Source organism: Cryptomeria japonica, chromosome 7, assembly GCF_030272615.1.
Source record: "Cryptomeria japonica chromosome 7, Sugi_1.0, whole genome shotgun sequence".
NCBI classification, from domain to species: domain Eukaryota; kingdom Viridiplantae; phylum Streptophyta; class Pinopsida; order Cupressales; family Cupressaceae; genus Cryptomeria; species Cryptomeria japonica.
The window spans coordinates 394423984-394568162 of record NC_081411.1 but is presented as its reverse complement, the minus strand read 5'-3'; the positions used below and the strand labels follow the sequence as shown (position 1 = coordinate 394568162).

General features: G+C 37.4%; 1 protein-coding gene across 4 annotated transcripts; it reads left to right on the top strand.

The window, feature by feature from the left end:
• Window positions 1–27783: 27783 nt before the first annotated feature.
• On the top strand, window positions 27784–133180 carry LOC131041791 (3-isopropylmalate dehydrogenase 2, chloroplastic). Of its 4 annotated transcripts, none has more exons than XM_057975005.2 (13): window positions 27784–28021; window positions 28121–28444; window positions 96723–96852; window positions 96980–97091; window positions 100925–101000; window positions 101164–101252; window positions 118788–118874; window positions 123919–124035; window positions 124320–124427; window positions 124596–124649; window positions 131888–132040; window positions 132153–132272; window positions 132498–133180. In XM_057975005.2, the coding sequence occupies exons 2-12, from the start codon at window positions 28258–28260 to the stop codon at window positions 132231–132233; spliced, it is 1194 nt and encodes a 397-aa protein (XP_057830988.1). In that variant the 5' UTR covers window positions 27784–28021; window positions 28121–28257; the 3' UTR covers window positions 132234–132272; window positions 132498–133180. The 4 variants fall into 4 exon arrangements, with proteins under 4 accessions (XP_057830988.1, XP_057831008.1, XP_057830996.1 ...); XM_057975025.2 differs by having other exon boundaries at window positions 27804–27985; window positions 28137–28444; XM_057975013.2 differs by having other exon boundaries at window positions 27804–27985.
• The last annotated feature ends 10999 nt before the right edge of the window (window positions 133181–144179 follow it).

Here is a 144179-nt window from a genome sequence, read left to right as displayed (position 1 = left end):
ACTAATTATTCAAAAATATTTTAAAATAATTCAAACTAATTCTGAAAACTATTTTAAACTCAAATATATTTGAAAATGATATAAAATTTGTAATTTAAAGTAATTCCAAGTAATTGAAACATTTGATACAAATTACTTTAAGAAATTAAAATTAAATACATACATACGCATACACATATGCATACATACATACGCATACACATATACATAAAATTAAATACATACATACGCATACACATATGCATACACATACACATAAACTTACACTTACACATACATACACATATACATAGATACACATACATACATATACATGGACACATACATGTACATACACACAACACATACACACATGTACACATGCATATACATTACATACATACACACATACATTCATACATACATACATACACACATACATACATACAATCATACACATATACATACATACATATACACATACACATACACACATACATACACAAACAAACATACACATACATACATACATACATACATACATACACATACATATATATATACATACATACACATACACATACATACACACATGCACATACACATATACATACATACACATACGCACATAGACACAGACACATACATACACACATACATACACACATACATACACACATACATACACATACATACACACATACATACACATACATACACACATGCATACACATACACATACATACACATGCACATACATACATACATACACATATATATACATACACACACATACACCCACATACACACATACATACATACATGCATACACCCACATGCATTCATACATACATGCACATACACATACACATACATACACATACACACACACATACACACATACATACACACTCATACACACACATACACCCACATACACATACACCCACATACACACATACATACATACACATACACATACACATACACATACACATACACATACACAGACATACACAGACATACACAGACATACACATGCATATACATACACATACACATACACATACACATACACATACACATACACATACATACACATACACATACATACACATACACACATACATACATACACATACACACATACACATGCATACACATACACATACACATACACATACATGCACATATACATACATACACATACACATACACACACATACACAAATACATACATACACATACACACATACACATATACATACATACACACATACACCCACATACACCCACATACACACATACACCCACATACACACATACACACACATGTACACCCACATACATACATACATAGACATGTACACACATTTGCATACACATGCATACATACATACATACACATACACATACACACACATATGTGCGCATACACGTGCATACACATGCATACATACATACACACATACACACACTTATATGTACTCACGTACGTACACACGTACATGCATACATATGTATGTATGTGTACTCACATACATACACACATACATACACATACATACATACATATAGTGTACATACACACACATACATACACATGCACACACATGTACATCTATGCATGAATGTGTGTGTGTGTATCTATATGTATGTGTATGTGTATGTGCATGTGCATGTACAACTGTAGCTGCAGGTTTAGGTGTATGTGTACGTGTACGTGTGAGTATGTGTGTGCATGTGTATGTGTGTGTGTGTATGTGCAGGTGCATGTGCATGTGCATGTGCAGGTGCAGGTGCAGGTGCAGGTGTAGATGCAGGTGTATGTGTACGTGTGAGTCTGAGTGTGGGTGTGGGTGTATGTGTCTGTGTCTTTGTATGAGTACGAGGATTTATTTTCTATGTGTGGTGTTGATTAGAATTTTTTATGGTTTAATAGTAAGGGTAATGAGGAAATGAAAAAAAAATTGTCATCATTTAATAGTAATTTAGGCATGCATATTTTTCTAATGGTTTTATAGTGTGGGTTTTCAAAATTTGCTAGGTTTAATTTATTTTTAACTTTTTTCTAATGCTTTCATTCTAAAAAATTTCAAAAAAATGATAAACTAAAGAATTAAAAAAAAATATAACAATAAATATATTTATTTTTTAAACTACAAAAACAAAACAAAAAAAGGAAAAAATGTACATACCTGGAAAAACAAGGGTTGGCACTAAGCTCCTTTTGCAATTTGGTCGAACTCCCAAAGCTCCTCAAGTTGCAAACGAGGGTTAGTCGCCAAAAAATTAGTTTATATAACTGATAGTCCAGTCGGACTGCCAACGCCATTTCGACACTATGCGGCTCGGGGGTAGTTCAACCGGACTGAGTTTGGTTGAACTCAGTTCGGTCGGACTACCCCCAATTAGCCTGAAGTGTGACACAACTCCATGCTTTTGCCCTTAAATACTAGTTCTTAGAAATCCAATTAATCCAATATCTACTATCTTGTAACACTTAACACTCTATTTAATCTAATAACTCACTCAACTTCTCCTCATATTGAAAAATGACAAATAGAAAGTTTAATAATTGTATTTAACTTGGTGTTTCTCATCACCTAGTTTCCACTTAACCAAATGGTTAATGCACTTTATTAATTTTGATCTATGGTTAATATGATTCTATGAACATAATTATTTTAATCAATTTATTATTTTATCCATTACTATACACAATTTTTGGATAGATGAATTTCACCTATTCATATCTATATTGTATGAAATAGATCATAATTAAGATTTTGAATATTTGACAATTCACGGGCTAAAATTTCAATTTTATTTTCCCTCTAAATCTCTATGCTATTGAAATGCCTTAAAATATCAAAAGAAATAATTTTTTGTCCCTTTTCTACACTTTTCCATTTTTTCAAAACTAGTTTTTTCCTGTTTAAATCTCAATTTTTAAAAAATCTTATACTTTCAGTTTTCCAAAATCTTCTACAAAAGATTTTTGTTGCTATGATATTAACCAAAGAACAAATTCCAAATATATTAAGGCACTTCTATAATCTTTGTTAGTTTGAAAAACTATAGTGTACAATCTCTACATAATACTATCACACTTATAGGCAATGCCTCATCAACCAATTCTATTTGTGCCAACAATTAGATATGACTATTAAGTTGTTCACCTGGATTTCCAACCACCCTAAATATCTATTTGCCCAACAATCTCCCAAAAATAACATGATTGCATCATGATTTTACCATACCACACACAATATCAAATGTGAGTTATCCTCATGCATAACTACTACACATGATTGCATATTGTGAAGAAAAACCCAATTAGGGTTTTAAATAACAAAAGCAACTTCTTGATTTATTATAACCACTTGTAAACCCATGAACATCATTTAGAATATGCATGTATCGCTAGTCATAATTGCACATGTACTCCAAAAATTCCACGTGTGTATGTGCGTTAACATGCGTACTTTAGTAACTACTTAGTTTAAAATGCAATAGTTCATTTTTCATTGAATACCTTACAACTATGGACATATTAGCCACAATACTTCCATTATGACTATTAAATCATCTTTTAGACTTGACTAATTAGATCCCCAAAAAACCATTAAATAGCCCCTTTTCCCTCAAGTTTCAAGATGCAAGGTGGCACCAATTATTATAGAGGATACAACGTTGTGCATCCAAACACTAATGCACAAATTATTATATAATTGGACTAGGAAAAATGCAACTACATATGTTTGTATCCTTGAATAGATAATTGTAAAAATATAAAGTTTTAATACTAAAGGTTGATGACGCTAGTACATTTTATTGACACTATTTTTCTTTCTACGTTTACTCCCATTAAAGATATAAATTTTCCTATCTTCATTTCATATTTTAGTTGAAAACATGAACACATTTACTATCAACTTTGTAATTTTTGAATTTTAAAATATCATTTCAAAAAATAAAAGAGTTTAGATAAAATAAATTTACATTGTAATTAGAAATGAAACATGTTATTTTTTTTATTGAATAATGTGTCATTGTGGGGCCACACTCGTATATATAATTATAGACAAAATAGTATTACATCATTAGTCCCAAAAATGGGCAAAGTATTCTACTGAAAACAATATTAAAGGATCCAATCTATAGAGACACCCAATTACTAACCATCCATATTGAATAAACTCCTAATAGCTTCTCTATACTACCTAGTAATACCATATATTTGACACATATTATTAAAATTGAGGAATTCCAAATGCATAACTAACCATGTTTCCCTTGTCCTTCCACCGCTTAATCCCAGCCCTCCATTTTAGGGTGCTCTTTATAAAAGAGTATCATTTTCCATCCTTCCATATCTCAATCAAGGGCAAGTACCTACACTCTATCGAATTACATAATCTACCACATCTAATCTCTATTGCTCGCTCTTGTGCACCTATAAATTTGAGAGCAACAATATCAAGCAAGATCAATGGAGATAGAAAGACAATGAAGAAAAGCCCTTGCATCATGTCAATGGTATAATATTCCTTTATTTTGATATTTTGCATGATCTTAGGTTCTTCATTGGTCATATATTGGATTCTATTCTAGGACTAGGGTTTTTAGTGGTTGAATCTATTAGGTTTTACAATATTTTAGCAATCCAATTCCAACATAAGCATTTTGGCATGCTCAGTGGAACTCTTGTCCCTTATTTCTAATATTTTTTCGTTATCTTAGAGTTTTTAGACTTGAAGGTCCATGATTTGTGATGATTTTCAGGCAATTCCGCATTTTCGACAATTTCTATCACGTTTTAGTTCTGTCAAAATTTTCTAGTTTTTAACATTTTTGTAAGTTATTGACTTGTTTTTGTAGGCTTTAATCATGTTTTTGTTGGAATCAAGGAACACTGAGAGGGGGGGTGAATCAATGTTATGTAATCTTTAACTTTATTAAGTTGCTCTTTTAACCATTTAATGCAATGAACCAAAAGGAAGATACAAGAACATAAAGCAATCAACCACAACACCATAACACAAGGATTTTATAGGTGGAAAACTCGGTCAAGAGAAAAACCACGGTGGGAACCTACCCACAATATGATGATACTTTGTTAGAAGTATATGAAATATTACAATGAGAAATGCACATGCATTCAAGCACACTGCCTAGAGCTCACTGCTCAAAAACAACAAAGGGCAACAACCCTGGGAAGGCTCACTACCTTACAAATGAGTTACAAATTATCACAAGAGAATTTGAACTATTGAATGACATCTACAAATGCCTGGGTATAGTTCTAGTTAAGCACTTTGTCCACTGATTTCATACTTTGTCTTATATTGCTTTGTTTCACAGTTCTGCAATATTCCAGAGCATAAATATTCACCTCGCGCACGTGCAACTGCGCACCATCAATCATGAACACCTCTTGCATACCTTTTTATCTTCAAAATTATCATATCAATCGACCTTATATATCTACAACAAGAAATTAGGTTAGTTACATGTCGCCTTCAAGAACACTTTACAAATAATAAAATGTGTACACACTGTCAGCAAAATCCAAACTCAAATACTAATGCAGACCAAAAATAATTGTCCACACACTTTCAAAATGTTGGCTAAACATCCTCGAACACAAAAACAATCACCAAAACTTCTCCATCAAATCTGCACAACGATCAATCACACAAGTCGGCCATATTACACTGTTCAACCCAAAAACTTGTACATCGGAGGCTAAAATCATGGGATAAGGTACTATAGACATCTATCAAGCTTTCCTTAGCTCTGCAACACAAAATATTAACCTGAAATGATATGTTACCCAAAATACTGAACTTTACTGGATACTTTGTTCTAGCTTATTGGACTTGAACCAATCTGCATTCTAACTTCCGGTAGGATCAAATCACATACTGTAGATGGGATAACTGACTTCGGTTGCCATCAATGACAACTTTGGATGATCTATGCAATGTCTCTTGCCAACAGTTTTTGGCAGTTTCAGTCACATCGAGGTTTTTTACAATTTTTTGTTTTATTTGCAGTTTCAGGCTCTTAATGTGTTTTGGCATGTCCTAACGCTTTTTTGTCAATTCATAATGCATATCTAGTTCATTTCAACACTTTTTTGGTTTTCTAGGGTTTCTTGTTTTTAGGGAATTTCTTATTTCTATCACATTTATGGTTTGTCTTGAAGTGCTTCTGTTAATTTTTAGTGTGTATTTGAGTTATTTCAGTGTGTTTTTATTTTCGTAAGATTTTCTAGTTTTCTGCATTTCAGATTTCTAACACGTTTTTGTTTAATCCTACCACATTTTTGTTTAAACCTTGCTATGTTTTTGTTTAGTTCTACTACATATAATTTTTTTGGCTTACTACATTTTTTCTAACTCCTGACGCGTTTTTGGTTTGTTCTATTATGACTATGTTTTCTATAGGTTTCTTGGTGCTTGAAGTATCCAAATTTGTTTGTAGAATATTATTTGTTGTTCTAATCCTTGTGGTTGCAAGTTGGATTAATTTTGAGTCTACTAATCCATTTGTTCTTGTAGGGGTAACATATGAGTGTGTTTGTGCTTTTATAGATTAGAAAACATTTTGATTTGGTGCACTTAAATTAAACCCTTGTTTGAAGTGTTTGGTGCACTTGCACAATATATGTTGTAGAACCCTAAGATGACTAATGAAATTATCTTCTCCCATCACATTCATGGATCTTGGTTGCAAGAGAAACCATTAGCCATTTTGTTTTTCTTTTTAGAAGGGCTTGCCTTGGAAACAAAGGGAGGACCCTAAGCGGATCTTTCCTTCAAGCCACTATATAAATTGATTTAGATGAAATTCAAGATCTAACCAGCATTAGCCTTTGTCATAGAGTGTCAATCCAAAAGGAAATCCCATACCACACATTTATGTGAGGTATTCTACACTCCAAGTAGGGTTGATTAAATTATTAAGTAACTTGTTGGATGATTCCAAGGCGTCGATCCCCCAAATTGTGACTAGAAACATTCTAAGTGTCCTACCCTTACTTTGACCAAACATCATGGTAATTTTAGTGCAAGGGCATAGCTAGGTTTTCCCCCAAGATACTCACCATAAGGCTCCCTTGAGATGAGACAAAAATCCCCTACTTAGCATAAGCTACGCATAGCTTTTTGGAGAGAGGGTGATTGGGTCATCCTTCCAATCCAAGAGGCCCCTACCTCTCTTCTCTCTAAAAGACAAAAAGGTGTGCATTCCTCTTTAGGTGTGATGACACTTGAGTCAATGAAAATTCCAAGTTGTGGGTTGAAGTTATTGCCATGAGACCTTGACCTTAGGGATAAGAAGTGTTTGAAGTGTCTTTGATTCTATTTAGACCTATGGAAATTGGCTAAATTTGGCCTATTAAACATACACATTACATTCGATTTTTTTGACAAAACACTTACAAACATTGTGTCTTATTGTTTGATGTGTTTTCTTGCCACAAAAACCTCAAATATTCAGATCTGGTCACACATTGAAACATTGGAAACTCAGAAAAAATTGAGAGAAATTTGTTTTTCACTAGAGACACGTTTTTGACACTTTCCAGCATGTAAATAAGCATTCAGGTTGCATTGGTGTTCTTTTCCAACACATATTTTTAACTTCTTTTTGTGTTTGTGTAAACTTCTACACGTATTTGGACAAGAGATAATCAACATTTAAACCTAAGAAAATGCTTTTATGAGACATCTTACTGTGTATATGAAACATTTTGACACGTATCTGAACATCATTATGATGTATTTCAACAAATTCTAAGCAACACTAAGACTGTGAAAAGACATTTTGGACTCTATTATCATGTATCTGAGGTGTTCTAATGCGTCTATGGATTTCTTAATGCATCTGTGGTCATAGAGATTTGAAGATCTATTTTAAGGTTGATTCCATAGGATTCCCTATCCTTTAATCATCAATTTATCATAGTTGTTTGTCCATTTTCATACCTCCATATACACATCATGAACACTTTCCAAAAAAAAGAGTCAAATAGTTGTGCGTTATCCTCACATATTTTGAAATATATCTTAGATATCACTGGGTGTTTCCCACATCAGATTTATCATCTTGGGTGTCATTTTAATTATTGAGTCAGGGTCAACTTACCTATTGGAATTTTTCATCTCCTAGGAAGCCATACCTTTCTTGAGTTATCACATCGTTTGGAACAACATCTTAAGATATTGCAAGACAACTTTAGATTATTCTCCATTAACATCATTATATTAGCTTCCATTATCAAACCTTGCCATCTCATTCTAGTCAAAACCTTTCGTTTCCATGGCTGAAACCCGATCCAAAAGATCTAGAGAAAAATTTGAAGAAGCTCAAAGATCTTAAAACATGGACGCATGAGTATGATGACGAAGAATTTTACAACCCACTACCTTTTGAGAATCGCGACAATGCCCAAGAATTTGATAATGAGTCCTTCACAACTGTAGAACTTCAAGATCACATGTTCAATGCCAAATTCAATATATGGCTTGCTGCAATTTTGAAAAGAGATCCCCAACGATATTTATACATGTTTCTTGAAGATGGGGCAAGACTACCTCATGATTTTGATGTTTCACAAATCTTGGAAGAAGATTTGAATCACCTTAATAATAACAATGGTGGACAAGGCCATGAGCGTATGCCCATGCCTGAGTCACTTTCATCTCTTTTGCAAAAACTCAATATGCCTACTCACGTGCACACACACTCATTTGACCTACAATCGACAAAATTATAAACAAACTCATGCAAGTACTCTTCATTGTTGAAGAAATACTCGTGCATATACCCAACAACAAGATGCTAACCAAGGTCATAATCATGATAATGCATATTGTAGATGACCTTGTCTTAAATTTGATGGTCTCATACTCAAGAACACACCTAGAATACCAATTATGCTCATGGTCATGATGCTTACACTCGTATGAGGCCTAGTGCACCACATCAAAATTGCATGCCAGCTAGTTTATATAAAAATTACACACCTCCTCCCCCACCACTTGAAGATACATATGATCAATATCACATGTACATGCATTATGTTCCTCATCCTCTTGGTGTATCAAGCATAGGGATAACTCAAAGGAATAGGGTACTACCTAGTAATTATTTGCAACAACAAATGGTTAGTATGCAAACTCTCACTAAGAATTGCACAATTTAGGACATTTGTCCTTATCCTTTTTATAGGAGCATACCTATGCCAGCTTTTCCTCCGCATTTGTGGTGCCTAAATCTGACAAATACAAAGGAAACGGTGATCCCAAGGTACACATTAGAGAATTTCTCATGGCTTACATAGATTTGGCTCAAGAAGACTCCTACTTAATATGTCTATATCCACAGAGTTTAGGTGGACAAGCCATGGAATGGTTTTCACAATTATTGCCTAGGATTAAGTCACGGGGCAAGTTAGTTGAAGCATTCATCCAACACTTTTCATACAATATTGAATTTGAGGTATCAATAACAAATTTATGTAATAACAAATAGTGAAATGGAGAGTCCTTTGTGTCATTCTTATAATGATGGAGAAATTTAGATAGTTGATGCCCTTGTCATATTCCAAAAAAATAAATGGTCAAAGTGTTCACGCAAATATAAACTAGGAAATTGGATATGAACTTCGTAAAGCATGTTTGTCTACATTCCAAGAGGTTATTGAAAAGGGTCTATATGTTAAAAAGGTTCTTATTGAGCAAGCCACTATAAATATTTTTAAGGAAAATAAGGATTATCCTAAAACAAAATAGAAACCCCATTTTTTGAACAAGAATAAGAACATAGTGAATGATGGGGTTGTTGATGCAAATGTTGTTAAACCTATGGTAAGTTTTAACAGGGCTAGCTTGTCTAACAATCAAGTCAATACACAAAGAGCACCAAGGCCACCAAGGAAATATAAACCTTTGGGAGAACCAATCAAATCAGCATTGAAGAAACTTGTTGCTAATAAGCTCATTACATTACCCGATAATCAACCATTTGAACCTAGGGTAAAACCTTCATGGTGGAATGATGATGAATTTTGTGAATAGCATAAGAAAAAAGGGAATAAAACCAAAATTTTCACAAGTTGAAGAATCTTATTCAAGATTTGATTGACAATTGAGCTATTGAAGTTGAATGTCACTCAACCAATGAAGAGTAAGTGATGTTTAAGGATCCATTTCCAAAACATGATTAGGGAAAAGCCCCTAATATAGATAATAATGCCAACTATACCAATGAGGCTTCTGAATACACTGTGAATCACATTACTAAATTGAACCCCCATGTAACTACCATAACCATAAAGGATGAAACCCCTGAATGCAATGTTACTACTTGTTGAGGTAAAGTAACTCTACAAGGTGCTACATCCAAAATGACTTAATCAACAAATCAATATGACCTTGTAGATCAACTTGGTAAGACACAAGCCCTTATATCCATGTTTGAACTACTACATAGATCACCTTCACACAAGGTCATCCTAGACAAAACTTTGCAAGATATTTTTGTACCTACCAATCTAAACATGGACCAGCTTCAAGTCATGGTGGGACACCTTTCTACCCCTTATAGTCTAATATTCACAGAAGCAACTGATGCATCCCCACAACATCCTCATAAGGAACTACTCCATATTGATGCTTTTTTCCATAAACATCGAATAAAATGAGTGTTGATAGATAGAGGAGTAGGTCTAAACATTTGTACCTCAAAAGTTGTCTTAGCATTGGGATTCTCGGAAAAAGGTTGTGGATCCTAGAAAGTAGATAGCTATAAAAGCATATGATGATGAATAACACTCTTCTAAAGGATCAGTCACCTTGCCACTAAGAGTGGGGCCAATAGTAAGGGACGTGGTTTGCCAAGTTCCATACCTTGATCTCACATACTTTTGGGATGACTATGGATACATGTTATGAAAGCAATTATGTCAACTTATCATCAATGCATTTAATTCCCACATAATGGAACAAAGGATACAATCCAAGGTGTCCCAAATACTTACTTATATTTCAACAACATTCATCCTAGGTTGGAAGCTATAGCGCCTATCAATCGAAAAGCTAATTCATCTTCATCATATATGTTGATCCCGAATCATTAAAGTTTTCCACTTCAAAGCAAGCTAAGATCAAGGGTAAATTCAAAGATAAAGGAATAGGAGAGTATAGCTTAAATCAAATCGTGTATCTTAATCAATTAATGGACTCTCCTAAATCATATGGCATACCACAACCATCATGACATATATCAACAATAATCATAAAATGATATCTCACCACTTTCAATAAATGGGGTGAAATGGAAGAAGACCTTTACAAGATGATATACAAAGATCCAAAAAAACATCACAATCAAGAACACATCAAAATACCAGTTGATAAATATAGAAAAGGCTTCAAATTCCTACAACAAATGGGCTATAATGTAAAGGTTCTCTTGGGTTGCAAAAACAAGGCATTTTCTAACCATTAAAACCTAAATTAGTACCAAAGAAATAAAGAAAAAAAGGACTTAGTTTTGTACCCTTACGATTGTGTGGTCCTAAGTCTCAAGAAACATTAAAAATTGGTCCTTCTAGTCTTATTAACGATAAACCTAAAAAAAACCATTAGTCTACATATTCAAATGAATGGGAATGGGGCTCTGACAAATCATTTAGTAATTATGAGCTCGAAGAAACTTTCAAAGAACCTGGTGAACTAGCATCAAAAGAGAAGTTCGTGAACCTCTTTAAAATTTGTACTATAAGGACACATGAAAGGATCAAATGGAGAATTCAATGAAGAATGAATATCCTTTATAGGGAATTTCTACATTCTATCATCATTATTCATATCCTCTTTGATAGGTTGGGAGAGAACATCCTTATCATCTAGGGATTCATCTTTGTTTAATGTTTGGCTTGAAGAAACATTGTTATCAACCCTAGGCAAATGATAGGTGATTTGTTTCTAGATTTAATGGTTTTCATTTGTTTATGTGGTTTTTCTTTGATCTTTCTCATGAATAACCATTAAGTTGTGGTGTGGAGGGAAATTTTAGTCTTGTCTGAAGGAGTGCAATTGTCTACCCTCGACGAATGACGGGTAACTTTTGCTTGCAGATTAAATGCTTTTAATATCTTTTTGTGGATTTTCATTTGATAAGATGTGTGTGCCAATCAAATTAGGTGTCGTCTATTTGGAAACACATTGACAAATCTAGTTTCTATTTTCATTTCTTTCATGGCTTCTTCGCCCGCTCCAAATGAGCGCTACTATCGAACGTCGTGGAAGGAGAGGCAATTGTGGTTTACACATTAAATGGTTTCCATACCTTTTTTGACAATTCTCTTTTTAGTGGGGGTTTTTCAACCTAGGAAATCAAGAACAAAAAAACATAAAATTCACCCTATAACAACATTTCCATTTTCCATAGGTTTTTGTAGGTTTTAGAAACTCAACCTACAACAAATTTTACATTCTCCATAGTTTTTTATAGGATTTATGGTTATGTATATGTATATGTATATGTACACACACACACATATAGACATGTATATGTATATGTATATGTATATGTATATGTATATGTATATGTATATGTATATGTATATGTGTATATATATGTATATGTATGGATGTATGTATGTGTATATGTATAATGTATCTATATGTGTATATGTATACACATATAGATACATTATACATATACACATACATACATGCATACATATACATATATATGTGTGTGTGTGTATGTACACACACACACACACACACACACACACACACACACATATATATATACGTATATACATACATATACGTATATGTATATATATATACGTATATGTATATATATGTACATATATGTATATATATGTACATATATGTATATATATGTACATATATATATATATATATATATATATACACATGTATGCATGTATATATACATATGTATACATGTATGCATGTATATATATATATATATATATATATATATGTATGTATGTATATATATATATATATATGTATGTATATATATATATATATATGTATGTATATATAGATACATACATCTATATATGTATGTATGTATATATATATACATGTATGCATGTATATATATATATGTATGTATATATAGATACATACATCTATATATGTATGTATGTATATATATATACATGTATACATGTATATATACATGCATACATGTATATATATATATACATGTATGCATGTATATATATGTATGTATATATGTATATATACATCTATACATGTATGTATCTATATGCATACATGTATACATGTATATATACATGTATACATGTATATATACATATATACATACATATACATGCATACATGTATACATATGTATATATACATATATATATATATATGTATGTATATATGTGTGTGTGTATGTATGTATATGTCTATATATATACATATATGTATACATACATACATATATACATACATATATACATAAATATATACATATATATACATACATGTATGTATATGTGTGTCTGTGTGTGTGTATACATTTTCCATAGTTTTTCGTAAGATTTATGGTTATGTGTATGTGTATATGTATATGTATATGTATATGTATATGTATATGTATATGTATATGTATATGTATGTATATGTGTGTATATACATACTTATATGTATATATATGTATACACACACCCACACATATATATACGTGTATATATACATATATATACATACATGTATGTATATATATGTATATATATGTATACACACACACACACACACACACACACACATATATAACCATAAACCTTACAAAAAACTATGGAAAATGTAAACTTTGTTGTAGGTTGAGTTTCTAAAACCTATGGAAAATGCAAACGTTGTTGTTGTGTGTGTGTGTGTGTGTGTGTGTGTGTACACACACACACATGTATGTATATGTATATAGATGTGTATATATGTATATGTGTGTGTGTGTGTGTGTGTGTGTGTGTGTGTGTACACACACACACATGTATGTATATGTATATAGATGTGTATATATGTATATATGTGTGTGTGTGTGTGTGTGTGTGTGTGTGTGTGTGTGTGTGTGTGTGTGTGTGTGTGTGTGTGTGTTTGTATATATGTATATATATATGTGTGTGTGTGTGTGTGTGTGTGTGTGTGTGTGTGTGTGTGTGTGTGTGTGTGTGTGTATACACTCTCATATATATACATACACACACACACACATATACGTATATGTGTGTGTGTGTGTATTTTGATTGATAATAATAGTTTTTTATTAATTAAATGAAAAGTTTACATAATAACTAAAACAGAGCACCAAACTACACACCAAAAAACATCCAAAATACCACCCATCTAAACCACCCTATAGTCCAAAACCACCAACCCCAACCACCCATGCAACCACCACAAAAAATATACAATGTCTTCAAGCATGCAAAATTTGCTCGATACAACAACCCATTTAATAGAGTATACATTTTGCCACAATTTGTCAAAATCTAAAACACAAACGGGGATTAACCCCCACAAACTGAAACCAAGAAAGAGGACCATTAAATAGAGAAAAACTAAAAACTACCCGGAGAAGAAACTAGGGTTCATTTGCCCGCTTTCTTTTTCTCAATCATCGTCGTCCACATTCCATCGCTCTCATTTCCTCAATGGCTTGTTGCAGTGCCACTTCCATCTCCAATAAATCCACAAACACCTTAAGGGCATCCCAACCAATGTGCAGCTCCCCTCTAAATCGTGCCTTTGTTTCATCATCTCACCACCTCACAAAAGGGATGAAATTTTACTTAGCCACCTGATGAAAAAAGTCATAATGCCTTCACATAAGTCAAAACCAACACCAGGGACCGCCCACTTGAAAATCAACTCCATTCCCAATCGGTACTCCTCTGAGACAATGACATTCATCACCTTTTTCATCGGCTCCATAGAATTCTCCAACTCCAATCCTCATGCCAAGATAAGAGAGTACACATCCATGTTGGTCCTGTAACGATGCTCCACCACTGCAATGGTTTTCCCCAACAACCTCTTCACACACTTCATGAACTTTTTATCTTTGAAAATAAACATCCCATTTAGCCTCCTCTCCGAGACAGGTCCAAGAAATGGAGAGAGCTGCTTCTTTGTTTTCAAAGTAAAATTCGCCTCCATTTCTTCCTGTATCAGCAGTATAATCACCTCCACCAACTTTACTAGTAATTAAGTTTACCCAACGCCTATCAAAATATCGAGAAGGGAGCAATGGAATCCACATAAACCAAAGGCATTCAAAATTAAACCCATCTAATACCATTAATATGGTGTACCATTACCCATCGCCCTTCCCAGCCAAGATGACAGAGTTTGCATGCTTTCCAAAGGGATGAATAAAGTAGGCACATAAATGATTCGTACCTGCCACAAAGAGTTTAAACATTCTCTTCCAATGGTATTCACCTAAAATCTCCAAACATTATTTCAACTAACATAAGAGATCATTCTCCAGACGCTCTTCACAAAAATCGATGCCAAGTACTCTCAACATCACTTCAATCATTAAGATCAAAACCATCAAATTCCAACTAAGAAGACCAATGTACCTCCTCATCTGCACAACCCCACCAACGGGTTACAAAAGGGTCCAACTCACATGCCACATTGGACAAAAAATTTGCCACCCCATTTCTTGGCCTTTTAATATGCAATATTTGAAAATCTTGGAAAGTTCGTAACTTTGAGCAGATGATTGAAATAAATTTGCTAATATGCCAACATGGAGAAGAACCCTTTGAGATTGCGTCAACTACAATTTTGGAGTCTCCTTCTAAGTGTACCTTCAAAATGTTCAAATTGCTAGCTAGCTCAACCGCAAGCAAAGCTACTTGTGCCTCCGCCTCATTATTTGTACCATCTTGCAACCTTTGAGCTCCTTTAATTAAAACCTTACCTTTCGCATCACAAGTGACACAACCCACACCTAAGATTCTCGGATTGCCTCTCGATGCCCCATCGAAGTTTATTTTGACCCATCCCTGCTCCAGCGTAATGCAGACACTATCCGAACTCCCACCATCACTAAGATAAACTCTAGAAGGCCCATGAACGAGCCATATGTATACACACACACACATACATATATGTATGTATATAGATACATACATACATACATAGTACACACACACGTATATGTATATGTGTGTGTGTGTGTATGTGTGTGTGTGTATATATACATAAATACATATATAGATACATATACATATGTATCTACATATGTATATAAATATGTGTGTGTGTGTGTATACATATAGATATATAGATATATACACACACACATATACACACACACACACACACACACACACACATATATATATATACATATAAATATGTATATAGATATATATACATATATATATGTGTGTGTGTATAATATATATGTATATATATGTGTGTATATATATGTATATGTATATGTATATATATGTGTGTGTGTATATATATTTATATATATATGTATATATATGTGTATATATGTGTATATATATCTATATGTATATGTATATATATATGTATGTATATATATGTATGTATATGTGTGTGTATATATGTATATATGTGTGTGTGTGTGTGTCTGTATATATATACATATATACACATACATATATATACATATATACACATATATACACATGTATACATATATATACATATACACATATATACACATACATATATATACACATACATATTATGTATATATATGTATGTGTGTGTGTGTGTATGTTATATATATATATATATATATATATATATATATATATATATATATATATATAACAATTTGTAGATGATACAATCATCTTCACCAACGCCTTCAAAAGTGAAGTTGGGAGGATCAAAAGATTATTGCAAGGGTATAGCAAGGCTTCAAGGTAGAGTATAAATTGGAGGAAGTTGAAAGTCTTCTTTTCGAATGAGTGGCAAATATTCCTAGGAGATTCTTCGGAATTCCATTATTTGCGAGAGCAAATAAGAAGGTGTATTGGGATAATATAATCAGCAGATGCAAAAGGAAGATGGAATCCTGGAAAGGGAAGTGGTTGACCTTGGATAGAAAAATATTACTGATGAAATCAATATTGGCAACCATATTGGTTTATTCCATGTCATGCATGAAGATCCCAAGCTCGGTTGAAAATGTAGTAGCACGAAATATGAAAAGGTTTTCTTGGAATGGCACAAATGAAAGTAAAAAAATCCCACTAATTTCATGGGACAAGATATGCAAACCATTAGGAGTTGGTGGGGCAGGTGTCAAACAGATGAGTATTATGAACCACACCATGGGTGCTAAATTGGGTTAGAGCATGGTCAAAAGTAACCTCAACTGGGTAAGAATTTTGAGGAGGAAATACCTAGATTTAGATGACCTAATTAGATTTATCATTGTTAAAGACCCACCAAGAGGATTGGCAATTTGGAATTTCATATTGGACAACAGGGACATAATTGTCAAACATACTACTTGGGAAATAAAAAATGGGCATCAAGCATCCTTTTGCGATGACTCGTGGGAAGGCTTTCCGACACTTCAAACCATTCCTCTGATGGAAGAAATTAGGAGAGAGACTTACAGAGTTTGGGGGAGAAAAGTGTGTGATTATGGACATGCCTTTACAACTAATAATATTCCAAAATAGAGATGGAAATCGTCTGAGGAGCCGAATGCCCCTCAATATTAGAAAAATGCTTTCACAATTTTTTTGAAAAAATAGACATTTTGGAATCATTTAGCAAGTGGATGTGATCATATGGTGTGCCTCTACTGATGGGGAATATAAATTTATGTTGGGTTACAAGCTAAAGGAAGCAATAATGGATGATAGATATTGGCCAAGAAGCCTATTATGGGGCAAGTATTGTCTTCCAAAAGCTAGTGTGTTCACATGGCTGGCCATACAGGGTAGAATCCTAAATATTCCAAAATGCCCCTCAAGATCAAAAAAATTCTTTCACAAAAATTCTGAAAAACAGACATTTTGGTCATTGAACAAGTGGATGTGATCATATGGTGTGCCTCTATTGATGGGGAATATAAAGTCAGATTGGGTTACAAGCTAAAGGAAGCAATCATGGATGATGCAAATTGGCCAAGAAGCCTAATGTGGGGCAAGTATTGTCTTCCAAAAGCTAGTGTGTTCACATGGCTCGCCATATAGGGGAGAATCCTAACTCAAGATAGACTAGCAAATATTGGGATCCCTTGCCCTGGTAGGTGCCCTTTATGTAAGAGCAACAATGAAAATGTGAATCACTGATTGCTCACTTGCCTGTATGCAGAGATACGTTGGATACATTTCATCGTGAAACTCAATTTGCAAATATCATTTCCAACCAATCTGAAGGATTGGTTCAATATGTGGCCAAAATGGAACAAAAAAAGTCTAAGTTTGGATGTCTATGGTAGATCATCCCCTCAGTGGTGGTTTGGGAAGTTTGGAAAGAACACAATAGATTAATTTTTGAGGACCAGGCTATGCCTAGAGAAAATTTAATTAAGAAAATTGAAGTCGTGGTGGTTGAAGTAGCTAATATGGCTGCCAAACAAAAATCAATATTTTCACAAATTTGGATGGGGAGATGGCCAAAATCTTTAAAGGTCCAATGATCCCATTCATAGTGTACAAGGACAAGGGCAATGCAAGTCAACGAGAAATCAAATAGCATCCACTTGAGGAAGGATGAATCAAAATTGATGTGGATGGTGCTTCCAAAGGAAACCCAAGACTGAGTGGCATCAGTTGTGTAGTAAGGAATGAGGAGGCCAAAGTAATAACATCCATCTCAGAACCAATTGGACATATAATCAATAATATTGCAGAAAGTAGAGTTGCTCTGAGGGGTATAGAGCTTGGATTGGAAGTAGGGTTGGATAGAATTCACCTAGAAGGTGACTCTCTTATTGCGATCAATGGATTCAAGAGGAACAATGCGTCAAATTGGAAGATGAACAAATGGCTGAAACCAATAAAAAAATTAATCGATAGATTTAAGGGGTTTAAACTTAGCCATATATATAGAGAAGGGAATGTTGTTTTGTATGAGTTGGCCAAATGTGTTGTAAAGAGAAATAAGGCTAGACAGAAGAAATCAAAAGGTGCCACTTGCACTAGCCCATACTAATTAGTTATATAGGTTTGGACCACTACTAGTTTGTATGTCATAAGGGGAATTTGAAGAGTGTGTGGATATGATAGACAAGAAGATGCACTGGTGGGAGTGGATGGTCGATGGAAGGCTTAAATCCAAATAATGATATTTGGGAAGAGGTGTAGAAAAAAGTGGCATGTGAATGAAATTACACAAGCAAGGCTACTTGATCATGATGTTCATCGAGGTGGGTGGTTAAATATTGATGTGGTGATGACTTGGTGTGGGAACCCGCCGTGTCATAATATATTAATTGGCTCAAAAGATCAAACTTTGGGAAAGAAATAGAGAAAGTCGTCCCTTAGATTTTTCTTTCCTATGGTGGCAGCATGCCTTGATATAGGGAATATGGTAGAGTACAAAGAACAGGTGGCGATTTGCTATATTAAGATCGACACATCACATGATTGGGATGGGTGAGAAGGATGGAAAATATCCCAAATTTAATGAGTAAGATTTGGAGGAAATAGGGAGACAAGGATATCATAATTGCTAAATTTGTCCCAAGGAATATTTTAGATGATGAGTGGCTATTTAAGAGAAAAGCCTAGTGGCAGAACACCAAAATTTTATTATTTGAATTGGAGAGTGGTTAAGTGGTGGTGAGACGTAGAAGATGGATACACCTATTTTGCTGGAGACTTCAAAGCAGCAAATGACATTTCTGGGGGAGATTTTAGACAAGAGATTACTCTCTGTAATGAAAACCAGTAACCTCCTTGTCTGGCACATAGTAAAAAACATTCTAGGGGATGAATTTCTAAAATCATATCATTGGTATGGGGTAAATATGGATATCCCTACCATGTTCCTAGCAATGCTAGTTTACATGAGGTTGAGTAAACAGAGGGCAAAGCCAAATGGTCTCTAGGCACACCTTCTTGGGGGAGATAGATGCTGCCTTGGATAACATTGATGGGAATTTTCTCATCTCGTTGGTGCATAACTACTATATATCACTAGGGAGAGGAGTGGAAGTCAAGAAAAATGTGATTGTACAAACCCTGGAGCCAAAGAAGTTGAAAAAATGTTGGCCAGAGAAGAATCAAAATACTGCTTTTATTCTAATAATAATGGGCATTAAGGTGGGCCTTGTGGATGGGGGGTTTGAAAGCTATGTGCGAGAGGAAGGTCTTAATAGGCGTGGGGACATCGACATCGATAAGAGGTGGAATGCAGATGGGGAGAATGATTGGGGACTGGGACTAGGAGAAGAGTGGCTACCAAACAACACCAAAGATGTTGAGGAGATTGTTGTCAATAAGACTCATGCGTTGTGTGGCCTAGAGTGTCCAGTGATTGCTAGAGAAATGGCAGTGCACAAGGTTCGTGCAGAAGCCTAGTCAGAGTCTAATGAGGACTAGGGGTAGTTTGTGCAATCAGACAATCCTTTGCCTTGTTTTTCTGGTTCTATTTTCATGCTAGGTCTATTGGGATGGAATCCCATTTTTGTGATAGAAGTTTTTTTTGATGTTTAGCAGATGTTAGGTTCAGGTGGTTACTCCTAGTTTTGATACTATATGGGCATTATACAGTATAGGTAGGAATGAACTATAAAGGTTAAAGGTGATAGGTGTGTTGGTTGCAGATAGGAGAAAGTTATGGATTACAAGGGATATTGTAGAATATACATGTGCAAGAACTTTCAATGTAAAAATCTTTTATCAATACAAGGGTGCTGCCTCTAGCAACTTTTTAATAATAAAACAATTTGGAATATTGTGACATTCTAATATTATGTGATGAAATATTGGTATGTTTTTTTGTAACAATTCATTTAGAAAAATTAAGGAAAGATCATGAAATAACATGCAAACGACATACACATGAGACATAAGGAATTTATGTGGGAAACCCTTATAGGAAAAAAATCACTAGTAAAAGATATTAAAAATTGCATTAATCAATGAAGCATAAATATGGAAAAAAACACCAGAATCGCAAAATGACAAAATTCCAAATTTTTACCCTTTAAAAATTATGATTTTATATTAAAATCATCGACCACCATGTTTGACCCATTTTCTCAAATTCATTCTAATTTTTTTGTGTTTAATCACACTATCTTGGGGTTTACTTGTTATTTTTTCAAGTTATGCATCAAACATGGGTGAACCACTAAATCAATACCAAGGATTTTTTGCCATTTTCTATCTTGACATAGTTTCCAAGCTTTTCTTGTCATTGAGATATATAATATGGTGGTACACATCATGTACAATGGTTTTTATCTTCTTAGTTGCAATAGTTTCAAGGGATTCTTCTCTATTGGTTGCTATTACCTGTGTTTTTTTAAGTTTATGTTGATGTGCTTTTTCAAGTGGATTTATAGTGTTTTTGATAAGTGGTTGTTATTAGATCTAGGGTAATTAAGTGCCTAATTTCCAAATAATATTATGGGATAGGCATTGCAATGTCAAAACATCTGCATTGATGTAATAAAAGAGTTATTGGGGTAAACTGAACCAAGTCATGTAGAGGGCTCTCAATGTGAAAAAAATTCTCAAGTATAAATACGAGTAAACTGTTAGACATAACAAAGCACATTCATCTCATTTATAATTTTCTCTACAACATTTTATCAGTAACTTATTTTCATTACATGATAAAGAGAATTTTTGCTTTAGTTTAAGCTCTGTATAATATTTTATTTAGCTTAATTACTAGTTCTTAGCAATCCAATTAAATTTATCTCCAATATCTAATAGTTTGTAACACTTAATACTTTTTTTAATCTAATAACCCACTCAACTTCTCCTCATATTAAAAAATGACAAATGGAAAATTTAATAATTGTATTAAACTTGGTGTTTCTCATCACCTAGTTTCCACTTAACCAAATGGTTAATGCACTTTTTTAATTTGGATCTATGGTTAATATTATCCTATTAACATAACTTTTATCCATTACTAGACACGACTTTTGGATAGATGCATTTCACCTATTCACATATATATATTGTACAAAATAATTAATATTTGAATATTTGACAATTCACATGCTAAAACTTCAATTTTATTTTACCTCTATATCTCTATGCTATTGAAATGCCTTTAAATATCAAAAGAAATTATTTTTTTGTCCCCTTTTCTACATTTTTCCATTTTTTAAATCCAATTTTTTCCTGTTTAAATCTCAATTTAAAAAAAAACTTATACTTTTTTTTTTTCCCCAAAATCTTCTACAAAAGTTTTTTGTTGCTATGGTATTAACCAAAGAAAAAAGTCCCAATATATTAACGCCCTTCTATAATCCTTAGTTAATTTGAAAAACTATAGTATACAATCTCTGAATAATACTGTCACACTTATATGCAATGCCTCATCAACCAACTATTAAGTTGTCCACATGAATTTCCAACCACCTTGAATATCTAGTTGCCCCTGGAATACCAATAATCTCCCAAAAAAACATGATTGCATCATGATTTTACCATACCACACACAATATTTGATTGTGAGTTGTCCTCATGCATAACCACTACACATGATTGCATATTGTTGCATACACTTAGATAATAATTGCTGACCAAGATGCTTGAATTTTGTGCATTCATTCTAAAATTACAGTCAAAAACCAATTATTGTTTTCAATAAGAAAAATAACTTCTGGATTTTTTCTAACCATTTGTAAATCCATAGAACATCCTTTAGAATATCAATGTATCATTAGCCATCATTGCACATGTACTCCAAAAATTCCACATGTGCACCTACGTTGACATACATACTTTTGTAACTACTTTGTTTAAAATGCATTACATAGTTTTTCATTAAATACCTTACAACTATGGACATATAAGACACAAATACATCCATCATAACCATTAAGTCATCTTTTAGTCTTGACTAATGTAGATCCCCAAAAAACCATTAAACACCCCCTTTTCCCTCAAGTTTCAAGTTGCAAGGTGACTCTAACTATTACAAGGATACAACTTTGTGCATCGAAACATTAATGCACAAAAGAGAATATAATTATACTAGGAAAAATGCAACTACGCATGTTTGCATACTTGAATAGATAATTGTTAAAAAGTAAAGTTTTAGTATTAAAGCATGATGATGCCAGTACATTTTATTGACACTATTTTTCTTTTTGCATTTACTCCAATTATATAAATAAATATGCTTCCCTTTTCCCTATCTTCATTTCACATTTTAGATTAAAACGTGAACACATTCAATCTTAAATTTATAATTTTTGAATTTTAAAGTAGCATTTTAAAACTTATAGTAGATTTTAGATAAAATAAATTTACATTGTTATTAGAAATGAAACATGTTATTTTCTTGATCAGTTAATGTGTCATTGTGGGGCCACACTTGTATATATTAAAGACAAACTAGTATTACATCATCAATGCCAAAAATGGGCAAAGTATTCTACCAAAAACATTATTAAATGATCCTATCTACAAAGATACCCAGCTAGTAACCATCCATACTAACTAAACTCCTAAAAGCTTCCTATACTACCCACTAATACCATGTTTTTGACACATCTTACTATAATTGAGGAAAACGATATGCATAAATAACCATGTTGCCCATATCCTTCTTCTACCCCAACATCACCCGCATCAACAACCTCATCAATAACATCATCTCCAACATCCTTGACTAGGGCAAACACCTACCTTGCATCTCTAGCCACAATGCCCTCAACACACCCATTCAAAAAGTTAATACCAGTGTGAGCCAACACACTCCACTCAACTTTGTTCATTCCTACCCCCCACACAATGAAAGACTTTAGTGGATTATCACCCTTCCAACCTCACATCGACCTCATATTTCTATCAGGAATCATGCCACATCTTAGGATGGGTCTCACTAGAACACCTTTGAGACCACCACACTAGTGCTTCCAGACTAATTTTATCATTATCGCTTCCACCGTGCCCTCATCTTCCTTAGCATCAAACAACATTGCACATAACATAGATGCTATATCCAAATTTTCCCTATATCTTTCATTACTATTCAGATAACTATATCCTAAGACCATACATAGAGCATGGAGGACCACCCTAGCCCCAGTCTTAAATACCTCCACCATCCTTCACTTAGATATGTCACCCAAAAAGGCCATCTACCTATTCCTTGAAAGAAGACAGATAGACAAGCCCATTCTTATGACCACCACTTGTTACATGTTAGCTAATGCCACATGGTCTTCCTATATAACATGGCAACGATGGTCTTTCTATAGTTTTTGTAAGCCTCCAACAATATACTTAACACTTCATAATGTCACTTATCCCTTTAACATATCAGATCAAGACTGTGATCTCATGACTCAGTTTAGACATTGCGAAAAATGTGCCAATCTACAAACGACAAGACCTCCATCCCCAAGGATCCATGTGTATTGACACCTTAACCACATCATTTGCCAATTCATTTCCCTACCAGTACACATGAGTAATGATAATTTTTTTGAATTGAATAATCTACTTTTTCACCATTTGGAGCCAATTGCCAAGTTTCCAATTAGGAGTTTGGCAAGTTGGAATAAGCATTAACCATGATTTGTGAATCCCCTTCTAAATGCACTCTATCATAATTTAATTTTCTCCCCGCCCTCAATTCCAACAAGGCAACTTAAAACTCTTCTTTGTTCTTTTTTCATTTGTTTGATCTGTTCCCTAGCTATCAGTAGCACCTCTCCTTCTGAATTTCTAATTACACATTCGACCCCAACTAATCCTGAATTTCTTCATGCGCCCCATAAAAATTGATCTTAACCCACTCATCCTCTTGCAGATTCCATTTTACATCCTTCCTCACACCCTTAGATTAACTTGGCCAACCCCATAAATGGGGGAAACAAAACATGTTATTGAACTTGCTAAAAAACTCTCATTATAATCTACACTTAGCTAAACAAAGACAATAATGAGTTTTTATGATTTAACAATCATATTTAACCCTTTCAATACTTACAAAAGGTTAGCCAAAAGACATAGTAAATGATTTGACCATTATGGCATTTAAATATAAGGTTATGGATTTTTTTAAATTGTAGAATCAATTAAATATACATAGTGCTATGTGTATCCTTTTATAAAGAAAATATTAATAGTAATTAATTCGAAGAAAAAACTTGAAATTAGTTTATTGGCTACACATGACATCACCCAAACAACTTGGTTAAAAAGAAATACTGTCAAAAGACACAACTGCATAAGTATTTGTAGTAACATGCTTGCACTAAATCTTAAAAAGAAACACAACTAATGAAAAATTGTAGTCACAACCTTGTGCACTAAATCTGAAGTAGGGACAACTTGAGTATTCTAAGAGTGTGAATGTTATAATTGAACTAATAAGAAAAATGGTCTAAACCTTGTTTTACACACTAATTTGGTCTTGGGAATGTTAAATATGTGTCCTTGTTATCTTTTTATTAATTAAAGTCGATGAGGCCATAATTAGAGGACCTCATTCTCATCCTCTATTAATTATAAAAGTTGTTTTTACATATAAGGAAGATATACACCCAAAAATTTAAATAGAGACAACTTGAGTCCTTAAAGAGTTAATGTTAAAATTTAACACTAATAAGAATAATGGTCTAAAACCTAAGGACCTCATCTATTAAATACAAAGGTCGTTTTTATATAAGACTTGTTCCTAAAAATCTCTATTTTGAAATAAGATTTCCAAACACAATATAGATGCTTTTGCTATCTCATTGAATTTCAATTAAATGAAAAGTGAATAGTTCTATTTTGTTAGGAGCCAATGAGACATAACTTGTCTTTAATACCATAAGTAATATCCCAACCAATGTAATTAGTAGAAAGTTGAGTTATATTATACATTAATCAAGAGAGCATTTCTGGATTCGATTGTGTGAAAGATTTTTGCATCAATGTTTCGGATCACACTCCGTGATCCATCATCATGATGAAGATAATCAAATAAGATGAAAAGTTGCAGACTTGGAATAAATAGGAAGGATTGGAGAAGGGTGCACGAAGAATGAGAGACCAAGATGGTCAAACCTCAATAGAAGGACAAAAGATGAAATAAAATAAAAACAAAAGAGAGAGAAAAAAAGAATTAGAAAATAAAAACCCAATAATACCAGCAAATATATATATATATATATATATACAAAAAATAAAATAAATGAGCAAACAAAAATGTTAACTCAATATATATATATATGTATACATATGATACACACACACACACACATATATATGTATACATATATGTATATATATGTGTGTGTATGTATATATATGTGTGTGTGTGTATGTATCATATGTATACATATATATACATACAAAAAATAAAATAAATGAGCAAACAAAAATGTTAACTCAATATATATGTATACATATACATATATATGTGTGTGTATGTATCATATGTATACATATATGTATAAATACATACATACATATATATATATATATGTATATATATATATATGTATATATATGTATATCTATATATACATATATATATATGTATATATATGTATATATATATATACATATATATACATATATATATATATATACATATATATATATATATGTATGTATGTATGTATGTATGTATGTATATGTATATATATATATATATATATATATATATATATATATATATATATATATATATATATATGTATGTATGTATATATACATACATTTATGTATATATACATACATAAGTAAATGTATCTATATATATAAATGTATCTATATATATATATGTATACATATATATATGCATGTATATATATGTATATATGCACGCACGCGCACACACACACACATGCGAATAAGAGTGCCTATGTATATATATATGTATATATATATATGTATATATATATATATATGTATATATATATATATATGTATATATATATATATGTATATATATATGTATGTATATATATATGTATATATATATGTATATATATACATACATATACATACATATTCTAAGAACAACTATGCATTTAACCTTAGATGCCTTTAAAAAACAAATGTTACAATGAAATCTTGTACACAAATGAAATGAAATGCTTCAATGCTATTATTGTAAGTAAGCAATGCTAGTCTTCTACTTCGCTAATGGATTTGTCAGAAGTCCAATACAAATAAAACTTAGAGACTAATGTTATATTATATAAAGAATAATAGATTTACAAGCTACCAATTACACTTAAAAGATTGAGATTAAAATAATTTGTATAAATGATCTAAGTAAAAGATAGTCATTCTCTTAAGAATATGTGTTTTTTATGAAACATAATTTCCAACACACATTATTTAAATTCTCTATAATTTTACTTTAAAATATTATCCACAATAATAATAAGACCTAAATTTGATGGTCAATTCTTTTTTTTAAACAATTTGAAAAAAATATTCAGTCATATTTTATCTGAAAAATTATATGATAAATTAAACATATATCTGTAATTGTACAATCTTTCCTTTCATGTAAAAAATAATCTTTTTAAAAATTTATTATATTTAAAAAAAATATGCTAAAATACGGCCACACGGTCATCCAATTTGGCACAATGGGAAGAATTTCCAGTCACTTGATATTGTCGTCTAATCAGTTCCCGATTTTAAAATTGCATATTCAATGTTGAGTTTACCCCGTTGGTTTTGAATGCACGATTCAAACTGTTTTAATAGAAAACAGGAAAAAATAGACATTTTCCTCGAGGAATTTTTAGAACCTAATCACGGTTCACGGAGGTAATTTATCTTCACGGTTTCGCAACTGTAAACTAGGTATTATACAAGCTCCCATTCAGTTTTAGCCAAATTTGCTCATACCCAAAGTTTTACTGCTCTTTTTAGTAAAATACATTGGCGTCTGATAAATTTCAGGACGTGGAAGGTGCAGACTCATTTCATAAAGCTTGAAGTGCATTCCAGAGAGCTTGGAGAGTATCTACACAGTCCGTGCAAATTACTTGAACATTTTTGAGCCACTTTAAGCATTCTCTTTCATTTGCAGTACTAGAATGGAGTGCATTTCATCTGTTTTACGCCCAAGATTTCATCGTATCGCTTGCTTTTCAAAGGCACCCAAGATTCGATGCGCAGTTACTTCTAAAACGTACAAAATAACCCTGCTTCCTGGTGATGGCGTCGGTCCTGAGATTACTTCAGTCGCCAAGGATGTGCTACGCCTCGTTGGCTCCCAAAAAAGTAAAGCTATTCTTTTTTCATTTACTTTGATAACTAGGGCTTCTATATTCTGTTTGCTACTTTTAATATCAAAAATGAAGATTTTAGGAACAAGGTTTGAGATGCATATGTTTCTTGTATATCAGCAATTGAATCTTTAGAGGGTTCAATGGATATTTCAAGATGGACATTTGAAAATGTTGTGATCGATGGAGTTTTATAAGCAGTATAGGAAGATGCATTGAACAACTAAATATCATTATAAACAATGAATATTTTAAGATATTTTTATGATGTGAATGTAGACGATGCTATTATATTAAAAGGTGCCCAAATGAATAAATGACTACTGCTAATCTTCTTGTGTCAATTGGACCTTATTTCCATCCATCTTTTCATATAATCAAATATCTCTTTTTTACTCGGTTATCAAGGGGCAATATCAACAATTGTTCCTTATTTCTCAAACCAAACATTCCAATTTAGACATAATAAAGAAAAAAAATATCTTAAGAAAAGCCTGAAGTCTCTGAAAAAACTTTTTAATATTTTTTCCAATTCAAACTCTGACCTAAATCAAAGGAATTTATTGCTGCAAAGCAAAGAGAAAATTTAGAGGCATGGGCAAATTAGACTTTCCAAATAAGTAGTTCACTATTCTACCCTTCTGGCATGGTGAAACTCTTCAATACCAATATCAATTTCCTCTGTAATTTACATTCAATATAAAAATAATCATTTACATAAATATTGCTTCAATACAAAAAATATATACATATATGACTTGAAACACTTAATTAATTTATTAAAGAGTAATGATCAAAATGGCCACGACTTCTCTTAACATATCTCTCATCCTCTAATAACAATGCAAAATTTGGATCTGTTTATACAAAAATGTAAAATTGAATTAGATCTTTAATAACGTAGGCCTACACTATCTGCCAATTGAAAGAACAAAACCGAAAAATGAAAATATTTATTATATGCGCTCAAAGGTCTCAGAAAATGCATAAATGATATCAGAGTTGGGTGGATTCGCGTCAGAAATATAGTAAATTACTAATACACTTAACAGAAAAAGAACCAACCATTACTCATGCTTTATACGATTTCCTCAAAAAGGAAGAAAAAAGGTGTTAAGAAAAGAACAATCATCGTAAGACACAATGTGGTTTTGGCCAAAGAACCAGTCTTCGTAGGACATACTATAATTTTGGCCTGAATAAAAAACCATATCTACAAATCTTTGTACTGCCGGTATTTGGATAACCCCCAAAAAAGGTCCGAGTGCCCTGTTCTGTATGCCCCTTCCAACCAAAATTGACTCGGTTGAAAAGGGCAGCTATTTTTGTACAGTTCTTATTTCAAGCACCATCCCAAATACAAATCTGAAAAATGAACTGCAAACAAGTTCAAATCCCACCCCAGAACTATTGAGCTTCCTATGATAAAGCAGGCCAAATTGAATCCTGTCCGTTAATCTTCAAATACTGTTAGTGAAAATCGAAATAAAAAAGAATCCAAGCGTGATCTACCACACGTGGTTGAAGACAGCTCATAACGTCACCAAGATTTACCAAGAGAGAAAACAAATCCACTTATCAATCTGGACGGCCTCAATAAAAAATTCAACAACCAGAAATAACTCCCCAAAATTTGATTTTTCTAGAAAGATCAAAAGCAACAGCAAATTCCAAAGAAAACAATCTACTTATGCCCTCGGATGCCATTGACAGATCATGTAGGCAGGTCCATGTGATTTAAATTGCTCTCTCCCTCCTCCTCCACCTTCTCCATTTCTTTCTTGCTGTGTACCCATCAATGGTTACTATTTGAAAACACCTTATCTGCAACAAATAGAGCAAAAGAAGAGGATTTTTATATCTTCACAACATTTTTTCCTCCTGTTGTATTTCATAGATAATCTGAAACCCTAACCTAAGAGAATTTCCGTACATGTTGGGGTGTGCTAGCAATGTGAGGTTTTCAAGAGCATGAAAACGAAGAGTCCAAATCGAGGCAGAAGCAGCAAAAGAATCCAGCATTTCCAAAGTTTTCTGAGATAGAGAAAATAATAAGAAGGCATAAACTCACACTTAAGGGATATCATAAACTTGCATTTATTAAAGGCAAAAAATAAGAGTGTATATACATTATACAATTATGGAAGAGGGAATCTGAATTCGCATTTTGCATCCATAAGAGGAGAGAATAGGTTTATTATGGTCCAGTGAATGTAAGGTAGGAAGGAGGGTGGAATGCTTGTCGATGAGCTGTAATGTCCCCATTTTGAAATAGCATTTATTTTAAATAATAATAATAAATTAAAACATAAAATAATAAAATTATAATATAATGTAATTAAGTTAATGAATGGTCAAAAGACATGGAATGAAGAGTTGTGACTCTCAAACATGAGATATAAGAGGGAGAAGAGATGAAGAAAGAAATGAATGAAGCATGTGAATCAAGGAAGGATTAATGGAAGAAGAAAGGAATGGGAAGTAGATGAGGAAGTGACTCTTTCAAATGGCAGAAATTATGAAGGGTTGCACTCTTTCAAAGGGTGCTAATTGTGAAAGGTCGTGTCTCTTCCAAATGGCAAGAATTATGAAGGGTTCTACTATTTCAAAGGGTGGAAATTGTGAAAGGCTGTATCTCTTGCCAAAGGGCAGGCATGATGAAGAGATGTGACCTCTCCCTCTCATGGGAAGATATAAAGGGAAGAAGGTTCATTTGAAAGGTGGTTCCTCAATTCCTATGAAATGTGGTGACTCTTCCACCAATAAAGTGTAAAGGAGAGATCATTCCAAGCATTCAAAGATCACTAACTCAATCATCACTCATCAATCATGGATCCACAAAAGCAATAATCAATTATCAAATCAAGCAAACAATCAATCAGCAACTCATACCATCAAATCAGCAATCAGTCAATCATCATTCACCAATATATGAAACCGGCATTCATTACATCATCACTCTTCAATCACCTAATCAACCATCACTTAATCATGACTTACCAATACTTCAAGTCATACAATCAAAGTAATTCTTTCAATTGAAGAGATCAGATCTGACATTTATAACCAATTCAGGCATACAGCAGTTTGATCTTGTATCTGTGATTTGGTATGGGCTTTCTTGTGATGTACACAGCATAATGAATCTGTTTATGATTGCTTACTGCTGATTAATGTGTATACAGTCCAGGAAAATGATATTAATATGTGACTGCTTTTATATATATATATATATATATATATATATATATAAAAGTAGTCATGTCATAATGTAGGACTCTTTGTATGTTTTGATTACATGTTATAATCAGCTATGTTAGAGGTTTAAAGTGCTTACAAGAGGGGAAACGAAGTTGGGATCCTCTTCTAAGTATGCCACCTCATGGTGGTGACTGGGGGTCCCATGAGGCCAAGGGGGTACAAGGAGTGCTGCCCTTGGGCTTAGAAGGGAAGGATTTCTAGGACACCCTATTGTAAATGCACCCCAACCCTCTATCGTTTTGGACCACTATGCTAAGGAAGCCAATCATGGGAAGTGGAAAAGGATGTCATGATGAAGGGGAACGGTTATAGGACACCTTGTTGGAATCACCGCTGCCGTTACGCCAAAAGATTGAGCTGTCAACGAATGCTAGAGCGGCCAAAGACAAGCATCCACGGGAGGCGGTTAAGCACATGTCACGAATCCCGAAGGAGGTGCTGACCGATTGGCCAACAATCCCCCCCTCAACACCTATTGAGGGTTTCGTGAACTTCTTTTAAGGATACCATAGGGTGACCTCCAAGGATTCAAACCCGTAACCTAGCGCTCTGATACCACTTGTTGGAATCATTGCTGCCGTTACGCCAAAAGCTCGAGCTATCAATGAACGCCATAGTGGCCAGAGGCAAGGATCTCCGGGAGGCAGTTAAGCACATGTCACGAATCCCAAAGGAGGTGCTGAACGACTGGCTAACACACCTCACTAGGTACACCACCGCACATGGATGGCAAGGGCCACATGAGGCCAAGAGGGATAGTATATCCGCTCTTGCGCCCAAGGCAGAGGATCTCTAGGGCACCCTATCAAGTCACCTTATTCTAGCTTCCCTATGGTTGAATTTCCCCAAATAGATTAGATATATCTTATGATTAAATTAGTGTCTGCAACATAATAGGAAAGATCTATGTTCTTGATGTTCTTAAATAAGAAAATCTATTTTATGAATTATGTTACAAATGGTTTCTAACTTGTTTGTAGGATCTCAATCAGGTAAATGATATCACTAACCCTATTCCATTTCTTGTCTTACTTTGAAATTGTGATTTAGGGCAGAAACTAGGGCATTCACAAAAAGGGGGCATTACATGAGCAGCCTTTTATAAGTAAAATGCAAATCAAGAAGGACAAGGTTGGAATACTTGTTGATTGTAGTTCACAGCCTAGCTTGATTTTGGATGAAGCCGTAAGAAGACTTGGTTTGCAAACTTATCATCCACATTGGATTGGATGAAAGAAAGGTCCATAGATTCAAGTGAGTAAGAAATTTAAGGTCAAGTTTGGTATTAATTCAGAGTCCAAACTATATTGATTAGTTTGAAGAAGATTTGATTCCATTTGATGCGTTTGATGTTGTGTTTGGAAGTCCTTTTATTGTATCTTATGGGTGCTGTCTTCATGAGGGGGACAAACATATACAATTGGAGCAAGAACGTGATCAGCTATATTGGAGAGGCACACCAAAACAAGATTAAGCTTGCAATAATAAGTCTAACAAAGAAAAATGACTCATTTAAGATAATAGGATTTTTCTTTTACTTAATTTAAAAGAGAAGGAATTTTGACGGGCTAGAAATTTTAGAAATAAAGGTGCTAATAATGGTTGGAAGTTTTAGATGAGTTATTGCAGAGTATTTAGGAAGTGTGTCAAACTCCCAAAGATTTGCCACCAAAGAGTGAACTCGCTCTAGGCAAGACTCACTAGAACTGGTTTATTGCCGAGTCCTGCTGAGTTTTTGTTGAGTCTTGCTGATTTTTTGCCAAGTCTTGAGTCGGGTCAGCCTTGCTGAGTCCGCACTGAGTCCGAGTCTTGGAACTATGAAATAAACAACCCCAAAAGTTGTTAGAGCAAGGTGTTTATGCTCAAGTACTTCACCATGTGGGTCAGCCATTGTCATGGTCTTAAAGAGATATGGCTCTAAGTGAATACACATAGATTTATAGCCTTGAATAAGATCACCATCAATAACAAGTATCCGTTGCTGCAAGTTGATAATTTCGTTGGACGAGCATCAACATGTATTTTATAATACTGGATAAAGTTTTTTGTCACCATCAAAATTTCTATGGAGGAAGATGCATGGAAGACAACTTTTAAGACGAAACAAGATTTGTATGAATGCTTGGCACTTTTTTTGGGAACACATAGTTCACTCGTTACATTTATGAGGTTGATGAATAATGCATTGAAGCTATTCATAGATACATATTTCATAGTGTGTATAGGTACTAATTTGGTTTCCAATGCCAGGTGGGAAGATAATTGAACTCATTGGAAGCAAGTCTTGCAACCATTAAGAGTTGATCCAACACAAGATGCTATTATTAATTGGCCTTGTCTAGGAGTGCTATGAGACAAGAAGCATCATTGAAACAATTTACTAAATGAGGAAGTTCATTCCATCATTTTCCACAATAGCAGCACTTTTGAATGCAATTGAAGCAAGTGACAAGATTTTTAGTGGGGTAAAATTGTAGGAAGTTGCTCTAGCACCTTGTAGAAATGCAAAGAAATATTGTCTAGGAATGTAGTGGCATGATTTTGAATTGATAGCCAAAGGAAAGAACAAAAGACAAAAAGTAATTTGGAGAAACCATTTGATACCTTTAGGCATTAAGGGGTGCCATTAGGTACTTTCAATTTTCTAATAAGAATTAAGTAATTGAAATTGGCTGATGAGGGAAAAGGAAGAGGAGATTGCTAGGTTGGGGTTGGTGGGGGAAGTTGAATGGTCTTTCTTTATTGTTTTTATTGTGCTCTTGCCTTAGTGATATTGGTGTCCTTAGTTTTATGTTTTGTTTAATTTTGGCCTCTTGTCCTTTGGCTCTTTGTTCTATTTTTTATTTGTGTGGTTCTTTTATGTTCTCCCTCACCTCGTAAGCTGCTGGCTCTTGCATTAATTGTGCTTGTGTGAGTTTTTTCAATGGCATCTTGATGTAGGGAGTTGAAAGTGTTGGGAAGCTTGGTAGTGGTTTTGTCAAAGATGGCAAGTCATTTAGAGATGCTCTTGTTGGAGATGGTTTGGTAGTTTTTGGTGGTGTAGAGTTTGTAATTAGTAATGTGGGATTTGTTCAAGCTTTGGATGAAGATGAAGGTGAGAAAGGTGAGCATGTGGTTACTCTCTGTCTAGTTCCTAATGAAGAAATGGTGGGAGTCTTGGAAAAGGAAGAAAGTAGGTTCAAATCCATTGGCATTTTCTTTGTTTGCTTGAATCTTGACAATTTGCCTTCTCATAATTTTTTTGATGAATGGTTGTCTTTGGTTTGGGGAAGGGATAATTTTTAAAGAATAAGTACATGTTTACTCGTTTATTCTACTTTAATACGTTTATAGAGTAAATGGAAATAAAATGATACAAAGCATAGGAAAGCCAATAACTTGTAACATAATTAGAAAGATATAGCTTTATTATCAATTCTCAAATATGCAATAAGTATAGAATATCATCAAAGCGGTCCCCAACTATGAATAACAAGTACACATATATAGTAGACTGATGTTGGTTAAGGCTACTGTTGTGACCTTTTCACACATCACCCCATTGAGAATGGGGACCCTCCTTGTTTCTTGCTTTCTAGGGTTTTTGTTAGAGCCTTGTGACCTCTTGACACCAATTTTGTTAGTTTTGAAAGTCATAAGTTAGTTTGTGCAAGCCATGGTCATAACAGAGTCTAGAGACCGTCAGGGTGCCTAGAAAGTCCGAAAGACGAAGATTGCAATTGATTTGAGTGAATTTGGACAACTTTCTATTTTTGGAAAGTTTTGCTTTTTTTTACTTTTTCCTATTTTTTAGGAAGTTTCTTTTTTGGCACTTTAAGCACGATCCCCGAAATGGCTATTTTAATAAAGCTTTTCCTATTTTTTAGAGATACTTGCTTTTTCTATTTTTGGAAAAGGGATCTAGGGTTTGCACTATTGGCTCTGAGTTACATTGAAAATGATCAAGAATACTACCCAAAATTTAAGTTTTGTCCGAAAAAGCTAAGTTCCTAGATTATAGGGATCCAGAGGAATTCAAAGGATACATGGTGTATGAATTTCAAATTTTAAGAAGATTCGAGTTGAAATGCATAAGTTATGAGGATTTTGAATCTGGTTCTCATGGAGAAGAGATCTCTCCAAGTCTGCCCAGCAAAAATTATCTCAATGTTCACATGGTGCACAAGTGTTATGAAGTCTGCCTAGAAATGTGTGAGCATGGTCAAGGTATCAAGCAAGTCCGCTCTCATGGTGTGTGCTAAGGGTATCAAGATTGATCAAGTCCGCTTGGTCATAGAATGAATGAAGTCTGCCTTGGAAGGGACTTAGCATGGTCACAAAGAGTAAGAAGTCTGCCCATATAAGGGGAACAGTATTATGAAGTCCGCCTAGCAACAAAGGTGCACAATTCCCCTCAACTCTGCCAAGAAAGAAGTGCAAAAGTATGGTGAAGTCCGCCCTAAAGTGAGAGAAGAAGCAAGTTGAGAGGTGCATGGAATCAACCAAGTCCGCCCTCCTACAAGTCTAAGTGCACAAAGCTTGTGAAGTCCGCTTAGGACTAGTCAACAAAATGGAAGGCATGCTAAGGAAGTCCGCCTTAAGGTGTGAAATAATAGCAAGAATGGTGCACAACTCTAACCAAGTCCGCCCTAGGGAGATGGTGTGTGGTGCAAGAAGTCAAGGAAGTCTACCCTCCTATAAGGGAAGAGAACAAGTGAAGTCCACTCAGCATCACTTGCAAAGTAGGAAAGAAATTAAGGAAATTCACCTAAGTTACAAGAAATGAGATTCATCAAGTCTGCCTTCATGAGAAACTTGCTAAATGGGGAGTTGGAGAATATTCTTCATGGCTGTCAACAAGATACTTATCCAAGTTCGAAGTAGGAATCAATTTTAGAAAGTTTTTCAAATTGAAAGATTGCAGATTGAGTTCGATTCATCAACTTGGAATTAAAATAGAAACTTCCTCTTGAACTGAAATTCACAACTCGAACTTGGCTAAAGAGTTTTGACTCAACTAAAACTCAAAATGGAAACTTCCTCTTGGAATTCGTAGACTGAAGCAAAATTAGAAGCAAATCAAATTCGATACATGAGCTGTGTTTCTAATTTGAAAATTCGAAGAACTTAAGGTTTTAATACAAATACCAATTCATTCTCTCGTTCTTTCATAAGAAATTCGAACTTTAGAGATCAAGTGGAGAAGATTTTGAGGAAGTTTTGTGCAGGTTTGAAGGCTTCCAACAAGATTTCAAAGGTCTATACATAGTTTTGAAGAGGATTTCAACAGTTTTGAAGAACATTTTCACAATATTTTGAAGATCAACCTCTGATTTTTCATCACGAACAGAATTTCTCCCTTCTATCTTATTCTTTTCGAAGGTGAAATTTGATTATGGGTAGATTATCAGGTTTCCTAACCTGATTTTTCAAGTTTTTTTTTGAAAGAAAGAATCAATATAATGCATTCTTCTTCTTTTCTTTCTTATTTTCTGCACCATAAACCAGTGTTAGTGCACACTTAATCGAATTTCTTGGACTTAGTTTTTTTTCTCAGTTTTGATTTTGATCAAAATCAGACCCAAGGTTCCCAAATTTGGTCGCATTTCTGGGTTTACCTAAGGTAGTTCAGAATATCTGAGTGTTGAAAACCCTTTCAAAATGCTAAGTGTTGAAAAAGAGAGTAAAAATCAGAACACACTTAGCTGTTAAATCTCCAAATTCACGCTTAAAATACAGATTCTAACTAATTTTATTTAATCCTTGCAGATTTGGATGACCTCGGGAGTTGGACCATCACGTAAAGTCCAGATGAAGTTCTAGGTTGATAAGGATTCCCCTCCGGAATCAAAGATGAACTCCAAATGGAAGCAGGTTGGAGATACCAACCTTGCGCACATCAATCTTCGGGAGTTGAAGAAGAGGATGCACGACACGGATACACAGTTACCCACTCCAATTGCACGAAAAATGATACGAAATGGGATAGTGCAGGCTGCTGGTTTTCTTCCAGCAGTTCAGTGTACTGAATTGATTGCAGAATGCTTCAAACATTATAACCCAGAGAATAGAGAAATAGTTGCTATTGATGGCAGAGTGCTTGCAAATATTGGTGAAGTAGCAATCAGAGAGGCCTTCCGCATTCCTGAATACCACAACACGGTCTATATGACCAGGGATGAAGCAACCCAACTATACAAGGATAATACGGAGGAGTATGAGGCTAACATCAACCATTCATGGTTGGAGAAGCCCATAAAAAGTGTTTCAAAGATGCCTAAGACCCTTCTCAGGCCTTATTTCAAAGAGGACTATGGAGACCTCATTGTCTTATTAAATAGGGTTATGGGCAGCTAACAAGGTGCTTGTTGTGAGGTATTCACACATCGCCCCATTGCAAATTGGGACCCCTACTTTTTTCTGCTTTCCAGGTTAGTGTTAGAGTCCTTAGCTATTAGCCTTTGCATTGAGGAGGTATTGATGATCAAGAAGTCAGGAGTCAGGTGGATAGCCTTGTGTGAGGTGTGAAATAAATGAGTTTGTTAGCCTTCAGTAACACCTTGGTCATGGATGAAGTGAATTTGATCATGATTTCAACCAAATGGAATAGAGGAAGGCGAGTGAGAAAGCACTAAGTGCCAAAGTTCAATCCACTTCATGTGCCTCTCCCTCAGAGCGAAATTCTTCGTAACACTTCATGTTGAGCATGGCATGGCGCACTTAAGTTGAGAGAGTGAGCGAAAGAAAGCAAAGGTAAGTTAGAGTCTTGATTTGAAATTCACTTCAGGTACATAACCTCAGGAGCGAACTTAATGTGCAAAGTAACTGGAGCAAACTTCATGTGCAAGGCAATAGGAGCGAACTTCATGTGCATGAACCTTGGAGCGAATTTGCTTCATTTACCCAAGATAAGATGCAAAACTGCCAATAGATCATTCCCTTGACCTGATTTGATGTCTTCACATGCTTAGAAAAGAACATTTTTGGATTTGAGATGATGAAGGGCAAGATAGATCATAGAAGGTTACTTCATGTGATGGCCTCCAAGAGCGAACTTCATGTGCTAGCCTCCAAGAGGAGCAAACTTCATGTACAAGCCAAGGGGAGCGAACTTCATGTACAAGCCAAGGGGAGCGAACTTCATGTGCATGTGATCAAGAGTGAATTTGCAAGATTGTTTACGAGAACATTGCTTTGAACCGATTTAATGCTTGGAAGGAGTGATTTGAGTTAACAAGATGAAAGGCGAAATTTAAGAAGTACTTCATGAGCAAGCCAAGAGGAGCGAACTTCATGTGCAAGCCAAGAGGAGCGAACTTCATGTGCAAGCTGAATGGAGCGAACTTCATATGATCATCAAGAGGAGCGAACTTCATGACAACCTTCATGAGAGCGAAATCTTTTATGTTTGAATGCACTTTCAAAGACTAATCAAACACATTTAGCGTAAAAAACAATTCAAATTCAAAAGGGGAAAATATTTTTAATAAGTGATGAGTCCGCTTTCTTTAGGGAGAAAATTCAATTTTATTTGATCAAAGGAGACACCTATATAAAGAGACTCCAAACATTCATTTGAACATCATCTCAAAGCAATCCCCTTGCCAACGAATCTGATCAGCAGGGCAGCAATTTCAATCAAGCATTGGCAACAAAATTCATCAAGAGGGCGAATTAACTCAGCAAGGAAGCATATTGAGCGAATTTCATCATAAAAATAGCAAATTTAGTCATCAAAAAGGAGCGACCTCCTCTATAGATGCACTTATCAACTTGCAAATCACATAAAATCGGAGATTATATCAAATTAAGAGATTGTATAAGTTATGTATCATGTGTGCTTAATACCTTCTTTTGTTTATTTCGCACGAATAACTAATGAAAAGGATGGAGAAGCAAACTGGAAGCAGCATCAAGAACACTTCAAAGGCACGGAAGAAAACTCAAAATGCTAGGACTTCAAACATTTCAACAGCTGCAACATGAAGCAAGCGCAACAACTGATGGAGTAGGATACCTTCTAAGTTCTCATTCTATCATGCTGAAGAGATCAAAGGAGTGCGAAGGAGAAATCATACAATCACCCCAAGGCAAGTAGGCAAGTATGGAGGAATGACTCAACTACATTAATGCTTCCCATCAGAGTAGGATACCTTCTAAGTTCTCATTCTATCATGATGAAGAGATCAAAGGAGTGTGAAGGAGAAATCATACAATCACCCCAAGGCAAGCAGGCAAGTATGGAGGAATGACTCAACTACATTAATGCTTCCCATCACCACTACTTTGAGAAAACTTGAAATGTTGAGTATCAAGAGATATCTCTCAACATCCCTTCACGATAATGAATCAAGTCTACAAGTGAAAGTTGAAGTGGCATCCTAGTCAGCATCCCAGTCACTACTCCGCCAATCAGAGAAGTTCCACATCAGCATGTCTAGGTGCAACGTACCTGACATGTCCATGACGACACAAACTTCGAGGCATCTACCCCTATTATCTATTGGTTGTGTCAAAATGTTGTAATTATTTCATTGGCCAGAAAAGAGTTTGTTGTAACAAACCCTAATTAGGGTTTTCATTGTAGAATCTTGGCCATTGATGGAGATTCAATCCCAACCGTTCATTGTAATGAGCTCTCTATAAAAAGTTCAAGCTCTTCATTTGTAAAGGTGAATAGGAGAAGAATAGATAGTTTTAGAAGAGAACAACAATAGAGTAGAGAAATAGAATAGTGAATAGCAATTATAATAGAAGTTAGATTAGGGGAAGGCAAAGATTGTTGCCAAACCTTGTTGTAAAGAGCAACTGATTTTATTGAAGTTATGGTTGTAATGTCCCCGATATAATTAAATAACATTAATTATTGTATGGCCCTAAATTTAATAATAAAATCTTTCGGGCCCCCTTTTTATTTCATTAGTTAAGTTACGTTTGCTGTGTTAGCTCGTTTGTAACCCTTCAGGAAGTTTCTCGAAGCCCCTATATATGGCCGAGTTAGTCTTTGTTGTGGGTATGCGAATTTGATATTTTTGTTGTATGTGCGAATTCCAGTTGGAGTTCAATTGTCTGCCATTTCGGAGGTGAAAGATCTTCCCTACTTGGTATTTGCAGTTTCGGTGGTTAGCAACCACCCTAGTCTGCCATTGGAGATATCATTTCTGATATTTCACTTTGTACTTCATTGTCAGATTGATGAAATCAAAGATATTATTAAATACAAATACTCTGGTGGCCACAACTCATTTATTCCTTTGTTAATCCATTGTTCCACATAATATTACTGGCTATACTATTTTGTGCTACTGCGATACTCTGCCAAAGATCAAACCACCGCATTGCGAGGTTTGTCACATCCAAGCGTACCGAAGGGGGCCGAACGTGCTGAAGGGCGTCGAGTGTGCAGAAGGGTGTCGTGTGTGCCAGCGTACCAAAGGGTGCTGAGTGTGCCGTCGAACACATCACCCGCGATGCCGTTGGGTGGAAAACATCACCGTACAGGTGTGTGTTGACGTGTCTGGAATCACATAGCTGCAAACTCCATACGGCCAATGCAAAATAGATTAACCAGCTGAGTATCCTATCCTCTCTTGAGATAAGGAAGTCCCTAATGCTGTTTTTGGTTTGATCAAAGGGGACGACCTCAAGGTTTCTTTTGTCAGATCTTGACTGCGGGATTTCTCAGTGGCTTGATGTGTTTATTGCTGGAAACACAAGGGGGACTTACGTTGGATGGGTAATTTATAGATAAGTTCCCTGGAACTTTTATAATCTTTCTATCAAATGATTTCGGTTAAGTTAATACTGTTTTAATGGGACTGCAGATTTTCTGGATAAAAAAGGGGAAAAAGGAGGGAAGGATAGGGAGAGAGAGAGACATGAAATGTAAATTCTAACTAAGATAGCAAATTCAGTCAAGCAGACAGACACCTCCAAGAAACTAGATTAAACATCACCAGCTACTTAAGCACAATGTTTGCATAAATCCAGTGCAATCTTCAAAGGAAAACAAGATTTTCATGTTATCAAGTACAACATTAGAACCTTTACATTCATAGTGAGTGTTCAATAACCGAACTAAGCATGAAAGGTCCAGATTAACCATACAGAAAGAAAGGCAATCAGCCGTTCCCTAATAGTGTGGACTGCAAGGATTCTATCAGATGCTTGCTTTGAAAATGCTATGTAAAAGAAATAAACTTAACTGAAAGATTTCTAAATTAAGTGAAGAAGGAGACCATGCACTCACAAGGAAACTTGAAAACAGTCTTAATCTTTGCATTAATTCCTATAAAATTTCGCCAGAGCTTTTGCAACAATCCAAGAACTTCTTACAAAATGAGGGAAAACCAGTCCCTTAAATAGACTTCAAAAAAGGATGAATGGCCTAGATTTAATCTAAACAAGTGGCCCAGATTCATCCATAAAGCATGGCTGCCCATACCCATAAATGGGATGCAAATATCAACAACCACCCCCAAAGGAGCAATAACTACCTAAAAAGGTAATTACAACAATTCCAAAAAAAACAATCCAAAAAGGTGCATTAATAAAGTTTTCCATTTGTTGACCAAAAGTCAAATGTCACCTTTTGGTGCAAAAGTGCACTTTTAAGATTTAGAGGGAAAAAGGCACTTTTGAGAAATCACTTTCTCTATTTCAGTCTCACACTCCTTTTCTAGAAATTGATCTTCGCCATGCAAATATTCCCGCCATAGATCACGACCTGCTGCCCATTCCTCACGAACGTATTCTTGGAACCTGATGCATAACTGGAAAAGCAGACTGAATGGAGGCATGGGAGCATGGCGAATTTTGTATTGCATGCCTTCTAGATACTGGTCCACGTGCTTTAAACCGTCCTTCTAGCTAGAGCGATTACGCTCAAAGCATAATATGTCTGAATGGAACTGACCAACAAAACTCAAGTCCTTAGCGGAATAGGTAATCCTATCTATTCCCAATCTTTCTTCCTAGTCCGGCTGGATTGCATCATCAGACAAGTCGTTTATCCATCCCGAAACCATTGATCGGAGGATGGTCTTACCTAATTCTTGCATGTTTCCCAGAATCACTTCACATGCGTCACTCTCTTTGTCAATAATTTCTTTGGTGTCGTTTTTCATGGTGATAGTCCAGTACCATTCCTTAAGAGTACTGATGCTATGAGGATCTAGGATGGCGGACAATTTAGGAATCTGTGCGTGCGTCCAGAAAAGAGCTCTTATGAGGGGAAGGGTAGTGGCAGCCACTTCGTGCATGTGGAGGGATTCCCTCTTTACCTCTAATAACTTGACTAGAGTGAGCTCTCGATGGCGGGCCATCTCTTTTACTTCCTTAAGGATTCACTCTACCCTTTTCTTGATGTCTTGTATCCATTCACTGACGGCCCTTGTGGTGTCCCGTACTCCTTCAAATTCTGTTGTGGTCCTTTGCGCCAATGCCGTTGGGGGAATATGGGATTCAGAGGTATTGTGTAGTGGCCTTAGGAGCTGATCGATGTATCCCTCGGCTTGCTCAGCACGAGCCCGATACATGTCCTTTTCAGCTGTTATCTCTTCGAGCTGCCTGAGTATATTCTGCATTGAATCCTTGAATTCTTCTTTTTCTTACTCCTTAGTGGCTTGTCCAATGGGGACAATTGCGATGCTATAATCTGCCAGTGTAATCTGATCTGCTGGCTTGTCTACAGGCAGGGTGGCAATGTGAAGAGTGCGGTTCTTTTGCTCATCATTGGTCACTCTAGAATATGCCTTGGGCTTTTTCTTCCCCTTAGCTTTTGCTTGGTTATGCGCGAGAAGATATCCTCTAGATCAATAGGTGGTTTGGTGGCGGCCTTGCGCTGGGCTCATGCAATCAACCATTCTTGAGGCACTGTCTGGGCTGATAATAAGGTTAAGTCTGCATTCTGTTCTTTGACGTTCTCAGCCGACTCACCACAGATTCGCAGTTGCTCTGCTACCAGAGGAGTGAAAGAGGTGCGAAGTTCTTTGCTTGCAGCTGAATTTTCTCCTATTTCACTGAACAACTGTTTGGCATCTTCATGTGATGGTTGTTCTTCAGTTCTTTCAAGCTCATGAGTCTCATCTATCCTTTGCTCTCCTTCGACGGTGGAGTCATCTTTGGCTGTATTGTGGAGCAACAACTCGTGGTGGCTCTGTTGAGTGGGTTCACACACTTTGACCCCCTGGGTGGATGGAATCTCTCCTTCCTCTATTTGGTTGTCCAGTTCGGTCGATTCAAGGGCTCTTAGCTCAGCTTCTAGCATGTCAGGCGCGGGAGGATCATCAGTTCCAAACGCATCAATGTCACTTTGAGAAGGCGGAGCAGGTATATAATCTAATTCCACTACATCGTCGGACGAACTGGGGTCCTTTGACGATGACGTGACCTCTGGTCTCCTTACAAGAATCTTCTCTCTTCTTGTTCTTTTGGGCGTCCGAGTCCCTCTGCAAGCCTTAGCCTTCTTTCTTTTCTCTGGTTTCTCAATTTCTTCCCGAGGTGCACTAGACGTTCCCTCATCTTCGGAGGACTGAGAATCAAGGCTACCCATTAGGTGGTAGGTGAATTGGACTCCATCGTGAATTAGCCTCTCAATCTGTTGATGTAACCATTGATCTGTGTACCTTGCTGGGGCTGCCATGACTGCCTCGAAATCAGTGATTGGGTCTTGGGACCAATCGACACTTGGCAAGAGATGCCTTATTGCTTCAAATTCTCGGACCTGGAGGCAATTCCCTGAATCTGTGAGCTGATCTGGGACTCGACGGTATTCAAAGAGTCGCATTTTCTGCACACTCAGTCTAGAATATTCCCGCCTCCTGACCTCGTAGTCATTAGAGCAATTCTTCCAATAGTCTTCAATTGATTCCTTTGCTCTGTACCGCCTGCCATAGGCTCTCTTCTCCAGATTATCATGATCAAAGTATTTTCTTGGAAAATGGTCCTGTAGACCATAAGAGGCCAGCTCTACGAGGAATTCCTCTGCTAGGGTAGGGGTCTTGTTGTGACCATTTCACACATCGCTCCATTAAAATGGGGACCCCCTCTTTTTTGCTTTTATTTTTGCCTGTTCTTATCTCTGCTTCAGGGTTTTGAATTAAATGAGTGAGTCGTCTGGATTAGGGTTAAGCCTTAGAGTTGCCTTTTGATGTTTTCAAGCCAAAGTCCAGTCCAATTTTGACAGATTATTAAGCACCCTTGCATTGATTGCAATTTTGAAATAAGATGAGCCTGCCTGGGGGTCAAGTTTGTCTCAGGATGGGTCCAGTTAAGATTTCGAGGGCACATTCAAGTTAGGTTTAAAGGGGTTAGCATTTCAATGATTAAATTTTGCAATTTTGTCTAGGTGAATTTTGACCAAATTTTGGAAAGTTTACTAACTTGCCCCTGGCCTTGGAAATGGCCTAATTTTGCCTTGTCAAGTGATTGAAGACCAAAAATGTGGATATTTTAACCTATAGAGGTAAAAACGCCCCTGTCCCTCACCCAGGGACCAGGGCGAAAGTGATATTTTATGCAAATTGGTTATTGACTTGCTTAATTTGTTTTGTGCAGGATCGCCAGGGGATATGATCGAACACGAATTGAAGATTTTGAAGATTTCGAAGACTCAAAAACGATGAATTTTGAAGATTCAAGACAAGTTCGCTCCTGTCCCTCACCCAGGGACCTGAGCGATTTTCCTCAAACACATCTCCTTGGACGTTTTTGGGATTTTGACTCTTGGTCATAGCTTGCAAAATGATGATAGCTTCCCTAGCAAAGGAAATTTGAGATGATAATTATGAAGATTTGACCCTAAGGACCAAAATCGCTCCTGTCCCTCACTGAAGGACCGGAGCTTGAAATCCAAACTTACGTTGTCCACACAAGAGTTAAGTGATTTTGCGATTTAAGGAGGTCGGGAGAAGAAGGCTTTGTTCATTGAATATAACTTGAGCCGTCTACGAAGTTGAAAATCAACCCAAATTGGCTAAGGCACTCCTGTCCTTGACCAAGGGACCAAAGCGAATATCAAAGGTAGCTCCTGTCCCTCTCCTAGGGACCAGAGCGATTTTCCCTCAAGACATGTTTTTGGCCAAAGTAAAGCGAATTTCAAGATTGATATGAAGGAAAGAGGGCATAGTCACTCCATTTGAAGATAATTTTGAAGGTTGCAAAACGCAAAGTGAGCCCATAATGGCCAAGGCGCTCCTGTCCCTCTCCAAGGGACCAGAGCGATTTCCTCATAAGGCAAATTTCCCGCAAAGTTAGAACGAATTTTTATGTTGGAGATGAGTGAAAGAAGGCACAATGAATCCATTGAAGAGAGTTTTGAAAGTTAGCAAAAAATGATTGAACTTATAAATGCAAGATCGCTCCTGTCCCTCTCCAAGGGACCAGGGCGAAATATAGATTGTCTAGCCTCCCTCTCCGAATTTGGACAAGTCCGAGCCTAGGTGCATGATGGAGATGGTATTAGGAACGCTTCGAAGAGGAACAAAGTTGCAAAGACCACGAGAATTTGATGGAAATGGCCAAATCACTCCTGTCCCTCACCAAGGGACCAGAGCGAAATATTCAAGAATGCCTAATTCTAAGATGCCGCTTTCGTTTCAAGCATTCAAGATGGAGTAAGCAATGACATTTTATGCCTTGAAGACAATTTGATATCAATATGATTGAGGATTTGCACCATGGACTAAAGTTCGCTCCTGTCCTTCATTGGAGGACCAGGGCGATTTCTATTAAACTAGTCATTTCCTTCCAAAACCATATCAAGGCGAAGTCATGCAAGGTCCAAAATGTCTTTAGGAAGACGATGGATAAAGAGTTAACGTCAAAAGTCGACAATTTTAAGCTCAAGTATAAAATTCGCTCCTGTCCTTCACTGGAGGACCAGGGCGATAATCTTAGGAGGAGCTCATTGTGTCTTGGAAGGCAAGTTAAACATGCATAGAACAAACAAGGATGATCCTTGCCTACCTCGCAAATTGACTTGGCAATTAAAAAGACAAGGATCAAGGACAGAAAGACAAAATCGCTCCTGTCCCTCACCAAGGGACCAGGGCAAAAAACACACTAGCCAACCTTCCTCTCCAAATTCGGACGAATCCAAGTCAAGACGCAAGGTCAAAGTGATGTTTAAAAGGTTTCACGGAGGAATGAAGTGACAAAGGCCATCAAGTTGATAAAAATGGCTGGGGCGCTCCTGTCCTTCACTCAAGGACCAGGGCGAAAATGCTTTAAAATGCACTCATTTCAAAGATTGAATGGATCAAACTCGAAATATTCAAGTAAAATGCCATTTCGGGCGTCCAGGATGAAGTGTTGAACGTGAAAAACAAGAATTACAAGGCTAAGAAGCATGAGGCGCTCCTGTCCCTCACCAAGGGACCAGAGCGATATTATTGATGTCCCAAATATCTCCCATGCTAGGCGCTAACACTTTTTGAATTGCATTAAATGCCAGTTTCGCTAAAATTCCAAGATATTTTGAAATTAAATTGGCATTTAATGAGAGCACCTAACATTTATTAATTAGTTTTAGCCTTTTTTTAAAATCGAAATTTAATTGCAAAGGCATTTAATTAATTAATTAAATTATTAAATGAAAGGAATGCGCTTGGGGTTTTATTTTAAATATTTTATAAAGGTCGGCCTCCTTTCTATTTAATTTTGTTTATTATTTGCTTCATTTCCACCAAGTCGGCCTATTGGAAATTGCCAAGGTAAGCGCCTATATAGTGGAGGGGTGTTGAGCGATTTTAATCCATCATTCATTCATTTGTTCAAATGCGATTTGGAGAAGCCAAGGAGAGGTGCGAAATCTCATCCAAGGAGAGGTGCGAATCTTGATCCAAGGAGAGGTGCGATTTTTCAATCCAAGAAGAAGTGCGAGCTTTGCTAGAGGTTAGAGGAGGAGCGATTTTTCCTCAAAGCGTTGAAGGCTAAGGGTGGTGAAATTGCTAGAGAAAGCTCACGTTGAAGACTTCGATCCACATTTTGCCTAGTAAATTCCTTAATTTTTGCATCTTTTTTTAGAGTTAGTTCTCCAAGAGAGGTATGGTGAAGATCTTCCTAGCCTAATTTTGAAATTTTGAAATTTTGAATCTCCAATTGCATCGTCATATTTAGGAAATGATAATTCAAAGACTTATCATGAAGTTTCCTAAATTTTAAAACTTAAATCCTCTTTCTAATCTATATTTCTACATTGCAAAATCTATTACTCATTATGAAATGTTGTGTAGGTATCACGATGGCGACCCCAAAGGCAGGAGCATCCACCAGTCGTCCAGCCCTTATGAAGGAAGATCAAAAGAATGAAGAAATGGAGACCAAGATCGTGTCAAAGTGGAGCAACATTGGAGATACCAACTTGGGAAACTTCAGTGTGAAGAAGTTTCGAGAGGTCCCTTACGTTGGGAAGCCATCACCTGTCGCAAGGAGAATAATTGAGAGTGGCATTATCAAGGCGGCCGGCTTCCCTCCAGCAGTCCAGTGCCATGAGTTGATGATCGAGTGTGCCCGCCATTATGACCCACAGTCAAGATCGATCGTGTCCAAGGAAGGAAACACTTTGGCTTATCTTTCAGATGAGGCTATCAGTGAAGCTCTCCACCTGCCAGAACATAAAGACATGATTTACAAAAGCTTGGAAGGAGCTAGATCCATGTACGAAGATGATCCAGACACTTGCTTGAGCATCATCAACAAGAATTGGCTACTCAAAAGTCGTCCTCGCCTGAGCAAGATTCCCAACACACCACATAGGATCGACTTCCAGGAGGAGTACAGAGATTTGATAACCTTACTCAATCGAGTTACAAGGGCTCCTCAAGCCTTCTATTTTGAAAAGTGGATGTTCTTCTTCATCCAAGTGATGGTTCAAGGAAAAGGAACAATTCATTGGGCTAGAATCATTAGCCATTGCTTGGACGTACAGTTGAGAAGACTGAAGGCTACTAAATCCTTCCACATGAGCTCGTACATCATATATGCCTTGATCAGGAGTTTTGAATATGCAGGACTACCTCACAGAGGATCGATTGGAAGAGGATCTGGAGAAGTCAGAGTTAGTGAATCTTATGTTCATTTGCATCATCCACCTAGGAGTAATTACAAGTTAGTCAATGATACCTTCACAATGAACATCACCAAGACACTGCAAGGCGGGATTCATAATCGGCTATCTCAGGAGGCACAAGAACTTGTAAAGAGGTATGGTGCTTGGTTTATCCAATTCCAGAAGTGTACATATATCAGAGTTCATGGGTGTCCTTCACCTCCATATATGTTGCCAAGATATCCGACAGACCGAATAGTACTACTTGAGGTAACTAGGCAACTGGCAGCTTATGCGAAGGCATTCAGACACAGACATGGAAATGGGATTCCTGTACCTATCATACTAGGAAATTCAGTTGAGGTATGTCCTAATGTTCTAGCTTTAGATGATGCAGAAAGGGAGTTGGCCTTGTATTCATTTTCATTCTTTTCATTGAGGGAGAATTTTGATCCTTATGGGCATATAGAAGAGACAGTTGGTAGAAAATACAAGCATGAATGTCAGGTAGAAGACTTTTGGATGAATCTCTCAGATGATTTAGAAGTAAAAAGAAAGATGCATTCCAGATTGCCTTTGGATTTCATCAGGAAATGCAAAGTTTACAGAGTGGCCGATCAAACTCAGGACAGTGGCAGGCACCTCCAATCCTCTTATGATAGAGAGGACAAGGCAGTAAAAATAGATTGGAATGAATCTGAGGTTGTGGACTTGAAGACTTTGATGGCTCCAGTTTTGTCCTGTACTCGCAGATGGGTTGATGTGCAACATCAAAAGTTGAGAGAGCAAAACATATCAATGACTTTTACTTTGGAGGAAAGGTCGGCAGAAGGAGCAAGCGTAAGTGAGGGCCATCCTCATCCTAGAAGCACAAGCGAAGGCAATCCTCACCCCAGAAGCGTAAGTGAAGGCAATCCCCATCATAGAGGTGTGAAGAGGAAGGAAAGACCTGAGAAAAGAGAATCTTCCAAGAAGAAGCAAGAGGCCAATCGAGATCGCTCATCCGGCACATCTTCTCGACAGGAGAAGAGGACACTTGAAGTTGAGGAATCTATGGAGTCAATGGTTCAGAATGATAAGCATGAAGAAGGACAGGCATCTCAACGATCATCAAGTCAATCTCCCCAGGTCAATGAGCTACATGAAGACAAGGATGATGATGAAGCGACGTCTCCTCTCTGGAAAGAAGAGTCACTACCTAAAGAAATACAAGTTAGAGAGACAAGGTCCGCCATTCCAGATTGGTTGAAGGAGAGATTAACAAGGGTAATTGTGATCGAAGACGAAGATAATGTGATTGATTTAGATAGCCTTGTTGGAGATTCTCAGGGAGTAACAGAAAAGAGGAAGGCCACCAAAATGTCCAAGATGATCAGAGATGATACAGGGTCCAGGAAGTTGCAGATAGCTACACCGGCAATGGACAAATATGAAGGTGAGATCCTTGCAGAAGAATATGATGTAGAAACCGTTGAGCTTGGTCCACTCACCACCGAGCAGGCATTGGATGAGGCAACTGATTCATTTGAAGCACTTGAAGATAAACTTAAGGAAGAGATGGAAAAGAGTAGAAAACTTGAGAGAGAGGTCAGTGCTTGGAGAGGCTACTTTAGCCACCTCAGTCAGCCTTTGGGACGTCAGGATCTAGCAGTATCTCCTGTGCAAGCACTTCCCCTTGAATTAGTTGGTGAAGGAGAGAAAGTTAAGAGCTTGGTCCAGCTTATGAACTCTTGGATTGACAAATCCCATACAGTCGCCGTTGAGTTTGCAACAAGAATGATGCAGACCATTCATCGGGCTATCCAGGTCCTTGAGATCATTCACAACCTAATGATAACCGTAGCCGCCTTTGCTCATACTAAAGATGTTATCATTCCTGTCCTTCAAGTAATCAGGCAAACACCAAGAAAGATCTTAGCACAAGAAAAGATAATGGATGGAGGAGCTCATAATTTACTCCAGTGGTCTACTTTACTCCAGATGAAGGAAGTTCTCTTCGAGGACACTAGCACTAAATGCAATCAAGTAGAGGAGGTCATCCATCCAATCCAGGACAAGGTGTTTGGGGTTTTATGTACTATTCTTGGCAGAAGGATCGAAGTTGAGACAGATGTGGATCTTCAAGAATTAGAAGAAAGGGTCAAAGTCATCTTTTGCAAGGATGAGAATGTGATTACAGATGAGCAAAGAGATCAAATGTTTGCTACTATGCTCCTGATTGAGAAAATTAAGAAACTCGAACCTGAATGGGATGCAGCTCTTCTCAAGGCCTTTGATCAGATTATTCACTTGGAGGAACGAATGAGGAATCTTCCTGAGATTCCTATTGCTGAGATTGAGGGAATCGTGTCCAGATTCATTGCATATGCTAAAAAGGAGCATTGGAAAGGGAATAAGGTTCTAGAAGAGAGGTTGTTATAGATGACATGGCACCTTAATTGTCATTGGTCTATGTTTCCTAGATTTTTGTGCCAAATTAAATATTTGGCTATGCATTTAATGTTGTGCAATAAAAAGGGAACTTTTGTAATAAAACCCTAATTAGGGTTTAGGTGTCAGAATCTCAGCCATTGATCTTCTTTTGATCTGGGCCGTTCATTGTAATTGAGGATGCTATATATACCCTCACTCATTTTCATTTTGTGATTAGAAAGGAGAGATTAGAGAGAAAATAGGAAATAGTTAGAAGATTAGAGCTTTTAGAAAGAAAAAAGTTATTTTGTAGCAAGATTGAGCATTGAAGAAGGAATTTCAAGCAATTGTTGTCTATTTTGGCTTTGAGATCAATAAAATATTGAACTTATGGTGTTTTATTGCAATTCTTGTGGCTATCTTCATGGTTGTTCGTTTTCTTGAATCATTCTCAATCGAAGTAGTATTTAAGTTTGAAGGACTAAGTGTTGGGCTTGATTTTGGTGAGATTCACGTTCCAAACCACTAGCTTCTTACTGATTGTGGGAACGCCTTGCGTGGTCAACTCGAGATACCTGAATTACTTAAACCTTCAATCGTCATTGAGCTTTGGATATGTGCCTTTGTGGTAGTGTCCATGATCCTTGATGAATTGAAAAATCATTTGTTACCTTAGAAGATCGCATCAATTTCAGTTGGGTTGTTATTTCATGGCAATATTGAAATTGGTAAAATCTTGCCAAGTCTAGCCTACATTGGGTCATTCATAGGATTAGATTAGAATTTATCCCTTGCAAACCCTACCTTTTGATCTTTTTTGAAGAAATTGTTAGTTTTAGGAAATTTCTGTTCTTGCAGCTTGGAGAACGTAAGGCCCCTTGATGAAACAGCATTCACAACAACCACTGGTGCTTATCCACACGTAGAGACCCTACATAAAAGAACATTGGAGTCACCCTGATTGATCCTTTTTTGCGACATCTTCAGCAATCAGAGGCTTTATTCAAGAGAGGATAAGGTACCCTTGGGTATTTTATTCTGTGTATGATTGTGTACAAAATACATGTCAATAGGTCTTCAGGTGGACATCTTGGTTGCCTATGATCATGGGGAATGTGAATCCAGTCTGCTTGCTTTCTCTGAGTAAGATGCCGGCCGGACGTGACTGCCTTGCGACCTCCATAAGAATAATTTTGTCAGTTGGGTACCGTGGAAGTCGGAGAGGGGCACCATCAAAGCCCGCTATTCGGATATAGGAGAACCTTGGGAACTGAATGAACCAGGTTCCATACCTCTGTACTATGATAGTAGCTTGCTCTAAGAGCCTTATGTGTAATCCTCCCTGCATTAGCCTGACCAAGTGCATTGTGAAGGCGTCATTGACGCGCTCATATTGGCCAACTGCATAAGCTGGCCGTTCTTTTCCCTCTGAGCTATATCTTGGTAATGCAGCTGCGGGTAACAATCATAGACCTTTACCTGATCAAGCCCATTCCCGATTTCACCTTTCATTATCAAACTTGGCAGCGGCTGGTTCTTGGCGAACATATAGACCAAGTAAGAGGTCATAGTGAAGTATTTCTTCGTTTCAAGCTCTATCAGCTGGGTGTGGATGTTGTCGCTTATGATCTGGGCCCAGTCGAATTTAGACTTCCCAGCGAAGACTTGCTCTGTGAAATAGAACATCCACTCTTCAAAGTAGTTGGATTTAGGGAGTCCCATAACTCGGCTGAGTAATGTGACCATATCCCCATGTTCATTATGAAAATCACTTCTTGGGGTCTTTTTCACAATTTTGGTGCTCGGAAGCCTTTTCTCCTTGTACCACTCTTCGTTGATCAGTGTTTTGCATCGGGCCAGATTCATATCATATGCCCCTTGTGCTTCATCTATAGTTGTGGCTGTGGGATTGTTTGGGAAAGGAATGTCGAATGCGTCGCCGATGGCCTCTGGAGTGAAGTTGGGGATGGTCATGTTCTCAAGGAGCACCAATCTGGAATTTGGCTGATAGTGCCGGGCGGCCTCTACCACTAACTCATAGTTTTGTACTGCTGGAGGAAATCCTGCCGCTTGGGCGATGCCACTTTCCACCATCTGTCTAGGCTTGCCATATGCGTTAGGTGAGAAGACCCGATTCCTGAAGTCTTGAATGTCAATATGGTCAAGGTCGGTATCACCGACATTGTCCCAGACGCTCTGCACTTTTGACTCCCTCAATCCTCCTCTCTGATATTGATACTTCATCCTTTCAACCTTGCGCGAGATATCTGATTTGGATGCTCGTGATGTCTCGGCTGCAGCGGGCGTCTTTGATGATTCTACTGCCGACTTAGGCATTTATCGTGCATAGCCGGACACGGATTACGAGGCGATACACAAGGAAGTAAGGTGGGTTAGATAAAAAAAAACTCCAGCATTCAAAGGTTAGTTCAAAATTTAGATTGGGCATGGAGCGACATTTCTAGCTAAAAGGGCTTGATTAATTTTAACCATAGTATTCATGAAGATTTTTGATCGCGAATTTATACTTAACACTTTTTGGATTTCGGATTGGTTTTCAACAGAGACAAAGCATGAAAATTTTTGCTAAGTTTGAAAATGCAATTTCTGGTTAAACCTTAGGAGTGAATTCTAAATTTTGATTGCTTTGAACAACGTTTTACAAGCGAAAGAGATGCAGATTTTGAAAATTTAAGCATTTTAATCAGATTTCGCACATACGTCTGTTTGATTTATAAGCATTTCAGATGATCAAGGAAGACAAAGCGTACTTAACTGACGAAAATGGATGGCGAAGAATTGCCCGACCTTGCTGCGTGAAGACGAATGGACGATTCTGCAAAGTTTTGAACTCCAACGGTTATCTCCTTGATTCAAATTTTCGTGGTCACTGCTTGAAAGGAATTTATTATTTTAAATGGTTTTTACCCTTGGTAATTGGCAATCTGAATTTGAATGATTTGGAATAGTTTATGCAACGTTTACCTTGAATTACTTTGGATCGCGCGAAATTAGCTTTCTTTCCCTTTCAAAATTGGACGTGATTTCTTTTACATGAAACGCAGCAGCATGGAGGGGGGTTTATCAATCTTGAATTTCTATATCTAGGCCTGTGCGTAACGATTTTCGGAGAGGTAGAGGACTAGAGAATTTCAAACGTGCCTTACCTTTCAACTTCAGACCCCTTGGCGAATATGGAGGCCCCTCCAAACCTTTAAACTCTGTTTGTATCTAACCCTAAGGGCGAACTTCGGACCATTCAATGCTTCTTTCTGCGATTTTCGAATGACTTAAGACCATTTGCGCCCCCTTTGGGATTTCGCAATTTTTCACCTTCTGGCGAATTTCGGAGCACTTGGGGTTTTTGGTGAACTGAAGATTTTCGGAGCACTTAACATGTTTCGCAATTTTCAAAAACCTCGGACCCTAGGCCCATGCTCGTAAGCTTTCACCTCTTTGAATTTCGGAGCTTCAACGCTTTCAAAGAAAAAAACTTCGGAGATTTCGCAATTTTTGCAATTCATTCAAATTTCGGACCTTTACTATGATTTTGCGAATTTCGGGGTTCTTGGATGCTTTTGCAAATTTCGGTTGTTTTGGCGAGCTGGAGATTTTCGGACCTAAACCCACCTTTTGCAAATTTCGGAGTGTTTGAACCTTTTTGCAACTTCATCGCTTTTTCGATTTCGGCTCCAGGGTCCGAAATTGAGGTTTTAAGTGGATTGCGAACTTAAAACTTCGGACCTAAAGCCACTTTTTGCAAGTTTAAAAAAACTTCGGACCTCTTAACACCTTTTGCAAATTTGTCATATCTTGAAATTTCGGCCCCAGGGTCCGAATTTGGAGGTCTAAAGTGAATTTCGGACCTCTGGGGTCTTTTTGTAATACTTCACATGCACTTCACATTTTCTAATTTTCGCCCCATGGTCCGAAAATGGGCATTTAAGTGAAATTCGGACCATTTGGGTCTTTTTGCAAGATTTCGCCTTATTCAGTTTTCGCTCTAGGGTCCAAAATTGGGCATTTTAAGTGAATTTCGGACCTAAACCCACCTTTTCAACATTTAAAAAAGCATTTTTGGACCATTTGGGTCTTTTGAATTTCGAAATTTTCGTCCCAGGGTCCGAAATTCGGCCCCCTGGGCGATTTTAGCAACATTTTAACCTTGTGAAATTTTAACCTTTTGGCCTCTGGGTCCGAAATTCGGCCCATAAGGCAATTTTGGGAACTTAAGTAAAATTTCGGACTCCAGACCTGTTTTTGCCAGACTCTACAAATTCGGATTTCAGAGGCTTCGGAATTCGAAGGCATTTGGGCAAGTTTCGCAACCTCGGCATTTTGGCCAGGAAATTTGCTCCTTCACCAACAGGTGAAAATCATCCCTTACTCCAATCCCACAAACATCGTGGAGACAAACCTTATGCAATCTAATTCGTAGCTCTTGCGCGAAAAGCGGCGACTTTGGTCCTCGTGCGACCTTTAGACGCACTGCTCTTGCTTGGCGGGCTTCGCCAATTTCTATCACCTTACGCCTATCCAAGGCGATTTTCAAAATTTTGAACAAACTCTTGGCACCGTGCTCGAGGGCTGGACTAGCCCGATGGATTCATCGGCTCATTACTTTGACATCATCACTTAATGGACCAGTCGCGGACTCGCTCAAAAGGACGCGAGACACTCTGCACGAAACTCAACAAGGTGAGGACGAAAGGCTAAAAAAAAAACAGGAAGGGGGACCCTGTCAGCGACAGGGAGCGTGTGCAACGCACAACAAATGGTGACTCTGCTGGAGAAATGCTCCCAATCATTTTGGGGACGCAAGTCCGGATCGAACCCAGGATCCCTGGTTAACCACCACGATTCAGACGAGAAAAGGAGAAGAGTCTTTCAAAACAAGATAGTGTTAAAGGTCAAATTGAATCACACGCAAATCGGATTAGCTAGTGTGTGCAAGTGGAGTTTATTCCAGCTTAGAAAAAGTTGAGGCGTCAATGTTTCACCTTGTCGAGATGCCCAACGAGCTGATACTTCAAAAGCAACCTGGATAGAGCCCCGCTGCCAGCGAGCGTTCATAGCTCCGACGGAGTTATCGCCTGTTAGCTCACAGAGATTGCTCTGTTTCCGACAAGAAAGTTTTACCCTTTTTGCTTTGTACCGACAGAGATGCCTGCATTCCCATTTGCCAATCTTATGCTTAGTATCAAATTGATTTCAGAGTGCTTTGCTCTTGATTGTTTTCTCTCTTTTCTTTCCTTTTTTTGGCATAGTAGGTAGTGAAGCCTACGCGGGATTGAGCGTAAGAGTGGTCGCTGAAGCATAGCTTTGGACCTTTCATTGATGTAGTGTCCCTTTGATTAATCAACTAATTGTATGCGATTTTAAAATGTGTTTGTGCAGTAATCACGATATCGGGGATAGGTTTTGACAAAAACAAGATCTTGCAGAAAAAGGTCATCTAGATTAAACCGACCTTATCATTGGGTGCTCCATCAATCAAGAGTTCTCCCCGAGCTTGGATCTTAGAAGTAGAAGGTTATGAAAATCCGGCATCGCGCCAAAGTTGTACACAGCATAGGCTTCCTTTAAAAATTGACAGGGATCCCGAAGCAAAACAAGAAAACAGAAAACTAAACTAAAACAGGAAACGGAAAACTAAACTAAAACAAAAAATGGAAAACTAAACTAAAACAGAAAACGGAAAACTAAACTAAAACAGAAAACGGAAAACTAAACTAAAATATACAGTGGAAAGGCTTCGAGAAACCTAAGGTTGGAAATAATGCTTGAGGAATTGACCATTCACAGGCAAGGGGACATCCTCGCCTGTTAGGGTCCTGAGTCGAAATGCATTCTCTCCCAAAATTTCAGAGATCTGGAAAGGACCGAGCCACAGATTATCAAACTTGTCGTGCTCTCCTTTCTGTTCATGAGCTTTGTCCCAACAAAGGACGAGGTCAGAAATGTGGAAGGCTTTTACTTTCGCCCTTTTGTTGAACCAACGCTCGACCACTTCTTAGTGTTTGGCAAAATTATCTATGGCGTTGTCTCTTTTTTCTTCTAAGCATAACAGCTGGGACAACCTAGCCTCCACGGCATTGTCGATTCCTAGATATTCGCTCATGAATTGCAAAGTTGGTAATCTTAATTGTATAGAAAAGATGAGGTCGAGACCATACACCAAATGGTACGGTGAAGTTCCAATGGTGACCTTGCATCTGGTGCAGTCTGCCCAAAGGGCAAATCGGAGTTGGGTATGCCAATATTTCGGATTCTTGTCTAGGAGTTTTTTAATCACTTGCAGCAGATTCTTGTTAGTGGATTCCGCTAAACCATTACCTTGGGGATAGTAGTGTTGATGTGTTTTTTATGCACATGCGAACACAGATAAAATACCAAGGCATCTTATCCTCTCTTGAACAAAGTCTCTCATATGCTATGCTTCGCGATCAAATGAGACAACTCCAAGGTTACGAAATGTCAGGTCTTGACGTGTGGATAAGTTTAGTGGTTTGATGTGATAATGCTGGAATCACAAAGGGGACTTACGTTGTACATGAATGCTTAATCTTATCATGGATCAGGATAAGTATGCCGCTAACTTAGGATTTGGCAATGAAGCTCCAGACTTAATTCTTACTAAAAAATGAGCAAAAGGAATAGGGTTCAGGAAATCTATTCTAAACTTAAGAATGTAGGAAATGATGAATGGATTTAGTGGAATCAAACCAGGCAAGGTCTCACAATCAGGTATTGACACAAGCTTAGTGCAATCATCTAAGGTATACTTAATGATTTTGTAATGTCCCCAGCTAAGTTTAGGTCTGTTTTAACCATAATTAATCCATTTGAATATATTTATGACTCAAAATAAATATATTAGGAGACAATTCCACCTTGACATGGATCAAATCAGTGATAACATAAACTTCTTTCAAATATTGAATTGATAATCCAACTTGATTTATAATCTCAGCTTTACTTGTTCTTTCAAATTACTATTTCCATGTATATATATATAATCTTATTGATATTACATCTATTATCCTTACTCTAATTTATTTCCATATTTATTAATTATTGGTTATATGAATTATTATATATTATTGCAGAACAGTTTCTAAAAGATATTATAATAATTATAATAATTATATTAATATCTATTATTATATTACTATCTATATTTATAACCATTATATTAATATCCATATTTATATTATTAATTAAATTCTGCATACGATCATTATTGGGCTTCAAATCTTAATCATCATAATGAGCACATCACCGTGCATACTACCAGGAAAAAGGATACTGCCTGTCACTTAATAACAGTTATGTTCTGAGCTGTTCGATTCCCTTCAAGCTCTTCCCGACTGGAGTAAAGGAACAATATCTAATATCCTCCTTAATTCTGAAAACTGTATTCTCACATGTGTATTCCTCTTTTGACAATCTTCTACTTAATGAGTCTGCTGATAATCTTCTTATATTCATGTAAGAGTCTGATATAATTCTCTTCTCCGCATATACTCTCTTTTTCTGAATTATTTTCTCAGCGTTTTTCATCCCCCCCTTAAAATGAATTTAATTCATTTATACACCTTTTCATATGTTGAAGAAGACGCACCTCTTGAATAAGAGACATCTCTACGTAAGAGTCACCATGCTTTTCAACGTAACCAATTAGTTATCGGGCTCCCAAACTATTTATTAATCTCACCTTTATAAGATTACATGGCATCCCTCTTCTTTTAACAAATCACACTTCATAAGATGTCTAATATAGACTCATTGTCTTCTGAATTATAGTTTAGAATTTGGATGTAATTAACATGATAATTATAATTTACGCCCACATATCATATCATTTTAAAAAAGACTTGTATTATATAGTATGAAATTATTAGCAAGTTGTAAGTGATGACACCAATCAAAGTATTAAAGTGTGTTTCTCCATTCAGTAGGAATCTAAAATATTATAGATATTAATGTATTGGTCATACTGTGATTCTGTATATATTATGGCAATTGACTACATTGGATTGGTAAAAATGTCACTAGAAGGAGAAATAAATAATAATTAGGATAGAATCATTGGCACTTATGTTTTCTTTTATATATATATATATATATATATATCGATGGTACGAAATCGGCAATATTGGTGATAACCAAAATCACTGTCTTCATTAAATGTAAATTATGTTTATGATCTATAATAGACGATTATAATATAGTATTAATTTATATTTCAGAATATTATTAGTAATAAATATTAATTAAATAATGATATTTAATAAATTAATAAATTTCAAATAATCATTCGTTGGTAAATAATAATTTCTTTATTTACAATATATATATGATCAAGGGGGCAACATGACAATCTTATCATAATATTAATATTATTTTTATATTAATGAATGATTAATATTACTATTAATATTATTAATTACATAATGAATGATAATTTATTATTATGATGAAGAATCACAAAATCTATTATTGATTACATCACCAGGATGTGGGGTTATGACAACCCTCTCACTTTAGAGGAAAATTGTGAAGTCTCATAAATGAGACGATTTTCCCATATTATTAAATGTTAATTAATAAATGTTTTAATTATCGTATACAATAATCTAATGTCCAAAGAGGGGTTATGACAGATTTTCAGACTATTACCATCAAACGTAGACACCATTCAAGCTGATGCTTGTCAACGAACGCATAATAGTTGAAGTTATGCTTACTCAAACTCCAGTTGACCACACAAGGTGCACTTACCAGCGGCAAGAGGCTAGTGGTATGGATTAAGGATTCCACACAAATATACTCAACAAATCTTCCACTAAATCTAACATACATGAAAATAAATTCTAATCTAAATTCTAATCTAACTTGGAGGAATTGAGAACCATGAATGCAAATACAACATTTGAAGAGCAAAATCACCAACAATTGAACAATGATTAGGATTCAAATAGCTGTAGCTTATACCAACAATTCTACAAAAACTCTCCCTTACAAATGAGAGACAAAGGGGCATATATAGAGTCTCTTACAAAATGGATGGCCCAGATTGATCTAAAGATCAACGGCCAAGATTACAAGATAAAACCCTAATTAGGGTTTGTACAACCACCATTACATTGGCCAATAAGAAACGAGGGTAGGTAAGATTAATAATATTTGATGTAGTGCCATGTGTCACCTATTCCCTCCTTGAATGAATGTTGACTTGGCACCCTTTGATTGAACGGATGGTGACTAGGATGCCACCTCAGCTTACGTTGCACACTTAATCAATTTGCCTTGTACATTCTTCATCTTCACAATGTTTGGAATCCTTTATGATACTTTGCATTCCATCCTTATGTTAAGGAATTCCATGAATTGTTCCCTCCTTATGTTTGGAAAATTTCCCAATCTTGGAATCCTGAAATCCTTCCTTGACGCACTTTGACATTGGAATTCCTTGATGTAGTTTCGGATTTCTTGATATGAAATCCCTTTCTTGATATGAAATCCCTTGTGCTCATGTCTCGAACTCGCCTTCATTCATTTATTCATCATCAAGGTGAAGTCTTCTTCATGATTGATCCAGTCCTCATCTTCACCTTCTGGAATCTCTATCAGGAAATCCCCATCCAATCTTTGAAGTGTTGATCTTCCTTATCCGCATTGCGTGCATCCTCCTTCACTTCAAGCCTTGATCATGCTTCCTTTCCTCGTAACAGTCCTGCAAAACAAATAAGCATTGAATCAAACACTATATGATAAACTTAACTTCAACCTTGGTGGGAAATTCATCCGCATATGGATTGATCATTTTTCAAAACCATCCGCATTATCCTTGTCCATTCTTCACTTGGTGGAAATTTGATGCCTATTTGGACAACTTCCTTCCTTTGTAATTCCGCCCTGTAGTGGAAATCTGATCCTCATCCAGACTCATTGTCCTTGAAAATCTTGTGTTGACTGGATCACCATTCCATGGAGTGGAAATCCGGACACCATCAGGACTTTGTTCCTGACATTTTGTCCGAGCATGTTAGGTAATCTTAGAAAATTGTAACACCAATTCTGGAAAATATGAAGGTCCGGATTAAAGTCTGGAAGATTTTCCTTAAGAAAAACCGATTTTCAGACTTAGGATAAGTCTGATCATAATTGCTAAATCTGAAGACACCCATGTAAACTCAAAAAATCAAGTGTTCGGGGCCCAAAAATGAATGTCCAGGTCTGGAAATATCACTTGGAGGTCTGAAAACACTTAGAAAGTGACTGATTTTTTTATATCAAAATTGTAATAAAAATCTGATTTTCTGAAGACAAAGTCTGAATACGCCCTCCAATGCCTGAAAATACTCAGAAAATGGTTTATTGAAGTCTGATTTTCTGATTCTTAAGTCTGAATACACCCTCTGAAAGTCTGAAAATGGCTCCAAAAAGTCTGAAGACACACTGAAAATGATGAATATCAATGGTTGGAAGTGGTCACAGCCATGTCACATGTTTGCATTTGAATTATTTTGACCTTCAAAACTCAGAAATGGTCACATCTGGGCACAACTATGTGGCTGAAAATGAAGTTTCAGTCTGAAGACAACCTGGTATACTCAGAAAAATGTCAAAAATGGTGCCCGGAAGTATACCACAATTCTGAAAATGCTTGGAAAAGGGTGTGGAAAAGTCTGATTTTTAGTTCATAAAGTCTGAAAACACCCTTCCAAGGTCCAACAATGGCTGCCCAATGTTTGAAGACAACCTACAACTTCAATAAATCAGTCATTTAAACTTGTCGCAGTCATAGGAAACCCCTGTATTTGATGAATTTCACCTTCCCGAAGTGAAGTTTGTCGAATCTGGGCACAAACAAAGGGCTGGTAAAAAATATCCAAGTTTGAAGACAAATCTGAAAATGGAGTTTCAGACTTAGATCAACAATGGAAGCTCCACCAAATGCCCAAAAAACTCATAAGAAATGACGCCCAAGTAAAATTTTCCAAGTTGGCAAGTGGCTGGAAATTAAAATCAGTCTGAAGACAACCTGCAACTATGGAGTTTCAGACTGTAACAACAATGGCAGCCCTTGAAAATGCACTGAAAACTCCTCCAAACAGCCCTTAACCAAAATCGCCTTAGTGTGGATGAGCTGGGCAATGAAGAATAATTCTGAAAAGGTGTTCCCAGCCAACAATGGAGGTCAAATCACTCCTAGCAATGGCGCCTAGCAAGGTCTGAAAATAATGGCAGCCACCAAGCATTAAGAAAATCACCCCAAACAACGGCACAAAGCACTCCAAAATAAAAATCGAAATTTTCCCAGCTATGGCGCCAATGTCAAGATTCTAAAAAATGTCTTCAATGGCAGCTTGGATCTGCAACAATGGAGGTTGAAACAGCCAAGCTGGAAAAAATGGAGGAGGAAAGAATCCTCAACCCAACACTTCACTTGAGTACTTTGCCAAAATTCGCCAATAAGGGAGAAAAATCACCTTTCATGGAGACACCTGGCAGAAATAATAATAAAATAATGCTAAGTCTCCTCTCATATACTTGCTTTCACCTCCAACTTTCACCACACAAACAATGTGGGATAAAAAACACTTGTATAAATATTTGCTTGGTGAAACCCTAACTTGCTTCTAGAAGGTTCAAACATTTAATAATTATTGCAAGTTATTAAACTTGCTTTTAAATTTTAAATAATCATTTAATAATTATTGAAAAGCAATCAAAATGGGGCTTATTTATTAAAATATTACAATTTAAATCCAAAATAAAGCCTCCAGGGGAAAATCGCTATAGGTTGGGATTGAAAAATCCCTTTAAAAATCACTTTAGTGCCAAAATTTGCTCCATAAGGGAAATTCGACCCATGCTTGGACAAAAATCTATGCTCAATTTCATCAAAATGCACATAAAAACCCTCCCAGGGGAAATTCGATGTGAGTTTGGACAAAAATTCAGACAAAAATGCATTCATTTTGCAAAAATCACCCCCCAGGGGAAATTCAATGTGTGTCTGGACAAAAATCCACACTCAAAACTCACTTAACTTGAAAAAATACCTCCCTAGTGGAAATTCGACCTCAGTCTGGATGAAAATCCGAACAAAAAAACTCTTCATAATGTTCCCAGTGGAAAATCGATCCCTGTCTGGATAAAAATCCGGACAAAAATCCTTACAAAAATGTTCAGGGGAAAATTGACCTATGCTTGGATAAAAATCCTGACAAAAATCCTCACTTAGTTGCCACAAAAATCCTGGTGGAAAATCGACCCAAGCATGGAATTATCCTTGCATTCCAGTCTGCACTCCCAGGGGAAATTCGATGGCAGTCTGGATAAATCCTGACACTTAGCCAAATTTTAGCACTTCTAGGGGAAATTCGACCCAGGTGTGGATAAACAGTGGGGGAAATTAGTGGCCAGTATGGATTCCAAGGGAAGCCCATGTGTAGTATGGATTTTGAGTGGGGGAATGGGTTGGGTAGTCTGGAATGTGAGGGGAAAAACACCTCTAGCATGGATTTTGACCCTTTAACCCTTGGAATATGAATTTCCCTTAGGATTTTATCATTTTAACCACTCAAAATCACTCAACGACTTTAAATTTGACTGGACTTATACTAATTTTCCAAAAATATGAGCGAAACGCTAGGAAAATATTGGAATAAAGTGCAAAACCAACTTAAATAATACCTTAGGAGCGAGAAAACAACTCCAAAAGGTCTGTGAATATCTTGGCACTTTAGAATGACTGATGTGCGTGTTTAAAAACACGTTATTGCTCAATATGTCTACACTTAGACAAAACTTAGGATCATTAAAAATATCATCTTTTGCAACTTGATCCTAACACTTCAAAAACCCTAGACGACACTAGGCATGATCAAAACTCCGAGACTCGGGCACGGGAAACGCAAAATTGCCCACTCTAAAAAGCGAAAAGTGGGAGGTCCCCATTTGCAATGGGGCGATGTGTGAAGACGTCACAACAAGTAGTTAGATGAAAATTTTAAGGTAATCCCATAATCAAAGGCCCAATTTGAAAATTTTAATGATGCAAAAGCGGAACCATTATCACAAACCAAAGCATGAAGACAGCCAAAACATGTAATAATGTTCTCTTCTAAAAATTTAATAACAGCATCAGCATTGCATTGTTTCAACGATTGAGCTTCAGACCACCTCGTGCGGTAATCAGAAGCGGCTAGAATGTACCTGTGTTGCGCGGAGGAGGGTGGGTTGATCGTACCTATGAAGTTGAGTGCCCACTAGCCAAACGGTTTTACCTCTATGACTGGTCGGAGTGGCATGGCTGGGGTTTGCTCCTTAGTTGCGGATACTTGGCAAATATGGCAGATCTTCACATGTTCATGGGTGTCCCAGAATAAGGTAGGCCAATAATAGCCTGCCCTGAGGATCTGGTGGGCTGTTGCTAAGCCTAACCCATGACCTGTTCCAAACTTAGTATGGAATTGTTCTATAATTTGGCGTGCTTCATCTCTGTTCAACTTCACGCATCTTAGGTAGGTGCCCTCATGGTTCCTTCGATACAGGATAGCGCCTTGTAGCATGAAACGACTGCTCTTCATTCTTAGTGCCCTCTTTTGTACTGGATTAAGGCGTGATGGACATTTTTGATTAAGAAGATAGAAGGTTATGTCATCATACCACTCGTCTGGCGAAACTTGCTCAATCAGGTACTGCTGATGCATGATTCTTGAGCATTCAGATGCGAGGGTTTGCGTCAAAGCCTGACCTCGTACTAGCTTCATAGGCTGGATTTCAATGTCATATTCCTGGATGATGGTTACCCATTTGCCTCTCCTTTCACCTAGCTCATTCTGCATCAACAACGTCTTCACTGCAACATCCGACACTATGGCATATATCTTACTCCTGAGTATATAGTGCCGGAATTTCCTGATGGCTTTGACCAGTGCATAAGCTTGCTTTTCAATATTCGGGTATCTTAATTCAGCCTCCTTCAGCGGAGTGCTCATGAAGATCATGAGGAGAAGCTTCAATTCAAGAAAAATGTCATTAAAGCAAAGAAGATATTAATTGACTCTGTGAGGGATCACTTGGTGCCTCTCATATCCAAGATGACAATAGCGAGAGATAAGTTCAAAACCTTGGAAGATTTATATGAGATTAACAACGTGAGTAGGGCTCTTGCCCTGAGGCAGCAACTCCACCAAGTGAAGATGGCAAAAGGAGATTCAGGCATCACCTACTTCATGAAAATTTCAGAATTGAGAGATCAACTAAGCGCAATTGGGGATCAAGTGATTGATAAAGACCTTGTCATGCTAGCCTTGAATGGCCTACCTCATTCATGGGAGCCATTTATCCAAAGCATAAGTGGAAGATCCAAATTACCTAAGTTTGATCGACTCTGTGCAGATTGTATTCAAGAAGAATCAAGATTGACCGCCAGAGGAATTATCAAGAGTTCTCAAAATGAAGATACTCATGTTCTTGCCACTCAATCTACCAAGAAACGTAAGCATTGGAAGAAGGGCAACTTCAAAAAGATTAGAGATTTCAAATCAGATTTTGCACCTGATTCTAGAAAGAGGAAGAAAGATCTCTCTCACATCCAGTGTTTTAGATGTGACAAGTTTGGGCACTTTGCAAAGGATTGTTTGACAAGACCTAATCATCAAGGAGCAAACATCAATGAAGTCTCATCTCAAAAGGAGGTTGAAGATAACTCCAATGGTTTTCTTTTCATATCAGCATTATCAAGCAATGTTCCTATGGGCAGTGATACATGGTTAATTGATAGTGGAGCCTCTCGACATATCACCGGTTATCAGGAGCACCTTTCTGATCTAGTGGAGAAAGAGTCACATCTCCAAGTTATTATTGGGGATGATGCACGGTATGTTGTAAGAGGAGTTGTTGCTACATCTCCAAACCTTGAATCTGGAGTTTCTCTACACCTAAGTGATGTATTGTTCGTGCCAGGGATCAAGAGAAACCTTGTGTCTATTTCAGCCTTGGAGGATAAGGGCTATCAAATTGCATTTTGTGAAGGAAGAGTTCTTGCTTGGCCTAAGAACTCTAGCATCAAGACTGTTCGTGTGATCGGAAATCGACATGAGAGTTTATACAAACTCTGCACTCTCCCCGTTCAAGCTCTTATTCATGATTCTTCCAGTTCCAGCAAACTCTGGCACAAAAGACTTGGACATCTTCACTTTAGGGTTCTTCCATCATTGGAGAAGATGGTAAAAGGTATTCCTAAACTTATTCATGTAAATGATGGTACTTGTAAAGGTTGTGCTATGGCAAAAATATTAAAAGTCCTTTTCATAGTAGTGAAAGTAAGTCTAAAGAATTACTAGATCTTGTACATTCAGATTTATGTGGTCCAATGTCAATTCCGTCCCTAAGTGGATGTTTGTATTATGTGACTTTTATAATGACTACTCTAGGAAGACTTGAATTTATTTCTTAAGGTCTAAAGAGTTCGATGAAGTCCTAGGTAGGTTTAAAGAGTTAAAGCTCTTGTAGAAAATTTATCTGGAAAGAAAATTAAAATTTTAAGGTCTGATAATGGAGGTGAGTACACCTTGGGTAGCTTTCGTGATTTTTGTATTGAGGCAGGGATCAAGAGGGAGTTATGTGTTCCTTACAACCCTCAACAAAATGGGGTTGCTGAAAGGAAGAACAAATCTATTGTTGAAGCTGCAAAAGCTATAATTCATGATCAAGACCTTCAAATTTTTCTATGGGCAGAAGCCTCTAGAACAACAGTGTATGTTCAAAATAGATGTCCTCATCGGATATTACAAAATATGACTCCTAAAGAAGTCTTTTTCAGGTATTAAGCTTGATATCTGTCACCTGAGAATATTTGGTTGTCCTGTGTATGTTCATATTCCCAAGGACAAGAGAACCAAGTTGGAACCTTCTGGCAAGAGAGGAATATTTGTGGGCTATAGTGAAACCTCCAAAGCCTACTGTATTTACATTCCTGGTCAGAAGCAAATAGAAGTTAGCAGGGATGTCACATTTGAGGAAGATGTTGCATTCAGGAAATCAAAGGGCTCATGCATGGTGATAGATGATGAGACCCCTCAAGACATAGATGTTGATCATGCTCCTGAGATTCAGAGGGAGACTACAGAACTTGATATGAGTAATGACCCAATTGAACCTTTGGATCCCACTGATGGGCCTAGAGATATTGTTGTGTTTCGAAAGAGACCTCTTTGGGCACGAAACACTATGCAGGAAGCATAACAGTTTGCCACTCCTAGAGGCACATTTAGAGAAAGCAAAAGACCTCAAACATTTTTTGGTTATGTTGCATTAATGTGTAATCTTATTGAGTTTGAACCTTATAGTGTAGAGGAAGCCGCAAAACAACAAGTTTGGAAAGATGCAATGGATGAGGAGTATCAATCCATTCTCAAGAACAATGTGTGGGATATTGTGCCTAGACCAAAAGGGAAGTTTGTTGTATCTTCCAAGTGGTTGTACAAGATAAAACATGCAGCTGATGGCAGCATTGAAAAGTACTAGGCTAGATTTGTGGCTTGTGGCTTCTCTTAACAAGAGGGAATAGACTACGAAGAAAAATTTGCTCCTGTTGCTCGCTATACTAACATTAGAACCATCATTGCCATTGCAGCAGCTAAGGGATGGAAGTTGCATCAGATGGATGTGAAGACTGCCTTTCTTAATGGTGTGATTAAAGAAGTCGTCTACATTGAGCAACATGAGGGGTTTGTGATTCATGGGAAAGAGTCTCATGTGTGTAGATTGAAGAAAGCCCTATATGGGCTTAAACAGGCTCCTCAGGCTTGGTATGAAAGAATTCACAGATACTTAGTGGGTTTGGGTTTCTGCAAGAATGATTCTGATCCAAACCTTTACTTCAAGGTATTCAATGGTGATATGTTGATCTTGGTACTTTATGTTGATGACCTATTTGTTATTGGAGAAGATCATCTCATTGATAGATGTAAGAAGGAGTTGACTTCCGAATTCGAGATGAAGGACTTAGGACTCATGCACTTCTTTCTAGGGTTGCAAGTTTGGCAGAGGCCCAATGGGATTATCCTAAGTCAAGGAAAATACACCATCGATATCTTGAAGAGATTTGGAATGATAGATTGTAAATCTATGTCCACACCAATGGAAACTAACTTGAAGAAATTGAGGGAAGCTGCAGCTACTTCAGATCTTGTGGACCCTACTATGTACAGGCAATTGATTGGGTCCTTGATGTATCTAGTTAACACTAGACTAGATATTTGCTACGCAGTGAGTGCACTTAGCCAGTTCATGAGTGAACCTAGACAGATACATCTAGTTGTAGCCAAGCATATGTTGAGATACTTGCATGGCACAGTTGGATATGGTTTGAAATACTCTTCCAGTGTGGACCTGATTCTTGAAGGATATTCTGATTCTGATTGGGTAGGGAATGTTACTGATCGGAAGAGCACCTTTGGTTGTTGTTTTATCTTGGGATCTGCTATGATTTCCTAGTGTAGCAGGAAGCAGTCTTCAGTAGCTCTGAGCACTACAGAGGCATAATACATTGCAGCATGTGTGGCAACTCCCGAAGCAGTGTGGCTTCGTAAGCTCCTTGCAGGATTGTTTGGACAATCATTGGAGCCTACTACCATACATTGTGATAACCAAAGCCGTGTGAAGCTTTCAGTCAATCCAGTATTTCATGACAGAACGAAGCATGTAGAGATTTAGTACCACTATATCAAAGACATGGTACAAATGAATGTTGTTCAGTTGAGATACATTTGTACTGAGGAACAAACGACTGACATTTTCACCAAGCCTCTTGCGAAAGTGAAATTTGTGCATTTTGGAGACAAGCTTGGAATTGTGGAGAATGAAGCCCTTGCTGAGAGAGTCTCAGCATTAGTGATTACTTGATACGTATTATAATGCATTCTTCTCTGTGAGAGAAGTTTGAGGTGCAAGCCCTTGTCATGCATTCTTCTCTGTGAGAGAAGTTTGAGGTATCAACCCTTGTTGAGCATTCTTCTCTGTGAGAGAAGTTTGAGGTATTAGCCCTTGTTATGCATTCTTCTCTGTGAGAGAAGTTTGAGGTATCAGCCCTTGTTGTGCATTCTTCTCTGTGAGAGAAGTTTGAGGTTCCAGTCCTTGTTCCACCCTCTGCGAGTAGGTATGGTGGATTTCATGTGAGAGACTTCATGATTTGGCATTTGTGCTTATTCACCCTCTGGGAGTAGCCATGGTGGATGTCACTACGTGACTCAGATATCAAGCAGGATTCCTCCCTAGCTAAGAGGGAGTGTTGTTGTATAGCATCAGTCGGATCCTATAGGGCCGACTTGTCATCAAATGCGTGAATGGTCTAATCGGTCTTACGCATTTAATACATAGTTCAAATTCTATAATGCCGACATTTGATTTATACTGGCAGATTAATAAAACGGTTTATTAATATATATAACTAATACCGAACTTGCCTTAATGAAGAGACGTGTTGGTTAAGCATTGAGGAAAGACGTGATGTTTGGGAAGAGTAGACTTTGAAGAAGTCGTGCTGTTTGATATTGATATATAGTTCGATCTGCCTCACATTTCAACATGACGATTTAATATACACAATTAGCAGATTATACACTATAAGCAGATTGAAGCAGATCGAATTGGTAGACCAAATACATTCTTCACTGTATCGGATTCATCCTACAGCAGATCGACCTCCTTCATCTGCAGATTACGTAATACATTTAAGTCAGATCGAATATCATCATTCATCCTTCTGCAGTCTGAGAATCCTACAGGAGTTCGGATTATATCACAGCAGTCTAGAGTGATTGACTTATTCATATAGCTTCAAGAAGTAAAGCAACCTTGTAAAATCATATCCTTATTTGATAAATATAATCAGAGACATTCACTGCTGGGTTTTTCACCTTATAGAGGAAGGTTTTCCTAGGATATATTTTGTGCATTTATGTTTGATTTACTGTCTATCTAATCTGATCATAAAAATTTAACACCCTCCACATTGAAAAGCATGTCTTCTTCTCTTGTTATGTAATTATGCCTAATAAAGCAAATTATCTCAACATTAAGCTCAACTTAATTTCTTGAGGTTTTATTATTTCTATAATTTAACATAAATGTTAACAAAAGTTTTTAGTTTTTCAATGGTAAAGTTTTTTTGTTTTTTTTCCCTAATTTTGTGACTAAGCTAACCTTCGTTATGGGTTTTTTTTTTTTTTTTTTTAACAGACATATTGACAAATATTTGACAAAAACTTTCACAAAACTTTTCTGTTATTTGGAAAGATTGAGATAAATTATAAGAATGGATTCACCAAAGGGAATTGCAGCAGAAAGAAAGCATTATTACTCCATATGGAAAAACATATTTAAGATTGATACCAATTCTGTACCAATAAAGACAATTCTCAAGAGTGCATATGGGATTGTTTGCTCTACTCAAAATAAAGAGACCAACGAGAAGATTGGAATTAAGAAGATTATCAATGTTATTGAGAACAAAAATGATGCTTAGAGGACTCTTAGGGATATCAAGTTGCTTCGCTAGATCAGGGACGACAATGTTATTCCCATGAATGATATCATGAAACGTTTAGAGAGGTTTAAGTTCAATGATGTTTATCTTGTGTTTGAGCTCATGGATACGAAATTGCATAAATTCATTAGGTCTTCTCAACTGCTCATAGATGACCATTGCTAACAGTTCATGTGCCAAGTTTGAATTGAAGATTTTTGGTCGTGTCTCTTAAAATAAGAGTTGTAATTCAATTTTTTTTTTTTTAATAAATTTTTTTTATGAGTGACTACTAAAAATTGGGTCTATTGGCAGTTATGGTTCATTAAAATCTAACTGGCATTCATTAGCTACTTTATGTCTGTTCTATTTGTATATTGCACTTATCCATTCTACTTTTTGGACATATGTTTTTTTTTAAAGTGATGAATAATGGCGTTCTCCTATCCTAGAACTTGGCATATTTGGAATAATCATGAGGGTTAAATCCATCAGGTATTCGACTCTTCTTGAATCTTGCTACGCATTGAGGTTTTGTACTGGGAGTACCATGTTATCATTTTGGAGTATCCCATTTTGTGGTTCCTTAAGTATACTATTGGAAGAAGATTTTGATGCTTTGAATGTCTCTCTTTAGTTCTACATTATTTTGGCTTTTTCGGACTTTGTTGCATTAGCAAACCTTAATTATATAACAAATAATGTCATGAATATTAGTTAATTATATGGACTGAATATTAAAATACTAGTGGAGTCTATGGGAAAAAGTAAATAGTTGAATATTTATACATTCTTAGGGATTTTAGTCCATCCATAGTTAGCAAGCAAGATGAGACTATTTAAGTCAATTCATCTCTTACATTTTCTTAGATAATATTCTAACATTTTTTTTAATTATGTTCTAACCCCTATACTTTGATAGTAAGATAGGGCTTTCATTTGATTTCATTGTATTATTCAATCTTTTTTAAAGATAATCATCTAATTTTTCTTTTTCTTTTTTTTCAAAAAATTATGTTTTAACTCTTTTATTTTGATAGCTAAATAGGACTTCCATTTAATTTTCTAGTGTATTCTTCAATGTTTTTGTGTAAGTTTATTAATCTAGATTATTAATTATATATTTATGCTTTTTGCACTTGCTTACATAATCAAATAATGTTTTATTACAAACTAAACAAAAACTTTACAAGAAGCAATGGGAAATAGACAAAAACAATGATGGATCTCTACTACCTGGGCTACCACTATTTCTTATCTCAAATAATGTGATATGAATTCAATATTTCTGCTTACAATCTGTTATCACACCAACTAAAACTTTAGTTGCATAGCTACAAATCACATAGATTTACAAAATTATTTGTATAAACTTTCAAGTTCCATGGTTTTGTTCATAGACTGTTAAAAGCATCTTATTTCTTCACTACGTTTTTTGTCTTCAACATTGTTCTAAAACTTGATCTATTATGTTCATTAAGTGTTTTAATATCTGTTGCATTTGGCAATCTGAATTAATTGTTCTAAATTGAAGATGTACAATTTACAACTCTACTAAACCTTTATTTGTTTCTATTTCATTATTGTCTCTATGAAAGATTTTTGTAACTTGAATGTTCACGATCATTGACTAACTTGGTATTGTGCATGTACTCTATATTTTAATATTAAAATACTACTAAAAGTACACTAAAAAGATATCATAAGAGCCAAATACAACTGCAATAATAACATATAATATCAACTACACCATCGGTAGGAACCTGACGCAAATGCGTCTCTTGTTTAGATAGCAAATTGTTTTTTATTAAAGTTATTAATAATAGTCACATAGGAGAGAAGGCTCTGCAAAAGTGACGAGACATAAACCTAGGGTTTACCTCAACGAAGGGGTCGTCAAGGCCATGGAGGAGGGCATACGACCTCCTCCACCAGGTAAGCAGCCCACTTCTCTCCTGCTTTTTCTCTCTGCAGTTAATGCTCATTCATGTTTGGTGTGTGTTGTTCTCAGTTTGCGCGTAAGGAATTGTTAATGTGGCTGTATGGATGGCAATCTGATTTTTGAGGTAATTAATTCACCTAGCCATGTCATTAAAAATGACGTTGTCCCTGTGAATGGTACCAAATGCTTCAAATCTGCGTTGATTGAAACCTATATCTCCATTCCCGATTGTGAAATTTGACGCAAATTTTACTACCCCACCTAAAGGTAATGGCGAATCAGGAGGAGGAGGAGGTAAGTAGGCTACCCCTACTGTTTCTAGCGTTAGTACTATTCCGAATCCTGAAATGATTGACACTCCAAATAATAAAAAATCTCAGTTAAAAAGTGTTGTGTTTCTCGTGGTTGTGGATATTGTTAAGTGCCCAACTCACAAATTTCTTGATGAATGGCTTAAAAATGTTTGGATTAAGAAACTAGGGTTTCATTTATCTTTTTGTAGAATGATTCAAAAAGTGTTGTTTATTATTTTTTTCAATGATGCTAAATCTCAAGTGGCAATGATTGAGAAACAGTATTGGTCCATTGGAAGTTGCACATTTAGGGCCCTCAAGTGGTCCCCTGATGTTGTGTCTAATTAGATTTTGGCCCTCTCTTGCCCTAGATGGATTGTGGTCAAGAACCTCCCTCCTATGTTGTGGAATTTTATTCCCTAGTTGTTGGAATCCATAGGGAAAGTGCTTAAGGTGGATAATACCCATTCTTTAGTTCCCCATATGTTTGCTAGAGTGTTAATCTCAATCAATCTAGGCAAAAGATATTCCTAGCTTTATTGAAATCAATGTCGATGAAGAACCCATGGTTTGTTTAGTTAAAACCCTTGGCAGGATTAATGCTTGTTTTCTCTGCAGATGTGAGGGCCATATTCGGAGGAATTGCCCTATTTTGACAAAACTCAAGCCTCCTGCTAAATCTGATGGCACCTTGGTGGTGGTCTTCTTAAGCAAGCCGTTGGAGAGCCTGTCCTATCTGAACAGACTTCACTCGATGGTGCTTCAAATGAAGTTCACGGGCTTGTCTTGGAGTGTCTCAATTCTTTGAAGGAGGCAGTGAGGGTTGCGGTTACTGCTCCGCTTGCTAACATCCCCACCCTCGATGGTTCTTTAAAGATTGGGAATTTTAATGTTGACCCCTTGCCACATTCTACTATCTCTGTCTCGTTATCCTAGCTAAGGGAGACAAAGAAGCATTCTTATGAACCGTTCATTCATCCCAGGGTTTACAAGTCTAGGAGGAAAAATGCCCAACAACTTGCTCTGGATAAGCTTAGGAAGGCCAGGGATTGCACAATGGAGGTTTCACAATATCCTAATGAGCCACCTCCGAGTGACCCTTCCTCTACTCCAATGGATGATGATTCTCAATCTTTGTTGTCAATGGTTAGTGTGACTGAAAAGGATAACCACTCTTTTGTCAAATCTATAGTTAGGGATATCAAAGAGAGGAGGCACCCTAGTATGAAGTTGAGCGAGTCAGATAGTTTGGCTATACCCAATGGGAGAGCCACCTCCTCGAAGCTCTCGGACAATTTCAGTATTCTTGCAGAGTCTCAGATTGAGAAGCCTCAAGATGGTGAAATTGGTAGTTGTTCCTCCCCCATTGGTGACACTTAGGCTACCCCCTCTACCCAACTTTGTAGTAGTATGGCTCCTACCAACAATAGCCATAATTCTAGAGTTGACAAGGATAATGCATTCTTTGATATTATTACTGCCGATCCTCTTATTAGGAATAAGGCCTGTAATGAGGGCCATGACTTGGCCATAGTACCTTATGATAAATCCAGAGTGAGCCACAATGCTGATTGCTCTGAAACTCACCCATTAGAGTCTGACCTGGAAATTGGGTCAATGTTCAGTGATTTGGCCACTAGAGAGGAGCAACCTTTAAGTCAAGACAAAAAGAATAAGAAAGAAGAATATGAGGTGTTGATCTCTATTGGGAATGGTCAATTCACTAAGGCTAGGAGGAAGAGGGGAAGTCCTAAAGGAAAGCACTTTCCTCTACCTAAGAAGAAGGATAATAACAAAGAGCTTCCTAAATGCTTTGACAATGTTAAGGCTGCTATGGACATTGTGTTTTAATGTGTCTCGTGGAATTGAATTTTATATCTTGGAACGCCAGGGGACTAGAATCCCTTGACAGGAAATATGTAGTCAAGAGGTTTTTAAACCAGCATAAACATATTGATATTGTGCTTCTTCAAGAAGTTAAAGCCACTAAATTCACCTTGGATGTGAATTAGATAGATATAGAAGGATACACTCCAATTTTCTACCAATTATGACAAAGGGAAAGGGGGAGCTGTCATTCTGTTAGGAGGCAACTGGAGTAATAAGGTTATTGATAATGGCTGCTCCCCGTGCAACAGGGCTGTGTGGGCCATAATGAACATCCAAGACACTAAATCTGGAGTGTGCTTCCTTTACGCTTCTAACGATTACAGAGATTGGATAGACTTATGGAAGTGGTTATGTACTCTCCCAGATATCCCTTGGATATTTGGAGGGGATTTCAATATGATTGAGCATCAGGAGGATAAGTTAGGTGTTTTGGATCTAGAGTGGAAGAGTGGGGAGAAACTCTATTGGACCAGGATGAAGGAAAAACCCAGACCATTTGATCCTCTGGAAGGAAAGAAGAACTATGGATCAATTTGGTACACTTGGTGCGACTTCCAACAAGAAAGGAGAAGGATATATTGTAGGTTGGACAAATTTTATGCTGATAAAGACTTTTTCTCCTTCAAATAGGAGGATGATGGTTCCACAGTTAGAGTGTGCCCATACACTATCGGATCATCACCCTATCAAGGTTTAGATTACATTGAATATCAATGTTGGCTTACCTACTAAGAGAGATGACAGTTTTATCCTTAATACTAGCCACTTGAAGGACCAAGATGTTAGATGTGCTATCTACATGATTAGGCAAATTAACAATTGGGACTGCCACATTCCCTTTGCCACTGACAAATGGAACAAGAATGTTAACAGATGGAAGATCCTATTGCAAACACTGGGGAAGAAAAAAGCCAAAGATGAGAGAAAGCTTGAGAGAGACTTGGTTGACAACCTTTTGGTTCTGGAATCTCATACCCAAAGGGATCTTGCCAACCTTGAACTAGCATAGTCGTTGACCTAAACTAGAGGTTCACTGAGAAGCATTCAGAATAAAAAGATTCAGGGAATCAAAATGAGAACCAAAATCAACTGGTTAGAGCAAGGGGATAAGGGGTCTAAATTCTTCTTTAATTTGTTAAGATAGGAGTTCAAAGAAAGGATTGATAGAATCTGGGAAGAGGGTAGAGAACTAGTGGATAATAATGACATTAAAGAAGCATTCCTTTTGTACTATCAAAAGTTGTTCTCCTCTGAAGGAACCTCCCCTTCTAGTCAATTTGCAAGAGACAAGTGGAAAGCCCTCATCCCAAGGAAGATTTCAGAGGGGGAGGTTGATGCACTCAAGAAGCCAATTTCAATTGAGGAAATCCACAAGGCCATCAACACCCTCAACAATGACAAGAGCCCTGGCCTTGATGGTTTGTGTTGGATTTTGCCAAGATCAAGAGGTCAATGAAATGTACAAGATAGAGACATAATATGGGACAAGAATAAACTGTATTCTCATCAATAGAAAATGATCAACAATCAACTGGATTATCGTTGTTACATACAATGTAGATGAGCCTGCTTATATAGGCAAGGCTAGGGATATGTATGAGCACACAAATATGACATGTGGCTCAATAAGAAACAAGGGTAGGTAGGAAATAGGTGTGGGTAGGTAGGAGAAATAATATAATATTCCACATGAGGTGGATCACCCACCGAAGGTGGAATTATCACTCCACAATAAGTGGATATGATAGTGTAATAACAAGATCAACACCATAAGAGGTGGAATTTCTCCTACACACACTATCCCAATGTGGCACAAACACCCAAGTGTCTCATATCCAAACTACTATAAAATGCATTATCCTAAGTAAACTTAAGTAAGTGTAATAATATCCATGATGAATAATTATTTACACCAACACCCCCCCTTAAGTGCAACTTAGGGGAATGCACTTAAGTCTACAATGCAACTAAGCAATGCAAGATGGGTCCCGGCTACGAGGCCATGTTAGGTACCCATGCACAAATGCAAATGCATGCAAACCAATGCAATGAAATCTCTCACAAAGTGGGGAAAGAGAGAAAAACCCAATGGGAAAAAACCCTCCCCCAAAAAGAGAGATGAAAGCTATACAAGAAACTCTCAAAGAAGTATGTGAGGAACAAAACCCCATGTGAGGAAAAAGTCCCCCCCATATGAGAGAAGAAGAGAAGTCAAACTGTGATCCTCCCTCAATGAAGAATCTGCACCAATGATAGAAGCTCGATGTATGAAGAAACTGCTCCACGAACGTCGAACAACATTCCTCCCCTTAGGAAGAAACAAAACCAAAGGTGTATCCATAAAGTCTCCCCAATCATGAAGGGAAGATGTATGAAGAAAACTCATGATGAAAGGAATCTCTGAAAACTGCTCAAGTGTCCCCATGTCGATGCTGAAAGATACCCCTTCCAAAGGTGGTGAACTGCTCCATACTACTGAAAAAGGAACTCCAACATCTAGTGAAGATGAATGTAGAACAATATCCAAAGACTCATGTGTCTCCTCAAAGAATAAAGAGACCTCCTCCAACTGCTGTACATAAGTATCCACAATCATGTCAACCTCGAAAGAATGATCATGTAGAGAATGAACAAGAGGGTCAGAGTGTGCCCTCGCAACAATCGAAGAAGGATCATCTTCATTAAAGAGAAGATGAATGTCATCAATGATGTCTCCCAAATCTGCAATGTAGGATTCCACAAACAAACCTGCAATGTCTGTCAAGTAATCATCCCATGAATCTGAAGCTGGAAGACAATGTATATCCTGCTGCACTGAATCACATGAAGGCAAAACTGTCGCACTATCTGTATCATCAGGTACAATAGGTGATGTGATATTAAAATGAGAAGATGAAATACAAGACTCAAGAACGGGTTCACATGTGAGAATCCCCATGTTCAAGTGTCCAAAGTTCCCCTCAAAGTCTGAACCATCACAATAAGTGTGATCATCATGTGTAGAATCATCAAATGTGAAATCATCATCATCAACAAAATCTGAAAAGGAGTATAACTGAGATGCATGATCAACCACCCCAGTCGCAATGATAGCTCTAGTCTCCATGTCTCTAATAAAAACTGAGTCAGGTGTGAACTCCACAACTTTCTTAGTTGCGCCATGTGTGATTTGATAGATAGAAAGGAGATTGTTTGTCAAGTGGGGTACACACAACACATCATTGAAGGAGTTATCCCCAATGTCAATAGATCCTTTCCCAATCACATCCATGTATGTATGATTGCCCATCAAAATCTGTGGCATGGTGCAAGGCTCAAATGTAGAGAACATAGATTGTGAAGATGCCATATGATGAGAAGCCCCTGAATCTAGAAGCCATCTCTTTGAAGTATGATTTGTTGTAGCACATAGAGCTTTTTCTTTTCTTGTTCCAAAAGAGTGAGTCTTTCCACTTGTAGAAGCCATGAATGCTTGCCCTTTTCCTTTTGAATGTGAGGAAGTGGAAGTTGATGAATCATCCTTCTTGTAGACTTTAGGCAAATCAATGTTATGCTTTTTGATGATATGTGTGAGCTCATCAATCTTCTTAGTATGGCAACGATGTTCCTCATGACCAATCTTTTTACAATAAGCACAAGTAGGTCTCTCTCTCTTTGGTGAATTATCTTTCTTGGAAGAAGATGAATCTCCTTGTTGTGGAGAAGATGGTGCTTTTTCCTTAGGTTTTGATTGCCATTTCTTCTTGTTTGAGTTGTCCTTTCCTTGATTTCCTTTGTTCCCTTGATTTGCCACTAATGCTTGAGACTTAGAAGAAGTCTTAAGAATGCCCATGCTTATCAACTTAGTTTGTTCCATCATCAACATTTCATTGAAAGCATCAAATGTAGGCATTTTGTAGCTTGAACCGATTGTCATCCTATGAGTTTGGAAACTAGAAACAAATGCTGCATATTCTTGTGGAAGCTTGCCTATCAAGTTGAATATCAATTGAGTATCCTTCTTATCAATGCCACAATCTTTGAGTTGTGCCCTCAACTCATTTGCCTTAGTGACATAATCTTGTATAGTATCAAAGTTCTTGGGATCTAACATGGTGAGATCACTATCAATTTGATATCCCCTAATCTCATCAACTTGACCATACAAGTCTTGAAACTTTTGCCAAGCATCCTTGATTAGAGTGCATTTCTCAATATGAAAAATGAGATCCTTTGATACATACTTTCTTAAGGTACCAATTGCCATGATATTTTTAGTGAGCCAATCTAAGTGACCAACTGGATCAGCCTTAGGATCAGCTGGAGCAACAATAGTTCCATCAATGTAATGAGTGAGTCCTTTTTCCATAAGTTTACTCCATGCATCAATTTTCCAAGTAGCATAATTATGTGGAGTTAAGAGAGGAAACTTAGAAGAACCCATAGCAGCAAAAGGGAAAGAACACAAGAGCACAAAAGCACAAGAGACACCCCCCAAATTCAATCAATCAAAGTACCCCCCCTAAAGTGATGATTTTGGCACTTTATACTTAGTGCGATTACAATGAGCCACTTGCAAGACAAGGCAAAGTGGGCTTATGATGCAAATTTTACAACTTCTCAAATGAGATACAAGAGACTTCAATCAATAGTGCAATGAATCTAACTGAGATTCAAGCAAATATACAAGTACCAAGAGAGCCAAAAATGGCCAAGATCTGAAAGTACAATTTCTACTTACAATGACATCAATCTGATAGCATCATGTGAAAGTAGATGAAAAAATAAGCACTTTCAAAAAAAATGGCACCTAAAAAGGAGGTCGGATGACCCCAAACGAAGCCTCTAAAGTTGCAAAAACTGGGATTACTCAGGGACAGTCACCAAAAACTGCATTTTCTGAAAAATCCGTTCATCAAAATCAAAAAATTCTTTCACCACTGCGGAGAGCACAAAATTCTAGCCCATTTCAAAAAAAATTGCACCCAAAAAGGAGCAAAAATGAGCAAGTTATGGCCATTTGAAGTTGAACTGCAAAATCAAAAATGCAAATGAGAGGGGGTCCAAAAATTTTCAAACCCTGCTGATGTGGCGCTGACGTCAGCAATTCACTGGGTTAAATTTGACGGCCGTATGACCGTCGCCAAAACTTCGCCTCTCTGGCTGACTGGGCGTCTGTACCGTACGGACGGCTTACGTGGCAAAGCTGACTGATCTTCCGTACTGTACGGAAATGATGAATGTACAGGGCTGATGTGGCAGTCCATATTGCTGACTGTGTGTACGGTCGAGCTGCATGGCACTGTACGAAATGCCGACGTGTCAAGTTTAACCCGCGGGCCAATGGCCGCCTGCCACGTGGCGGACGCGGGTTCCTTCGGTCTTTGTCCGCGTGGCGGGAGGCGGCGGGAGGCGCGAGGAAGCCTGCGGTGCGGTCAAGCGGCGCGGAGAGGCGGCGTAGCGGGCGCCGCTGGAGGAGCCGAGTCTAGGAGGTGCACGAACGGTGGCGCAGGTGCTGGAGTCGGCGGCGGTGGCTCCTGCACGGACGGGCGGAGCCGGAGGTCGTGGGGCGCCTTTTTTTTTTTTTTTTAGGAAAATATATATAAAATTCGAAAATCCGTACGAATAAGCAAAATTGGGGAAAAAAAATTTTCCTCACCAAAATAGGCCAACTTTATAACCAAAATTCATGGAAATGGCCTTCCGGACGCAATGTTGAGGTCGGATCTGGTCTAGGACGCCTCCAAATGATGATGCTCCTCAGATCTGCCTCTTAACGTCACAATAATGCCTCTTCAAGACGAATCAATGAGACTCCAATAGCTCTGATACCATGTTGGATTTTGCCAAGATCAAGAGGTCAATGAAATGTACAAGATAGAGACATAATATGGGACAAGAATAAACTGTATTCTCATCAATAGAAAATGATCAACAATCAACTGGATTATCGTTGTTACATACAATGTAGATGAGCCTGCTTATATAGGCAAGGCTAGGGATATGTATGAGCACACAAATATGACATGTGGCTCAATAAGAAACAAGGGTAGGTAGGAAATAGGTGTGGGTAGGTAGGAGAAATAATATAATATTCCACATGAGGTGGATCACCCACCGAAGGTGGAATTATCACTCCACAATAAGTGGATATGATAGTGTAATAACAAGATCAACACCATAAGAGGTGGAATTTCTCCTACACACACTATCCCAATGTGGCACAAACACCCAAGTGTCTCATATCCAAACTACTATAAAATGCATTATCCTAAGTAAACTTAAGTAAGTGTAATAATATCCATGATGAATAATTATTTACACCAACAGTTTGCCTATTGAGTTCTACAAAGATGCTAAAATTTGGATAGGCATGGACCTACTACAAGTATATGAGGAAGCATTGATTAGGGGATCATTGGGAACTGATATCAATAAAGGGGTGACTAAACTACTCCCCAAAGATGGGGACAAGTCTCTCATCAAAAATTGGAGGCCCATTACACTGTTAAATGAGTCATGTAAAATCCTAGCAAAGATTATTGTGCTTAGATTGGTGGATATCTTACCCAACTTTGTGAGTAATACTCAGACTGGTTTCATCAAGGGCAGATACATACTTGAGAATCTCATCACCAGTTGGGAAGCAATGAATTAGGCCAAATCTACCAACCAAAAAGTAGCTATGTTTTTTATTGATTTTGAGAAGGCATATGATTGGATAGAATGGAGTTTCTTACTCATGATGTTGGAAGCATTTGGTTTCCCAAAGGAGTTTTGCTAGATGGATCAAATTTTGTTTAATGATGCTTCTGCGTAGTTGAGGTCAATGGATCCCGTACTCAGCCTCTTAAGTTAGAAAAGGTCCATCAGGCAAGGGTGCCCTCTAGCTCCTGCCCTATTTGTTATAGCATTTGATGCTATTTTATTTCCTTAGAGAATCTACTCTTGCCCCAAAGGTCAAGGGCATCTCCTTGCCTAACAAAGAGGACCTAACCAATATTCAGTTCGCTGATGACACAACACTATTCTTAGAACTTGAAGAGGCAAACATGGATTCCTTGATGCTGAAACTTAACCTCTTCTATGATGCCTCAGGGGCCAAGATATCTTCTGCCAAATCCACCTTGCTTGGGTGGGATGATGCCCCCCCGTATGGCTCAGTAGTTACAACTATCAATGGGGGGGTCCCTTTAAACAAGTTGGGTACCTGGGCATTCCTTTAGCCGTTAACGCATGTGTGAAAGAGACGTGGATGTGGATCAAGGGGAAAATTGAGAATGAGTTGGCGAAATGGAACAGGTAGTACCTGTCTATGGCTGGCAGAATGCAGGTGTGCTAGAAGATTCTCTCTCTTGTAATCTCTACCATGCTTTTGTTTGAATGTTCAACAATTACCAAATCAATGATATTCAGAAAGTTATCAGGAATTTTCTTTGGTTTGATGGTAGAGGCAATAAGAAGTGGCATTCGGTCAAATGGAAATGGTGTTGCCTAAGTAAGAAGATGGGTGGCTTGGGTCTGAAGGATCTTAAGATGCAAGGGATTGCATTAGCCGCCAAATGGATCTTTCATGCATTGGAGGGTAATGAGCCATGGAAGGTCCTTATTAGAAATAATATAAGGCTTGCTATTCCTAAACAGGCCAAGACCTAGAAGTTGCTTCCCTTAAGTGACCTCATTGTTGGTACTTTCCCTATCTCCCCAACCGGCTTTAATGTCTTCAAGGTAATATGGAAGGACTGGGAGTCTATTAGAAGCCTGATTTCTCATAACAGAATCTTCAATAATGATAATACTTTATGTGGTGAGAGGTCCATCTGGTGGAACTTAACCCATAAAGGTAGGCCCCTTGCCCTTATTCAAGGGTGTTCTGCTAAAAGTTGGAATATTAATGGCATCTCTTGTGTTAATGATATTATTATTAATGGCCAACTAATTTCTTGGAATGTTCTCAATCAGAAATATCTCCTGCCTTCCTCCAACTGGAGAACCTATTCTGTCCTGAGAGAAGCCTGTATCAAACTACAACTGGCCAAGCAGTGTTCAATGGTGGACGATAGATTCAAATCGTTCACATGGATGGATGGTTCTCTGCTGATGAACACCAAAGCAAAAGCGATTTATGACACTCTATGCTGCAATATTGATTTGATTACTCATATTAACGCTATGGAATTTGAACTGCAGTAATGATAACTGGCATAAAGTTTTTACCTTCCTATGGGGCAATAATATCACACTAAAAAAGAAAAGATTAAATGGTTGTTTAATCTTCATAGGTTACCTATAAAAAATAAACAACAGGCTAATTATGTTTGTAGTATTTGCAAAGTTACCGAATTTACTATGCATATCTTTTTTGACTGTGTTGTAGCTAAGGAAATCTGGAACATCTTTGGGATCAACTTTTTTGATAAATTCTCTTATTATGATGTTGTTTTCTGTTTCAATTATGGCATTTAAAAGGATAGTAATCTGTTTTGGTCTCTTTTAGCATGTGAGATACTTTGGGTTATCTGGTCCATTAGGAATGAGGATAATTTCCAGGGTAAGGATAGGTTGCTTACGGAGTCTTTAAGAAGACTCATTGTTTACAATGTTGAAATTCAGGTCACCATTGTTATGAGGCTTGCAAAGAAGAAGTTTGAGAGATTCATTAAGGATGGCACAACCAAAATATATCTCTTAAAGTTGTCTCATAGGTACAAATGCTCCAAATTTAAGATAGAGAGATCTCCATTTGTTAATGCTTTGGAGTTCCCAATGAATGAGATTAATGAAGGTAAGCGAGTGGAAAGACAGTATTAGGCTCAACAGTTAGCTACAGTTGGAGTGGTGAACTAGAACAGGAGCATCATCTGGATGGAAGGTCCCTTAGGGTGAACAACATGGATTGAAGACTAAACCGTGTTTACTGTCTATGAGTCAGTGTCTTAGTTATATGATGTTTATGTTTATGTCAGTTTTTTTGTATAGGAACCAAATGGATGTATAGGTGCAAAATTTATTTTGTATATGGTCCTCAATGTAAGGGCACAACTTTCATATGTGAATGACTCTTTTTGTACATGCGTCGATGTATAGGGCCCCTTTTGTGTTTGGGTTGCTGTCTATGGTTTATTGTACAAAGGCATAGGACTTATTAGTATGTTAGACTATTAGTTTGTCGAATTACATATAAATTGTCTCCTTGACATGGAGTACTTAATACTGTTATGATAAATGTGATACTGTAACCGTTCTCTCCTTATATTTAATATAAAAAAAAAGTTATTAATAATGGATGTTAAATAATTTTTAAAATTAATAAAATATTGATATTTACTTTATAATTTAAAATTATATTAGATATAATAAAATTAATATTAAATTGTTTATAATTTTATTATGATATTATATATTAGCTTCACTAATATTCTATGTTGCAAGGTTCACCGAGTTTAGGGCTTGGTATTGGTTCGGTTCGGGTTCGGGTCCTAGTCCAGTTCACCTTTGGGTTTGGCTAGGGTTCGTTCGTAGGCAAGCCAGTTTGTCCTGGGGGAACCTAGGGTAAATAGGTTCATCCTGGGCGAATAGGTTCGTCCAGAGCGAACTTGGACGTTTCGGCGCCCAAATTTATGTTTTTTTGTTGTTGCAAATTTAATAAAATTTACAGTAACGAGGGTTTCTTGTTTGAAGAGATATGTGTTTCAGACTTGCAAATTTGTGTGATTGTTTTGCAAGTTATCATGCAGGTTTTAGACTTAAAATTATTAAGAACAACAAACAATTGATAGATTTATTCAAATTTTTTTACGTCTGAAGCAAGATAAAATAGAGCAGCAAACAATTGAGTTCTGATCTCACTTGTTAATCCTTATACAATGTATTGGAGCAGTGCTCAATCACAACAGCATAATACCCATGCATTAGTTCATTCTGATTTACAATCCTTGGCTTATGAACAGCAACAAAAATATTTAGTTTCTTGAGCTCACTTATGATTTACACACTTAAGCAGTTGGACCCACTGAATACAAAATTCCCTGAACTTGTATCAGACCTGACGATCTGAGATATACACAATACTTTTAATAGAATAGCTGATCTCCACACAGATTTAGAGTCCCAATCTTCTCCTAAAATAAACATAAGCTAAATTGCAATTTGCTCTTTACCCCCATGCCACTTTCATGATCATCAGTAGTCTGATATGATTTGTATACATTCAATAGAATCAATACTTCTTCTGCTGTAACTTGTAACTCACAGACAAGATCTAACAAGTTTATGGTGATTTTGTTTTTTATATGATGCTGTGACATTCTTATATATATATTTCATAATATTTTTAATATACAATATGTACATTGGCAATTCGGGTTCTTGAACCCGAACTGGCAACTTAGCTAATATTGTATAAGGCTTATATTTATTGTATATTAAAAATATAATAAAATATGTACATTGGCTCTAATATTCTTGTATTTTGATAATATTTATGATTTTTTATATTTTTTTGCCTGATCCACAGACCAAATTGTTTGCCCTCTGGGCGAACAGTTTAATGCATGCAGACAAAATACATAACAAAGAACAGTAATGCCATAGATTTCAGATAAACACAGTCATAATATATTAAGTTGCACAATGTATATCAATTGCTAGCCAACATAAAAGATACCATTCCATTCATAATTGTAATAATGGCAAGTTACATCACATGGTATATAAAGGCATCGAGGGGGTCCGAGGGACAACCGTTGCACCTGTAACTACCTACTCTCGGTTACATCACTAAACAAAGTACTTCCTAATTACTTAATTACTTTTTATTCTCGTACATACAATATGCCGCCAACATCATCCCCCCCAAAAAAACAAGGTCGTCTCTTGACGACTGAGAACAAAAACGGGAGGATCAAAAGAAAAAGAATCAAGACTGAGAATGGGGTTGAGGAAGCCTCTCTGGCGAGGATGGTGCCGATGCTCGTGGTGTGGCTGCCAGGCGTCCCTGTAACTCGTAGACCTGCTCAGTCCTCAACTTCAAGTCCCGCTCTGCAACCATCTGTCGCTCCATAGTCGTCTTCACCATCATCGCGGCTTCCAAGACTTCCTTATCCTTTTTCTCCACCATCTCCAAGGCACTAGCGAGACGGTTCTCCAACATAGCCTTGTCCTCCTGGGCTTCCTCCAACCGTGTCCCTAAGGCATCCTTTGCCGACCTCTCCTCGGCCAACTCTGCTTCCAAGGTAGTTCTCTCTGTGACCCACGAGGCCTTCTCCCAAGCCAACTGCTCCCTGTGCGACTCCTCCATCTGCTGGAGTCGAGCAGCCAACTCCACCCTGGCTGACACAACCTCCTGTCGCTGGGTCTGCGTACCCTGAGCAATATACTGTGTCCTCCTCAGCTCATAGTCTGTCTCACAGAAGACCTTCTCTATCCTCTGCAATAGTGACTGTGTACTAGTCTCGTCAATCTGCTCCCGAAGGCCCCAATCTTGCAGCATCTGCAAGGTCTCCGTAGTAGGCCACCCCCTTGACTCAAAACACTTGGCAAAGTGTGCCGTGCATGTGTCCCTCATAAACCCAAGCAGCTGCTCCAACTGTTTGTCTGTCTGGGCATCTCCTTGGGACCGTGCCGAGGCTACAATCCTCCGGGCTCTGACAACCATGTCCGCAATAAACTACTCCAAATCCTTGTCACCCTCCACTCTTGGAGATGCGGGGACACCGTGCTCCTTGGTATCCTAGTGAGGACTTTGCAGTGACTCATCATGAGGGGGGCTCTATATCTAAACCTGCTCCTGCTTGGGACTCAACACCAACTCACGAATGGGTGAATGGTCTCCCTGCACTAGTTGCGAGTTCTTTGGTGAGTTATCTTTGACCAAGTCTACAATATCGTGAGGGCTCGACAACTCACGTCGTGGGGAGAGGACAACTGCTCCAACTGGTGCCATCGGGGCCATCTTATACCGACTCAGCCAGGCACTCATATCCGCTTGAGAAGGGGTACCACTCCCTCCGGGATGCTTCAATGGTACTGTAGCCTCACTACCAACCGTCTCCCCACTGGTCCTTGCCTGTACTGCTGTTGTGGGACTCCTGCCTCCTACCGCTACCGTTTGAGGCTCTGGTGCTCCTGGTAGGGCTACCAATGCCGTGGCCATGTGTCTGGGGATCATAATCACTAGTGTTCGGGCCTACCCAAACCCAGGAACAGGCACTGCCAATATTGTTGGTCGAGGTGGTAGAGTCCGAGGGGCTACCGTGGCACCTGATAATGTCGTTTGTTGGGGTAACTCACTCTAGGGCGGTGTGGTTGCCGCTGCTGGCACAAATGCGGGAGGTGGAGATGTGGTTGTCTGCGCAACTGCGGGAGATGTCACCATGGTCTCCTCCTCCACCTGATGTCCGCCTCTACCTACCATCCTGAAACTACCCTCTGTGGCCTGTGACATATCTACGAAGTCCTTTTCACTCGCTTCCTCACTCTGGTCACTAGGCTCGGACTCCGACTCCGGCTCAGACTTGGACACCACCACCCTTTGCTTCCATTTCTTGCCTGATTGTGGATCTCCACTCGGTGCCAAGGTATCTAAATGAAGCCAATAGAATATAGGTGGCTGTCCAGGGTGTACACGGTTGTGTGGTGCCAAGTGTTGTGTCTCTGGCGATATCTAAAGACGCACTACATCCAAGAAGAGTCCAATGGCATGGTACGACATATAGAAAGTTTCGTGTTGCAAGGTCATAAATTCCTCCATCCTATCAGCAAGCACAGATGCCCAGTCATATACCATGCCATTGCGGATGCCCTTCATTAGTACAACTTGCGCCATGGCAATGTCCGAAGCCTTACTGGCTCCCATCAAGCGGCTCTTCAACACATCCAGGAGGCACTGCCATTCTCCCTCTTGTAAAAAGGACTTCTTTAGGCCTCTTCCCTTGCTTGCGTGCTGGAGGCTATCGAGCTCGACCTGTGTGAGGTCATCCCTGCACATCAACTTCAAGAGTGTATCCTTGAAATCTGGGGATATCTTCTGGCCCTTATCTACTTTCTTCCCTTGCGTTCCTGGGATACCAAAAACCCTTGTGAACTCTGTGGAAGCGAAAGAGATCGTAACCTGGTGGTGCTCATAGTCAAACACTGACTGCCGCATGTGGCTGTCTATGCACGAATCATAACCCTTAGCATGACCTCAAAATCTTTGATGCAAAATATGGGCATTTGGATGGCCCAATGTACCCGTGCATGTCGCAACTGTGCCTTCATGGGATCATCATGCGGGGTTTCGTTCCACCATTTTCTACAATCTGCTCCACTCAAACCCTCGAAAGTAATGGTGTCTATGGTCACATCATTTTTCGCTGCCATCTGATTTTGTACTTTGGGTCTCACCTTTTTGCCCTTGCCTTTGCTACTGTCAGCCATGCCGCCCCTTACTTTCACACCTGAAGGCAGAATCCGAATAGCTTTCTTGTTGGCAGAGGGTGACGACACTGTAGCAGGTAACTACTGCAACTGTCTTTTCCAATTCTTTCCTTCGCTGGGGTCCATTAATTGATTTCGCTTTTGTCTCTTGTGCCTTTAAATATAAAAAAAATAGGGTTAGGGAAACAATTTCAGCATGTGGTTACCCCCTCAATATGTGGCTTTCTCCGAATGCTACCCCATGATTTGCCGATTTTATCTTGCTTTCGTCGTCGTACCGTGACCCTTCGCCGTACTCCGTGCGCCTATGGTTCGTACTGCACTATACATTAATTCTTTCCCCCTCCGTTGTGTGGTGTACGGTGAGTGTATGCCGAGCGAGAATTTCCGTGAGGATATGCCGTACGGTATTTTTTCTCGTGCGATGAATATATGCTGTGCGGTGATTCCTTTCTCCACCATACATCCGACAATACTGTATGACAACTCTTTATTCTTCTCCGTCGTATAGTAAGTATATATCGTACGGTGATTATTTTCTTCAATTTTGTCCACCGTACGGTAAGTATATACCATGAGCCCTTTTTTTTTTCCTTTATCCGCCGTACGGTACGATTATTTTTTTTCTTTCTTCACTTTTCGCAATACGGTAAGCATGTACCGTATGGTGATTCGTTTTTTCATTTTTTTTTTTAAATAAATTTTTTTTGTTTTTTGTTTTTCTATTCAAATAATTTTCAATTTTTACCTAAGTAGAGCGACGAGAAGATTTTGGGCCGGTCCTTTGCCTGCGCTCATGATTTTAGTTTCGACCCATTAACGCCGTCCGGAACCTCCTGCCCATCCAGTGTCCACAACTTGATTGACCCATTCTCAGCCACTTCTCGAACTTTATACGGCCCTAACCACCTTACCTTGAATTTGCTGGGTTTAATCTCATTGCGCCCATTGTATTTCAACACGAGTTGTCCCAAGGTGAGCCTCATCCGCTCTAAGTGTTTATCATGCCACATCTTCCTGTGTTGTTGGGCTGCCTCGGTGGCCCACTGAGCCATCATCCTTTTCTCGTCCAATTTGTTCAAGACATATAACCTCTCTCTTAGGCTCTCCATATCCTCGAGTCTGTTCTCAATGGCGATGCAAAGGCTTGGCACCATGAACTCTGCTGGTACAACAACTTCTTGCCCGTACATGAGTTGAAATGGCGTCTGGCCTGTAGTCATTTTGTAGGTGGTGCGGTAGGCCCACAAAACAGAGGGTAACTTTTCCTCCCAGTCTTCTCCCTCGACACCGCACGACTTATAGATCACTCCGACTAGAATCTTGTTGGTAGCCTCGGCTTGGCCATTGGCTCGTGGGTAATAAGGGCTGGACAACGAGTGAACAATTTTGAACTCAGTCGTGAGCAATTTGATGATGCGGTTCACAAAGTGTCCACCTTTGTCACGGGTCAACTGGATGGGGATGCCGTATCGCGTGATTATCTGTTCATAAATGAATTTTGTGGTACTAACAGCCGAGTTGTCAGGCAGGGCCCGTGCTTCTACCCATTTGGTTAAATACTCCATGGCTACCACAATGTAGTGGCACGACTGGCCTTGAGTGGCCCAATAAAATCCAGCCCCCAGCGCTCGAATAACTCTTGACCATGCGAGGGGTTGAGTGGCATGAAATCCCTCTTCAGCGGCTTTCCGACTCTTTGACACGTGTCACAATCCACTACCCATTCTCTGGCGTCATTATACAGTGTGGGCCACCATAGACCTGCAAGTAGCACCTTTCGTGCGGTAGTGTCGGGTCCCATATGGCCTCCCGCGGGGCCCTCATGTGTCTCTCTCAGAACACTAGGCAACTCTTCCTCCATCACACACCTCTTCCTCCATAACACACATACGCAACACCTGGTCGAGCCCCATTTTGTACAACATTCCACTAATTAACTAGAATGTATGACTTCTTAACACGAGTTTCCTCCGTTCTCCAGGTGGCATACCTTGCGGGAACACGAAGGTGGAGAGATATTCCCCAATAGCAGCATACCATGATGGTAGTACTGCGATCCAGAATAGATGAGAATCTGGAAATTCATCATTAACCCCCTCTGGCGGCTCCCCCGACCTTATCCTTGATAGTTGGTCAGCTATCACATGGCTTTTTTTGGGTCGTACAATGATGGTGAATGTAAACTTTTGCAATAGGAGCAACCATCTGCTGATCCTTCCTTGAATAATTGGTTTATTGACTAGATACATAAGTGCCTAGTGGTCCACATACAATGTGAATAGTGTTGCCAGAAGTTAATGTCTGAATTTCTGCACGACATATACCATTCCTAGGGCCTCTCGCTCCATTGTGCTGTAATTCTTTTCAACCTTAGACAATAATCTACTCGCAAAATAGATTGGATGGTCTAGTCCATGGTCACCCACCTGAGCTAATGTGGCATCAATTGCGAAATTGGAGGCATCCACATGGACATGAAACTCCTTGTCCCGATTGGGGTATGCAAGGATAGGGGCCGCCACCAGCCTGGTCTTCAACTCCTCAAAAGCTTCGCCTTTCGGGATCCCCCATATGTACGGTTCACCCTTTCGAGTTAGTTTATCCAAGGGGTAGGATATCTAAGCAAAATTCTTTATAAACCTTCTATAGTAACCAATATGACCCAAGAAAGATTTTACCCTTGTGACATCTGTGGGTGACTCCATCTCCACGATCACCCGAACCTTATCAGGGTTTGTCTTCAACCCCGCTTTACAAACAATGTGCTCGAGCAGTTTGCCTTGCGGCACCATAAATCTGCACTTCTTAGGGTTGAGTGCCAATCTTGCCCCCCGACATCTCTCCATGCATTCCCTTAGGGCTATTAGATGTGTGTTCTGCCCACTGTAAATCGACCAATCGTCGAGGAAAGCCTTAAAGTTTCCCACGGACATCTTGTCAAAGATGTGCAGGATGATCCTTTGAAAAGTTGTAGGCGCATTGCATAGACCAAATGTCATCCGGTTATATGAGTACACGCCATCCTCCACCACGAAGGTGGTCTTGAGCTTATCCTCCTCGGTGATCGAGATTTGGTTGTATCCTGAAAACCCGTCCATGAAGGAATACATTTCGTGGCCGGCTACCTCTTCCAATATGCTATTCGTGAAGGGTATGATAGTGATTGCATTCAGGCACCAAAAATCGACACAGATCCAGATTTGATTGGCCTCTTTCTTTAAGGAAATGATAATCAGAGACACCCATTTGCTGGTCTGGACCCAAAAGATGATGCCAGCTTCCAACATCTTCTCTATTACCTCATTGACCCTTGTGGCATAGTTTCTGTTCATCCGATACGGCCTCTTCCACACCGGCTAGGCTCCAGGTACCAGTTGAATGCGATGTACACACATCTCGGGGGGCACTCCTTTCAGATCTTTATATGTCCAGGCGAAAACATCGTTATACTCCAAGAAGATTTTGAAAGCTATTGCCTTTAACACGGGATCCCAATCGTCCCCCACCAATATGTTTTTCGGGTCTTCCTTTTCGAGGTTGGTCACCTTCAACTTGGACTCCTCATACTTAATAGGTTTGTCTTTCTCAAACTGATGTGCAGAAGCGTCATCCACTCGGGCCTCCCCTTCTCTGTATTCTTCTTACTCTGGTGGGAACACATCTTTCTCATCCGACTCTTCTATCTGGAGCATGTTGCATTGGAACAACTCATAGTCCTCCATCTGCCAATGGAAGAGTCCATTTAATTAGCACATGTCATCTGAGCAACCATTGAGTTCCAACACTCCTTCACTATTTGGTTCCATCGACTCCTTCCCCTCATCCACACCCATCGTCTCTTCCTCTGATTCAGACTCCGAGGAAGACGCTAACTCCTCGCTTACCATTTGTGTGCGTAGATCAATGACATACTTCCGCCCACCTTTCTCCATGGATAAGGTGTTCCTCTTCCAATTGTGATTTACTTTGGTCGTCACCAACCACCCTCTCCCCAAGATGGCGTCATAGCCCTTCTTCTTAAGGGGGATTACCACAAAATCTAGTAAGAAGGGTTGTGTGCCAATGGTCACTTGTTGGGTCATTAGGGTGTCAAGTGGCTTAATACCATGCTGGTCTGCTCCCACCAGATTGAATGTGGGTGGCCATAGTGTCGGCTTTCCCAGCTTCTTCCACGTTTCCTCCGGCAACACGTTTACTCCGAATCCTCCCTCCACGATGGTGTCCGTAAGAATGGCCCCAAGGATACCCATCTCTACCACCACAGGGTGTTGACCACTATTGACAGCCAGCAGCATTGGGTCAGCCGAAGGGCTAACTGGGACTTCTAGTTGGTTTGAAGATGTGTAGGAAAATGTGTGGGGCATCTTTTGCACAGAGCTCAGGATGGCAGTCCTCAGTTGTGGCATTGTTTTGAGAAGGTCTTGCACCTTTATTGGTACCTCCATCTGCAAGACTTGCCGCATAATATTTTTCTCCGCCTCTGTACAGGATGAGGTGCTCACCGCCTCCGTAGTTGCCCGTTGTTCTGTCATCATGCCTCGTTTAATCTCACCCTTTGCCTCCAGTGCTCTTTCTTTTTCTGTATGAGGGTTCGGGTAGGTGGTCTTCTTTGCTTGTGCTCGGGTGAGTGCCAACACCTCCTTTTCCTCACTAGGTTTCTCAATATTTAATAGATTCACTCCAGGCTTGGGGCAATTTGTGTCGTTGTGGTCGCCAGGACCACACCATCTGCACAAGTTCTGAGGGGTTTCAACCTTCTGGCAATCCCACGCAAAATGCCCCCACTAGTTGCAGGCCCGACATTGAATCATTGGCCGTCCTTTAGCATCGTATTGCATCCGGCTTCGATTATTGTTGTTGTTATTGTTGCCTCTTCCTCCCCTTTAGTTACCTCTGTAACAACCGGATGATGTCGTGGTGTTGGCTTGGGGTTGGGATGTGCCTGCAACAGCGGATGGTGACAACTGCTCCTAGGTGAAGAGCACCTGATTCCCTCGTGTCTTCATATTGTAGGGACACTCTTTGGTGGAGTGTCCCAACACTTGGCAAATTTCACAGAAGGCCTTTTTAGGACAGGTGCCTTTTGTATGACCTTCCTCCTTACACTCGGTGCACCACACTTTCTCATTCTTGCTCGTGCTTCCCTTCAAACTTTTAAATTCTTTTATCATGCGGTGCATGTCATTCTGGAGGGCTTGCACCTTCTTGCTGGATCCCTCATCGCTACTACTTCCATCTGAGGATTCCTCATCACCAAAGGACTTGTCTTTCTTCTTACTAGATGTCTTGCCTTCACTTTCCAGGTCCATCGTGTGGTTATAGGCATCTTCATAGGACATGGGTGGTACAATTTTCATTTTCTTTCTAAGGGATGATTTCAGACCCTCCACGAATCACCTTTTCTTTAATCCATCAGCCAGCTGGTTGTCCATCTTTCCCAACAGTTCCTTCAATCGGCGGCTAAATGCTCTAACTGTCTCGTGTTTTCCTTGTTTCGTACTCAGGATTTTTGTGACGATTTCATTATCATCTTGAAGAAGTCGAAACTCTGTCTTGGAGGCTTTTTGTAACTCGTCCCAAGTTCCTACCTTCGTCTTATCTGTATCGGAGTACCAGTCGATGGCTACCCCGCGTAGGGTGGCGGGGAACTGCACCACCCATTCAGCTTTGTCGGCTACTCCATTGGCCGACCAGATCGTCTCACATGTCCGACAATGCCGTATAGGATCTTCCTTCCCATCTCCAGTGAATTTAGGCAATTTCTGCCTATTCGCCATTATGCTCCTTGGCTGTGGCCCAGTCTGCCCTCTAGAACTCGACCCTCCAGAAACTGGTCCTCTAGAAAGTGGTCCGTTGAGATTTGGTACGTTGCATCCCCCCTGGTTACTTTGACTACCAGGGTGTGATGAGCCTGAACCGAACAAATTGCTTCTACTACCGTGCTCTTGTGTCCTCTCGACACCTTTAGTCGCATCAGTATCTCCCACTTCTCTGTTCTCGGTTTCAGTCTCCTCTTCTCTCTTGGTCTCGTCACCTCTAAATGGCGTGTACAGCTCTATCGTACTCCCGTCGCCAATCTCCTCCAACATGAGGGAAAGGTCCCCCAACCGCTTCCTAGTGGTTTGTATTAACACAGAAACTTGGCCCTTGCCACTTGAGCCATCATTGCCATTCCTGCTTCCTTCTTTAGCCGCCTTCAACGTTTGGCTTGTTGCTCCAACCTTAGTGCCCTCGCTGCTGCCTCGTGCCCGGCTTCTTCTTGTCCCTTCGGCACACGGTTTCTGTCCTTATTCAGCATCACGGGCATCAATTCCTTCGTTCCGTGGGATTGAAGGTTCGCCGGCAGCTTTCGTCACGTTCTTCCTCCTCGCGCCGACTCCTCGCGTTGAACTGTTGTAAGCTTTGTTGCCACCGGTTCTCACGGTATGTTTCCTCTCGACGGTTTTGAAGGGCCAGGAAAGCTTGTGCCAATAGGTTGGGCAGGTTATTATCAATTGGTTTACTGCTGAACTTACGCCAAGGGCACTCCACACAACGCTCTTAGGGATGTCTTATCGTGTTGCTTCCCTTTGTACGTGAGTTTCAATGGACGCTTGCAGTATGCACCTAAAGTCTACCGTCAATGCCCTTTCCCCTTCAAACAATTCTTTGGGTTCGTCTTCCTCAGGGCTGCTCCTTCCTTCATTCAATGGTTGGCCCATTATCGTTGTGCCATGTAGTATACTCCCGTCATTCCCAGGTTTAACTCGGCAACGACGCCAAATGTTTGCCCTCTGAACAGTTTAATGCATGCAGACAGAATACATGACAAAGAACAGTAATGCCATAGATTTCAGATAAACACAGTCATAATATATTAAGTCACACAATGTATATCAAATGCTAGCCAACAGAAAAGATACCATTCCATTCATGATCGTAATAATGGCAAGTTACATCACATGGTATATAAAGGCACCGAGGGGGTGCGAGGGACAACCGTTGCACCCGTAAGTTGTAACTACCTACCCTCGGTTACATCACTAAACAAAGTACTTCCTAATTACTTAATTACTTTTTATTCCCATACATACAATATGCCGCCAACACAAATCTGTGAACTTAAATGAGGATCTGAACTAGAACCAGAAACTTTGCTTTAAAATTAATTTTTTTTAATTTAAAGATTTTGATATTTTGATTTTTCAAAGTTGCTTTTTCATTTTTTTAATTATTTTTTTCTAAATTAAATTATATGTTTAAATATTTTGTTATTTTGCCATCGCAAATTACCTATTTCTAACTTTGTATGAAAATGGTGTAATGATACCGATCTTGGTCTCCTGTACTAGTATTGGTCCCATCTCCTGGTAACTGTGCTTTTATCTCTAGCTTCTGGCAGAAATAGAGAATTTTTATCTCAGCATTCTCCATACCACAATTGACATTTTCTGAGAAACAAATTCGAAGCATCTTTGGTAATTTGGACTGACTTTGATATTTTGCAAAACTTTGTTCACAGTACTCTGAATGTCTGCAAAAATCAAAGCATAAACCCTAATCCTGGCAGTGGTTATTTAGCGAGCTTTTGAATGTGAATAGATGGCAGTACTTGGTGCTGGTCTGTAATGTTGAGAATTGTAATTTGCGTTGATGACTTTCCCTAAATTCTAGCTATGGGCCTAAGATCATCTACTTCATAAAATGAAGCTCAACACACAACAAATATAGTTGCATGACTGAGAGAACAAAAGGTCATCTCGGTTCCATGCAACTCAATCCACTCTAACAAGAACAGTTTTAGATGACTTATTTCATTTTTAATAAAAATGTTCAACAGAATAACTATTTGGTAATTACATGCTTGCTAGTAACTACTACACTTATTTCTGTTCTCCTATCAGCGATTACTTGTAAGTTCCTGTCAAAAAGTTCATACGGTGCCATGTAGGAGAGTGGTGCAAATACATTGTCATGATCCATTTATTATGACATGGCAAAAGGCAGCTGTGGGGAGGATTTCTGATTCTTAGCCACTAGTCGATCAAGGGTTCTTGCAAACTGGGAGCTGTCTATCATTCAATGATTAAGCTTTTGGAAGCTTGTGAGAGCATTTTCAGAAACCTGGAAGCACATAGTTTATGGATTGTGAGAAGAATGCATATTTTCAGGCTTTCTCCATGAATTGCAAATCAGGATTGGTTGATATATTAAGGATATTAAGCTCTCATGTCTCCTGACTTGTGACCTTACTTTTTTCTTTTGAAGCTATGTAACACCCCAGTCCCAATATGTTGGAGTTTGATGCCAAACTTATAACTTTTGATCTGTGATTAGTATTACGGTAGCAATTTGCCTAAAAGAATATAAAATTACATGCTTGCTAGTTCCACATTTTTAAAATATAACAAAACAAACTGACTTGAAAGATGGTTATGTATATTATTTTCTATGAAATGTTATTTTCTAGCATCTGAATTGAATAGAACTTAAGTTCATAAAGCACGTTGGTTGCAGAAATCGACTTTAAGTTCACTGAAATGCCAGTGGGTGGAGCTGCAATAGATGCAGCAGGAGATCCCTTACCAAATGAAACTTTGCTTGCCTGCAAAGAATCAGATGCAGTGTTGCTTGCAGCTATTGGCGGGTTTGTAACATTTCAGTATCCCCCTAATTAATAGCTTTTCACTTGTGTTTTGGTTTCATATAAACTACCGCATTGTTGTGTCATTTACTTCTTTCTGAGCTTGGGTGTGAACATATACTTTTTGCAGGTATAAGTGGGATAATAATGAACCTCACTTAAGGCCAGAGCGCGGATTGCTTGGACTTCGTGCTGGTCTTGGTGTATTTGCAAATCTGCGGCCAGCTACTGTTTTGCCTCAAGTATGGAAAATTAGGTCCTTGCTTTGCATCCATGGGATGCTTGTCTCCATCTAGTTTTTCCAAAACCTAATCAATTACATTTTCAATTGGCATATAATGTTTTGGTTGACTCGGTTCTTTTCTTTCCTTTTTGAATGAGAAAGTTCAAGATAGTTATGTTGAAAGTTATAGTTTCTGTTTTTGGTTTAGAATCCATGTATATAGATGGGTTTTTACTTCTCAAATACAAAAAACTAGATGGTTAAGAGTGGTTCTGATCCATAAATCTGATTTTCCTCTTTGTCATTTTGTTTTATGTAAAAGATTGGTTATGATTTTCCAAAACCATAATCTTCTTCATTCTGTATTATCAACTTTACATAGGGAGAATCTCCCTCTACAATGCTTATTCTGAAAAGTTGCATTTACATCTGGCATCATGCAAAGTCAATCTTGTCCCCAGTTTGTGTTTAATGAGAGATTTTAGTTTCATTATTTCTACATTTTGAGTCGTCATTAAGACCCTAGTAGAACCATTCCAACACTGATTCCTAAACTTTTCTACCATTATAGTTGTAGATCCAACAAAATATGAACTATGAGTTTTCACCAAAGTTTCAAGGCTCGCCTAGACTAGGTGAGTCTTGGGGGCTCAAACTCAAACTTGATCAAGTTTGGGTGAGACCTAGTTTGTCTCGCAGACTCCCTAGACTCGCCGAGTCTGAGCAAGTCCTGTCTCTTGGACTCGGCTAGACTCAAAATTGTTATTTTAAATCTCAAAATTTAAATGCATTCTTGGTTTATGACATGCCCCTAGAATATACACGAAAAATAAAATGTAACTCACCATCTTTTTCTTCAAGTCAGTCTCATTCTCTTCTTGAAAATATATACATGAAATATAACATTAAAGTATAAGAAAGGAAAAAGATTCTTATAATTTAAGTTATATTTCATGTATATATTGGCAGGATGTTTGAGAGTGGCTTCAAATCTCTAGGAGTTATAATGCAAATTCTAGGTTTTATCTTATAAATTTTCAAACTCAATCAAATTTCGGTAATCAATAGGCTCCTATCAGCATTCTCTTACTCTCTATATCTCACTCACTTTATCTGCCCTTATCTCTAGACCTATCTCTCTCCCTTTCTCTATCTACTCTATCTACCTCTCTCTATCCAACTCTTTCCTCTCTCCCCCAAGTCTAGGCCTCTCTCTCTCTCTCTCTCTCTCTCTCCCTTAGACCCCTGTTAGGGGTGCTACCCTCAACCTTGTTGTCACCAAACCCCCATCAAACTATAAGCAAGTGATAGGCAAGTGATGAATCATGATCATAAAAATCTACATAATACATATCTCTTGTTGCAAATCTCTGCATATTCGTAGTTAAAAAAATATTATGGCTGCTATATCATCCAGGACCTACCTTAGATGCCTTCGTAGGAGGGATGCAGGCTCCTCTAAGAAATAGACTTCTAGTTCTAGTTATTGTTTTGATATTTGTTTGGAACATTTGATGTCATGGATTTCATATTCCATGAGTTTTGTATACATTTGACAATAGTTATAATTTTATATATCTAAGTGTGCTATTTCCTTAAACTACAATTTGCGTTTATACTTATGTGATCGATGTATACTTGTGTATGTGATCAAATTAGCTTCTATTTGATGATGTTATTGTGTATTTAAGGTTTATTTAATAAAGGGTGCATGAAAACAGTTTTAAATCCTTAAAATCTCTAAATTTCTTGGGTTTTTCACTTGCCGAGTCTGCACTGAGTTTTTACCCTCGCCGAGTCCGATTCTCGTTTCTATGGTTTCCAAATTTCTTTCACATGTATTATTAGACTATTAATCATACATCTTTTGTTCTTAATTTTTGTCAATGAGGCATATTTCTAGATCATTGTCTTACATTAATTGCTAACGGGTAAAGTGATTCTCTCATTGTATGTCAGATGTCACTTTTTTGATAATTTAGCTTATTCCTCTTTATTTCATGACATACAAAAGCTTCTGTTTGTAACATAAGAGATGGCCTGTCATATGTACCTCTTGAATGCAAGAGTCTTCTGATAAGATAGGATTTTCAATCAAATTTGATAAGTTTTCATACTCTTGGAACTACTATGCATGGTGTCATACAGCAGTTACAAAATTGAGTAAATTATCTTTATCTCCATTATACTTCTCAATGCATAAAAATTTGGCTGTGAGAGTAAAGTAATATGTCCATCTTTATTTGCAGATATCTTATAATAATATAATGTAGCTAGATCCTGACTTCTCCAACACCTCCTTTTTAATCAGTTTTATTAGTTTGTATTAGGGTTACAGGAACTCTCTGGGTACTTGGCAAGTCCTCTGAGTCCAAACCTGAGCAGGCCCAAGTGAGGTTTGCCAAATCTGTGCTAAGAGACTTTGATATTGTTGGTCTTTATAGATATCGTAACTAGATATCATTTGTGGGAATCAACTATGCCTATAGTGTAGAGTCTGTGCTGAGATCAAGTCTGGTAAAAATTGGTTTGTGTTGAAGTGAAATTGATCAAGGGAGGGAGTTAATATAAGTCTCATTTACCTCAGCTTTTTCCAATAGGAATTCATTGGATTTTTTGTTAAAAAATGTTATTTGACTTTATTATTGTTCATCATCTAAGTTCTTTATATACAAAGATTTTCATTATATATATGCATAAGATCTCCACTATAATTTTGCAACATTGAAAACTAATTTGTCTTCACAAAGATAGCTAAATGTTTGTGCATTTAGGGTACATCCAATTTTTTTTCTTACCACTAGGTTTCTTTATTTAGTCAACTATGGCTTGCATCAATTTGAAATAGCTTAGAAGATGCAAAGGAAGCTCTCAATTTATGCCGAGACATTATTTCAGATAACAACCTCCTTTTTGTAAGATATTTCTATTCTATTTCACTTAAATATTTTTATTTTCCTTGAATGTCGTCTATTCTGCAAAAGTAGGCATGAAGTTTAAGTTTTCCATGGTCTGGTCTGATGCAGTCTTGTTTTCTATTTCCATTCATGTATTGGATATGCTGTGATTTTTCTTCTGAAATTTCTTAATCTTAGTACTTAGTCTCAATGCTCGCTTTTGCTTCCGAAAGGAATACATTTCCAGCTATAGGGGCCCACATAGCTAGATATCAGGGTCACAAGTAGAAGCAAACAAAAATTCTTGTTACAGTGATATCATTTATCATTTTTATCTATTATCTTGTTTGAAGAGTTTCCATAGCACAAAATCCTTGGTTTATGGAGTTAGTTTAAGCATTGATTGTTGTGACTTAATTGTTCCATATGCTTTACTTCCATTGTCTTGATACTTTTCCTGTTAGGTGTGAATTTGTTAGTGCCATTGTACCGCAGCCTCAGATGCTTTTCTTTGTATTTTTTGTTTGCAAGTTGACAAAGATGCCTGTATTAATTTTCTTTCTTTCCATTTTGGAATCAAAGGTCAAATGATGCAGACTTGACAGTGACTGTTTTAAAAAGGGGTTTCTGTTTAATGTGATAGTCTGTTGATTTTCTGGGTTACCTTGCAAAATAGATTGATTGGTGTCATTTAGGAAAACTGCTGACTATTTGCAGGGAAACAATTTTTTTTGATGCCAGTAGTTTTTTCTCTTTTAAAAAATAAACAAAATTTTGGTAGGATGCTGCATGTCACTTGATTGCTCCACCTCAGCTATTCTTATGTGAGATTAAAAGAATGATGATATCTTTTATTGCTTTCTCAATATGATTTGGCAGTGCTTCAGTATTGGTCTTGCTGATATATGCAAATTGCATGTTGGCGATTGAATATTTCTTCTCTATATTGTGGCAGTTAGCAGATTCTTCTACTTTGAAGCGAGATGTTGCTGAAGGTGTTGATATAATGGTGGTTAGAGAACTTACCGGAGGTGATGATTTTGGCCTACCCTTGTTCTGTTGTTTTATTAATCACCTTGATTGCATGTGTATTATTAGAAAGGGAGAAAGAAAGTCTATGCTTTTTTTATTTTTCTTTGAATGCCCATTTATTATTAATAATATAATATATGATTGATGTATGATACTATTCAGGTATTTACTTTGGGGAACCTAAAGGCTTTGGCATAAATGAGAAAGGTGAACGCATTGGCTTCAATACAGAGGTCTATTCCACTTCTGAGGTCAGTGGATATTATTTAAGACATTACATTCTCCTGTTTCACATTGAGGCATTTGACTGGTAGCAACTTTTCCACTTTCTTTTTACGTGGTTGGTGCCTTATCACTCTGGTGTTAAAATTCAGAAACTTATCAATTTCTAAAAAAAATCAGCTATCAAAGATCTGTATGAAAATGAAGAGATTCTGTTATTAGCTTGGCATGTTGAGATCCCCATTTCTGGGGCACAATGCTGAAACAGTTAGAAAGCACTATTTGAAGTGCTACTTTATTGCTGGCAGCATTTCATGCTTGCTAGAGCTGTTTTTAGCTGACTATAAGTTCCCTTTGCCAATGTCCAGAGAAGGTTTGATTGCGATTCTGTGATGAACAAGACCTTTGCTGCCTACATACAATATATTTGATAGGGCCTTCATATCATAGTGTGTGCTTCTATTTACATAGGTATCTTATGTTTACATAGCTCTAATGAGATGTATTTAAACATTTTTACTTGTAATACTAGGTATTACTATCCTCTAGCTATGGAACTATATAGATACTAGTGGTGGCATCTTGTTATAACAATAACTAGAAGAGAATGTTACCTACACTCTAGTTAACAAGCTGTAAAATAGATTTGTCTTCTATCCATCTTCAGTTCAGGCGGTTTCCTCTTCGGTAGCTACCAAAAAAACATTTTAACAACTATTTGACTTCTTGTACAACAAGGATAACCTCTTTGAATTCTTGCTTTGGAGCACAACTCCTCTTGGAACACTGCTGTTAGGGACAGCACGATTGATTTTGCACAAAAAGTTTGTCAACAAAGTGGTCACCTTACTCAACAGATCAGTTGTGTTGGATGGCTCAGCAGCTACCTCACACAACAGATTTGTCTTGTGTAGTGTTGATGTGTTTTTTATGACAGCGCCTATAACAGAATAAAGTTACCAACGGTCACTTCACTCTCTCCTGATCAAAGTACGATTGCATGCTAAGATTGCAAAAAAGTTCAAACAATCGACTCCAAGATTCCTTTATGCTACGGACGTGACTCAGTTGGCTTGATGTGATATGCTGGTAATCCAAGGGGCTTTACATTTGGATCATTCTTAAACCTCTTTGCTGTGGTGTGAACTTCATCATCGGATATGCGATTCTGTGATGCTTTTGCTTCGGATGAACTAAACTGAAATGAACTGAAAATAAAGGGGAAAGTGTTAGAAGGATCTAAATCTACTCCTAAGGGCAGCGATATCAATAGATAATGCTTTAGTGGACAAATTCCAAATAAACCAAGCTCTGCTTCGCCAAGTTTAACTACAACTCCACAAGAACCGGTGCAATCTTCTGAGGTTGTTGAAGGATTTTCACATTGATAAAGTGCATTTGAATACCCAACACGGTGCAATCCAAACGACTATTCACAATCGAACTTAGCATAAATTTGGGGGTTCAGGCTAACTTTACACTGCATCTTATAATCAACAAGATGCAAAAAGTATGAACCATGGAAATTCATCAAACACCATTACATACTTCATTAAAATCAAAGCACTTTATCTAACAACTAAGAAAAAAAAGTCTACACTAAGTGAGGAAGGTGAAAGCATGCAAGTCTTGAAAAAATAACTTAAGTGGACACCATCAGAGAACAATGTTTCACTATTATTATCTCAAAAAACTTATCGCAACAATTTCATACAGATCTCCCTTCTCTTTACAAATGAGGGGGGTCACCCCTATATAGACTTCATGCCTTGAGGACACATGCAAATGCTAATTAGGGTTTTCCCCCAAAAGATTCTCCACTCAAGATGCAACAAGGTGGGAATCAGCAATTAATGCCCATTAAGCCCATATACAGTTAATTCAAATATGCCCAAAAATGGCATCCATTCATGCATTAAATGCACTACTTTATCAAGTTTGTCCATCATGCAATGAATATTCTCCATGCAAAGAACGTTCCTAAATGTCCACTATTTCATGCGACGGCAACATGCGCAAGGAATCTGTCATAAAATCATAAATATGACGTCTGCATGCAAAAGATGCTCCATAAATTCACCATGCATTGATCGGTCCACCACTTGATCAAAATATTCCTGTAATAAGTGCACCACCATGAAGCCATAAATGCACCATCATCTCCTAGACGTGACGGCCGCATGCAAAAGGAATCTGCCATTAGTTCAATATGCGTTGATTTGGTTGCCACTTGGCGAGAAACCCCTGGAGAGAGAAAACTTCAGGAGGGCGAATCTCTGACTCTGGAAGTATTTTCTTGAAGTTTTTTGAACTTTCCTTGTACTGGAAGAGATTTTTAATGATTTTTCAACATCTATTTTCTAGGAAAATTTTCAAATTAGGGTTCTAGGGCCCAGGAGAGAAAATTCTCTCACAACTCTAAATCTATCATCATTTTGAAATTCAAATGATTTTTGATGCCCAAAAATGGTTTTTTCAAAAAAACATTCAGGGGGAAATTTCCTTTCCGGTTCATCCTTGACCCTTTGATTTCCATGCCTTAGAAAATTTTCTCATTTGACTTGGGCGTGGAATTTTGATCTTGATGGAGGAAATTTCATCTTGAAGCATTTATCCTTGCTTATCTTGTTTTGGCACCAGACTCTCCTACTTGGGCGCTGAATCCATGTTGCCAAGGAATTTCAAGTTTTTCACATTTTCCATTGATCATCTAACTTGAGTGCTAGACTTCCTTCCTTGGGCGCTATTTTTACCAGGTGGTTGAATTTCATCTTTTAAGCATTTAAATTCCATGACCTCTTCATTTTAGCGCCCCAGTTAGGACTTGGGTGCTAATTCCTCTTGAAGGAGGAATTCTTCATTTTTCAACTTTCCTTGGCATTGTAGTTTTCGCGCCTTACTACTCCACCTGGGCGCAAATTTTACCTCATGGAATTTTGTGTTTTTGCAGTTTTCCATCACCTTGTCGTTTTGGAGCTGGATTCCTATGCATGGGCGCCATTTTCACCTAGAGAGGGAATTCATCAATTTTGGAGTTCTCCATGCCACCCCCACTTTGGTGCTCTTGGCTCGGCATGGGGGCAATTTTCCATTGAGCAAGGAATTTCACTTTTTTCACATTTTCCATGCTATGGGCATTTTGGCGCCCTACTCCATCCTTGGGCGGAATTTTACATGAGTCAAGGAATTTCACTTTTTGAAGGTTTTCCAAGACTTGGCATTTTGGCGCCCTTCTTGACTCCTTGGGCGGAATTTTGACCAGGTCCTAGATTTTTCATGAATTCCAGGATACATGGATTTTGGCAGCCTTTCTGGGAACTGGGCGCCATTTCACAGTGGTCAAAGATTTTACGTCCTTTTTATGAATTCCAGACCACAAATCAAGATGACATGCTTGGATTTTGAAGTGATTTTCAAGGTGATTTTCAAGCTTTCCATTCCTGGACTGAATATCCACACAGCCAAATTTTGATCACTCTGCTTGCTCTTTGACTTTCCGGATTTAGAAATGATCGTGCATATCTGGCCTTTAGTGTCAGCTTGCAAGGACTTGCCACAAGTAGACTTTCCAAAAATTGAAACTTTTTCAAACTGTCAGCGTTAGAGCAAAACAAGACGCGATGACACTTTCTAAAAATAGAAACTACTAAAAATAGTAGGTTTGATTTTCGGTGAAATGAAGACATTCCGAGAGGTAGTGAAATCCCTAAAAAATAGTAACTTTCTAAAAATAGAAAGTTACTAAGAATTTGCTCAAATTTCACTGGGAGGTTCCTCAGAGGGTCTTGATTCCAGTGCAATGTTTAGTTTTCCCGAAACCCTAAAATAAAACCCGAAAATCTAGGACTGAAAGGTAAAACCCTAAAACAGTCAAAACAAGCCCTAGACTCAGCTAAAATTGCCCAAACGAAAAGTAGACTTGATCAAGTGACCCCCAAACACTTGCAAACTTGAAGGATTGACGAAATTGCTACCAAAAGACCTAAAAAACTGAAACCAAAAGATCGAGAGGGCCTAAAAAGTAGGGGGTCCCCATTTGTAATGGGGTGATGTGTGAAAACGTCACAACATGTGGTAGCTCCAGTTCCCCCTAAACCTTTTGAAGCACACAAAAACAATTGTACTGAACAACTTAAGGAACCAATTTCAATTAAGTAATCTGTCCTACCTTATCCTACTTAAAAAGCAATCAATTTATCCATAAAATTATAATATAAAACAAAAATCACTTCATATTTATAGTTGTGTAAGATAGTTGGAAATGAGCTTATGAAGAGGCTTTTCAAGATACAATAGTATGCTCAGGGATATGAAATAGTTGCAAAAAAATATTCATTTCTAGGGTTCATCATCACCCCCTAGCTGAAGGTATTGCACGTCCTCGTGCAATTCTTAACGTCCTATCTTTGATGGTAAGCCATGTTAGCGCTGCAGACTGCCTTGAAGTGATAAGGCTGGCTGTATGTGGGCTCCTCTCTAACATGGTAGTAACCCCGATTCTCTTCAATCTGCTCCCACCTTCTAGTTTGTACGTTTGAATTTACTAGAACTTTGCTTGCTCAATCAAGGATGGTATACCATAATAAAGGGAAATTCAATCTTAAACCTATCCATTAATATCCTTGGTTTTGTGCAACATCCTTATACGATCTTTCTATGTCACTGGATTTGCCTGCAAACCAGTTGGATCTGGGTTTGGTTCTAATCAGATTTTTGATACAGTTCAATCTGCTTGTGGATATGGTCATGTTGCGGAGAATGAGGTTGGGTTTGTCGAGGACAAACTTGGGTGGTATCTGGGGGGAATTAGGCCAACCTAGGCGAACCCGTCCATTTCTTTGCCTTTGTTGCATTGAAGTTTTTTTTCTACCTTTTATATTGCGTTTTAAAAACTTATGAAAATAAAAAAATGGTGTGCACCATGAAGGTCTATGTAGTTTTGAAGGTCTTCATTTAGGCTTGGTAGCAAGAGCTCTGCCCCTCGACCCTACCTTGTATTGTGACAAGGAGTGTGCAAGGGATTTTGCCCTTAGAGCCCACAAGGGGTGCTACTTCTTGACTCTTTTGGGGGCACTACCCCTTGACCCTGCAAGGGGCATTGCTTCCAAACCCCCATGAAGCTGTGGGGATATGGAGTCAAAGCAAACTGATTTGGATGCTTCCACTTTCCAATATGTTATACTTGAGTTCAGAAAGTGAGAACACTTTTAGTTGGAGTGGCAGTGGCAACCGTTCTTCAAATGTTCATCATCTAATGCCAATGATGATGTTGGTTTTGATGATTTAGAAAATTCTTATGATGCTGAAAATTGATTGTTGAACTTGATTTTATTATTTTAATCTTGAACTTGATGATATTTATCATTTCTGTTTTAAATGACATTAGAGTTTTTTGGTGGTTTTGTTGATTATATTATACTGTGGTATTCTAAACTTATTTCTTATTTTTAGTCTATATATATATTGAAACAAAAGTCGAAGTTAGTCATCCTGTATGCCACTAATAACATTCCTTTGTCACCCCTTGGTAAGTGGAGCATTAATACTTGGATTTCCCTTAAAGTAGTTAAGCATACTTGCTTGGAGAAGCTGGAGTGGCAATGTGCGTCGGTGGGTGCAAAGCAAAGGATTTCCTGCCCTTTCCTAATATTGTTGGGCAGGGGCAGACCCCTCTTTTCTATATGGGTCCAATGATGGAGATGCCCTCTGACTCATTTCATAGTCCTCTGAGGTGACCGAGGAGGCATACTTCAGGGATTATACTCCTTCCTATTGAAGTCTTCCCTTTGCTTCCAGATAGATATGTTCAAATGAGTACACCTTCTTTGGTACAATCCCATAAATAAATGTGTGATTGGCTCGGGTTAGGGAGATAGATGAGCTTTTAGAGATGAGACTAGCTGTAGCTCCCTCAAATCAGTTATTACTGCTCATGCCCTTAGAACTGGATGGTGTTTATGGAATCGGGAATCATCTGAATCTAGATCTGTATTTGTACTTGGCTCTACTAATTAGGGTGTTGCTCTCAAGATTGGTGGTTTCGGAGTTACTTCAATAGATTATAGGTAGACATGTTTTTTGTACGAATGAACCAAAAATCAACCCAGCCCCAATTTTTTTTGTCGGATCCACGAACTCGAACTAGGATCCATACCAAAACCATAACATAGCAATTTTACTCTTCCTATTGCAGCCATAATTTTTTTAGCAGATAATGACTTATTTTTCTTCAGTGCTGACAATAGTTTACTCCATCTTAATTGAAAACCTATAAGAGCCTCTCTTCCAATTTTTGTTAGTGCTTGCATATTTCTATTGGCAATTTTTAGCTGATATAGTGCTTTACTCCTTATTTGGGTATTTCTCATTGACTCGTACAATGAATTTATTACTTCATTTCACCTAGTGAACTTGATTTTGACCATAAATTTTGCATTGGCTTCTTTGGGTGAGTAGGCTGCCATCTACCTACTTATTTCATTACGAAGATAGGAGGAGAATGCCCTGAATACCAAATGCCCCACAAAAGGATTGGGTTCCATTTTGTTTTGCATTGAAGAATATAATTGTGCTGATAAAATTCACATATCTGATCCCTTTCACCTTTTGTGCAAGAAAAATTGTTATTGCAAAAATTTCTTGGTTTATTCACATAATGTGGAAGATTTGATAGTACCTGTACCAGTTAGTACTGGTACCATTGCTGCTAAAGATAGAGAGCATTGGTTGGAGGTTTTTGTTCTATGATATACCTTGATAAACAACATATTTCCTTGGTTTGCTTATTCAGGGCTGGAATACCATCCTCTTTTTCTTTCACCTTATTTTGCTTTTCTACTATAAAGTCATCCATAATTATTTCAACACATTCACAAATTTGATAAGAGAAAATACTTAAACAACTATTTGGAAATTTGAGGTGCATTACATAATCTAAAAGGAAGCATGTGATAAGCATATGTTGCCCATGGACAAGTGAATGTGACCATATCTTTATTCCTTGGGGCCATGTGGATTTGATTGTTTCTGCTAAAACCATCAAGAAAAGAAAAATATTTTTTCCTTGATAATGTATCCAATACTGTAATGTCCCCTACTAGGAGGCTGCCTGTATAATTAACATACATCATTATGCCTTAAATCAGAACACTAAACTGGAGAACAATTAGCATTCATAATACAATTGATAGTTACTATACTGAATCCCCAATCCATACTTATTTCCTAATCATCAACCTGTTGACATGTATTTTGTACACAGCCTAACACAGAATAAAATACCTAAGGGTATCTTATCCTCTCTTGAGAAAAAGTCTCTAACTGCTGAAGATTCGCATAAAGGATCAGTTAGGATGACTCCAAGGTTCCTTTTAGTAGGGTCTCTACATGTGGATAAGCTCCAGTGGTATGATGTGATTTGCTGGAATCACAAGGGGACTTACATTTGGTGATTGAATTTCCGATCTACTTTGCTAGAACACAAGCTCTCACTAACTTAGATTAAAAAAGGGAAAAAGGAAGGGGGTGAAGAGAGGATCTAATCCTAATACTAAGAATGTAGGAGCAATGATTTGATTTTTGATGAAACTCCAACTAGGTCTTGTTTTGACATCAATGGAACATCTACACAAGGCTAGTGCGATCTTCTAAGGGAAGCTTTATGATGTTCAAATCATCACCACAGGCATAGACACCATCAAGTTGATGCATATCAATGAAGAAGCGACAAATTGAAATTGAGCTTAGGCTGAATGATTCCAGTTGACTACGCAAGGCAAGTCTGCAATCAACAAACTGCTAGTAGTATGGATGTACGAATTCCACCATTAATCAATCACATTTCCTCCATTCATCTAATCATCTACCATCTAGGATTGAAGACTCAACAAGAAACCATGCAAATTGCAAGAAACGACACACTTCACCATTACTTCAATGAAAATGGAGTTTGTTTACAATCAATGGCAACAATTTCTTGCCTTGTCCTCCTATTCTACTCTAATTGCTTCCAACTATTCTCTAACTATTCTAACTATTTACATACTATCTCTAACAATTGCTAATTAGCCTTTACAAATGAAATGCCAGGGCTTATATAGTGCCCACAATACAATTCGATGGCTTAGATCAATTCGAGATCAATGGCCAAGATTTTACAATGAAAACCCTAATTAGGGTTTGTTACAACCATTACATAACATTTAATGCTTGACCAATGATAAAATTGTATTGCTTGGACACATGTCCCCTCTAGAAAAATCGACCAATGGATAGTCGGGGTAGGTACATCGGAGTTTGTGCCACCTTCCATGAGTTAGGTACATTGAATCTGGACATGCTGAGGTGGACCACACTGACTGGAGGAGTGATGACTGGGATGCCACCTCATCTGACACTTGTAGCTTGCTAGATATTCAATTTGATGTCGTTGAGAAGCTATCTTTAATTAACTCTTGTTCTAACTCCTTTTGTCCTTGATGTGCAAGACGATTGATGTACCTCGCCTTGGAACGCTGGATTGAAAGAGGTCGCCCTTGTCCTGGCTTGATCGTCCTGGCGAAGACCGTCCTTGATCCGGCTTGATTTTCCTTGAAGAGATCTCCATTTGGTGCCTACACAACATTTCAAAATTAGTACCATGATTTTGCAATACATAACATAAATTAGAGACCAAATTTTAGGAAACTTAATGATAAGTCCTTTATTAATCATTTCCTAAAACGACTGAGCTAAGGGAAAACAAAATTTCAAAATTCAAAATTAAGGCAATGACGAACAAAATTCGAAATTAAAACAAGAGATCTTGCCATACCTTATTTGAGAGCTTAGCTCTAAAATGCAAAATAAAGGAATTCGCCTAGGCAAAAATCAAAATTTGATGGCTTCGACGTGATCTCCTCTAAATGATCTATCTTTTATCAATTTGCTCAAGTGAAAACTAAGTTCGCTCCCCTTAGATGATCTTGGCGCCTTCCTTTGCTTGAAATGACTCTAACACACAACTCGCACTTCTCCTTCCAAGATCGCATCTAAGATGGTGAAATGATAATGTGAAAATAATGATTTTCACTTCTCCTTTATAAGCGCTCTCACCACAATTACCATATAGGCTGACTTTGGAAAAATTAAGCAATTAAAACGATTTTTACATCAATAACCAGGCCGACCTCATAACCTTAGCGCTCCTTTTGTTTGTTTTTTTTTAATAAATAATTAATTAAATGCCTTTGTCATTTAAATTAATAAATTCGGTTTTTCTTACAAGGCAAAATAATTAATTAATACCAAACGCAATTTTTAAATGCCATTTTAATTGGATTTTCAAAGCATATCGAATTTTAGCATTTAAAATAAATTCAAAGAAATGTGTTTGAGCGCCAAAATTTTGAAAATGGGAAATACAAACCTCATCGCCCTGGTCCCTTACTGAGGGACAAGAGCGATCCACCACCTTTGGTCATGATTCTTGCAATTTTGACGTTCAAAGTCTCCATCCTTACGTTGGAATTGCCATTTTCGCTAGGTCCTTCAAGCTTGATTGACTTGTTCTTGCAAATGAATGTCCTTTTGTGGTGATATCGCCCTGGTCCTTGTCCAAAGGACAGGAGCGATATGAGTTCCTTGCACAAATTGGTAACACTTTGACGTTCAAAACTCTTGCATATCATCTTCAAAAGACACCTTATACCTTGTGTGATCTCAAAAAACCCTGACTTGGCATGAATTTGAAGGAAAATGAAGGATCCTAAGCAAATCGCCCTGGTCCCTTGGAGAGGGACAGGAGCGATATAGCCTCTATGTTCAATTTGATGATCATTTAACGTTTGAAGTCTTTGTATATCACCTTCTAATCATGCCTTGGACCTCATACGACCTTGCAAAACCTTGACCTTACGTGATTTTTGAGAGATTTGGCTAATATAATCAATATCGCTCTGGTCCCTTCCTGAGGGACAGGAGCGAACTTAAGCATTTTGGTCCTTTGTTGGCATTTGGTAATCTTCAATGAGCTCAAGTCACATCTTTTCTTGCCTTCAAACCAAAAACTTGCTTGATCTTCGTCCAGAACATGCCCTATGAAGGATTTCGCTCTGGTCCCTGGGAGAGGGACAGGAGCGATTCGCCTTGGTCCTCCTGGGAGGGACAGGAGCGAAGTTCGCTCTGGATCCTCAGTGAAGGACAGGAGCGAAATTTGACTTTTCGAACTCTCTATCAGGATAAATTTTAATGGAATATAACATTTAAGTATAAGAACTTATACTTTAAGTTATATTCCATATATACTTTCAGGATGTTTGAGAGTGGTTTCAGACCTACAGGAGTTATATTGCAAAATCTAGTTTTTTGAGGTTTTTCAGTTCCCAGACTTAGTCAAATTTCAGGATCAGGACATTCCAGACTTAGCCAAAATTCAGGATCAGGACCTCACTCAAGCCAGACTTGTTATCCATGTGATCCCCTGGGCGACACTCAAAATGCAAAGGCCAGCTAACAAAACCCTAAAAAAACCTAAAGAACAAACCCTAAAAAGCAAAAAACATGGGTCCCCATTTGCAATGGGGCGATGTGTGAAAACGTCACAACACAACCCTAACGGAGGATGGGGATTTACTTGTTAGGGTGCTAGGAAAACCACTCTCCACAAATAGGCCCAAGGGTTTCAGGAACACCCATCCATACCACTTCTTGGAGCTCACCTATTTTGGGAGGTATTACAACCACCTTTCCCTAACAAAAGCAATCTATCCTTGTGAGGGGCAATAGAGAATGATTAAGGGTTAGGCTATGAGTATAGTGTATACTATTCTCACATGTATTACGAATATATATGTAAACAAGTGAAATTAAGCATAATTGTCATATAAATCTGATTACAAATATAAATCTTATTGGCATTTTTTCTGTTATATGTATATAGAAGAAAACAACTTATATTATGGGCCATGTATTTGCCCCTTAACCCTAATAAAATTTAAATATAACATTACTGTAAATAAGCGCTTAGTTCATAAGTAAGATACAACATACCAATCTGCTGTTACAATAATGATTGCCAGTAATTCAATCTGATCTGCTCCTTCAATCCATATTCTTGATCCGTTTTTGGATGCCCCTTCTTGAATGCCGATCTGCATTATGTATCTATCCATTGGTAGTGAAGAGCCACGTCTTTCCTATAGCCTTGTCCCCCTTTTAAAAGAGGTGTATCTTCTAACGGTGACCCTTCCCCCTTGTTGACTAAACTGTTGTGAGTAATTAAAATCTTTATGTGCCACTTAACTAATGACCTGTGGTTGCCTTGCTATAATCGTAACCCTTTAATAACTCATGTATTAGAAAACATACCATAGTATCTCACTGTTTAAGTATATGCAGCGGTGCAAATTGGGATAGCATGGCTGCCTCTTGCCGAATTAATTTATGGGATATAAATCCTCAGAAAATTGTGAAGTCTCATAAATGAGACGATTTTCTGATCAATGATGTCTCTTTATTTATTTATTTCTGTTTTATTTCATGCTAGAAATCAGATAATATAATGCCCCCATTTTAGCCAGTTATCAGATGATGTGTCGTTAGCCTGTTTTGCCTTGGTCCCAAGGGCTAACTAGGACTTTGCAGGGATCAGTGAGGGTTTTGGTCTAGGCAATTTCAGTTTCAGGCCAATCAGAGGTGTTTTGACAAGGTTTCCAAATACTTACTATTTATAGTAAGTCAACAGTGGCTTAGTGGACGGAAATATTTGATGCATTTTATAATGCCAGTATTTGTGGTGATCATTATTTGTCATCAGGTTTGCAAATTTAATGAGCCAATAATTATTTGGGCAATTAAGTTAAAAGTTACTAAAGTTAAATTTAAATATTTAAGTGATTAATAAATGCTAGGACTAATGTTTAAAGGGAAAATATTAGAAGTCCCCTTTAAATGGGAGACATAAGGAGTTAATGTTATTTTATTAAACATATGTTTAATCCCACATTTGTGGTGCATTGGTAATTGTGCCCAAACTGAGTGATAAATGTGAGCTTGTAAAGCTATTAAAGACATCTTGGATATTGTGTCTTGGGATTTGTATTTTTGGAAATCCTTTTGGCTCTTGAGGACGAGTTCCCTCACAGGTAACGTTTCCTACACCTGTGCACTATCAAGCCTAGGAAATCTTCAAATGAAAAAAACAAAAAGTGCAGAGAAGAGTATCTTGGCATGGAATTCATACTTCACAGGTTGAAGCTCAGCCAAGGGAAATCGCAGGGTAAATTTGACTGGTGAATGGAGAGTTGAAATGCCAAACATTAACAAGCTGGGTAGTGATTTGAAGGTGTATACAGTGCATTGACTGCAGTTTCAGACTTGCCGGTCGCTTCTTCTTCTTCCTGGGCCGTACTCTTGTCTTGATTAGACCGTATTTTGTGATTAGTCTCCTCATTATTGTTGGGCGTGACTTTCTTTAACTGGGCGCTAACCTTTAAGGCTGGGTGTGAGCTTTAAGCTCAGTGCGATTTTCTTTCTGGGCTCCCCTACTGTTGCTGGTTGCGCACTTCTTGCTGGGCATGAAAAGTGAGTGCTGGGCGTGGCTTAAACACTGTTAGAGGAGGCAACTTGGTGCTGAATCGTGGCATACTTAACTTACCCTTGTAGTTGCTGCTGTGCGGAGATCGCAGACATTATTGTTGCTGCTAAGGATTGTAACTGTGTGTCCATTGAAGACAAATTCATCACAAAGGTACCAACCACGTTCTACTTGTTCTGGGCACTTCACCTCCTGATGCTAGGCTTCTATTTTCCTTAGTTCCTTGAATGGATTATTGTAATGCAAATCTGGAAAGAAGTGCAGCAATATTTGTTCATTGACATATCTAGTTTGATTCAAATAAGTAATTTGTTGCTTATAGATTGTTAATGTTCGTTGACATTACTTATGGATGAAAAGATATCATACACTTAAACGCACCAAGTATCAACATAACCACAACTCAATACAGTAAGAAGAAAACAAAAAAAATCAGTTCTTAGGACAAATCCATGGCAACTGTTTGACGAAATTCCTCAAGACCGTTAGGGAAGAGATTGTAACAAATAGGGGCAGCCTATTACAGTGGTATCAGAGCTAAAGTTCCTGCCAACCTTTGGGTGATTGTGGAAGTCTGATTTTAGCTTGGATAATGGCAATAGAAGATGGAAAACAATTGGCAAAGACACTCTATGTAGCAAGTAGTAAGCTCAGTGATCATTCCCAAACAAGGGATGATGTTTTGAACACTTTAAATAAGGTAGAGGAATGCTTGATTTTTGTTGAGCAGCCACCTTCTGAATTGATACAATTAGCTATGGCTCTTATAGTGACCTCTTTGAGTCAACACAATTGGGTAAGGCATCCAGATGATGAGATTAAGTTGATGCTAACTTCTTGTTTATCCGAAACCATGAGGATTATGACACCTTAAGTTCCTTATGAAGATGATGATACAATGAAAGAGGTTTTACAGCTGATTGTAGAGAGTCTACAGGGGTTACGAGATGTCAAAGCACCCACTTTTGGTAGGAGAGCTAAAATTTTAGACATTATGGCAAAGACTAGATCATTTGTCCTTATGCCGGACCTTCATTGTGATGTGTTGATTCTACAAATGTTTCATTGTTTCATAGCCGTCATCAGGAAACGCCATCCAAACAGGGTGAAGACAGATATGTATGACATCTTGTCCATGATCTTATATGAGAATGATGTTGTTTGTAAGAAGTTGCGGTCTGATTTGTTAGACTGATTTGTTAGACATTTGGAGAAGTGAGCTGTATGTTTCAGCTGTAGCCTATGATTTCTCAAGAAGTTTGGTTGAGCTGAAGATTGAGAAGTTTAGGGAACAGCTAACTACAAAAGAATTGATCTCTTGGGGTTTACAAGTTTCACTTTCTCTTCAGGTGGGAATCAATCCAGATGTTGATGAGAAAGTTTCAGCTTTGATTACACCTATTACTTTGCCCGAGGAAAGTAAAAAGGATAATGACTGCCATTTAGTTAAGAAGGAGTTTATAGAGTTTGAGTCAATCACTACAGGTGAAAGGATTTCAAAACTCTTCATTGGTGATGTGTAGATTTTCATTGATAAAACAGGGGAAGAGAAAAACTTCCTTGAGTTTACTTATGATCACATTACTGCTCCAGTAGAACTACATGTTGAGAGCATACCATCTTCCAGTGAATCAGCTAAGTGGGATGCGGAGTGTATAGAGCAAACTGGACTTCCTTGTACCGAGAAAATTAATTAGGGCATTGGGGATACTTCTACAGGGGGAATTGGTGCTGTTCTAATTTCAAAGCATAACATACACATACAGGACTTTGTTGAAGAAGAATTTCAGTCACAATTGGGTGCCTCTTCATGCGAAGCAAAAGTTGTTCAAACACCTCATAGTCTCCGCGTAGTTTGTGGAATCAGTTGAAGGTGAATGAGGATGGGATAGTGGCAGCTTTATCTCATCATGATGAAATACATCAGCTGGTTGAAAATTACCTTTGGACGATTCAGTTAGAGAGAAGACAAAGGGGAACTAAAGCAAAATCTTCTTTTGTTAGTTTGCAGAAGATCAAAGAAGGAACGGGAACAATGAAAACAAACTATTTGCACCTTCTTTTAGACCATGATCACCTTCTCAACCTAGTTGAGATCTATTTAGACGCCTTGAGAAGGAAGGAGGAAGAAATTAATGATCTTTGCTTACAATTAAGCATGACCCACTCTTCCTTACACAAAGCAGAGGAAACCGTTGCTGGTCCATCGGTGGTCCACGAGTATGATGCAAGAACATTGGAGGGCAAACAAATCATTGAGGGAATTGAGGAAATCCATAAATATGAGGTGTCACAACATGACTTCAGCACTTTTCCGATTGATCTCAGTTTACAGTTTGGAGAGGAGCATGCTGGCTATAGTATTCCAACACTTTCCTTGTGGGTTGTACCTCCTATCTCATTGATTGATGGCTGTCCTACATTGCTGATCAGAATTTTATCAGGTTATACTTTGAGCCTTTGAGGGTAGTGCCTGTTGATTTGGATAGGAGAAATTGGGATTGCTACTTTGGAGTTAGAGGATGGGGAAATGTCGAGTTCTCACCCTCCTTGGTTGGTAATGGTACTCTTTACTTCATCTTGGATTTGGTTTACTAGTTATGGTGCTGTTCTGATCTATACCAGCAGTTTGACAAGGGTTGGTACTTGTTTTTATGTACCTATGATGGGCATCATTCATATCTATAGGGGACCGCTCTGGGTGGATTGGATTATTGATGATTCAGACACATCGGATTTGGTCACAGGTTTGGGCATCAACGAAGAATTGGGTATGGGGTCTCACATGGGAATTGTTGAGATTTTCATTGGGCAGCTTGGTCAGGAGGAAATGATTTCTTTTGGGTCATGCACGTTGGACCTTAGTACTGTTTCAGGCACTGCTCAAGTGATGGATGGTACTTATGAAGGTAATGTTGATGTAGTTGTTCTTCTTGTGTTGAGTTTTGAGACAACTTCTGTTGTTACCTGCACGGAGTGGAATACACATGACCACACTAATATTCCATTGGTGTAGGCGGGAGTTTTTCACCTCGCCTGCATATTGAGGTGTATTCATCACTTACCTTTAGCTTACATACTCAGGATTTGACTATGTCATTGATGGCACGGAAAGGTGAATTGAGTATGGAGCATTTGGGTCCGCCCTGGTATGACATGTTTCTGATGACAGATGATGAGACCAAGTTTGGCAAGTATCTCAATTTGTTCTTGCCAGCTAGTTGCCTACAGGAGCAGGTGTTTGAGATTTGGTTTGATTGGCCTAAAATCCCCTCTAATTACAATCAGATTTGACATGCATTTAGGGTGAATTTTTTTCTTTTTTGTATCTAGATAGAAATTCTGCTGTTTTTTTGGCTGTTTTGTTGGTCACGATATGTTCTAAAATGTTTATGCAGACTCAATTGCAAGTGAATAAAGTTGCACTTGAGATTGCTCACTTACAGGTTTTGATGGATCACTAGGGTAATGACCCTTGCGCTGTTGCTAGGGTTCCTTAGACTCCCACCACCTCTTGAGGTCAATCCCCACCTCATGGGCATTGCCAATGATGCAATTAGTTAGCTTGTGACAATCGGGATGCTCATTCTCAAGCCTCTCCACCTCTTGTAAGAAGATATCATGCTCAATGGGGCTGGTCATAGTTGCTTAACCACTGCTTTTCTTCCCTGCTACCTCTTGGTGGTGGCAATATAGGCTGGCCAGATTTTGGCAGTTTCCTTTGGCTGACTCATGGTATTTCTCCTATTTGTGTTGCTAATGAAGATAATCAAGATGATAATGATGGATGGGACCTTCACATGGATACTTCAGAACCTGCTTATGTTTGGTGCATATTGGATGATTGGGACCACCGCCCTCTTCTTGTTGCTCTTGCTTTCGCCACCTATTGGCTGGTTTTTATTGTTATAATGTTCCTGTTGTGGGCTGTTGCCACATTTGGACTTTAGGGGTGTGACTATTTTGAGCCACCTTTGTTTTGTGAATGTGTAACACTATTTATAAATAGTGATATAGGTACTATTCATCAAAAAAGATAAGATCATAACTGATTTTAGAAAACTGAAAGAAAGGATATAATCATATGCAATTTTAGAAAAATGAAAGAAACGATAAAATCAGATTCAATTTTAGAAAAATGAAAGAAATGATATAATCACATTTGATTTGGAAAGGTATAGCCATTGATCAGATCTAATATTAGGTAGACAAGACAATGCAAGATAAATCTGATATGAATTGATTTGAACAAGTTAAAAATTAGGCCGAAGAATGATGCTTCAGAGGCAGGCATCTTCACTTGTCATTTCATTGTACACAATGCCCTTACGCTTCCGTCCAGCATCATCTTTTGTTTCTACTTATATTTTTTTCATCTCTTGTACATTATTAATTTAAGTTCACTTTTTTGGATCAAACAAAGACTGCAAGTAAACCTCTGATCTTCATAACAATGTGGATAAAAGGAATACTGTCTTTCATTGAGATCCATTCATGAAAGTGAAAGAGCAAAAATGTTACTCCAACAGGTTTCAAATGTCACTCATATGCCTTTGTCAGTATGCCATTAACTATACTTTATGCAGTAGATTAGGTCAGATAATGCCCTGTTAACTTCGGTAACCTATAATGCTTTGTTAGGAGGCGTTTTGAGGGCAATGGCTATGGTTTTAGCAAGCCCATATGTATGTATATAAGCTGCCCCCAAAACCAGAATTTTTTTCACCATATTAGAAACTCTGATAAATGTAGATCTATAGTTCATATTTGATTGGACTTATATCTCAATTAAATAATGTTAGTATGCAACCTTGTGTTATTTCATTTTGTACTAATGAATTATATTACATTATTTTAGGTGGTGAAGTAAAACTTTTCAAGTTGATGAATTCCAATTGCTGTTCTCATTCTTTCTTCAAGGCATTTGCTATGTTGAAGATCAATATGTGGGGAGCTATGCAGCTAATTGACTGAAATCTCACTTTTGAAGGTTGATCGAATTGCTAGAGTGGCTTTTGAGATTGCTAGGAAACGGCGAGGGAAGCTTTGCTCTGTTGACAAGGCCAACGTGTTGGAGGTAATCAATGTTATCGTAAGATGCTTTATATTTCAATACGAATTTGTCCTACTATACATGATATCATGGGCACAATGATAGATTTTTTTAATAGAGAATTTTTGAGAGAATTTTGTCTTTGATTTTTTTTTCGAAAGGTACTTGAAGATAAGGGGTCCCAGACTTGCAAATAAAGGAATGTTAAATTGCTGCTGAACTTGCTACAATTTTCACTGATTGAAAGATTGCCAACAAATGCCGATAAAATATTCATTAGGAGGAAAAATAAGATACAAGTTTTTAAATTTTGACATACTTCCACAATTTTATAATTTGCACATTAAACTCTTTCTAGATATTTTGAAATTTCTGATCACTCATCACCACTGCTGCTATCTTTTTTAGGTTGAAAAAGTTGGAAAAATCAGCAACCACACATTAAATACCATCTCCCTCTTAATCACATTGGAAACTTTTTTCAGGACAACCCAGAGCTATGACATTTTTAGCTTTCAACCCCCTTCTCAAACTCTTTTGAACTAATGAATTTGCAGCTCTTCTAGAGCCATTACGAGGACCAGTAATTGCACAAATGTGCGTTAATATCAGAAGAGAAGAAAACAATTGGATTAAATCTCTTTTTCATTTTTCCTTTAACTACTCTTTCCTTGAGAAGAAAGCATTCAGCAGGTTCAGGAAAAGGAAACTACTTCATCATCTCATGGTCACCCTTAGCTTTTTTCTCTTTTATACTGAACATGGGATCATACCCTCATTCTCAGCTCACTCTCGAGATAAAAATGAATGCCAAATAATATCATACACGCTCACCAAATCACAAATCAAAATGCCTGTGTACTCTTTTATAAAAAAATGTACGAGGTGTTTAATTGAGGGAGAAGGACAAGAAATTCAAATTGATTATTTACAAAATTACACTCAAACTTTGAATAATGTCTAATGCATGTTGAGGTTGATGATTACACAAAGTTTAAACCATGTCTTATTACCACTTTTATCAAAAATGTATGAGGTGGTTAAGTGAGAGAGGACAAAAGTAAAAGATTTAGTAAGTTACACTCAATTTAGAGTAGTATCTTATACATGGCTGGATGTTATTATTATAATGTAACATAATGGTGAGCGTCTTTATGTTAGTTGACGTGTTAAAACTTAATATTTATCCAAAAGGTCACTCAAAATTGTTTTAAAATACAATTTATTGCAGATTAAATTGTGAACAAATAAGTGCATAATTAAAATACATTAAAGTAAGATTAAGTCAAATCCAAATAATAATATGATTATAATATTGGCAAAATAGGATGGAGGATTTGCATGAGGGGAATAGAAAACTTATTTGGGAGGATTAGATAGAGGAAGATCAAAGATGGAAGTAGGAGGACACATGTCATTATTCACATTTTTATAGAAATGGAGTAGCAATGGAAAACCTTTGGATTCCCAAGAGAATGTATGCACACACAACAGAAGGATGTTATGAAGAAAAATGAGAAAGGATTAACGAGACATAAAAGTTTCTAGAAAAATATGTGGAAAGCAAGGAAAAGGAGAAGGAATTAGCAAGATCAGAATAAGAGCTATAAAGGTTACTTTGGCATCTTTTTCTATGTTACTCATGGAACAATTGGTGCCTCATTTTTTTGATCTGAAGTTCATATTTTGGCTGTTTCTCTAGAAACATCTTTTCATCTTCTGGTAAGTTTTCAATTTCTTCTTTAGGTGGAGTTTAATCTCAGTTGTGTTCTCCTTGAAAACACAAATGTTGCATGTTTTTCAAGTTTATTTAATTGTCAACCAATGCTGGCTATGTTCTTTACAGTTTCACAAAAAACATCTCTTGCAATAAGAACTTTCTTGTTTTTCTCATCAAATTGTCTATAGGCCTTTGAGTATTTTGAATATCCCAAAGGGCCATAAGGATGCATTTTTTGGCTCTTGTGGTCTAACTTATTCCTTTTTTCCTTGGGAATTAATGCCTAGCAACCAAGTCTGCCACACTAATGGAAGATGAACTCACCAAATTTCATATGGAGTTTGCATTTGAAGAGTTGTTGAAGGTGACTTGTGGAGATAGACTGCTATTTGGGTTGCTTATGTCGAGAAATGCAGGTTTACTCCTTAGAAATACAACAATGCCTGAATCATAATCATCATAGTTTTGTTCATCCTTTTGATTACTTCATTATTGATCTATTAATGACTAATCCAATATCTTCACAATGGTAATACTACTTTAGCCAACAACAAATGAATGATTTGGTCTTCGTCCCCCACAACCTTCATTGCACCTTCAGAACATCCAAGGATAAAAACTTTAAGTACTGCTAAAATTTAATGTAGTTCAATTAGAATTAGCAATCTAGCTTTCCAATTTATGATTTTTAATAAATTTTTAATTTTCTAGCATACACTAGCAGGTCAAGAACTTATGCGTTTACCACTGCCAACATCAAGTAGTGTCGATCAACCAATTGATCTTGATGAGATCAATCTCGAATCAATGGATCATAGCTGAGGATCCCTGACTTAGTGAAGAGGATTGGCTATCTTGGAGGAGAATAGGGATCTAGAGGCATTGATTTCCAGTTCACATTTTGTGTCTAGGAGCCTTAGAGGTTAATTGTGTCACCAACTTTTGTTTTGCACTCTAAGATTTATGTTGTAATGGGTACACCATGCTTGTCTTATGCTTGACGTTTGAACTTGTTTCTCTTTCTATGCACTATTTTGGTGTGCAATAACAATTGTAGTCTTTTCCCCATATTTTTACGAGTATTTTAGCATTTTTTTTAATTTGCTACGTTTTTCCCATTTTCAACCTGTGTAATTGTATTCCAATTACACTTTCAGTTTGCCATGTCACTGCTGTTAAACATAATGCTACTATAGTGTGTGTACATTTTAGAACAATTAAGAGATTTTGTAAATGTTAATAAAGTTATAATTGTGGAACTGGAATGTTCAACAAGAAAAGTGAATGTGGATACTTAGGCAATATTGATCTTATGACATACAAATGGGAGTTCCACGGGCGTTGGGGACGGGGTGACGAGGGGAGGCGGGGATGCGTTTCCGGGACGGGGGGACCAAGGGCCTAAGTTTGGGGACGGTGGGGGGACGGCGGCGGGGGGGTGGTGGTGCTGATATAGTTATACATATACATATAGTACTTGAAAAACTAGTTTTGAAAAGATGTATGACAGTATTATAGTATAAGAATTACATTTCAAATGAGACTATAGGAAATTTGAAATACAAAATCTAAATACCAAGATTTCTAAGTTGTGTTGTTATATGGAGCCTAATCAGACTCGGAGGTTAGATTTTCCCTACTTCTATCAGCGCAGTTTCCCCCTATATTTTTCAACGGGGGTTTGGGGGCAGCGCCCCCAAGTTGGGGTCAAGGGGCAGCCAAAAAAACTATTGGCCCGTGTCCAATTAGGGTTACCCCTTAACCCCCAAAAAACTTAAAAAGTCACTTTTTTTTTTAAATTTTAATTTTAAACATTGCATATACATCAGGGTGATAGGAGACGTCTGGGCGTCTCCCCGTCCCTTGAGAGACGTCTGCACGTCTCTCGAAGGACGGGGAGACGCCCAGATGTCTCCCAAGGAGAGGTGGAGGCGTCTCCATGTCTCCTTGGGAAACGTGGAGACGTCTCCCCATCTCCGGAGGCGCTTGGGTGGCGGTGGCGGGACAGTGGGGGACGTCGCGTCCCGGTCCCCCCATCCCGGAGATGTCCCCGTCTCGGAGACGTGGCCAAAAAGGGGGAGGACGTGTCCCCGTGGAACACTGGAAAAAAGATTAAAGTATTTTAGGTTTTGTATCACCAATTATTTATAAAAATTATGCTTGATAGCTGCAAAATGAACTGACAAGATCAGTTACTTGGACAACTGTCATAACTGCATGCTTTTGCTCTGTGGATCATAGTAGCTAATAGCTGGTAAAATTTGGAAGTTATTGTGACTCAGATCTGTTGGTGATCTGTATCAGCTTGCCAATTTTTTATTACAGATTTGGACATGAATTCTGAGTTGTGAGAAATCATGATTTTATCCTGATTAGGAATGAAATTAAGAAAGCAACATTTTTTCTGTGTTTATGAATTTTCAGCATTTTTAATATCCCACTTAAATCCCAGTCGATTGGAAAAATCTTATCTTTTGTTTTGCTGAGTCAACCTTGAGGAGTTTTGCTAATAAGCTATAGGTAAATCTTATTGTGTTAGTATTTCTTGATATTTCAGAGGTATACGTCAAGATATTAAACTGTAGAAGTTAACATATATTCATCTAACGTGCATACAGTGCTTATGATCAATTGAAGAATAGAACATCATGTGTTCAGGTGTTATGGGTCAAATAAAAAAAATGAAGTGATGGTCTTATAATGCTTGATGTTAATGTGATTTACGAGAGAATTGGTAAGATACACAATTCCAGTAGAAAAGGAGTTGAGAAATGTGTGTTAAAAGAGAATGCATTAGCTACTTGTGACTAGCTGAGGCATTAATGGATCATCTTTACTATAAATAAATGATGCAAAGCAAGAGTTATTTTAGTGTCTTATTGGTATGTTAATAAATATTGATTGAAGTTAGTTCTGTTATTTAGTTTTATCCTATTGAGGACATTGTCTATATTACTTGGTGTTCCAGGTCACTATACTGCTCTGTCTGGTCTTTGTCCTTGGAAATGACTAATCATGTTGCTGTGTATATCTGTTAGAAATATGGTTCCCAAGTTAAGTGAGGTTTATTTGGTCCTTCTGCTTGATAAGTTTTATGTACATATCTAATAATTGAAATAGTTGAGTAGAATGCTATATTGGTTAGTGTGAACTAAAAGGGTTTAATATATAAGGTGTCTGGCAAGACTATTCACATGTCCTTCGACTTATTATTTCAGTTCTTTAGATCAAAATTGCATGTTGTCTGGGCAATATCACTTCTCTGGTAGTTGCTTTAGTGTGAGAATATTATGTTTTTGATAACATTTGGCAGGCATATTATGAAGTTCTTTTTTGTTTCTTGAGTAGGCTTCACAATTATGGCGGGAGAGGGTGACAGCAATTAGTAATGAATACCCTGATATTGAACTATCTCACATGTATGTTGATAATGCTTCAATGCAGCTGATTCGGAATCCAAAGCAGGTTTAAGTTTTATTTTGAAGATCTTCCTTTACCATTTAACTATCCATTTGTAGATTACTATGGAGACAAAGTTTGGTTAGAATTGCCGATATGTTACAATGCACAATGTTTACTTGCAAGTTGTGGGCAGTCCTTATTTCATAGATTTGTTTTTTATGTTTTCTTTAATAGTTGGACTCCTTTCTATTTAGTGCATTCTTTGCTAAACATAAATTATGGCCACTCTTGGGAAAGCAACCATCTTTTTGACTTGTCTGAATTTATATGAACATTGGGTGGTGCAGTTTGATACAATTGTGACAAACAACATATTTGGAGACATTCTATCAGATGAAGCATCAATGCTAACTGGAAGTATTGGCATGCTTCCATCCGCTAGTGTTGGTGAATCGGTAGGGTCCAAATGACAGATTTTCATATACTTAAACATTTACACAGTAGTTTTATATGTTGAGTTGATATTGCAAAGTATGAAATCAGGATCTCGTATTTCTTGTTATTAAAATTTGAATTGTCAAACTATCCAATCTTTGATCCTTAAACCAATTTCATGTTTCCAGGGTCCAGGACTTTTTGAACCTGTGCATGGTTCGGCCCCAGATATTGCTGGCCAGGTTATTACAAATAATTTCACTTCCTCTCTTTTTCTATTATTAAGTAGACACATGCTAACCATATAAGTGCAGATTATAATTTGTTTTCTTTGATGCCATGATCCATGTGCAACATAGTTTGCTTTTCTCACGAGTTAGACCAGAGATTATAATTTCATTTTCCTGGACGCCATGAAACATGTGCAACAGAGTTTGCTTTTTTTCATGAGTTAGAGCAGAGATGCTTAGCTAACTCTAGATCTACTGTCTCCTGTCTAAGTTCTTGTTTTTGAATGGAGTTTAAGCAAGTACCAGTGTTGATTTCATAGACATTGGAGTTTTATGTTCAGTTTTATGACTATGGCTATACTAAAATAATCTGTATAATTCCGAAGAATCAGATTAAGGATAATTCGTAAAAGAATGCATAATTTTGCAACAAAAGGTCTCAAGTGTTTTAAGCGTTTGTAAACATTATTCTGGTGGAAAAGGAACCAAAAGAACAATGATATGATCATTTGTTTTTTAGTTGCCAGATCCGTGCCACTTGTCAAGCTTGTTTATAATAAATGAAACTTCTAGGAATTTCAAGTTCAAGTTAAACAAAAATGACCTCACCATACAATTATGAAATACATCTCTCAATTATCTTAATACACAACATATTTATCAGTGGGATTCATGGTTATGTCAACGGTGCAGGTTGCATTGTCGTAGAAATAATTTCAATAAGACGGTGAGATCATTGCTACTGCAATAACAATTGATGATGAAGATTTGGTTAAGTCAAAATAGAGTAACAATACTCACCAGTTACCTGGCAGACTGACTCAGTCCTGAGACAAGGCAGGCAAAAACGAAGCTTGCAGACTTACTTGTAAAACTCTGCAAGTTTCTGGCAGACACACTGAATCTGTTTGACTTGCCAGTCTTGCCTGGACTTGGAAGTCCTGTGACTTAAACTTGGCCATCTAGGATTCCCCCAAAAAATGAATAAAAGTTACATTCTCAACCCTAAAAAGCTAAAAGATAGTCAATATAAAGAAAAAGACATGATTAAGCAACAACAAAAATGAAAAGACATCATAGAAAGTAAGAAGAGGTTCTAACAAAGCACAACCAAGAGATAGCGGCAGCATGGTGATCAAAGGGTGCATTTAGCAGTCATTGTCAATATGAAGCAGCCCACAGTGTATTTGAAGTAGCCAACAGTGCATTTGAATGTGTCCATTTTTTAACCATCTCTTGCTTAATCCATGAAGTACCAACATTAAATTTTTTTGCCGTCTTTTTCTTTTGTAGCCTACTTGTAATTTACAGCTTGCCATAATTGGATTCCAATTAGTTAGGACCTATTTTTAAAATATGCCACCTCAAGGACTAAGAAATGGAAATTGGCTTGCAATTGTTGCAAAACCAAAATCAGTGGGGTAGGCATTAATCGTCTAAAATTCCACTTTGCCCATGTAACTTGCCAAAAATGCTTATTTGTGCATAAATGTACCGTTTGAAGTTGTGTGAAAAGTCCAAACTCAGATAGTGTCCTCTAAAGAAAAAAACCTTAGAAAGAGGCAAGAGAAGAGATGGCAGCCATGGGTGTAGAATTTTTTACTTTTGAAAATCCTCCATTTCTTTCTAGTTTGAGCATTAATGTTGCCCCTAGAGCTTATGGATCAAAATTAGACTATCTCACTCCTTGAGGTTACTAATCATCGCTTGAGAGAATGGATTGGAATAGAGATAAACATCATGTGGCAACAAGTCAATTGGAGATTTTTGGTTCTATTGTTTGATTCCATTTCATGTGGCTAGAAAATTATTACTTATTTTTGTTTTTCTTATTTTTAATATGATATTTGATCTATTTGTGTCTTGAGTTTAAAAGTGTGATTTTAAATGTACAAAATTTTAATATTAAACTTTTATTTTGCTTTCTAAATTGACACAATTAGTTTTAGTGAATACTGTTATTAGTGTTGGGTGAGGTTCAAAGTCCCTACGAATGAAGAGGTAGGGGGCTCAATTTTGGGTGATAAGGTGGTGGATGTGAGGTCCACTATTGGTAAGAAATGTGAGATGTAGCAGAAGTCATGGCTGGGGTGGGTGAGGCTAATGCTGTGCAAATCATTACAAATAATGCAACCAATTGTGTTGTTGCAGCTAGACTTCTGAGTGAGAGGCCTTTGTCTCTTTTCAAGACTCCTTGTTTTACTCATTACCTCAACCTTATATCGAAGGATTTTGGCGAACTACTTTTGGGACGAATCAATTATGGATCATGGTCACAATATCTGTGGATACATGCAATGTCCCTTTTTTGAAATAGGATTTAATAATAAATTAAAATATAAAGGAATAAAAAGTAAAACATAATATAATTAAAATCTATTTAACTTTAATGAATGGTCAAAAGGCTTAAAACAAAGAGTTGTGACTCTCTCAATCATGAGGTATAAAAGGGAGAAGAGTTCATTTAAAAGAAGGATATTGGGAAGGAAGAAAGAATGGAGCATGTGAATCAAGGAAGGATTAATGGAAGAAGAAAGGAATGGGAAGAAAATGAGGAAGTGACTCTTTTGAAGGGCAGAAATTATGAAGGGCTGTACACTTTCAAAGGTTGGTAATTGTGAAAGGTTGTAACTCTTTCAAAGGGAAGGAATGATGAAGGGTTGTACTCTTTCAAAGGGTGGTAACTGTGAAAGGTTGTAACTCTTTCAAAGGGCAGAAATGATGAAGGGTTGTACTCTTTCATAGGGTGGTAATTGTGAAAGGTTGTCTCTTGCAAAGTTCAGACTTGATGAAGAAGCGTGACTTCTCCCTCACATTGAAAGATATAAAGGGGAGAAGGTTTCATTTGAGGAGGACATGCAAGAGAGATTAATTTGGAAAATAATTTATTATTGTCAAAAAGGCAGCAAAGAAAGGTGGTGACTCAATTCTTGTGAAAGGTGGTGTCTCTTTCACCAATAAAATATAAAGGAGAGATCATTACAAGGATTCAAATTCATTCATTGACTTATCACTCATTACTCTATCGGTTTAGCATTCATTCAATCATCACCTATCAAACATTAGATCAACAATCAATTGATCACGTCTCACTTTTATATCAAATCATCAATCACTAGATCACCACTCATGAATCCATCAAAGGAAGTCATTCAATCATTCATTTGGAATAAAGGAAACAATTGAACAAACCAGCAATCAATCAACCATTCAAATAACAATTATTTAAGCATCATTTAAATATCCACTCATTGGTTCTTCAAGAAATGACAATAAAGATAAATTAAGCAATCAGCAATAATCTAGCAAATACTTAAAGATACCGGTTTTGAATTTGTGGAAGTTTCTTGCAAAATAATAAGGATGGCCAGCCTTCCAAGTTCACGATAGCTGAAGGACTAGAAATTCTTTATATCAAGCATGCCACCCCGAGATGGATGGATCGGGGATCTTGCCATGCTTGTGGGCCATGAGGCCGAATGTACTAGAAATCCATTCCATGCTCTTGGGCTTGGTAGAGGAGGATAGCCTTCATGTGTCTTATTGAGTGCCACCTCAAGATGGACAGATCGGGGATTCTACCATGCTCGTGGGCTGAGAGGCTGAATGGACCAGAAATCCATTATGTGCTCCTGGGCTTTGTCAAGGAGGATGGTCAACCTCCAAGGTGGACTGAGGGTTGGAATGGACCAGAAATCCTTCCATGCATTCAGCAACTCAAGGACCACCAACCTTGGGAATTGCTGGTTTGAAAGCATTTCCAGAGAATTCATGATTGGATCAATTGGTATTGTGCTGTGATTACAATCTTAAAGACAGTCTGAAGGAGAATCATTACAAAAAAATCAAGATGAGTTCTATCTTCTGAATTATGAGTTGAATATTTCTTTAATTTTGATAAAACTATATTTATAAATATATTGCAATTCTCATTTTAAGTTGGAATTATTGTTTCAGGATTAAATTTAGGTAAATCCCAAGAAGGGACATTACAATACATGTACTTGTTCTTGGGTTCTTGACTCAGTGAGGAAATATATAGAGAAGTATTGTGTCCAACATGCCCTAGTGTTTTTGAAATCTAGGGTTTCCCATAATTTTCATTTATTTGTTCATTTTGGACCATTATTTCTCCTTGGTCTTACTCGTAATCATCTTGTCTTTAATTTCCCCACAATTTAGCATTATTAAAGGTGCTAGAGCTCAAATTTGTTCATTACCCTTGGACACCTTTGGAAGTTAAACTTGCTTTAATTCCTTTATTGTTAAATTTGTGGTCACATTATGGTAGGGGTTGGGGCCTTTTCTACTTTTCCGTGTGCTTTAGCCTTTTATCTCTTTCTAGATCTGATTTTGCATGTTCTTTGATTCATAAGTTGATTGCATTTAGATGTTGACCAGACATCTTGGTTTCCTTTCTCAAGTTCTCACTCCGATCTCATTTGGACTTGCTTATTACAAAAAGTAATAGCATCGAGAACGATTACCAAGATATTCAATATTAACAAAGGAGTGAAAGTCTCCTTTAATAAGAATTACAAATGATTTATCTGATAAGGATAAGATTGATAACTAAGAAAGCATAGGATACAAACTTATCTAAAAAGAATAAAAGAATATTCCTAAAGTCTATTCTAATGACTTAACTAACTACTATAAACTAATATATACAATATTACTTTAATACCCTCCCTTAATGGTCAATCTGCTAACCACACCAAGTTTATCCCAAAATTTTACAAATTTGTCAAGACTCAAGGACTTGGTGAGAATGTTTGCAGTTTGGTCCTCAGTTGGACAATACTGCAACATCATGATGGCTGAGTTGCTATTCAATATGACAATTTCCGTCTGCATTCATTCATTCATTCACTTTCATATATGTTGATGGTAAAAGCTGTGCAATACTGGCATGCTGAGATCAGATACCCACTTTCATCAACATGATAGGTCTTTCTCAATACAAATTCTGGAGGTTCCTGTCAGGGAGATCAAAAAATTAACTCTGTAAAATGATGAGCCTGGAAAAACATTCTAAGCTTCATCTTACACATTTTAGGGCACAGAACATGAAAACATTATGAGGCAATGTTTAGCTAATGTAATGCTACTGTTCAAATATAATATGTAGATCTTTGTCAACGCAAATTCTGGAGATTCCTGTCATGGATAGCAAAATATCAACTCTACCAATTAATGAACCTGACAAAACACATTCTTAGTCACAACTTAACCTTTTTAGTGCATAGTTTCATGAAATTGAGGTTAACTCTGCACACAGCTAATGCAATGATAGTATCAAAAATGTGATTAAAACTATTTTAATAGACATTTATGGTAAGTGGTTGCATGATAGTAGATGTTGATATCGACACGATAACTACTTTTTTCTCGAATCAGCAAATAGAAATTTGGTAGCTGCATTTCTTCCTTAGAAATGATGGCTGAATTGCTGTGCAATATGGCAATTTCTGTCTGCTTTAATGTGCTTTTCATAAATGCTGATTGTAAAAGGTGTGCAATAGTAGCATGTTTAGATCACATGCCCACTATCATTAACATGATAGATCTTTCTGAACACTGACTCTGGAGGTTGTCAGTATTGGCAAGAGACACTACATAAGTGTAGATAAGTGTATGAGAGTTGTCATTGATGGCAAACCTGCTTAGAGATTCCATCCGGACTATATAGATTCATCCTACCGAAAGTATGAAATCCAATTTTGCTTAAGTCTGGAAGGTGGAATACAATATTTGACAGTATGGGAGTATTTTGAGTAGAACTTCACTTTGGTTGCACATTTTGCTTTGCAGTGATACAGGTAGTTGGTTGGATGTTTGGAGTAGCTTATTCCAGAATCTTAGCCTCCAGTGTTGTCTTTCATGCATGATTGAAGATCCGATATGTGGCATTTCAAGAAGAACAGTGCTATTTGGCTGACTAGTGATGTAACGTATTGTGCGGAATTATTGGAATGATTTTGGTGATTGATTTTGTGTTCGAGGTTGCTTGGCTGACATGTGGGAAACGTGTAGTCAATTTGTTTTGGTCCGCATATGCTTGGAGATCGGATCCCGCCGACTCATCTTACACGTTTCATATTTTGCAAGTGTTCTCGTAGCCAACTTGTTGGTGAGCTAAATTCATGTTGTGGATATATATAAGAGATTGGAAAGTTCATTTTAGATATCAGAGAGTGTGCGAGTGTTGTGTATGTGCAATTGTGCGCAGTTCCACGTGCGCAATTGAAGGACTTTTGCTTCGGATTAAAGCAGATCAGCAAAACGGAGTAGAGAGTCTCAGAGCAGTGAGACAATTGTATTTGTGCTTAAACCGGAACTATCCCTGGCATTTATAGATGCTAATTTATGGTTCAATCCTGTTGTTACCTTTTGTAATTTCTTTGTAAGGCAATGAGCCTTACCTAAGGGTTGTAGCCCTTCCAGATTTCACTTGTAATTGAGCAGTGAGCTCTACGCAGTGAGCCTGAATGCATGTGCATTCCTATGTAAACTTTTCACATACTTCTAATAGACTATTATCTTACTGTGGGTAGGATTCCCACCGTGGTTTTTCCCTTGACCGAGTTTTCCATGTTCAAAATCTTGGTGTTATGGTGGTATTTTTGTGTGTGTTTTGCTTATGCTTCTCTCTTATTCATTTGCATTAAATGGTTTGAAGAACTGGTTGAGAAAGTTAAAAAGTTGTAGAACACTGATTCACCCCCCCTCAGTGTTCATTGATTCCAACGGTCAGGCAGATCAGAAAATTGGTACCATGCCAACTGATGAACCTGAGGAAGCACCTTTTTAAGCTATGGTAAAAAAAATTTGCACAGGCTTACTGATTTTGCTTTGGTATTTGTCAAAGACTTGAGAGTTGAAACCAATTACAAGATGCTTAGGATTTCAAAATAAAATCTAGCTGACCAGTATAATTTTTAACTATCCAAACCATGAAAACATATATCAGCAGAATTATATACTTGCTGGTTCAACTTCACTATATAATTGATAACTTGCTGGTTCGACTTCACTATATAATGTTAATCTATATGCGAAGGACAAGGATGACTACTTGGAATTGTTTGCATGCATTGTATCAGTTAAGAAGAAAAATCTCTTTGTATTTGAAATATTTGGCATTACTATTGCATTATAAACTTTAGATTTGCTACCTTTATTGCTAACGCCGGTATCTGAAATTGAGAGTTTCCTAATGTTTTTGATATTGTTACTATAATTCGCAGGACAAAGCAAATCCCTTAGCTATGGTTCTAAGTGTAGCAATGCTTTTGAAATATGGACTTGGTGAAGAAGATGCAGCCAATCGCATCAACAGTGCAGTTTTAGCAACTTTGGATAAAGGGTTTCGAACTGCAGACTTGATGTCACCTGGACAGGTCTGTACACAGGTGTTTCATTATGTTGAGTATGTTGATATCTATTTGAACGTGAGGGGAAACAGAAGGTTGGAAAGTCTTAATGCTTCTTATTTATTGATTTTTCTACCAGACACTTGTGGGATGTGCCAGAATGGGTGAGGAAGTGCTCAATGCATTGGATTTGCTTAGCCCAGCTGCTGTTTTGTCTTGAATGAATAGCATCTAACAGTCACTAGGACACATAATACGGGTATGAGAAAATCAATTTGAGCTAGGTTATGAGAGAATATTAATATGATAGGCCCATCACAGAACCCAAATTTCCTAGTGACTTATTTTTTGTTAAAAGGTGTAAAACATTTATTAGATATTGCACTTAAAATTCTCATATGGTTTGAATTTTCCCTTTCCATTTGAATATGATTATACAGTTTAAAGTTTAGAAGCCTAATTTTTATTATGGTATCTTTTGCAGTTGCAATGTTTGTTAGAATTTGGCAAATAATTAAACTCATTGGTGCTGCTAGTGAGATGATCTTATTGAAAGATGGTCCATTCTGCAAAAATGCCTTCTGTTATGGTAATCCAGAAAATAGTTCGTCTCTGGGTACAAAACTTTCAGATCAGCCATCAGAATAATTTTGTTAACATTCGCAAAGAGCTTTCATTGCTTAAGTGTGAAACTGTATCGTGGTATTCTTTTGCTATAAAGAATATGATGACAGTGCTGTGTGTATGAAAATAAAAGATTCTTCTGGAAAGGACTTTGTTTCTGACAAGAAATCAAGGTTGATGAAGCTCCAATAGTTTCACTTCAAATTGAGAATCTCTTGCATCAATTGTAATAGAGACATGTAATATTGAGTGAGTGAAGACATTCTTATTGTTAAACTAAAAACAATTACTCTTAGATATGGAAAGTTGCTGAGATTAACAATAAAATTCCAGGTTTGCCTTCGAATTTTTAAGGATGATGTTGCATTGTGTCCAACGCTAAATTTTTTGAGTTCACAAGGATGTGGTTCCAAAACAAGGCAGTATATATTTCAGGCTTTGTCTCTGATCTTGAAATTTTCAAATGACAAGTAACTACAAGGAATTTTTTGTGCCTGCAGAATAAAAATAGATTATAAAGTACGTAGACTGATGTTTATTGACTGTTTTTAGTTCTTTGGGTGAAAGGCAAAAAACATATATTATGCATCCAGATTCCAAAATTAAGAAAAATCTACCATACTTATTTTGGAGGATAGAATAATCGTCCAAGATCTATGCTACTCATGATACACATTCTTCACCTTGACTAATGAGTATTTCCAACCAAGTCACAGAGACTTTAAGGATTTACAATTTTAGGATATAAAGTGGGATGAAAAACTGAATGCTATGGATGGATGTCCAGTCTTTGAGGATTTAATTTTTAAAACAGTAGGATATAAAGTAAATTGAGAAATTGTATAGCTTTTCAATGTTTTTATAAAACAGTTGCTGCCAATTCCAAGTAAAAGGTTGCCATTGAGAAATTCCATGGTATTCCTCGTGTCGAAATTTAGTTACTACATATGGAGGACTGGGAAAGTGTGGTAATTTTGAATTTTCATCCTATGAAGAAGTTTTCTATCTAAAATGTGTTTTGTCCTCAGATATGTCTATTTCACACATTCCAGAGGTTTTTTTGGGGGATTTGCTCATATGATCCAAGGACGCGTCTCTCTAATTATCATTTTGCTGGTATGATAGATAGAAGTACAGCTCAGAATATAATTCTGTGTGAAATGAGCTTAATATAAAATTATTCCTCATATAATACCACATTTAACTGGGCCTATAGAACCCTGGAATGCTGCTTTCTGAGGATCCTCATTTGTTCTAGTCTGTATCTTGGCAGCAAACTCCAATACTACCAGATGAGAAATGGAAGGGGCTAGGACCCTTTCATCTATATGGCCTACTTCTATACTGCCTTTTGCCTTTGGAGGTGCCTAATTGAGTAGGGCTGGGTTCATGAAGATTTCATAAAAAGAAGTTTCAAATGTGGTAGAGCTAGTACTGAAGAGTTGTTATGACCGTGGATGCTTTACTTCAAAGCAAACCTCCTACATGATGGCTTCCTTGCTGACATTTTTCAATGCTTTAGGGGTATTGCTTGTTATTCTGGAAAGCCATTAAACTTAAACCAACCAAACTTATCCTAATTTTCCAAACAGCAGGACGGATGCCTGCCTTGGATGGTCTATATGACGCAAGTGTATTATATTTTGTTCCAACAAGGCTTTTTATGTAGCATGTGGATACCTTTTGGTTGCACAAGGTTTGTAACTTAGCCACTCTTTGAAAATTAATAAATAACCTGGAATATCTTGGTTTAAAGCATTTGAATTGGATTATTTGGAAGTTTATACTCTTGTTTATTTTTATATTTGAACTTAGTAAGAATCAGGGGTATAAAATATTACTCTTCTCTCTCTATGTTGGCTACTTGTAAACTTATTTGAAGTTGGGAAGGGAATGTGTTACAGAAACTAGAATATATTTTCAGCTATATTCTAGATGAGAAGCTTTTGGTTATTGATCTAGTTGGTTCTCCAACCCACTGTTAATTATTTCTAAGGGGTTGCAAATCCTTATGATCAAATTAGGACGTTGGACCAATTAAAGAGAGACATATGACTCTCTTTTGCACTTCAGGGTTTGCCAAAACTTAGGCAGGTGTACCTAACAACATTGAATATTTGTAGAATAATGGATTTATCACAATGAAAAATACAAATAATTAGTGCATGCAAGTACAAAGGTTTGAAGATAATTTTGTAGTAATAATTTTCTTGTACCTTTAATAGGTAGCATCGACATATCAGAAATACCTAAACTAATATAGCGCACCGAAGTTTGATTCCTCAATTTGTATTAATATAAATGGATAAGGAAACTTGAGAACATTAGTGCCTACTCCTTGGGATAACAGAATCTAAAAACTATCAATATTATATTGGAACTCAATCTAATGCAAACCCTTGTTTTTTTGACTTGTAATGGCACTTTTCACCCAAGTTAATTAAATATTAGCAATGGATTTAATAGATTAATTATTGGAGTTGAGATCATATATTGTTATTAAAATGAATGTAAATAACCAATGTAAACTATACATGTATTAGTTTGACATGAATTCTAAAGTAATTAATTAACACAATAAATTGAATAACATAGCCACACAATTGAATTATATTATCATCAATATATATATATATATATATATATATATATTTATATTCTCAATATCTTATAGCATCAAGGGCTTCCAATATTTATCTGAATCTTGAGCACTTGGAATGGTCATTCTCACTCTAACTAGATTCTAGTGGCCACCTCCTTTTTCCTTGAGTGATTTCCCTACCCCTTTTCCAAGTCTCGCATGAATGCTTTATATAACCTTTCAAGAGATGGTTTCCAAACCACCATACCCTTTTGAAAATGTTTCCTTTTAATAACTATTCCTCTCCCTTTTAAAAGGTTTTTTACTTATATTATGCTAGACCCATAAAACTTTTGACTTATAAAATAATTTTGGGAATTGATCACTCCACTATGGATTTAATTTTATTAAAATCAATTGCAAATCCTTTCTCAAATGTAGTATGCCCTATTCAATGAATCTTCTTTTCGAAGAGTGCACATTTTGATAATTCACCATCTAACTTATGCTCTTTAACCTTTGTAAAACTAGGAGGTTAAATATGCATTTTTGGAAGAGATCAAAATATCATCTAAGAATACTATGGAAAATTTATCCATGTAATCATGGAAAATGTTACTCATTACATTTATAAAGGTGTCAGAAGCATTAGTTACACCAAAACTAATTATTGTGAAATCATAGTGCCCATATCTTGCTCAAAATACTTTTTTGGAATATCCTCCTCTTTGATTCTTAGTTGGCAATGTCTCAGTCGAAGGTCAATTTTAAAACATATCAATACTTTATTTGATAAAAAATATCTTCAATGTGAGATAGGGTATCTATTTTTATTATTAATTTATTTAACACTTGGTAGTCCATGCACAACCTTAATGTTTCGTCCTTTTTAACAAAAATAACTCATACTCCATAAGATGACACACTTGGATTTATTAACCCTTTTTTCTAATAGCTCCTCTCGTTTCATCTTAAGTTCTAGTAACTTAGATTTATTCATTTGATAAAGACCCTTCAACACATGTTTAGATCCAATGACTATTCCAATGGAAAAAAAAAAATTCTTTTAAGAAAAAATCCGACAAATCCTCTAGAAATATATCTTTAAATTCTTGATAAAAGGAAATTTTTCAACACAAGGGGCTATTTTCCTCTTCTTTCTCATCTAAGGGCATGTGCAACAAGGTGGGGGAACAAAAAGTGGCCACCCCACTTTATGGTCATTTAGAAGACATATCATGAGCGTGTTATGGCTTGGTAGTGACTAAGCCAACAAAAAGTAGCCACCCCACTTTTTGGTCATATGGAAGACATAATGCGAGCACCTTATAGTTTAGTAATGACTGAGCCTAGCAAAAAGTGTCCACCCCACTTTTTGGTCATATAGAACACACAATACAAGCACACTATGACTTGTTAGTGATCGAGCCTAGGCTTGGTCACTATCAAGACATAATGTGCTCGTTTTGTAATTTGAGTGTGTTATAGTGTGCTTGCATTATAACCTAGTTTGAGAATTCCAATAGGAGAGAGAGAGGGGATATATATATATATATATATATATATATATATATATATATATATATATATATATATATATATATATATATATATATATATATATATATATATAAGAGAGAGAGAGAGAGAGAGAGAGAGAGAGAGAGAGAGAGAGAGAGAGAGAGAGAGAGAGAGAGAGAGAGAGTTTTTCTTCACAATTATGAGTGCATTATGGGAACGCCCAAGGTAGACAATAATGTGGGTGCACTACATAGTACTCATATTATTGTCTACCTTGGATTTTTCAATCCATATGGTTGGATTTGTCTTGGACATCAAACCCAAAGGGTTGGATTGACATTTCAATGACCATAGATGTGCTTTTGATAAATTTTAGAAAGATAACACAATGTTGAGCATATTGTCCATTAAGGTTGCATGTATTCCAGTGTAAAGTTAAAAATACCATAATAATGTTAATATCTCTTTTATCTTTCTCACATTGTAATTTTGTTTCACTTTTTGAGTATGTTAAGGTTTTGATCTTTAATTTCTTTGGTAGTGTCTCGATTTTTTGTCAAAAACCATCGTAAGGTATTTTTGGCTTCACTTTTTACTTGTTTGATGAAACTTCAAATAAACTACATTTCTAGAAACTAGACTCTATTCTCTGCTCATCAAAAGATTGATTTTCAATTAGTTTCCATAAAAACTAGGTATTTGCATGCTCAAATTTTAGTTTCTCAAGATGTGTCTACTTTAAAAATTACAAAAAAATCACAATTCATTAAAAAAACTAGAAGAAAAAATGAGGATAAACTATATTGTGTTAGCTAAGTGTCTATTGAAATTATTTTTGAAAATACTAAAAAAGTTAAAATTTAGGAGTTGCACACCAAATGCTATGTTATGTTTTTTGATAGAAACAAGAGAACTCTTTGCATGACCCCTATTTGAACCCCTCAATCTCCACCATATATAAAAATTGGGAGTTTCAAAGCATTGTGACTTTTGTTCTTGTTGCATCTTCAAATTTTCAACGTAAGTATCTTCATATCAGTATTTGCTAATTTTAGAAAAATAAATGTGGGCACTTAAGACCCATTTTTGGTCCCCCATTTCCATTCACATACTCCTAATGCAATAATAAAGACTTGGGCTCTTGTCCTCCTTTCTTTCTTTAGTTGCATGGTTAATATGATTTTTCATGTTTACAAGCCTAAGGATTCCTATTAGTTTGATTTTATTACCTTCATCAGTTTTACATTCCATTGTTTTATTATAGCAATCTTTATTTCCCTAATGATTGGTTAGCCATCTCATTCCAATGATTAATATCATTTGACCTTAGAGGTGCCACATATAGATCTATTCTTGTTACAATTCAAGAAATTATATTATGGTGCTGAATAAACACTTGGTTACTGCAATAATTGCCTTAACTCCATACTAGCAATTGCACCTTGGTGTGCAATGGGTACGCTGAAAGAGGTTTGGAATGTCAATTAGGGAAAAAATTGGTATACTTTTTGCATACAGTTGTGTAGTACATGAAATCAATTGGTATGTTAGAAAATGATGTTGTTTGTGCAATAAAGGTCTCAATAGAGAATTGATATCTTCACATCAACAAAACACTAGTCTAGGGATATAATAATGACTAAAGCAAAACCTCTTAATCAAGAAGATAATCAAGCTCCATTACCAATAGGCTAATGTTATGTTTTCAATAGAGAGAGGGAGAGTTAGGGGTAGAAAGAGGGAGAGAGAGAGAGAGAGAGGGGTTTAAGGAAATAGATTTAAAGAGGAAGATAGAGATAGAGATGGATATGGATATGGAGATGAGGGGAAGAGATAAAGAGAGGGAGGAGAGAGGGATAGGTAGAGATGGAAGAGATAAATATATAGAGCAAGACATAGGAAGAGAATGAGAAAGGGAGAGATAGAAGGATAGAGATCTAGGAAGTGGTGCATAGAGAGATGTAGAGAGAGGGAGAGATATAGGGGTAGTGAGTGATAGATATATAGAAAAATATGAAGAGAGAGACTTGAATAGAGAGAAGTGGAGATAGAGATATACGAGAAGAGAAAGGGGGAAACATAGAGATAGAGAGATAGGTAGGGGATAGAGAGGGAGGGAGGGAGATATACAAAGAGATAGAGAGAAGTGGGAGACAGAGAGGGTGGTTGAGAAAGGGAGATAGATAAGTAGAGGAGGGAGAGAGTGAAGATGGGGGAGATAGGGAGAGAGATAGGTATAGGAGGGTGAGAATGAGAAGAGTGGGGATAGGGTATGACAAATCAATGTATAGAGAGGGAGAAGGAGAGGGAGAGAGTTAGAGAGTTATATAGAGAGATGGAGAGGGATATGGGAAGTAGGAGATATAGATAGGTATAACATGGGAAATATAGAGGGAGTGAGGGAGATAAATATATATAAAGAGAGTGAGAGGGAGTGAAAAAGAGATGGAGAGGGAGAGGGAGAAGGAGACATGGGGAGATAGAGATAATGTGGGTAAAAGAGAGATAAAGGAGGTGATGGACAAGTAATAGAATGATAGAGAGGAGGGAGATATAAAGAGAGATAGGGAGGGAAAAATAGTAATTGTGTGCATGAGTAAATGAGATATACAAATAGATATATATGAATAGATAGATTGGAAGGGATAAATTGGGGATAAATAGAGAGGATAGAGGATCCAAGTAGAGAAATATAGGAGAGAGAGAGGGGGGGGGGGAGAGATGAAAGAAGAGGGGAAGAGGCAAAGGGAGAAATAGACATAGAAAGAGGGAGAGACAAAAAGGGAGGGTAAGAATTGTTGGTCTCCCTTTCTTGCTCTCTTAAATACCAATTTTTTCTCTCACAGTCATACTCCATCTCTTGCTATTTATCTCCCTCACTCTCCCTTTCCATATTTATATTTATATTCAATAATTTATACTATATAAAATTTATAATAGTAAATATAAATTAAAAATATTAAATTAAGGTATAATTAAATGTTATATAGAGAGAGAGTATGAGAGAGAGAACTTCATCTCCTTGGCGTTGCATCAACAATCAACACATGACAATTAATCATGATTCAATTGATGTGAAGATCCAATGACCACACAATGATTTGATAACATTCACAAAGCACACAATCTTGTCTCATTTAGAAGGTGGACCCATGATTAGTGACACTTTGTTAAACATAAAAAATAATCAACCTTTCAACCACTAATCAATCAAAATTCAATATTAAAGCACACTTTAAGTACACTATCTAACATAGTCATTTATCAACTTGCATCAACAATCAACAATAGACAAGTAATAATAATTCAATTGATGTGAAGATCCAATGATCACATAATGATTGGACAACATTCACAAGATCATGCAATATTGTCTTCTTTAGTAGGTGGACCAATGATAAATGGTCAAACATCACAAATAATCAACCTTTCAACAAATAATAAAGTGAAATTCAATATACTTCTAACATAGTCATTTATTAACTTGTATAAACAATTGACAATTAATAAATATTTAAGAAAATTCATTAAGATCCTACATTGACATTTATTGCCACCTTTTATAGCTTTCATGTCTACTATTAGTTCAATTTCGAGGCTTAGCTAAATTGTAAATACAACTTAGATTACAATCTTTACATATAAGTTATAGAGCGCTCCTTAGTGCCACCAATATTTTTCTTATTTCAAATATCATCAAGTAAACAAGTATTACAAATACCAAAAAAATAAATATGACTAAAATATAATCATAAAATTTAAGATAGAATCTCAACTTAGATAAGATCATTGTCACTTATATTCTCAATAGTCACCTCTTTAATTAAATTATATCTACTTTTATGACACAATATTTTGAAATGCATTTTTTTAATTATTTTTTTATTTGTAATGTTCTTTCAATAGTGCGGGTTCAAATTTGCTTACATTAGTACATTTGTCAATATACTTTATACCATTTGAATTTCGTGCGCTTACCAATTTTATCCTTTCCTTTCAGCCCTCTCAAGCATGTTGAAATTCCATATCCATTTATTTTGTATTTGGATTTTGGATTTATATTTATACATTAGATCAAAGAAACTTTAGACTCCTATTTTCGACTGTGGGTTGTCAAATTTAAAGTAGACACAACAGTTCACTAATCCTTTGGGCACGAGTGAAAAATCTTTCTTGGTGCATTTGAAAAGCTTTGCTCTTGCAAGCTACCCATTGCATATTTTTGGCCATTCATTTTGAAATTTTGGAATGCTACGCAAAGGATTAAACTTGAATCCAAAGAAAACAATTTAAACCAATCACAAACTCTTTTGACATTTTATAGATTTGCATATTCAATGCACTTTTTTTTTTTTTTAAGATGTCTATCACCAAGAGGCACTTATGCATTCTAGAGATGTCAGAAGATGTCAGAAGAGAGGCACTTAGTGTAGTTTCTATGAGCACATTTTGGAATTGAATTCCTTACTATACCATGAGCCTTTCTTGAGGTCCTTGTTGAGATTGGTTTGTTCTAATTTGTCATTACATCCTTAGGTATTTTCAAGTAAAATGATTTTCTACACACATAAAAGAACCACTTAGTACTTCTGATTGTACTAGATTCCTAGAAGAACCCATCTTTTTTCCAGTAAGTCTTATGGATATATTGGTCTATTATTATTTTTTCATATTTTTTTTATTAAAAAAAATTATTATTATTATTTCTATTTTATGCATTTCTTGGGTTCTAATTGATGGTGGTATTCTTTATAAAAATTTGGTTTTGGTTCTTTGATGTTTTTAACATTGATTCATCTTGGGATAGATTCATACCTAAGCGTTTTCAAACTGCCCTGCGTCTGCGACTCCCGCGATCAATGCGAATGGCCTTCTGCTGGGTTTGTCGCTGTTGTGGGTAGCGGTGGGGGTTACTTTGCGTCGTCTACCGTTGCCTCCCCTCTTCTTTCTGCAGGCGGTTCCCCCTTGATTGGTGCCTCAGTTTTGGTTTTGGACTTGGACGCCCATGCTGCTACTGCTAATGCTCAGGTCAATGGTGGCTCTCCTCATACTGATGGGGCTCCTGACAACCCTCCTGCGGCTGCTAATGCTCTGCCCAGACTTTCTTTTGCTGGGAACCATAGCTTTTCTCATGTGGCCAGATCTGCTGCCCATCCTTCCAAGGGGGTTCGTCCTCTTCCTTGTGCCAAGACTTCTCCTATTGTGGTCTGTGGCCAGGAGGTTGTGGAGAATATCGATTTCTACCAACACAGTGCTTTGGTCTGCAGATTTGCTGGGTTTTGGCCTTCCCTTCCAGACCTTCATCATTGGGTGAGTGTTTCTTGGAAGCCTTTAGTTGCTTATGGCATTGAGCTTTTCCCGTGTGCAAAAGGTTTTTTCATTGCTTCTTTTACCTCTACTCTTGACCGTGATTTGGTGTTGGGAAAGTTGTGGTCTTGGGGGGATTACTCTCTCTCCATTAAGCCTTGGTCTCCTTCCTTCAACCCCCTTACTGAATCTCTATCTATTCATCTGGTTTGGGTTCACCTCCCCAATCTCCCCCTCCATTTCTGGGAGCCTTCTTGCTTTGAGGCTATCAGTAACTCCATTGGCAGTTTCCTGAAGGTTAACGATGCAACGACCTCCATGGATCACTCTACCTTTTCTCGCCTATTGATTGATATTGACACATCTCTAGCCCTCCCCAGGGATGTGGTGCTTATGGTTGGGGATAAGCCTTGGGCTCAACCGCTGGATTATGAGGGCCTCCCCTTTCGCTGCCGACGATGCTTCTCAACAGGACACTTGGCTTCAACCTATGCTCTCTGTTGTCACAGAGGCACTGCTACTTGGTGGAAGGACACTACTGAAGATCACTTGACAATTAATGCTTCTGACTCTGTCTCGATTGAATCCTCTCGAGATGAGGTGCCCCTTACTGCTGATGATACCTTTGCTGAGGCTATTACTGTTGTAGACTCTTCCGTCCCCTTGGCTCCTACACCCATTGCTCCCGATCCTCAGCATCGCTCTTCCCCTGGCAATTTTGTCCTTCTTCAGCAGTAGTCAGTTGTGCTTCTGCAACATCAGGTTGCTAGTGTATTGTTGCAGCAGTCTGACAGTGTATCTACGGGGTCTCCCCTGCCTAATTTGTCTTTGAATATTCCTAATGATAGTGTTGCCTGGACGGTTGTTTGTCGCAGGTAGAAAGGAAAATCTACCCCCCTTCCCCAACGCCCCCTTCATCAAGGTGTGGACTCTCCCCACTCTTGAGTTGGGTTGGTTTGTTGATGGTTTGACAGTGGGTTTGTTTGCCCTGTCTAACCTTGTTTGTTTGGGGTTTTCACCCTTTCTTGGTTTGTTTTTTTCAGTTAGCCGTTTAGCTTTGTAAAGGGTCAACGCCCTTGTTATCGCTGCTTTATTTATCAAAAACATTGATTCATCTTAAGTTTCCACGTTCTTTTAAAATATTGGTTCTCCTTATGTTGAATATTTACTTGTTACTGCTAGGGTTTGTAGTTTCTTTTCTTGTTTAGGGATTTTTGCAGTATCTCATTAATTTTTTTAGACCATACGTATTAACTTTTGTCTAAATGTTGGCATTTGGTCCTAGTATAATTTTTTTGGTTTGACTCATTTTATCCTTTTTTTACATTAGTACATATTTTACAACTTAGCAGAACTATCTCAATGTCGTTTTACTATCAAGGATCCTTACCAAAGGTTATGGAAATTTATCATCGTCTCATTAGAAAATAGTTGTGGTAACCACCTCTTGAAAAAAAATTAGAAGAATTGTTCCCATGTGTAATTTTTCTTAGTATACACCCATTTTATTCTCTAATATTACCCACCAACTTGCACCTTTACTAGTTAATTGGTGGAACTCCTATAATGCATTAGTTGATTCATTGTAATTTATTAAACCAAAGCACTTTTCAATTGCATTTAATCAATTTTTAGATCCTTTTGCTACTTATTTTCCATCAACGTAAGATTCTTCAAGTCCTTATAATGCTCGATGATAAAAAATTCCTACCTAGGTGCAATAATATTCAAGTAGATTGACATTTATATGAGGCTTTTCAAATTTAGGTTCCATTGTGTTATCAGTATTATCTTGTCTTGTTCTAAGCTCCTAAATTGTTTTCTATAAAGAAATCTTTTTGTTCCTCTACTTAGATAGCATGACTATGATTATTTCTATCCATGTCTCATTGTTCCCTTACACCTTTTTTGTTCATTATTATCCTTCTTTTGCCTTTGAGTTTATTAGCACAATTGCTCTTGTTCTTCTCATTTTATGTTTCTTATAATCATAATTCTCAAATTAATTATTTTTCATAGTTTGTTTTCAAATATTTAAATTTAATCCTTCATGATTAGTTGCATTCTTTATTTTTTAATTTTTCCATAGTCATGGTAAACTCAAGGCCTGACTTCAAAACCTCACTTTGATAC

What these genes read in the sequence shown, in the direction of transcription:
- LOC131041791 (XM_057975005.2), top strand. Translation starts at nt 28,258, where the DNA reads ATGGAGTGCATTTCATCTGTTTTACGCCCAAGATTTCATCGTATCGCT. An exon ending in CCTCGTTGGCTCCCAAAAAA is followed by an intron (nt 28,445 to 96,722) that starts GTAAAGCTATTC and finishes CGTTGGTTGCAG; the next exon opens with AAATCGACTTTAAGTTCACT. An exon ending in CCCCAGATATTGCTGGCCAG is followed by an intron (nt 124,650 to 131,887) that starts GTTATTACAAAT and finishes TATAATTCGCAG; the next exon opens with GACAAAGCAAATCCCTTAGC.